General features: G+C 46.6%; 2 long non-coding RNA genes across 2 annotated transcripts; one reads left to right on the forward strand and one right to left on the reverse strand.

Annotated features, from left to right (window-relative positions):
• Positions 1-33,599: 33,599 nt before the first annotated feature.
• Positions 33,600-80,959, reverse strand: LOC134957873 (uncharacterized). Its single transcript, XR_010186774.1, has 4 exons — positions 79,539-80,959; positions 76,367-76,497; positions 58,000-58,168; positions 33,600-34,635 (listed from the first exon to the last, which is right to left on the reverse strand). It is a non-coding gene; the product is annotated as an uncharacterized LOC134957873 (long non-coding RNA).
• Positions 80,960-81,505: 546 nt separating this feature from the next.
• On the forward strand, positions 81,506-101,989 carry LOC134957874 (uncharacterized). The gene is made up of 4 exons (XR_010186775.1): positions 81,506-81,653; positions 98,539-98,913; positions 101,379-101,487; positions 101,576-101,989. It is a non-coding gene; the product is annotated as an uncharacterized LOC134957874 (long non-coding RNA).
• Positions 101,990-144,179: the final 42,190 nt, after the last annotated feature.

Below are 144,179 nucleotides of genomic sequence, written 5' to 3' on the forward strand. Positions count from 1 at the left end.
TACAATCAATATATATATATATATATATATATATATATATATATATATATTAGAGATGAGCGGGTTCGGATGTAACGCCAGAATTAACGCCAGTTCGGTTTTATCCGGATGTTTCTTGTTGACTATCTAAAACACGTGACGTCTGTGAGCCAATAAGATGCCGTTTTGAGAACCGAGTAAATCCAAGTAAAACCGAACCCGCTCATCTCTAATATATATATATATATATATATTAGAGCTCAACGTGCTTTGCTGTGCTATCTAAGAAACTGTTAATAAATAAATATATATTGATTTATTTATACATTTATACACTTATAGAAATATGTATATCTCTCCTTCCTCCCACATACACACACCACAGTCTGTCTCTCCCCTATGACTCCATGCTGCATTCCCAGCTCTCCCTCCCCATCCCATAGCCCTGTATCCCCTCACCAATCCACTATTACCCCGAGTAGAGAGAGACTTCCTGCACTGCACTTCCCAGTATCCAGACCTAAGTATTGCACAGCAGGTGCCATTCGGCCCTCACACCCCAACCCTGCAGGGACGTGTGGTGAGGTAAATTTCTCAGTAGGCACTGGTTAGTATTAGAGCCAGATTTATACACAATATATGAGCTAAAGTGTACATCTGGACATTATACACAGGTGCAGCAGTATAAACTCCTGGAAATTTGGTGAGTTTTGATCAGAGATGGGCGGAAAAGACACACAGGTGAGGCACTGCCTCACCTGCCATAGACATTTTGCTCCAGATATTTGACTATAAAAATGATTAGAATAATACATATTTTTTGTATTTTTCATATACTTTATACAGTCAAAACTCTGGCACAAACGTTAGTATGATAGGAAAGGCTCTGCCTCACCCCACCGCACGTCATTGCACCCCTGCCATGTCCCTTAACTGCCTGCAACAGAGATGGGCCCGTAAGAGCGGGCGCACACTCACTCTGCACAGTCACTGTGTGTGAGAGGCTCCTGTTACTCTGAGGCTGCGCCCACATCGCCTACAGCTCGCTGCCCTATTTGGACAAGACAGCTCACATCCCTGCCAGGCATTAAGTAGTGCATCCTTGGTGCCCCCCTGATCCTTGGGGCCCGGCACAGGTGTCCCCATTGACCCCCCTGTCGCCGGCCCTGCCTGCACTTGAATGTCACAACCACCCTTTGGAGCTCTTTTCCCTGCGGGTGCTCAGTAATACATTTACCCCGTAAAATCGCATACTGCATAGTATGTGATTTATGATTAATACATACCCTCCAACTGTACCTTTTTAATAGGTACAGAACCTTTTTTTATGGTCTGTACCGATTTTTGGCTCTCCAAGCTTCCATTGAAAGCATAGGAAAAGGCCCTTTACCCGTGGCCACACCCCTTTTCTAATTTGTACCGATTTTTATGTGTAAAATGTTTGAGGGTATGTAAATAGTCCCCATAATCTGTATTAGTAATGAGTACTAATGTGACTTCTTGCCCAGGCAGTTCTTCTGAACTGAGGGTACAGTATACTGGTATTTTAATACTTTATTACTGTATATGCGAAAATGTATGTAAATTTATATTATTTATAAATGAAAACAGCAAATATATGACAAGCCTTTGGGCACCTATCAGATTTTAAATACTCCAGGCAGCTGCAAGAGGAGTCAGCATGAGTCACTAACTGTAAAAAGGGGAGGAGAGACCCATTACATTGCATTTACCAGTCAGTACGTGTGGAGGGAGAAATCAATGTCCGGAGCGCTGCTCATACTCGGTCGAGGAGAAACTGGTAATTTTGACAGAGGGACTGACACAGCTTCCCTAACTGAGTAGGAAATGTGTTACAGTGCCACTTCTGGAAACAGCACAGGCAGGACTAGCGGTTGTGTAAAGGCTGTGGGATTGACAGATATGAAACTGAGGCATACATTATCCAGAGAGGCTGCTTGAAAGTGTGACAGCACTGTGTAGCATACAGCTTGTTTGATGTTTGGTGAAACAATAATATTTTATATATTTCTTATTGTATGAACAAAAATTGTACAAACATATGGTTTTCCAGTGATCTATATATTTTTTCTTATAAAACAATGATTACAGAAACATATATTTGAATATGTAAATTACATTTTAATAAAAAGATGTGTTTTTAATATTTGGGTGTATGTGTATTAAGGTACTATTAAAGTCAGCCTTTGTTCATAACCAAAAACAGATTGGATTATCCATCAAATAAGAGCTCTCCGCAGAGATCCCTTATTGTGTGTGTGTGTGTGTGTGTGTGTGTGTGTGTGTGTGTGTGTGTATGTGTGTATATATATATATATATATATATATATAAAAGCATTCGACAAATCAATCAGCAGCACTCAGAGACTGGAAACAGCGGTAAGTAAAGTGCTAGTGCTTTTAATCCATGTAGGCAAAAATAAATGGTCCAAGGTTTCGGGGCGCGGACGCCCCTTTGTCAAGGTGAACAAATACAGAGTGAAAAGAAAGCCAAAATGTGTTACCTTTATGGTGCAAAAAGACCCAGGAGGCGGGAGAAACAGCAGTGTCCGGGGGAGCGTGGCGCTTCCGTCCCGGTGAGTGTGACGTGTGGGCGCCTCAGTCACATGGTTCCAGCGCGTCATTGGATTCCGATGGTACCAAGGCAACCAGGCACGCCGCTGCCATGGTTACCAGGCGCTCCGTGGCTTCCTGCTCGCGGGGGTCGTGTGACTGGGCTGTGAATGAAAACAAATGTATAAGATAAGTGAAGCATAGTATGCACATAGACAAACATATATGGAAACTGCCTCTATGTCGTGTAACATATGTTGTTAGTTCTGTAGAGACAAAAATATAGGTAGAATGAACGGTGCCTAATATTAAATATATGACCACCTGTCAGTGCTGATAAATGCAAGAAAATACTGGTTAACTAGCAATCAACATAATGTTATGTCTAGGTAATTAAATGAACAGGCGGACAAGAAGTTACTTCTGAATAAGCGACAGAAAAAAGAGGGTATAGTGTCCAGGTTTGACTCTGCCGCGTAACTGGATGATTCGATTTAAAAGATACTCCATTGGATTCTGTCATTAAGTCCATTGGGTCTCACGGTGTTCAGTTTAAACATCCAGCTGGCTTCTCTTTTGAGCAGGGTACCTGCCCTGTCACCTCCTCGCAGGCTGCTAGGAATGTGGTAGATGATCTGAAATCGAAGATCATTAAGGGAGTGATGTTTCTCAACGTAATGTCTCGCCACAGGTTGTTCAGATTTCTTATGTACCAACGCAGCTTTCAGGGCAGATCTATGCAGTGCAAAACGTTCCCTCGCGTTTCGTATAGTTTTGCCTACATATTGGTATTTACAGGGACAAGTGATCAGGTAGATAATGAAGGTGGTTGTGCAAGTCAGCACGTGCCGTGTCTTGTATGTCCTGCCGGTGGGCTGGAGGTGAAGGTGGAACCCGGGTTCATGTATTTGCATGTTTCGCACCCTAAGCATTTGTAACATCCCGCTGGTTTGGTCAGGAAGTTAATAGATGGTTTCTGGTCAAGGCCTGTGATGTCAGTACACGAAGCGCCTGGTAACCATGGCAGCGGCGTGCCTGGTTGCCTTGGTACCGTCGGAATCCAATGACGCGCTGGAACCATGTGACTGAGGCGCCCACACGTCACACTCACCGGGTCGGAAGCGCCACGCTCCCCCGGACACTGCTGTTTCTACCACCTCCTGGGTCTTTTTGCACCATAAAGGTAACACATTTTGGCTTTCTTTTCACTCTGTATTTGTTCACCTTGACAAAGGGGCGCCCGCGCCCCGAAACGTTGGACCACTTATTTTTGCCTACATGGATTAAAAGCACTAGCACTTTACTTACCGCTGTTTCCAGTCTCTGAGTGCCGCTGATTGATTTGTCGAATGCTTTTGGATGCTTGTTTCCAGAAGGCACCTGATAAAGCTGAATATTTATCGTGTATATAACCCTTTATGAGGTCTAAGAACACTGTACGCTATCTACGTAAGAAGTACCGTAAGGGTACGCAAGTTGCGTATCGATCGCTTAGCCGTGATCGAGACGCTCAGGCGTCACGTTCACTCACGGCCAAGTGATCGCAGGCAGGCAGACTATTGGCTGTTGACTTTCGTAATGATTCGCTATAGCGTAGCGGCGCTCGGGACCACGAGGAGATCACCAGCGATGCAGACGCTCACAACGTTAAACCTTTATATCTATACCTTTAGTAATGAAATACACAGCAAACCTTAATGTAGAGACAAAGTGTAAGTGCAACCTTGTGTAACCTGATTAACTACAAAGCTGCTTGAGCGTCACCGATGCTCAGGGAATACTTAACACTATAAAGAATACACAGATACCTGGGCTTAGGGTCCGAAACCTATTATATGTATTATGACTATTATACTTGCAAAAAGAATCACAGTACAAAGCATACACTACAATATAACATAAACCAACTAACCAGATAACTACACAGGGAAATACAATACAATACAATTAAGTCTAATCAAGGAAAAATACGAGAGAAAGAGGAGAGAGGGAGAGAGAGAAATGGCTCACAGTAAGACAATATGATTACGGAGAGAACTTACGCACAAGGGGAACGATCGCATGCGCCTCGATATCCAGCTCCCGATTATCAGCAATGAGAACCGTTGAAGAGAGTGAAGTTGGATATGGTCGGCCTGCTATTTATGCCCCACACACAATACAATTCAATGGTCCCTTCAATCTCATTGTTCATTGGACACAGGAATTCGGCTTCGCATTATAACAAAAGGTCATAGGTTGATTCATACAGGTGGGCTGTGACTATTTCCAACTGCTCAGGTGGGAGGGAAACTGGGTTTCCCGCCGCATGGGTAATAAAGTGCAAATAAAGTAAATGTTCATAAACTACTTATGTCCATAACTATTCGCACGAGCGATTGATCTGCTTCAAACCAACACCGGAATATTTCTAATTAAATATTCTTCCGATGGATACTAAACACCACTGTATTACTCCTATCTGACCCTTCGTATCAAACAAAGAGGGATTCCTCTGTTCATAAACATTCTATATTAACCAAACTTTCAGAATCTATCAAAGGGACCATGATCTACAAAATACATTATTACTGAAAATATGTTACGATTGAGTCGCATGCTACAACCACATAAACTCTACCGTAAATACGCATACCATGCGCCTGCGGGTGCCCGCGACTGTGAGTATGCGCACGTACGGGAGAGCGTACGCATGCGCAGCACGGACCTGTGTGAGGTGCAAAAAATATGGTAGTGTGCATAGAGATATTTTTCTGACTTTGACAGTCCACCCTTTGGCAGTCAATAATAACTGCCACCTTCTAAAACATTTCAAAAAGGAGAAAAATATATGTCAGGGGTTAATTCATTTCCATGGTTGGGTGAGGGAGGAGAGAGGAGTAGGTGTGAAGAAGGTATGACCTAGTGTGATAGCAGAAGCATGTGTGTATGAGTCCATGTTTGGGGGGTCATGTATCATCGTGCCGTACGTGTTGTAAATCAAGCTTCGAGGTATTGCGAAGTATACATTTGAATTCCTTCTTATCCCGTGGTACGGGTCTGTGGATGGGCTGTCAAACTTTACCGAGCTATTTTCGGATTTTGAACAAAATGGGGAGCACATTTTAGTTGATGATACATGAATGGGGGAATATGTGATTGCTGATATCTGTGCCTGTATTCCCTATACTATGTGTGTCATTACCTGAGGGTTGTAGAAATGAAGAAAAGACATAATTACGGTAAATGCGGTGGTATTCTATGTCAGGTTAATGTACATCTGTCGGTTGAAGTTTTGTTCGGTATCAGTTGAAAGTCGTCTTCTTTGCGCTGTTTTGCTCATTAGGCGTGAGCAATAAGCTTTGTCAATGCCATTAGATTTACAAAAAATGTTGGGCTAGCGTAATTTTAAGAATTCTAGGGAAACTGGGGATCCATGGCAAAGTTCATCAAATGTCCATATCTCAAGTGGTCAAAACTCCTTCTTTGGTCCATCCGTTGTCTGTATAGCGTCTCATCAACTTCCTCGTCCAAGGGGGTCTTGTTATCTTGGAGAAAAACCAGAAAAACAGGTGAAAGAAACGGACCGTAGAAATCGCATTTTCATCACATCATTGTTTCTATCGTTGGGTCGTAAATCAAATCCAGGTTAATTACAGTTTCCTCACTCCTCAAACTCATCACTCTGGTACTTTGTTTGCACCTCATTAAAGCCTGCCCGCATCTAAATATCAATCCAATCGATATAACGACACCTAAGATACATAGTAGAAACTTCCCAACATCCATTATGACTCCTTGAGCCCAGTCTCCCAAACCGGAGAACCAATTTCGCGGGTTCAACCATGACACCCAACCAGTCAGCTCATTACCTACAGCAGCAAGAGTGAGATTGTGTTTTCGACGAAATTCCCACTTTAATTGGAGAATATCGTCCATCTTTTGGTCTATGACCTCTACCGGATCCTCGGTGCTATTTGTGATATACGTGCAACACTTCACGCCGTACTGTGTTGCCAATGTAACACAATATCCGCCTGTCACTGCTGTGAGGTAATTAAGAACCATTCTATGCTGTACCAGTTCTGTTTTATAAGCTTGAAGTTCTCTTCCAGTGTATCTAAACGTGTCATCATACATTTCAGTGATATTATCTAACAAATTGGCGAGTGCGGAAATGTATCTATAATTCATCACTCCTCGAGCGGTGCGAGTGAAATCTAACGCCACCAGAACCTGAATCCCGGTGGATTCATGGATCAGATCAGAGGCCGGATGCTCTAACCTTTCTGACAGTTGTCTTTTAACGAGGTGCTCGTAATGAGTGTGAGTATAAGGAGCTTGGGCACCACGGTGTATGTCTTTCATTTTATCATGAGTTACAGTCATTACTTCAGGCAATACTCTTCCAATATAACACAATCCTTCAGAGTTTGGGGCAAGCCACTTGTACGCCTTTCTCCCGCATATGAAATATGCATCATCGGGGAGAACATATGGGACGGAGAAAGACATTACCATATTACACACCTTCCAGGTGAAATCTCCTAGCCCTAATTCTTCCATCTGCTTAATGCACGTATCAGGTTGTACGATATGTGCACAGTATCCTGGTGATACTTCTCCAACTCTAGTAATCCTATTTCCTAAGGTGTATCTATACCGGAAAGATTTTCCTCTACTGGCTATGTGGCGTACAAGCTCTGTATCTGTAGGCATTCTATCTGCTCTATGTGAAAAGGTCATGGTGTGGTTACTCCATGATACTTCCCAATTTCCCGGCTTTCTGGGATTGGAGATGTTAAAACATAATAGGGACCTATCCACGTGGTATTGGTGGAGCTTCAAACTAGGAGGGCTGGAGATATTAAACCTCCGGTCCACCGGTCTCCCACCATTTAACTCAAGTACCTCCCCTATCGTTAAAGGAAATGGTACTAGCCCTGATTTGCTATGACCCTGAGGTACTTGAGAGCATACCCAACAATCTGTTTTGTTTAATACATTACCCACTAAGGAGTGATAATCACTCAATGGATGCCGGTCCATATGGATATTAAAACTGGATTGGCATTTCTTAATGCACCCATCTTCAATGACATTGTTACAGAGCCTACAGATACAGTTTTCTTCAGCTAACAATCCGTCACAATTTCTTCTATGATCAATGCTATCGGATCGTTTTCTGATACTCGCCTTTGCTTGTTGGTTAGGTTGATCTTGGAAAACTACGCCTCCATCTTTATCATCAGAACCCATTCCAGAACCCCTATCGACCTCCATGGTACTCTCGCCGGAACAGACTGCTCTGGTCAACATCATGGTCAACAGGAAAATCCGGATCACAGTCTCTTGGGGCAAGTCCATCTTATAGGAGGAAACGGAGAAAAATGAGAAAGGGGAAAAAGAATTTTCAAGGGAGAGGGGATGGGAAGTGGAGAAAAACAATAAAAGGGAGTGGGGAGTCGACAACTGCTTTCGGTCTTCAAGGCTCAGGTGCCGCCTCAGTCCTCCTGGAACAGACACTCCAGTGATACAACCTCTACCGTCTGTTCCTTATCACGGGACTTCTCTGGATCAGCAACCTTCTTGCAGTGGGATGAATGGACCCAAGTCTCTCTCTCAGCAACCTTCAATGCTGTAGTGCTAGTCAATAAGACCTGGTATGGTCCTTCCCATCTGTCAATAAGGCAACCTGAGCGTAGAAAATTTCGTATCATTACATAATCCCCAGGTTCAATGTCATGACAATTACTATCAGGTAGATCAGGAATCACCAACTTTAGATTATCATTTTGATTCCTTAACTGTTTACTCATGTTAATCAAGTACTTTACAGTTACTTCATTGTTACATTTCAAATCATCCTGAGGGTTAATCATGACATGCGGTTGTCGACCAAATAAGATTTCAAAGGGGGACAGATTAAGAGGGGACCTGGGAGTGGTTCTGATACTGTACAATACAATGGGTAAAGCTTCTGGCCATGTCAATCCTGTCTCTGCCATCACTTTACTCAATTTATTTTTAATAGTGCTGTTCACTCTTTCGACCTTCGCACTCGCCTGTGGACGGTACGGAGTGTGCAGCTTGCTATCAATTCCCATCAACTTACACATTCCTTGAAAGACATCACCTGTAAAATGGGTACCCCTATCACTTTCGATTATTCTAGGGATACCATATCTACATACAAATTCCTGCACAATTTTCTTAGCTGTAAACATAGCGGTATTTGTAGCTGCAGGAAATGCTTCGACCCAATTCGAGAAAACATCTATACAGACAAGTACATATTTCAAATTCCGACAAGGGGGTAATTGAATGAAGTCAATTTGTATTACCTGGAAAGGGCCGCCGGCAGGTGGGATATGGGATGGTTCTGTAGGTATTGCCTTTCCAATATTATTTCTCAGACAGGTAAGGCATGACATTGCTCTTTTACTCGCATGAGAGGAGAATCCTGGGGCGCACCAATATGCTCTTACCAATTTACACATTCCCTCCTTGCCTAGATGAGTCAGCCCGTGAGCTGCTTCAGCCAGACATGGAAGATATGCTCTGGGGGCCACTGGTTTACCATGTCCATCCGTCCAGAGTCCTGAGGACTCTTGGCCACATCCCTTTGCCTTCCAGACTGCCTTTTCCTGTGTGGAACACAAATTTTGCATTTTACACAACTTCTGTGTGTTGATGGTATTGAATACCATCAGTTGTGTGGTGTCTGTCTGTATGGGGGTAGCAGCTGCTAACTTAGCAGCTTCGTCTGCTCGGCTGTTACCAAGTGATACCGGGTCTTGGCTATATGTGTGTGCTTTACATTTGATAACAGCCACTCTGTCGGGTTCCTGTATCGCTGTTAGAAGCCTTTTTATGTGAGCTGCATGCGCTACCGGTGTACCAGCTGCCGTCATGAAATTTCTGAGGCGCCATAGGGCTCCGAAATCATGGACTACCCCGAATGCGTATCTAGAATCGGTGTAGATATTGGCTGACTTACCCTTAGCCAATTCACATGCTCTGGTTAGGGCGACCAGTTCAGCAACCTGGGCTGAGTGAGGTGGGCCTAGCGGTTCCGCTTCTATGGTGTCTTGGTCATCTACGACTGCGTATCCAGTACACAAGTCTCCCGAGTCTGACTGTCTGTGACAACTACCGTCCGTGTAGAACGTGAGTTCTGCATCTTCCAGTGGGTTGTCACTGATGTCAGGCCTTGCGGTAAAATTTTGGGTCAAATATTCCATACAATCATGTGTATCTTCCTTTGTATTAAATCCTCCTTCCCCAGCACTCTCACCTTCCACCCTTTGTGCCTGACCAGGCACACCTGGGAGATATGTTGCAGGATTTAATGCACTGCATCTCCTTATGGTGATGTTTACGGGGGCCATTAGTGCTAATTCCCATCTTGTAAACCTCGCTGATGAGACGTGTCTGGTTTGGGCAGAATTCAATAAGGCTGATACCGCATGTGGCGTATGGATTGTGAGGTTGTGGCCTAGCACGACATCTTCGCTTTTTGTCACTAGCAATGCTATCGCAGCAACGCTTCGCAAGCATGTGGGGAGGGATCGCGCTACCGTATCTAGCTGAGCGCTGTAGTATGCAACTGGCCTGCTGGCATCACCGTGTTTTTGGGTTAGTACGCCTGCCGCGCAACCAGCACTTTCTGTTCCGTATAGTTCAAAGGGTTTCCCATAGTCTGGCATACCTAGTGCTGGTGCCTGCGTTAGGCACTGTTTGAGTCTCTCAAATGCTGTTTCGGACTCGTCTGTATGCGAAATCCTATCAGGTTTGTTTGAGGAGACCATTTCCTGCAAAGGTAACGCTAAAATAGAAAACCCTGGGATCCAATTACGGCAATACCCACACATTCCTAAAAACGTTCTGATCTGTTGCTGGGTTTGTGGCAGGGTCATGTCTCTAATTGCTTGGATTCTATCAGCAGTCAGGTGTCTCAGTCCTTGTGTTAGACAGTGTCCCAAATATTTTACCTTAGTTTGGCATAATTGCAACTTGTCTTTGGACACCTTGTGTCCGGTGTCTGAAAGATGAAACAGGAGCTGTTTCGTATCCTTCAGAGATGCTTCCAGTGAATCTGAACACAGTAATAAATCGTCCACATACTGTATCAATACTGATCCACTGTCTGGTTGGAAAGACTGTAAACAATCATGCAAAGCCTGAGAAAATATACTTGGACTATCTATGAAACCTTGGGGCAATCGAGTCCACGTGTATTGGACTCCTCTGTATGTGAATGCAAACAAATATTGGCTGTCAGGGTGCAGAGGTACCGAAAAGAAAGCGGAGCAGAGGTCAATAACAGTGAAAAATTTGGCAGTGGGAGGGATTTGCATTAGGATGACAGCTGGATTTGGCACTACGGGGAACTGACTCTCAACTATTTTGTTAATCCCCCTTAGATCCTGCACTAGCCTGTAACCCCTCCCCCCACTCTTTTTAACAGGGAAGATGGGACTATTGGCAGTGCTGGACGTTCTTACCAGAATGCCCTGTTGTAGCAAGCGCTCTATTACTGGGTAAACTCCTAACTCCACCTCTGGCTTCAGAGGATACTGTGGGATTTTTGGAGCTATCCTACCATCTTTTACTTGTACAACTACTGGAGCTACGTTTGCCATTAATCCAGTGTCCTGTCCGTCTTTTGTCCAAAGTGACTCTGGTATCTGAGATGTCATCTCTTCTACTTGGGATGGATTCCTATTTGTCATAATGGTATGTGACATTAATTTTGATGGGGAGTCTAACATGTCTCGCACTTCCTGAGCGTGATTCTCAGGTATGTCCAAGAATACACCTTCAGGAGTACAATAAATGACGCACCCCATTTTACACAGTAAGTCTCTTCCCAGGAGATTGGTTGGTGCCGATGCAGCCAGCAAAAAGGAATGCTTGGTATGCAAAGGCCCTATTGTAATCTCGGCTGGTTTGCTAACAGGGTAGTGCTGGACTACTCCTGTTACTCCCATGGCTGGAATTGTCCTACCAGTGGTTCTCATGCCCACTGTCGAATTTATCACTGACTTGGCCGCCCCTGTGTCTACAAGAAAGTTCAAAGTTTTACCAGCTACATTAATTGCGACCTCGGGTTCACTTTCAAGGTTGGCAATCAATTTCACTGGCTGCAGATTACAGGTATGGCCACACCCCTATTGGGTATGGTGACCTCCCTGAATCCCGCTGGCAGCAACTATTTGTGAGGGAGATAGTTGGGAACTACCAGAGGCATGCCAGTCTCTGTTTGGGGGATATCTTTTTGTTTCCCCTGTATGTGGCTCGTAACTCCGTTTCTGCGGACCTTGCTCCCAATGTCGTGTGTCGTGTCGTTGTCTAGGGGGTTGGTATGATCTTTGCGAATTTTTCGCTCTACAGTCTCGTGCATAGTGCCCCTGTCTTTGACAAGAATAACATGTTATCATAGTTGACTTACCCACAGGGTTGGATGGTACATACGCAGGCTGCTTTGTGGTCAGAGCCTGTATACTTACTGACATTAGCTTATCACTCTGCGACTCCCTGTGTCTGGTGATGTTTCGGTCGTGATCAATAGCAGCCTCTCTCAAAGTGGACACTGACAGACCTCGCCAACATGGTTGCGTGGTCTGTACCCTTGCCTTTAATGTTTCCTTCAAACCATCCATTAGTACAGATACTGCTACTTCTCGATGGTTTGGATTTGTCCTAATGTCCTCTATACCAGTGTACTTTGCCATTTCTAATAGTGCCCGGTGAAAATATTCTGCAGCTGTTTCTGACTCTTTTTGTTTAATGGAAAATATTTTGTTCCATTTAACAACTGCTGGGAAATGCTCCTTTAACTGTAAGTTTATCCTTCTTACGTTATCTTTGTTGTACACATCTGTAAGAGGTACATCCAGATCTAGTCCACAATCAGCTAAAAATTGAGCTGAGTCGACATTGGAGGGTAAACAAGCTTTTAGCAATATCTGCCAATCTTTATTATTGGGCTCTAAAGTGTTTCCTAAGTCTGTGATGTATTTTTGGCTGGCAACTAAATCTTTTCTAGGGTCAGGGAATTCCGACACTATGGTCCTTAATTCCATTCGGGAAAATGGGCTGTACATGGCAATGTTCCTTATGGGAGTGGCTCCTGATACATCTGTTTTCCCATTGGGAACTGCTATTACCCTAACAGGAGTAATTCTAACAACCTCATTCTGTGTAGATTCTACAGCTTGTGGTGAAATAGTCTCAGCATAATGCATGGTGCCGTACTTACCAGTTGATACGACCTCACCTATCCCTCCGCTAGGGGCCTTTACTAATCTCGTGGGTGTTGCTGTGCCTACTGTGGTCTCTGCTATGGTGGCTGCTAGAGAGAGCGCTGAAATCGTTGTCGCTTCGTCCTCTTGATCACACTCCTGAGGAAAGTTCAAAACAGGGTACAACTTGCACGGGTTAATACTTGCATGGGTTAATGGGTTAACATTATCATTAACATTTACACAGTTACTAAGTGATTTTGTGTTACACCTTAGTGCGTCTTTCTCCGTAATCAACTTCTCTCCTGATATATATGGTGGCGGCGGGGCCGTGGCAATCAGTTTTCTGTTAGAGCCAGATCCCGCCGCCTGAGCCAAACCTCTCTGTATCTCACCTTCCTGTTGCCACAACTGTAAATAATCATAATGCTGAACTCGTCTCTTTGTTGATTTTATGAGACATATCCTCCTCCTTAAATTTTGTAACACCTCTGGGCTGAAGCTACCTATTCTTGGGAATTTCTCCCGGTCTTGTACCGTCATTCTCTCCCATTCATCACATAAAACCTCTGTGTGACTTCCATATTTCTCACACATGATATACCTGGCCGACCCAATTGGTCGGACCACTGAATCAACCCGAACCGAGGTTGATCGCCCCCTACCTGAACAACTGGCCCCCATAACTCTGCAGGCGTTGCTTGCTCTACCTCTGATCTCTATATCAAGGTCTTCAGCGAACCCTTACAGAAAACCAGATTGTTCACAATAGGCTGACGGTGGCGGTTTACCGAGTACCCCACTCACTCGCCCACGCCGACCAATGCGACCTGATCACACCGATATGGTGCTGGCGCACTCGACCCAGGGCACCTATAAAAACCGTTGTTTACTGGAACATGCGAGGGTTATCCGCAGAACACTTACTCTTTCCAGTAAAGGTGAGGTTTGTCAGATAGTTCCTGAGTGACCAGCGAACTTCCCTTCTTGAAAAATAAAAAATTACACAAATCACGTCAGAATGTACAAATAGCGTTTGTGACCCCTTTACTCTAATGGTACTAGGTCAGATTACTAACTACTGTACACAATTACGTGCGGTCCAGTCGTTCAGTACACAAACAGCTAAGCTTGTGTACGGAAAGACCAATGGAATCGAAACTTACGACTGCGAATTCCTTCAGCCAGAGCTTGTATGGCCTATATGGGTCTTGCACCAACCCTTCTTTTGGTGTTGTGCCTCTGAACTGTATAGCGGACTTCCCTGTTTACTGTACCTGGACCTGCTGGTCTACTATGACCTCCTGGTCTTGTCCTGGTCTGACCTCCTGGTCTTGTTCTATACTGGTCCGCTATACTCTAATGCTCAAATATTATGTTTAACCAAGGATGCCTCCCTAGCCACCGTGCACGTCACTTACACGCGTGTACCTCACGAGTACTCGACTTTTCTTGTGGTTCAACCTTTAAGTTATATAAACTTATGTAATACAAAAACACTCACTCATCACATGTACACTTTTGCTTCTATTTCTATTTCTGCGCAGAAATTTTTCTTTAGCCCAGCTGTGTTACCAATTAGGAGCAGGATCTGTTAATTTAAATTTTGGATTTCCAAAAATAGACTTGCGTTATTTATCGCCTGTGGCGCTATTTACCGCTTTGCGTTACTTATCGCGTTGCGTTAAAAATCAACTTATCGTGACTTGAGCTACGTGGGCGTAACCGGACGCTCCGTTGCGTAATGTACGCTGCGTGCGTCTGCCTTTGGATTGCGTACACAAGTCTTTTGTTAGGGACACGTGTACGCAAAGCAAAGATCCACCGTAACACAATTTATATTTTTATCAATGTAGATGATCCCTGGTCATCTACCACACAACACACTGACTTCGCCTTATCTCCCAGGCAAAACTGTGTGTTTGTCTATCTTTTAACTATATTACCTTTACTCTTAAACTATGAAATAACGGCAAATCTTTTTTTAGCACTTCTATCGACTATAAAACTGGCAGACAGGAGAGTGATATACGAAAATGAAAAAGAAAAAGAAATGCAGATATATATGTGTGCGTGCGTGTGTACGCAAGACAGAAAAATACAGTTTTAAAAGACACTAGCGTTTTGTTCTTACCTCCGGTTCCCGGATTCCTTCAGCACTCTTTTATCTAAGCGAAGCAGACGCTTATCCCGTCAGCACTACGAGACAACCTCCCGCCCTTTGCTGAGGGATAATGTCTGCTGATCTACCTAGTGCAGATATGTGAAGGACAGGACGAGCCGCCAATTGATAAAGCTGAATATTTATCGTGTATATAACCCTTTATGAGGTCTAAGAACACTGTACGCTATCTACGTAAGAAGTACCGTAAGGGTACGCAAGTTGCGTATCGATCGCTTAGCCGTGATCGAGACGCTCAGGCGTCACGTTCACTCACGGCCAAGTGATCGCAGGCAGGCAGACTATTGGCTGTTGACTTTCGTAATGATTCGCTATAGCGTAGCGGCGCTCGGGACCACGAGGAGATCACCAGCGATGCAGACGCTCACAACGTTAAACCTTTATATCTATACCTTTAGTAATGAAATACACAGCAAACCTTAATGTAGAGACAAAGTGTAAGTGCAACCTTGTGTAACCTGATTAACTACAAAGCTGCTTGAGCGTCACCGATGCTCAGGGAATACTTAACACTATAAAGAATACACAGATACCTGGGCTTAGGGTCCGAAACCTATTATATGTATTATGACTATTATACTTGCAAAAAGAATCACAGTACAAAGCATACACGACAATATAACATAAACCAACTAACCAGATAACTACACAGGGAAATACAATACAATACAATTAAGTCTAATCAAGGAAAAATACGAGAGAAAGAGGAGAGAGGGAGAGAGAGAAATGGCTCACAGTAAGACAATATGATTACGGAGAGAACTTACGCACAAGGGGAACGATCGCATGCGCCTCGATATCCAGCTCCCGATTATCAGCAATGAGAACCGTTGAAGAGAGTGAAGTTGGATATGGTCGGCCTGCTATTTATGCCCCACACACAATACAATTCAATGGTCCCTACAATCTCATTGTTCATTGGACACAGGAATTCGGCTTCGCATTATAACAAAAGGTCATAGGTTGATTCATACAGGTGGGCTGTGACTATTTCCAACTGCTCAGGTGGGAGGGAAACTGGGTTTCCCGCCGCATGGGTAATAAAGTGCAAATAAAGTAAATGTTCATAAACTACTTATGTCCATAACTATTCGCACGAGCGATTGATCTGCTTCAAACCAACACCGGAATATTTCTAATTAAATATTCTTCCGATGGATACTAAACACCACTGTATTACTCCTATCTGACCCTTCGTATCAAACAAAGAGGGATTCCTCTGTTCATAAACATTCTATATTAACCAAACTTTCAGAATCTATCAAAGGGACCATGATCTACAAAATACATTATTACTGAAAATATGTTACGATTGAGTCGCATGCTACAACCACATAAACTCTACCGTAAATACGCATACCATGCGCCTGCGGGTGCCCGCGACTGTGAGTATGCGCACGTACGGGAGAGCGTACGCATGCGCAGCACGGACCTGTGTGAGGTGCAAATATGGTAGTGTGCATAGAGATATTTTTCTGACTTTGACACACCGGAGCAACATTGAAGTTCCTGTGGAGAGTGCCGATCCGAGCTACACATACATTTTATATATATATATATATATATATATATATATCTGGAAACTCCTCCCTAAAAATCCTGCGTTTGCCACTGCTATGGATATGTGCTGGCTGGGATGGGGACTACTTCTATGTGATGGGAGGCCCGGAGGGGGATGGGGACTATGGCTATGTGCTGGGATGGGGGCTATGGATATGTGCTGGGGGGAGACTACAGCTATGTGCTGGGAGCGGGATGGAGACTATGTTTGTGTGCTGGGAGGGGGATGGAGACTATGGCTATGTGCTGAAAGGGGGATGGGGACTACTTCTATGGGAGGGGGGTGGGGACTACTTCTATGTGATGGGAGGCCGATGGGGACTATGGCTATGTCCTGGGAGGGAGATGGAGACTACGGCTATGTGCTGGCAGGGGGTGGGGACTACTGTAATGTACTGGGAGGGGGATGGGGACTACTTCTATGTGATGGGAGGGGGATAGGGTCTATGGATATGTGCTGGGATGGGAGCTATGGCTATGTGCTGGGGGAGACTATGGTTGTGTCCCAGGAGGGGGATGGAGACTATGGCTATGTGCTGGGGGGGGAGGGGGAGACTATGGCTATGTCCTGGGAGGTGGATGGAGACTATGGCTATGTGCTGGGAGGAGGTGGGGACTATGGCTATGTGCTGAGGATGGGAGGTTATCTACCCATTGGACAGGATGGCACTCACCAAGTGCACTGGCCGAAGAGGGGGCGCTGCCTGGTGGTGCCACCCTTGGTCAGGGGGTGGAATCACTTGGTAGTGGCAGTGCATGGGCTGGTGGTTCGCACAGCAGCCAAGAGTTGGCACCGGTGTTTGGCACCGCAATGCACCACAGTGAAGAAACTCAAAATAAACTACTAGAATGCTTTTCTTAATATATCACTACATCACCACTTCTAGGTAGTGCGCATAGATACCTTTTCACTGCCATTAATATTTGATTATACTCCCTGGCCGCGGGTGGCATCGCCGGGTAGTGCCCCTCCTTGGCTGTGCCAGGCACTGATGATTTCTCCACAGTGTGACAAGGATTACTATGTGGGCATGATGTGTAAGGGGCACTAGTGTGTGACATAATGTGTATAAATGGTTACTACTGTGCAATTTGAATTGGGAGTAATATTGTGCGGAAATGTCCCTTTCCCACAACATCATGCCCCTTTTTTGCCCATACACCTTCCCTATTTGGAGTATGGGGGGGCGCCAGTCCCTTACTTTGCCAGGGGCGCCAGGACCCCTAGATACACCTCTGCCAGTCACTACCCTCAGTCTCCAAGCGCTACTTTGTGACACCAGTGTGTTGTCTTATCCTAACCTGCTTTACTTGCGTGTTCTGCCTGTTACAATCTGCTATCTGCATTATCATCCTGTAAGTCATAACTGTATATAAAATAATATCCTTTTCTTCTACCACGTTCCAGTGAACCTAACTTGTGTGTATCCTCAATACCTTTAAGAGATAGTTTAGAAGTTTGACACACCAATAATGGAAATAAGAGCTGTTTACAGGTAAAACATGCAAAGAGTATAAGGTAAGAGTATTAAGTACTGTAGATCCGCAGTCATGAATAATCATCCTCCTATGACAACCTTATAACACTGGAGGAAAGTAAATATTCACATTGCAGTACAGTTGTCTCATTGTGCTCATCCTCAAACTGCTGACATTTAATTGTAATTTCAAATATACTTTGTTTTCACCTCCGCTAGGACCTGCCATAATGTCCTCAAATTCTGCAGAGGTGTGACTAAATAACTAAAGCTCTGTGTCATGATTTGATGAATGGTATGATAGAGATTCAAATGTTTCATTATTCTTATCCGTGTTGCCGGCTTACGTTACGCAGTCCAACAATTCATGTGTTTAATTTATATCTACAATACTACCATTTGGCTTAAAGGAAATATGGTACATTTACAGTATTGTACATCTCTATAAAGTAAAAGACAGCCGATACAATAAACTTTGTACTGGGCCTGAATTAGCCCCGTCACTATTCTGTTAAGGGCGCTATGTACCAATGTTCATTACATTGCACATGCGCAGGATGGGTCCTGCATCATCGCTAGCAAAGTGGCTGAAGACGTCAGCTGCTTGGGGACAGGGAGGGGGCAGCGTTGGTCTCAGTTTCACAAAACAGAGGTGTGTCACCTCCATTTTCTGGGAGTGCAGAGGGTCTCCGTCCTCCGATGGAGATTTCTTGGCCTCGGTGATAGAGCTGCAGCAGCCGATCAGCGTAACTAACCTCAGAGTTACTCAGTTGGCTGATGGTGATGCAGAGTGATCCAATGCTGCGTCCTCAGATGCTGCAGTGGATCACACATTAATGCAGGAGATGTCTACTGATATCCAGGGCCGTAACTTGGTGTGTGCCAGTGGTGTCTTGCCCACAGTGCAAATGTACTGAGCACACAATCTGGCAGCACACCTGCTATCTCTTGTACACTCACCCCCACTGCCGCCTCCCGCTCCAAGGGAGTGCTGCTGCTGCCAGCTTCTAGGACTGCCAGTGCCAGGATTAGGTAATCCGCCCCCCGCAGTGTCTCCGGACATGTGATGGTGTCATGACGTCTCTCCCAACTGACTCCCACAATACCCTGCGCCACGAGGAGCCGATTTAGTTGGGGGAAGAGGAGGAGGCATTCCATGTCGTCCAGCTCAGCCTCACAGTCTCACACTGCAGCAGCAGCCCAGCATAGCACAGGGTGTGGTACAAAACTACAAAAAGGTGCTCAGGTGACCTTTCCCTCACCTATCCTCACTTGAGGGTGGTGAGTGGTATGTAAAATAAGATTTTTTTATTGTATATAAATATAATTTAGTAAGTCCAGTGATTGGTAGGGCAGTCTCTTTCTCTCTCTTTCGGACTCTGCCTGCCTAATGTGTAAAAAGAGGAACTCTACCTGCCATAATGTGTAATAAGGGGGACTCTACCTGTCAAAATGTGTAAAAAGAGGGACTCTGCTGCCATAATGTGTAAAAAGGGGGACTACCTGTCTAATGTGTAAAAGGGGACTCTACCTGCCATACTGTGTAAGACTGAACTCTACCTGCTGTAATATGTAAAAGTGAGCTCTACCTGCTGTATTGTGTAAAAGGGGACACTACCTGGCGTAATGTGTTATAGGGGCTCTATATGGAGTAATGTGTAAAATGGGGCACTGCCTGGCGTTATGTGTGACAGGGGCTCTAACTGGCGTAATGTGTGACAGGGTATCTACCTGGCGTAACATGTAAAAGGGGCTCTACCTGGTGTAATGTGTGCAAGTGGCGATACTGTGTGGGGTAATTTGAATAATGGAGACTTCTGTGCAGCATAACATGAATTGGAATATTTTGTGGCTATGACCCTTCCCCATGAAGCCACACCCCTATATTTTTGGGGAGCACCTATGGCGTGCACTGGCCCTTTTTTGTACATGGGGGAGTGATCATGCTGTTTCTTGCACAGAACACTGTAATGTCTAGTTACAGCACTGCTTATACCAGACTCCTGCTGCTGCATTACCATATATACTTACTACAACCACACCAGAATCGGGGCCATTGTGCCTTACTGACACAATAAGGGCTTTATTTTGATTAGGATGTACAGAATTGAGATAGCAATAGGTACACATCAATTCTTTGTAATACTGTAAATACAGTGACAGTGTATTGCACGTGTTTGTGTATTTGTAGGTAACTATGCTGACACATGGTGAAAACATTTTAAAAATTATTTTGCACCAATAAGTCATACTTGCCTACCTGACCCTCTCCATGATGTAGAAAATGCTCTGTACCTGGACTTTCCTGGTAATGTATGATTGCCATCACCTGTGGTGAGCTAGTTAATTGATAAGAAAGGTGTTTCACCGCAGGTGATGGCAATTATACATTACCAGGAAAGTCCAGGAACAGAGCATTTTCTCCCTCATGGAGAGGGTCAGGTAGGCAAGTATGTGATAAGTACATAAAAAAAAAAATTCCAATAAAATATATTACCTGGGTATTTGAGCACCCACCTATATAGGTAATAACAGCTACGGAAGCAATGGGTTTTTGGTTTATTGCAGCACTGAATAACATGCAAAAGTCTTCAATAATGAACATAAACATAATGTAAATAGTAGCACAGATTCTATTTTTCTATTTTATATATAGATACAGTATATATATATATATATATATATATATGTTGCTTAGTGAGTGTAGAGCTCTCTGTTTTGTGTGTGTGTATATATATATATATATATATATATATTTTGTATATATACAGTATATATACAAAATGTCCCGCACTCTCACCCAACCTGAGCAGCAGCTGGGTTGCCAGATCAGATCTCAACCCACCTAACCACGGGATTCATAGTACATTGTAGTGTTTTCCACAAAAGTGGATATGATAATACTCTCAAGACTTAAACTAAAAATTAAAAAATATATTTATTAGAAAAAAATGGAAAAAGTCAATATATACAGTATCAGTTCCAAAAGATGAAATGCTCACCGACGTTTCGGTCCCAGTCCAGGACCTTTTTCAAGGTAAGACAGCAAATCAGCACAGTCAGCGTAGTAACAGTGGACAGAAACCTATTAAGGTGCTCAGAGGGGAACTGGATCCAGTTTCCAGTTCCCCGCTGATATATGGATATAGGGGGTCATTCCGAGTTGATCGCTCGCTAGCTAGTTTTAGCAGCCAAGCAAGCGCTATGCCGCCGCCCACTGGGAGTGTATTTTAGCGCTTAGCAGAAGTGCGAACAGTTGTATTGCAGAGCGCCTGCTAAAAAAAATTGTGTAGTTTCAGAATAGGTCAAAACCTACTCAGCGCTTGCGATCACTTCAGACTATTCAGTTCTGGTTTTGACGTTCGCCCAGCCACGCCTGCATTTTTCCTGGCACGCCTGCGTTTTTATGCACACTCCCTGAAAATGGTCAGTTGCCACCCAGAAACGCCCACTTCATGTCAATCACTCTGCGGCAAGCAGTGCGACTGAAATGCATCGCTAGACCCTGTGCAAGACTACATTGTTCGTTGTGCCCGTACGTCACAGTTCACATTGCGCCACATACGCATGCGCAGAACTGCCATTTTTTAGCCTGATCGCTGTGCTGCAAACAAATTCAGCTAGCGATCAACTCGGAATGACCCCCATAATGCGCTGATATATGGATGTTAATGAAATGAGTGGAATATGCCCAATTCTGAGCTTTTGTTCAGAGGTCTTCTTTATATTTCCGACCCTTTCAGATCACCCAATTAGGGGCCTGTAAACACACCCTCTCACCAAAGAAAGTCACCCAAAAGTATGTGAGAATTAATTAGTAAGATACCAGACAACTTATGTAATAATTACAAAGGTAGTTGACAATACAAGATTCCTATGGATCAATTGTAGAATAGACAGTATAATTAACAAGCATACAATCCAATGTGTGAGAATAGTGGACAATTTTTTGCCACCCTCACCTTAAAAAGGTGTGAGCTCTAAGGTGGATACTCATAATTGCATGGTGAACACAAATTTGATTAACCCCTACGCGTTTCATCCGGAAAGACTTCTTCAGGGGTAGATATCACCTGGGTGAGAAGAAAATGCCGGAAATAATGAAAATCAGGAAAACTGGTAGTGGATAAAATGGATAAAAAATTTTGTAAGGAACAGTGGGGCAGATGTATTAACCTGGAGAAGGCATAAGGAAGTGATAAACCAGTGATATGTGCAAGGTGATAAATGAACCAGCCAATGAGCTCCTAACTGTTAATTTACATATTAGAGCTGATTGATTGGTTGGTTCGTTCATCACCTTGCACATATCACTGCTTTATCACTTCCTTATGCCTTCTCCAGGTTAATACATCTGCAGTGTTCTCTGGTATAGTACATACCTAGAAAATTAGCTTTGATGGACTTCACATATCGAGTGAGACCATGGAACCAATATAAAAAATTTAAACTGGATTTATAAGCCTAAAAAGTTAATTACATCTCCAATTAGGAAAGTGGGATAATACATTGAGACAGACACTTCTAGCTCCTTCTTGGTACTGACAGTAGGATGTTTACCTTAAATGAGTCAAAGATAAAACTGTGTAGACCTATAAAGTGATCTAAATATAGTGGAAGTGGCAAGAAAATAATAAAATGGGCACATTTTGTGTTTTGGTTTTGGATCTGGATCCCCGCTCGTGTTTTGGATCTGGATTGGTTTTGCAAAAACCACCCTTTAGGGTTTTGGTTTTGGATCTGGATGATTCTGGGAAAAAACATAAAAACAGCTAAAATCACAGAATTTGGGGGTAATTTTGATCCTACGGTATTATTAACCTCAATAACATTAATTTCCACTAATTTCCAGTCTATTTTGAAAACCTCACACCACACAACATTGTTTTTAGGCCAAAAGGTTGCACCTAGGTCGCTGGATAACTAAGCAAAGTGATCCAAGTGGGCGTCACAAACACCTGGCCCATCACCTGGCACTGCAGTATCAGACAGGATGACACTTTTAAAAACTAGGCCCCAAACAGCACATCATGCAAAGAAGAAAAAGAAGTGCAATGAGATAGCTGGATGACTAAGCTAAGCAACACAAGTGTGCGGCACAAACGCCTGGCCCATCTAAGAGTGGCACTGCAGTGTCAGACAGTATGGCACTTTTAAAAACTAGGCTCCAAACAGCACATCATGCAGAGAAGAAAAAGAGGTGCAATGAGGTAGCTGGATGACTAAGATAAGCGACACAAGTGTGCGGCACAAACTCCTGGCCCATCTAGGAGTGGCACGCAGTGGCTAAATGTCAAAAGTGGCCCGCAATTTTATGAGGACACCAACAGCATTTCCTGATTCAGACCTGATCGGTGCTGTGCGTTTTCGCACAGCAGCCGATTAGGTCTGAACTGTCTCAGCCCTGCAATCGCCTCTGCCTGATTGACAGGCCGAGACAGTCGCTTGGTGGGAGGGGGCGTGCCGGCGGTGTCTGGCCGCAATTTAAGGGACGTGGTCCAGGCAACGCAGGTGTGCCTGTACCATTGGGGGGAGGGGCAGGCCGCAGTGGCTGCATAATGTCACACGCAGCCGCTGTGACCCTCAAAGCAACAAGTAGCTCCTGCCAGCGCGCAGCAGCTGCACTGGCAGGGAGCTACTCTTCCAGTACATAAGCAAGCGGGGGGTCGGACCTGACGTGCGGGGCGGACTAGCCCTGTGCTGGGCATCACCCCGCATATCTGTGTGACTGATCGTAGATGTGTTGTGTTTAGGTATGAATTAGTCCCATTATTGGTGGCGTTGTAAATATAAACATATAAAAATATTGGCAATGCACTGTAGAGAATACACCATATTCCTGTGCAGTATAAGGTAACATATGTATAATATATAATTCAAGAACACAGTCTGGATCCTGATCAGCAGGAGGAGGGCCCCCAGGCAGTGGGGCCCACCGGTGGTTTCCTCTGTACCCCTGTGGGCCAGTTCGACCCTGCAACCGGTGATACACAGCGTAGCCTGCCTAGGAACGAGTTGGCGTTTGCGAGATGCTGCTACTGGTGCTGCTGCTCTTGTTGCTGCTGGAGGCCATACATTTACCCAGTGGGCTGTCACAGTCATGTAGTCCTTAGTTTTCCCTGCTCCACTTGTCCACATGTCCGTGGTTAAGTGAACACTGGGTACAACCGCATTTTTTAGGACACTGAGAACACTTTTCTTAATGTCCCAGTACAGTCTGGGAATCGCTCTCCTAGTGAAGGGGAATCTAGATGGGATTTGGTACCGGATACACACTACCTCCATCAATTGTTGAAATCCCACTGCAATAATGGCGGATACCGGCTGCACATGTAACACCAACATAGCTGTCAAGACCTCATTTATCCGCTTTGCAACAGGATGACTGCTGTCATATTTCATCTTCCTTGCAAAGTACTGTTGGACAGTCAGTTGCTTAGTTGAAGTAGTATAAGTGGTCTTCCGACTTCCCCTCTGGGATGACGATCTACTCCTAGCAGCAACAACAGCAGCAGCAGTAGTAGGAGGAAGTGGTTCTTGATCTTTCCCTATTTTATCCTCCAAATTTTTGTTCTCCAATATTTTTCTGGAGTTATATAACAATGGGGGTAATTCTGAGTTGATCGCAGCAGCAAGTTTGTTAGCAATTGGGCAAAACCATGTGCAGTGCAGGGGGGGGGGGGCAGATATAACATGTGCAGAGAGAGTTAGATTTGGGTGGGTTATTTTGTTTCTGTGCAGGGTAAATACTGGCTGCTTTATTTTTACACTGCAATTTAGATTGCAGATTGAACTCACCACACCCAAATCTATCTCTCTCTGCACATGTTATATCTGCCTCCCCTGCAGTGGGGATCCGGTCTGAAGATCGACAGTGTCTAGGTCGACAATGTTTAGGTCGACCACGATAGGTCGACATGGATGGAAGGTCGACAGGGTTTCTAGGTCGACATGTGCTAGGTCGACAGGTCTAAAGGTCGACATGAGTTTTTCAAATTTTTTTTCTTTTTTTGAATTTTTTCATACTTAACGATCCACGTGGACTACGATTGGAACGGTAAAGTGTGCCGAGCGAAGCGAAGGCACCATGCCCGAAGCATGGCGAGCGAAGCGAGCCATGCGAGGGGACGCGGTGCACTAATTTGGGTTCCCGGTCACTCTACGAAGAAAACGACACAAAACAAAACATCATGTCGACCTTTAGACCTGTCGACCTAACACATGTCGACCTAGAAACCCTGTCGACCTTCCATCCATGTTGACCTAGTGACTGTCGACCTATAGTGGTCGACCTAAACATTGTCGACCTAGACACTGTCGATTTGATGAACCACACCCCTGCAGTGCACATGGTTTTGCCCAACTGCTAACAAAGTTCCTGCTGCGATCAACTCAGAATTACCCCCCTAATGCAGTCCTCATGGGTAAGAAGAGTGGGAAGTGTGATAGAAAAATCACTAACTCCATTTAATATAGACAGCCTATTTAAATAGCATGGTATACCACATTAATGTAGTCAACCCCTGGGGACAGTAATGATTGTAGAAGGAGTAGGATAATTGGGAAGTGGGAGAGGATACATGCGCTGCTTCTGCAGTCTGGTTGGAGAGAGAAGAGAGTACAGTCCTTGGGCACTAGTAGGAGTACAGTCCTGGGGTACTATTGTGTGGTTTGTCAAAGATATCAATCATCAGCAGCTGTGAAAATATAGTTTTAAAACAACACTAGAAATAAATGCTAAACCAGGTTTGTTTAGCATTTATTTATCTTGCTGTTTTAAAACTTTTGGTCAAAGCAGATGATTTGTGGCTTTTATAAACCAATCTTTAGTTAATTTACCAGGATGTGCGTAATGGGGATGCAGTGAGGATACCGACATACGGGATCTCGGCGCTCGAAATACTGATGCCGGCATCCTGTCCTCAGCTGGAACATCCAGACAGGACTCGGGATCCCGGCATCTAAATACCGACGCACGGAATCCTGATCCTTCTTTTAGATCACGTCTCGCCGTTAGCTGTCAGAAGGGGGTTAGGGTTAGAGTACAGTACAGGGATGGGATGGTTAGGGTTAGGTACCGGGCAGGGAGGGTTAGGGTTAGGCACTTAGCAGGGGAGGTTAGTGTTAGGCACCACTAGGGTCAGGAACCCACAAGGGAGGGTTAGGGTTAAGGTAGGGAAAAGATGAGGGTTAGGGGGCTTACTGGGAGCCTGTTGGTATTCTGATGGATGGGATACCACTGTCGGTATACTGACAGCCGGCATCCCGTCCATTGGAAAATCAAACTGATCCCGTGTAATGAGGTAATTACTTACTTGGACGCAGTGTGTGATTTTGTGATAATATCATCACACTTAGCCATTGTGCATCTGAATTACTGTACATGTGCTCTGCAGCTGCTTCAGAAAGGAGTCCCGGAAGACTGTCTTGTAGCAACAGGATTACTCCTTAACAGTGTGAAAGGGTTAATCAGTGCAAAACCACCTGGGCTGTCTAAAAAGGACTCCTAAAGTCCCCTAAAATTACATCACACTCACTATTAAACACCTAGTTAATTATGCCATCATGTAGATTTATTTGTACAGCTAACACTGTTTGGAAGTCTTTAGTTATTCTATGACACATCTCAATTACATAATTGCCTACTCTCTCTCATGATTTTTCAGGCAGTTCCATACACCCACGGAAGAGCGGGCAGATCTCGCACATGCCGCCCTGCTTTCTAGTGAAGTGGGTAGGATGAGGAGATTTCACAGAGAATTGCAGTGCGGGCATAAGGGGGTAAGGCTTAATGATGAGAATTTGCGTATTACGTCATTTTGGGTGTGGGGATTAGTGACTGCCAGTTTAGCCCCGCCCCCAGAAGGAATAAGTAGTGTCTCCGCTCTGGGCTTCTCCTGGACATTTTAAAAGTCGGCACGTATGCTCAAATGGCAATAACAATCTAGTAATATACAGCAAGCTTTTATAATGAGTGCATTAGTTAAAAACACAAATATAGAATGTTGTTAAATTCAGTTTTATATCAGAAAAATTACAAAACTTATTTTATAAAAATACTGATAAAAATAACATACCGAAATATAAATGCTAAATTTTAGTAAAAATAATATTCTTCAAAATTCAACACTCTTTTTTAAGTGAATAGCGTTGACCACTAGGGGGTTAAAATAGATGAAAAGGTCAATGCCCCCCCCCCCCCCCCTTCCTACCCGAAGGAAAAAAAATGGGATATGAAAGGATGCAAGGATTAGAACAGAAGTTCTGGAATTCTAATGAAAGAAGAGTTTTGGGAGGGGGTCATAAAAGTTATATAAGGAAACACTCAAATACCACTTGGTGCATTTTTAGATGTAACCATTGTTTGCATCATCAAAACTTCCACCAGCCCAGTGCTAGGTTCAGACTCTCTGTCACAGTATAGCCTCCAGTGTAAATGATAGAGATGTGCACCGGAAATGTTTTGGGTTTTGTGTTTTGGTTTTAGATTCGGTTCCGCGGCCATGTTTTGGATTCAGACGCTTTTTGGCAAAACCTCCCTTAACATTTTTTGTCGGATTCGGGTGTGTTTTGGATTCGGGTGTTTTTTTTCAAAAACAGCTTAAATCATAGAATTTGGGCGTAATTTTGATCCTATAGTATTATTAACCTCAATAACCATAATATCCATTCATTTCCAGTCTATTCTGAACACCTCAAATTATTATTTTTAGTCCTAAAATTTGCACCGAGGTCGCTGGATGACTAAGCTAAGCGACCCAAGAGGCAGGCACAAACACCTGGCCATCTAGGAGTGGCACTGCAGTGTCAGACAGGATGGCACTTATAAAATTGGCCCCAAACATCACATGATGCAAAGATAAATAAATAAAAAAAGAGGTGCAAGATGGAATTATCCTTGGGCCCTCCCACCCACCCTTATGTTGTATAAACAGGACATGCACACTTTAACAAACCCATCATTTCTGCCACAGGGTCTGCCACACGACTGTGGCTGAAATGACTGGTTGGTTTGGGCCCCACCAAAAAAAGAAGCAATCAATCTCTCCTTGCTCAAACTGGCTCTACAGAGGCAAGATGTCGACCTCATCATCATCCTCCGATTCCTCACCCCTTTCACTGTGTACAGCCCCTCCTCACAGAGTATTAATTCATCCCCACTGGAATCCACCATCACAGGTCCGGTGTACTTTCTGTAGGCAATTGCTGGTGAATGTCTCCACAGAGGAATTGATTATAATTCATTTTGATGAACATCATCTTCTCCACATTTTGTGGAAGTAATCTCGTACGCCGATCGCTGACAAGGTGACCGGCTGCACTAAACACTCTTTCAGAGTACAACTGGAGGGGGGGTGGGGGGGGGGGGCAGCTTAGGTAAAATAAAGCCAGTTTGTGCAAGGGCCTCCAAATTGCCTCTTTTTCCTGCCAGTATACGTACAGACTGTCTGACGTGCCTACTTGGATGCAGTCACTCATATAATCCTCCACCATTCTTTCAATGGTGACAGAATCATATGCAGTGACAGTAGATAACATGTCAGTAATCATTGGCAGGTCTTTCAGGCCGGACCAGATGTCAGCACTCGCTCCAGACTGCCCTGCATCACTCCCAGCGGGTGGGCTCAGAATTCTTATCCTTTTCCTCGCAGCCCCAGTTGCGGGAGAATGTGAAGGAGGAGCTGTTGACGGGTCACGTTCCGCTTGACTTGACAATTTTCTCACCAGCAGGTCTTTGAACCTCTGCAGACTTGTGTCTGCCAGAAAGAGAGATACAACGTAGGCTTTAAACCTAGGATCGAGCACGGTGGCCAAAATGTAGTGCTCTGATTTCAACAGATTAACCACCCGTGAATCTTGGTTTAGCGAATGAAGGGCTCCATCCACAAGTCCCACATGCCTAGTGGAATCGCTCCATTTTAGCTCCTACTTCAATCTCTCCAGCTGCTTCTGCAAAAGCCTGATGAGGGGAATGACCTGACTCAGGCTGGCAGTGTCTGAACTGACTTCACGTGTGGCAAGTTCAAAGGGTTGCAGAACCTTGCACAACGTTGAAATCATTCTCCACTGCGCTTGAGTCAGGTGCATTCCCCCTCCTTTGCCTATATCGTAGGCAGATGTATAGGTTTGAATGGCCTTTTGCTGCTCCTCCATCCTATGAAGCATATAGAGGGTTGAATTCCACCTCATTACTACCCCTTGCTTCAGCTGATGGATGGACAGGTTCAGGACTGTTTGCTGGGGCTCCAGTCTTCGGCACGCGGTGGCTGAATGCCGAAAGTGGCCCGCAATTCTTCGGGTCACCGACAGCATCTCTTGCACGCCCCTGTCATTTTTTAAAAAAAATTCTACACCACCAAATTAATTGTATGTGCAAAACATGGGACGTGCTGGAATTTGCCCACATGTAATGCACGCACAATATTGGTGGCGTTGTCCGATGTCACAAATCCCCAGGAGAGTCCAATTGGGGTAAGCCAATCTGCGATGATGTTCCTCAGTTTCCGTAAGATGTTGTCAGCTGTGTGCCTCTTATGGAAAGCGGTGATACAAAGCATAGCCTGCCTAGGAACGAGTTGGCGTTTGCGAGATGCTGCTACTGGTGCCACAGCTGCTGTTCTTGCTGCGGGAGGCAATACATCTACCCAGTCGGCTGTCACAGTCACATAGTCCTGGGTCTGCCCTGCTCCACTTGTCCACATGTCCGTGGTTAAGTGGACATTGGGTACAACTGCATTTTTTAGGACACTGGTGACTTTTTCTGACGTCTGTGTACATTCTCGGTATCACCTGCCTAGAGAAATGGAACTTAGATGGTATTTGGTACTGGGGACACAGTACCTCAAGCAATTCTCTATTTCCCTGTGAATTAATGGTGGATACCGGACACGTTTAACACCAACGCAGCTGCCAAGACCTGAGTTATCCGCTTTGCAGCAGGATGACTGCTGTGATATTTCATCTTTCTTGCAAATGACTGTTGGACAGTCAATTGCTTACTGGAAGTAGTACAAATGGTCTTCCGACTTCCCCTCTGGGATGACGATCGACTCCCAGCAGCAACAACAGCAGCGCCAGCAGCAGTAGGCGTTACACTCAAGGATGCATCGGAGGAATCCCAGCAGGAGAGGACTCGTCAGACTTGCCAGTGACATGGCCTACAGGACTATTGGTTTTCCTGTCTAATGAGGAAATTGACACTGAGGGAGTTGGTGGTGTGGTTTGCAGGAGCTTGGTTACAAGAGGAAGGGATTTAGTTTTCAGTGGACTGCTTCCGCTGTCACCCAAAAATTTTGAACTTGTCAATGACTTCTGATGAATGCGCTCCAGGTGACTTATAAGGGATGATGTTCCTAGGTGGTTAACGTCCTTACCCAGACTTATTACAGCTTGGCAAAGGCAACACATGTCTTGACACCTGTTGTCCGCATTTCTGTTAAAATAATTCCACACCGAAGAGGTGATTTTTTTTGTAATTTGACCAGGCATGTCAATGGCCATATTCGTCCCACGGACAACAGTTGTCTCCCCGGGTGCCTGACTTAAACAAACCACCTCACCATCAGAATCCTCCTTGTCAATTTCCTCCTCAGCGCCAGCAACACCCATATCCTCATCCTGGTGTACTTCAACAGTGACATCTTCAATTTGACTATCAGGAACTGGACTGTGGGTGCTCATTCCAGAACTTGCAGGGGGCGTGCAAATGGTGGAAGGCGCCACCTCTTCCCGTCGAGTGTTGGGAAGGTCAGGCATCGCAACCGACACAATTGGACTCTCCTTGGGGATTTGTGATTTAGAAGAACGCACAGTTCTTTGCTGTGCTTTTGCCACCTTAAGTCTTTTCATTTTTCTAGCGGGAGGATGAGTGCTTCCATCCTCATGTGAAGCTGAACCACTAGCAATGAACATAGGCCAGGGCCCCAGCCTTTCCTTGCCACTCCGTGTCGTAAATGGCATATTGGCAAGTTTATGCTTCTCCTCAGACGCTTTTAATTTAGATGTTTGGGTCATTTTACTGAACTTTTGCTTTTTGGATTTTACATGCTCTCTACTATGACATTGGGCATCGGCCTTGGCAGACGACGTTGATGGCATTTCATCATCTCGGCAATGACTAGTGGCAGCAGCTTCAGCACATGGTGGAAGTGGATCTTGATCTTTCCCTATTTTACCCTCCACATTTTTGTTCTCCATCTTTTAATGTGTGGAATTATATGCCAGTAATATATCAATAGCAATGGCCTACTGTACTGTACTATAAATGTATACTGTTGGTCACCAAAATGCTGCACTGTAATACTATATATACTGCTCACAAAAATGCCGCACAGATATGTAATGGATACGTGCAGTGACACAGAGCAGCAAGATACAGCAATGGCCTACTGTACACAACTATATAGTGTTGGGTCACCAAAATGCTGCACTGTAATACTATATATACTGCTCACAAAAATGCCGCACAGATATGGAATGGATACGTGCAGTGACACAGAGCTACAAGATACAGCAATGGCCTACTGTACACAACTATATACTGTTGGGTCACCAAAATGCTGCACTGTAATACTATATAATACTGCTCACAAAAATGCCGCACAGATATGGAATGGATACTTGCAGTGACACAGAGCTGCAAGATACAGCAATGGCCTACTGTACTCTGCTACTATAATTATTATATACCGGTGGTCCCCAGTCCCCACAATGCAGCATACTGATCAGATATTTGAATCACACTAAGCACAGATATGGAGCGTTTTCAGGCAGAGAACGTAGATATTTTCAGCACACTGAGCACAGATTATTTGCAGCACACTGAGCACAGATATTTGCAGCACACTGAGCACAGATTACGGAGCTTTTCAGGTAGAGAACGCAGCCATATCCTCTCCGTTCAATCTCCAAAGCACGAGTGAAAATGGCGGCGATGCACGGCTCCTTATATAGAATACGAATCTCGCGAGAATCTGACAGCGGGATGATGACGTTCGGGCGCGTTCTGGTTAACCGAGCAAGCCGGGAGGATCCGAGGCTGCCTCTGACCCGTGTAAAATAGGTGAAGTTCGGGAGGGGGGGTTCGGATCCCGAGGAACCGAACCCGCTCATTTCTGATCACAATACTGATAAAATCCACAATTTCCATCCCAAAATACTTTAATCTTGGCTGCAGGAGCGCCAAAAATATTGAGGAGGTAAACCAGTTTCCCACAACCTCTCCAGCAATGTGGAGAGGCAGAGGCAAAAATTTTATGCAGCTTCGTATGCAGCCAGATGGGGACTATGGGCCTGAACCAGAGGTGGATGCTAGTGCTACTTCCATCGAGCAGCAGCAATGCAATAATATGCCAATGCCACAGAAGGTATCTGCAGAAAAATTGCGCTTCTGATGGCATCATAGATCTGAGTGCTGCATCCAAAGACATAGCATTGGCTCCCGATCATGAGAATCACAGTCATTGTCTGAGTAAGTCTAAGCTTACTCAGAATGGGCAATGGAACTCCTCTGCCAAGGCCAGGAAATCTGCATTTGATGACGCAGACTCTGACCTCGTAATGCACACAAAATAGGTAAATAGGTACAATATGCTTCCTTTTGTAAAACAATCCTCGTCCCATCACCAAATGGCTACATCTTGCCAATCAGGTGTTGGATTGGGGGCACTATGTTCGATGATGCAGACCCATTCTGCACATTACAGAACCGGTCCAGCACATGCGCAGTCCACCTGTCAGTGGGGGTAATTCAGACTGGATCACTGCAGCGGCAGCAATCGCAGTCTGAATTTCTTTGTGGAGTGCGCTCGTGCAGTGGGCGCACTGCGCGTGCACACCCTGAGAACCGAGTGAGATGCTAAAAGCATTTCAGGGCTGTGATCGCCTCTGCCTTATTGATAGGTAGAGGCGGTTGCAGGGCGGAAGGGAGCGTGCCAACGGCATTAGAATGCCGTTGGAGGGGCACAGCCCGGACAACGCAAGCACATCGGGACCATTGCGGGGGTGGTCCGCGGTGGGTGCGTGATGTCACACACAGCCGCTGTGACCCAGAACACGGCAGGTAGCTCCCTGCCAGTGCGCAGGAGTTGCACAGGCAGGGAGCTACTCGCAGGGTGCAAATGCATCGCCGACGTGCGATGCTTTTGCACCCGTGTGGGGGATTGCAGAGCCAGACATGTGGGGTGGACTAGCTCTGTGCTGGGCGTCCCCCTGCATGTCTGAGAAACTGATCATAGATGTGCTAAACTTAGCACATATACGATCAGATGTGAATTAGGCCCATTGTACAGTAGTTGTACACAAACTACCAGGTTTGCATACAACTATGAATCAGGCCCTAAGTACAGTACCATCTATAGTACCCATTTGTATGCCCATGCTCTGATTGTGGATTGTGAGTCTTCCCCTTAAAGTGGACTAGATTTCCCTCACACTGGAGTTAAAAATTAGGTAGGAGGTACAGGATAGTAACAGATTATAAAGAGATTACTCCTTTCATTAGGGGCCTACTATAATAAAGGAAGGTAAGTTAGTGTAAGATGGGTTACTGAGCACACTAGGGTGGTAACAAATTGTCTTAACTGGAGGTACAGTATGTAAAAGAATTCACCTTCTGGAACTCATTTTTGGATTGATTGTCTGGCAGGGGCATGCACAAAACTGTTACCCTGTAGATAACACCGACCAAACTCTCCTGGGATCCAAGTAAAGAGTACATTGAGGATTGAGTAGAAGAAGGGGTAGAGGGTAGAGAATCATGAGTAGTCTAAATCGTTGAGTTAAAAAATCACAAATATGTCTCCAGGTCTAGCCATGTAATAGTAGAAGGAGGAGCAAACTAAACAACCAACTAGCTTAGGTGCTTTTGTAATTTGTAAAAGTCAGGATCCAATCCAATTCATTGAATCTCTGGACAATGGGACAGAGTATAAAGCTTGTAAAAATTCACCACAAACCTAAAATGATGGCGGATCTAAGGCATGAATGGCCCGCTAAATCCTGTTAAATGCCTTCTCTGCATCCAGAAGAAAGCAAGTGGGCAGGAGTCTTAGATGAATTAATGGAGTGAATAAGATTGACAGTGTGTCTTATAATATCTTTGACTGCCTATCTGAATTGAAGCCTACCTGATCACTGTGGATAAGCATGGGCAGTAAGTACCTCGTTTGAATACATTACAAAAATGTTGGCATCAGTTTTAATATCCATATTTCATAGAATACAGTATCTTCAGCCTGCTATTAGCACAGTTGCTCATGTTTTTCCCTTCTTTTGAGCCCAATATGATCCTTGCTTTGTGGGCCTGTTATGAGAAGAGGGTTCCTTTCAGGCTGCCATTAAACAAAGTAAAGAGACTATTTAAAGTCTTGCAATAGCTAGTGGTGAAGCTTCCTGAGCCTGGCGTCTTGTTAGCTTTCAAGTGTTTAATGTAATTATCCATACTGGGTGCCTTTGCTATTTCAGGGATTTATTTTGGCAGATAGAAATGAGAAATAAATCGCAGGAGCACTTTCTTAGAAGAGAAAGATGTGTTTAACTAAAGGTGGCTCTTGATTTGCTGTGACGGCTGCCAATCACAAAATATTTCCTGTCTAGGTTGGTCCTGTGAGTCCATGCAGCAGAACCTTTACCATCCCTATGGGTGATAGAAAATAAAATGAATGATTTATTGGGAAAAAAAGGGTGTACAGTATATACACTTTCAGTACTATGCAAAAAGCTATACAAATAGTTTGAGTACTACATAGTTAATAGATGAGCAGCACACGGTTCACTTAAATTAAAGCAAAAATGTCTTACGCGCATTTCAATGCAGCTGACCTTGTACAGTAATGTAATGAGTGCTTTTGCAAGTACTATTGAATGTAGAGGGGAAATATGGATTTTTTTTAAAGCTTTTTATCGGACGACCTGGAGATTATATAAATAGCATAGAAGCCAATAATTTAACGTTCAATTTGTATTAGATAGATGCATGGTAAAAGATTTTAGGATATAAATGTCTGCAGTTATTGTAAATTACCATTACTCCATACAGGCCCGTTTATGAATCATAGTTTTTGTGAGGCAGGTTTACCTTACAGCAGTCTTTATACTGTATCTAATCATCTATGTCTAACAATATTTCATGCATATCTGTGGGTACCCTAATTTATTAAATACTAGTTTAACTGTTATCAACTCTACTGTATTCCTCTGCACAGGTCATCTTGGCGAGATGTCCTATATTATTTTAGTGATGAGCGGATCCGGTTTTACTCGGTTTTACTCGGTTCTCAAAACCGAATCTTATTGGCTCGCTGATGTCACGTGTTTTGGATAGCCAATAAGATTCGGTTTTGAGAACCGAGTAAAACCGAGTAAAACCGAATCCGCTCATCACTAGTTAACATTAATCTACTCTTGTAAATATGTCACACTATGTTGTGGCAGTTTGTCTATTGGGATACAGTTCTTGGATAAGAGCTTGATTCTAAGCTGTACAGTACACTAATGCACTTGCAGCTGCAATCATGTACACAGTGGATGTGCCAAAATATGCTACTGCTGTACCTGCTTACAAATGGATTGAGACTGGCGCCTTGCAAATATCAGCTTTGGATGCAGCTACTGAGCAAAAATATGCTAATGCCACAGGAGGTGTGTTGTGTAAATAGATGCCTCCTGGAGACGTCTGTGATCTGATGCTGCATCTGTACACCTATCTCTGTATACTTACACCACACTTTACTACATCACTACATTACATCACTACTGCATCTCCTCCTACACAGAAGGGGGAAGTTGCTTAGGTGCTATTATAAGTTGCTCAGGGGTCACTATTAGATTGGAAGTCAGTCTTTTAAAATGTTTGAGCATACAATATATTAAATCCCCTTAATAGGTATAGGATAATAATTAAGATGCAAAATATCTAAATATGTATGTGTGTAAAATCAAATTTTAAAGATAACATTAATTAGTAAAAAAAAGGATAAAAGATTTGCACTGTATAAATATATACATGAATACTGTATATAGTCGCTGTGCAAAATTAATATTTGCCCTATACACTGTGCTACATGACTATGGGGGTAATTCAGACCTGATCGCTGGGCAGAGATTTTTGCTGCCCTGCGATCAGATAGTCGCCGCCTACAGGGGGAGTGTATTTTAGATGTGCTTATGTGCGAACGCATGTGTAGCAGAGCTGCACAAACTAATTTTCTGCAGTCTCTGCACTAGAGATGTGCACCGGAAATGTTTTGGGTTTTGTGTTTTGGTTTTGGGTTCGGTTCCGCGGCCGTGTTTTGGGTTCGAACGCGTTTTGGCAAAACCTCACCGAATTTTTTTTGTCGGATTCGGGTGTGTTTTGGATTCGGTGTTTTTTTCAAAAAACCCTAAAAAACAGCTTAAATCATAGAATTTGGGGGTCATTTTGATCCCAAAGTATTATTAACCTCAATAACCATAATTTCCACTCATTTTCAGTCTATTCTGAACACCTCACACCTCACAATATTATTTTTAGTCCTAAAATTTGCACCGAGGTCGCTGGATGACTAAGCTCAGCGACCCAAGTGGCCGACACAAACACCTGGCCCATCGAGGAGTGGCACTGCAGTGTCACGCAGGATGGCCCTTCCAAAAAACACTCCCCAAACAGCACATGACGCAAAGAAAAAAAGAGGCGCAATGAGGTAGCTGTGTGACTAAGCTCAGCGACCCAAGTGGCCGACACAAACACCTGGCCCATCTAGGAGTGGCACTGCAGTGTCAGGCAGGATGGCCCTTCCAAAAAATACTCCCCAAACAGCACATGACGCAAAGAAGAAAAAAAAGAGGCGCAATGAGGTAGCTGTGTGACTAAGCTCAGCGACCCTAGTGGCCGACACAAACACCTGGCCCATCTAGGAGTGGCACTGCAGTGTCAGGCAGGATGGCCCTTCCAAAAAACACTCCCCAAACAGCACATGACGCAAAGAAAAAAAGAGGCGCAATGAGGTAGCTGTGTGAGTAAGCTCAGCGACCCTAGTGGCCGACACAAACACCTGGCCCATCTAGGAGTGGCACTGCAGTGTCAGGCAGGATGGCCCTTCAAAAAAACACTCCCCAAACAGCACATGACGCAAAGAAAAAAAGAGGCGCAATGAGGTAGCTGTGTGAGTAAGCTAAGCGACCCTAGTGGCCGACACAAACACCTGGCCCATCTAGGAGTGGCACTGCAGTGTCACGCAGGCTGACCCTTCTAAAAAACACTCCCCAAACAGCACATGACGCAAAGAAAAAAAGAGGCGCAATGAGGTAGCTGTGTGAGTAAGCTAAGCGACCCTAGTGGCCGACACAAACACCTGGCCCATCTAGGAGTGGCACTGCAGTGTCACGCAGGCTGGCCCTTCCAAAAAACACTCCCCAAACAGCACATGACGCAAAGAAAAATGAAAGAAAAAAGAGGTGCAAGATGGAATTGTCCTTGGGCCCTCCCACCCACCCTTATGTTGTATAAACAGGACATGCACACTTTAACCAACCCATCATTTCAGTGACAGGGTCTGCCACACGACTGTGACTGAAATGACGGGTTGGTTTGGACCCCCACCAAAAAAGAAGCAATTAATCTCTCCTTTCACAAACTGGCTCTACAGAGGCAAGATGTCCACCTCATCATCATCCTCCGATTCATCACCGTGTACATCCCCCTCCTCACAGATTATCAATTCGTCCCCACTGGAATCCACCATCACAGCTCCCTGTGTACTTTGTGGAGGCAATTGCTGCTGGTGAATGCCTCCATGGAGGAATTGATTATAATTCATTTTAATGAACATCATCTTCTCCACATTTTCTGGAAGTAACCTCGTACGCCGATTGCTGACAAGGTGAGCGGCGGCACTAAACACTCTTTCGGAGTACACACTTGTGGGAGGGCAACTTAGGTAGAATAAAGCCAGTTTATGCAAGGGCCTCCAAATTGCCTCTTTTTCCTGCCAGTATACATACGGACTGTCTGACGTGCCTACTTGGATGCGGTCACTCATATAATCCTCCACCATTCTTTCAATGGGGAGAGAATCATATGCAGTGACAGTAGACGACATGTCCGTAATCGTTGGCAGGTCCTTCAGTCCGGACCAGATGTCAGCATCAGCAGTCGCTCCAGACTGCCCTGCATCACCGCCAGCGGGTGGGCTCGGAATTCTGAGCCTTTTCCTCGCACCCCCAGTTGCGGGAGAATGTGAAGGAGGAGATGTTGACAGGTCGCGTTCCGCTTGACTTGACAATTTTCTCACCAGCAGTTCTTTGAACCCCTGCAGACTTGTGTCTGCCGGAAAGAGAGATCCAAGGTAGGTTTTAAATCTAGGATCGAGCACGGTGGCCAAAATGTAGTGCTCTGATTTCAACAGATTGACCACCCGTGAATCCTTGTTAAGCGAATTAAGGGCTCCATCCACAAGTCCCACATGCCTAGCGGAATCGCTCTGTGTTAGCTCCTCCTTCAATGTCTCCAGCTTCTTCTGCAAAAGCCTGATGAGGGGAATGACCTGACTCAGGCTGGCAGTGTCTGAACTGACTTCACGTGTGGCAAGTTCAAAAGGTTGCAGAACCTTGCACAATGTTGAAATCATTCTCCACTGCGCTTGAGACAGGTGCATTCCACCTCCTATATCGTGCTCAGTTGTATAGGCTTGAATGGCCTTTTGCTGCTCCTCCAACCTCTGAAGCATATAGAGGGTTGAATTCCACCTCGTTACCACTTCTTGCTTCAGATGATGGCAGGGCAGGTTCAGGCGTTTTTGGTGTTGCTCCAGTCTTCTGTACGTGGTGCCTGTACGCCGAAAGTGTCCCGCAATTCTTCTGGCCACCGACAGCATCTCTTGCACGCCCCTCTCGTTTTTTAAATAATTCTGCACCACCAAATTCAAGGTATGTGCAAAACATGGGACGTGCTGGAATTTGCCCATATTTAATGCACACACAATATTGCTGGCGTTGTCCGATGCCACAAATCCACAGGAGAGTCCAATTTGGGTAAGCCATTCTGCTATGATCTTCCTCAGTTGCCGTAAGAGGTTTTTAGCTGTGTGCGTATTCTGGAAAGCGGTGAACAGCAGCGGCGGCACCAGTAGCAGCATCTCGCAAACGCCAACTCTTTCCTAGGCAGGCTACGCTTTGTAGCCTGCCTAGGAAAGAGTTGGTATTTGCGAGATGCTGCTACTGGTGCCGCCGCTGCTGTTCTTGCGGCGGGAGTCCATACATCTACCCAGTGGGCTGTCACAGTCATATAGTCCTGAGTCTGCCCTGCTCCACTTGTCCACATGTCCGTGGTTAAGTGGACATTGGGTACAACTGCATTTTTTAGGACACTGGTAAATCTTTTTCTGAGGTCTGTGTACATTTTCGGTATCGCCTGCCTAGAGAAATGGAACCTAGATGGTATTTGGTACCGGGGACACAGTACCTCAAACAAGTCTATAGTTGGCTCTGCAGTAATGATGGATACCGGAACCACGTTTCTCACCGCCCAGGATGCCAAGGCCTCAGTTATCCGCTTTGCAGCAGGATGACTGCTGTGATATTTCATCTTCCTCGCAAAGGACTTGTTAGGTTCCTGGTACTCAGAACAAGGGAGTTATTCATGAAGTGAGTCCAGAGCACCAGGACGTAACGCTGGGAAAGGGGAATGGAAAGGGAACAGCCCCTGGCGCCCTAACTCTGTTGTCTCACCCGTGCTATCGGAAATCCCTTGCGAGACTATGGTTTCTTGAGCCCTTGGCAGCCACGTTTGAAGGGCGGATTATGTCTGCCCAACTCCGGTGCCCCCCCGGTCTTAATGAGAGACAAAGGGAAATCCGAGGCAGAATGATAACAAGAGGACCTCTAACTAAGCAAACAGGCCAGGGGCTACAAGCTAACTAAAAACCTAAAGTATGTGCGGAGAAACCGCCAAAGGAAAAGAACAACAAAGGAAATGCTGATCACACGCCGACACAATACCTTTGTGTACCGGCGGTGACAGCATAAGCAGAACCCTCTGCAAAACACCAGGGACAGAAACAATAATGGAATACAGCGGCCTAGGCCAATGGACGCGGGAGAGCCGCTACTCACGGAACCGGTACGAATACTGGCAACGGACAGGAACTTCTAATGCTGCCGACACCGACTCTCAGAACTGGAGGACAGGCAGAATCCCAAACGACAGACCGGTGGACACCAGGAAGCCAGAAGACTTGACCAGGGACAGGCAAAGCCACTGGAACTCAGGGCAGGAACGCCTCACAGCAGGACACGGGATCAGACACAGGAATCGACACAGGGACTGACACAGGAATCAACACAGGGACTGACAGGAACCTGCTCAAACTTCAAGCAGACTGCAAACCAAGGAATATCACCAGCATCTGTGAATTGCAGTCAGCCAGCATATAACAGAGAGGCCTAATTAATAATCCCATGCAGCTGCCCTGTTGCATGATTCCAAACTGACAAAATGCAATTAGCAGCCAGGTGAGGCTGAACACATGGGAACAAGCTGCAATTACACAGACTCACCAGCGGCAGCAGACAAGAGTATTCTAAAACAGAGCAATAGGAAATCCTGGCATGCAAGACAACTTTATAAACATGAAATAGGAATGAACCACTACCTGTGGTTCATAACAGTATCCCCTCCTTAAGGGTGAGCTCCGAGCACCCCATGACACCCACGGGGAACATAAACAGAAGTATAACATGAAATACAGAACAAAACTGCAAAACAGGAATGAGCCACAGCCGTGGCTCATAACATTACCCCCCCCCCCTTGAGGAGGGGTCAAAAGACCCCAAAATTCAGACTATCCAGAACAAGGGATACAAAAAAAAAAACCTGACACACTGGTCTAACAGACAAGAAAACAAAAAACAAGCTGTAGCAACAACTTGTAACAGTGCCCTCCCCTTGATGGTGGCCACTGGGCACAAGACGAGGAGAAAAAAAAAATCTTTCTTTTTTTTTTTTATCAAGGCAAGAATCAAAAATTATTTCTTTTTCTTCTTCTTCTTTTTACAAAGCTCTTTAGGTCTGACCAAGGTAATTCCCCAAACATTGTCTGAACTGATGGTACCACCCAGCAAGGCTGCGTTCAAATCAGAGACAGGTCTCTTACCCTTGGGAGCTGAACTTTCTGGTAAAGTACTATTATTAGAAGAAGAAGTCAAAAAAGCACATCCTGCAGTCAAAACAACGGCCTGGGACTCTTGTGCCGAGTTTACAGTATTTGGTGGACTCTCAGCAGACAAGACGGGTGACTTAGAGGAACCTGAACCAATTTCTTTGGAACCGTATCTTTTAACAATTGCATCACAGAATGCTAGGGGATCCTGAAGAATGGGATCTTCAGCTTTCATTAGGCTGGTCGCCCACTCAGAAGGCTCTCCTCTAAAAGAATAAATCAGATAGAGCCCAAGGTTTTCTGAAGTGATGCCCAGAAATGGTCTAGACAACATAATAGTGTAATAGTGTTTGAAAAGCGACAGAAATTGGGCGAAGTCCCCATCAAAGGTTATGGATGTTGAGATATCAGTGTCAGGATCTGTTTCCTTCTCATCTGACTGACTGGAGTGCTTTGCTAGGACCTGGTCACTATTGACCTTACTCGAGGCTGAGACTCTCTGAACCCCACCCGGGGCTGAGACTTTCTGAACCCCACCCGGGGCAGTGACTTTCTGAACCCCACCCGGGGCAGTGACTTTCTGAACCCCACCCGGGGCAGTGACTTTCTGAACCCCACCCGGGGCAGTGACTTTCTGAACCCCACCTGGGGCAGTGACTTTCTGAACCCCACCCATGGCAGTGGCCTCCGGGAACCCCGCTGGGGCAGTGGCCTCCGGGAACCCCGCTGGGGCAGTGGCCTCCGAGAACCCCGCTGGGGCAGTGGCCTCCGAGAACCCCGCTGGGGCAGTGGCCTCCGAGAACCCCGCTGGGGCCAGCACCTCGGATTCTTTTACTGGGACCGGGCCGTTGGCCTCCCTGACTGGGATCGGGCCATCGGCCTCCCTCTCTGAGTCGATAATTATCGAAAGTTCTCCCGGGACTATGACTTCCGGGACTTTTGCTGAAGCAATAACGTTCAGATCCTCCACTAATGCTATGCTTCTTAAGTTCTTTCCTGGGGAAGCGACTTCTAGACCCTTTTTTGGGGCTGCGTCTCTCGAGACCTCACTTGGGGATTTTACTTCAAAGATCCCTTCTGGGGTTTTGCTTCTCGAGTTCCCTTCAAGAACTATGGTTTTAGAGACCTTTTCTAGGGTTGCGCTTTTCAAGTCCCTACCTGGTGTGACAGCTTCTGAGACCCCTTCCGGTATGGACACCTGAACTAAAATATTTGATGTCCCTCTATAAGCTAGGGCATCGGGTACCGCTCTAGCACTCTGGGCATCGGGTACCGCTCCAGCACTCTGGGCATCGGGTACCGCTCCAGCACTCTGGGCATCGGGTACCGCTCCAGCACTCTGGGCATCGGGTACCGCTCCAGCACTCTGGGCATCGGGTACCGCTCCAGCACTCTGGGCATCGGGTACCGCTCCAGCACTCTGGGCATCGGGTACCGCTCCAGCACTCTGGGCATCGGGTACCGCTCCAGCACTCTGGGCATCGGGTACCGCACCAAGAACCTGAGCATCGGGCACCACTCCAGGACCCTGGGCATCGGGCACCACTCCAGGAACCTGGGCATCGGGCACCACTCCAGGAACCTGGGCATCGGGCACCACTCCAGGAACCTGGGCATCGGGCACCACTCCAGGGACTTGCAACTCCGCTTCCACAGGAACCTCAAGAGAGGAGAGAAACATTCTCTTTTGATTCCTGAATCTATAATCGGGCTCCCTTGCCCAAGGACCCCAATTATAGGACAGAGAGCTTTTTTGTGTGGGTTGTGTGACAAGTACCTCTGCCACAGTAGAGACAGGAGTAGGTCTTGTATCATGACTCAACTTGGCCAGAGGGCAAGACTCGTCACCACACTTTGGCTTGCGCAACTCACAGGTCTGCAGATAATGGCCTAAACCCACACAATATAGGCATAAGTTTAAGTTTCTGCGACGCAGACGCTCCTCTTCTGAGAGCCTGGGCCGCAGAAAACTTTTAAACCTTTTCTCTTCAATTAAACCAGAGGATTCTCTTGTCACCATACTGTGAACAAGAGTCTCTTTAGAGATAGATGTACTCTCAACGACTTCTGGCAAAATGAGCAATATTTTAGTCAGAAGGTTTTGCAGTTGCTTTAGGGATTGCTGCAAAACTTCTAGTCGCTCTGGTCTCAAAGCACTGAATACAGAGTTCAGGGCACAAGACAAGACAAGGCAAGGCAAGACAAGGCAAGACTAAATTTTGCTAAACAAAACAAGACTTTTTTTTTTTTTTAAACCGGACTGGATTCTAAACACCGGACTGGATTCTAAACACTGGACTGGATTCTAAACACTGGACTGGATTCTAAACACTGGACTGGATTCTAAACACCGGACTGGATTCTAAACACCGGATTCTAGACAGGACTGGATTCTAGACTAGACACTGGACTGGGCCAAAAAAGAAAAAAAAAAGTTTTATTTCTTTTTTGTGGTATGGCTGGTGATAATGTTAGGTTCCTGGTGCTCAGAACAAGGGAGATGTTCATGAAGTGAGTCCAGAGCACCAGGACGTAACGCTGGGAAAGGGGAATGGAAAGGGAACAGCCCCTGGTGCCCTAACTCTGTTGTCTCACCCGTGCTATCGGAAATCCCTTGCGAGACTATGGTTTCTTGAGCCCTTGGCAGCCACGTTTGAAGGGCGGATTATGTCTGCCCAACTCCGGTGCCCCCCGGTCTTAATGAGAGACAAAGGGAAATCCGAGGCAGAATGATAACAAGAGGACCTCTAACTAAGCAAACAGGCCAGGGGCTACAAGCTAACTAAAAACCTAAAGTATGTGCGGAGAAACCGCCAAAGGAAAAGAACAACAAAGGAAATGCTGATCACACGCCGACACAATACCTTTGTGTACCGGCGGTGACAGCATAAGCAGAACCCTCTGCAAAACACCAGGGACAGAAACAATAAGGGAATACAGCGGCCTAGGCCAACGGACGCGGGAGAGCCGCTACTCACGGAACCGGTACGAATACTGGCAACGGACAGGAACTTCTAATGCTGCCGACACCGACTCTCAGAACTGGAGGACAGGCAGAATCCCAAACGACAGACCGGTGGACACCAGGAAGCCAGAAGACTTGACCAGGGACAGGCAAAGCCACTGGAACTCAGGGCAGGAACGCCTCACAGCAGGACACGGGATCAGACACAGGAATCGACACAGGGACTGACACAGGAATCAACACAGGGACTGACAGGAACCAGCTCAAACTTCAAGCAGACTGCAAACCAAGGAATATCACCAGCATCTGTGAATTGCAGTCAGCCAGCATATAACAGAGAGGCCTAATTAATAATCCCATGCAGCTGCCCTGTTGCATGATTCCAAACTGACAAAATGCAATTAGCAGCCAGGTGAGGCTGAACACATGGGAACAAGCTGCAATTACACAGACTCACCAGCGGCAGCAGACAAGAGTATTCTAAAACAGAGCAACAGGAAATCCTGGCATGCAAGACAACTTTATAAACATGAAATAGGAATGAACCACTACCTGTGGTTCATAACAGTATCCCCTCCTTAAGGGTGAGCTCCGAGCACCCCATGACACCCACGGGGAACATAAACAGAAGTATAACATGAAATACAGAACAAAACTGCAAAACAGGAATGAGCCACAGCCGTGGCTCATAACATTACCCCCCCCTTGAGGAGGGGTCAAAAGACCCCAAAATTCAGACTATCCAGAACAAGGGATACAAAAAAAAAAACCTGACACACTGGTCTAACAGACAAGAAAACAAAAAACAAGCTGTAGCAACAACTTGTAACAGTGCCCTCCCCTTGATGGTGGCCACTGGGCACAAGACGAGGAGAAAAAAAAAATCTTTCTTTTTTTTTTTTATCAAGGCAAGAATCAAAAATTATTTCTTTTTCTTCTTCTTCTTTTTACAAAGCTCTTTAGGTCTGACCAAGGTAATTCCCCAAACATTGTCTGAACTGATGGTACCACCCAGCAAGGCTGCGTTCAAATCAGAGACAGGTCTCTTACCCTTGGGAGCTGAACTTTCTGGTAAAGTACTATTATTAGAAGAAGAAGTCAAAAAAGCACATCCTGCAGTCAAAACAACGGCCTGGGACTCTTGTGCCGAGTTTACAGTATTTGGTGGACTCTCAGCAGACAAGACGGGTGACTTAGAGGAACCTGAACCAATTTCTTTGGAACCGTATCTTTTAACAATTGCATCACAGAATGCTAGGGGATCCTGAAGAATGGGATCTTCAGCTTTCATTAGGCTGGTCGCCCACTCAGAAGGCTCTCCTCTAAAAGAATAAATCAGATAGAGCCCAAGGTTTTCTGAAGTGATGCCCAGAAATGGTCTAGACAACATAATAGTGTAATAGTGTTTGAAAAGCGACAGAAATTGGGCGAAGTCCCCATCAAAGGTTATGGATGTTGAGATATCAGTGTCAGGATCTGTTTCCTTCTCATCTGACTGACTGGAGTGCTTTGCTAGGACCTGGTCACTATTGACCTTACTCGAGGCTGAGACTCTCTGAACCCCACCCGGGGCTGAGACTTTCTGAACCCCACCCGGGGCAGTGACTTTCTGAACCCCACCCGGGGCAGTGACTTTCTGAACCCCACCCGGGGCAGTGACTTTCTGAACCCCACCCGGGGCAGTGACTTTCTGAACCCCACCTGGGGCAGTGACTTTCTGAACCCCACCCATGGCAGTGGCCTCCGGGAACCCCGCTGGGGCAGTGGCCTCCGGGAACCCCGCTGGGGCAGTGGCCTCCGAGAACCCCGCTGGGGCAGTGGCCTCCGAGAACCCCGCTGGGGCAGTGGCCTCCGAGAACCCCGCTGGGGCCAGCACCTCGGATTCTTTTACTGGGACCGGGCCGTTGGCCTCCCTGACTGGGATCGGGCCATCGGCCTCCCTCTCTGAGTCGATAATTATCGAAAGTTCTCCCGGGACTATGACTTCCGGGACTTTTGCTGAAGCAATAACGTTCAGATCCTCCACTAATGCTATGCTTCTTAAGTTCTTTCCTGGGGAAGCGACTTCTAGACCCTTTTTTGGGGCTGCGTCTCTCGAGACCTCACTTGGGGATTTTACTTCAAAGATCCCTTCTGGGGTTTTGCTTCTCGAGTTCCCTTCAAGAACTATGGTTTTAGAGACCTTTTCTAGGGTTGCGCTTTTCAAGTCCCTACCTGGTGTGACAGCTTCTGAGACCCCTTCCGGTATGGACACCTGAACTAAAATATTTGATGTCCCTCTATAAGCTAGGGCATCGGGTACCGCTCTAGCACTCTGGGCATCGGGTACCGCTCCAGCACTCTGGGCATCGGGTACCGCTCCAGCACTCTGGGCATCGGGTACCGCTCCAGCACTCTGGGCATCGGGTACCGCTCCAGCACTCTGGGCATCGGGTACCGCTCCAGCACTCTGGGCATCGGGTACCGCTCCAGCACTCTGGGCATCGGGTACCGCTCCAGCACTCTGGGCATCGGGTACCGCACCAAGAACCTGAGCATCGGGCACCACTCCAGGACCCTGGGCATCGGGCACCACTCCAGGAACCTGGGCATCGGGCACCACTCCAGGAACCTGGGCATCGGGCACCACTCCAGGAACCTGGGCATCGGGCACCACTCCAGGGACTTGCAACTCCGCTTCCACAGGAACCTCAAGAGAGGAGAGAAACATTCTCTTTTGATTCCTGAATCTATAATCGGGCTCCCTTGCCCAAGGACCCCAATTATAGGACAGAGAGCTTTTTTGTGTGGGTTGTGTGACAAGTACCTCTGCCACAGTAGAGACAGGAGTAGGTCTTGTATCATGACTCAACTTGGCCAGAGGGCAAGACTCGTCACCACACTTTGGCTTGCGCAACTCACAGGTCTGCAGATAATGGCCTAAACCCACACAATATAGGCATAAGTTTAAGTTTCTGCGACGCAGACGCTCCTCTTCTGAGAGCCTGGGCCGCAGAAAACTTTTAAACCTTTTCTCTTCAATTAAACCAGAGGATTCTCTTGTCACCATACTGTGAACAAGAGTCTCTTTAGAGATAGATGTACTCTCAACGACTTCTGGCAAAATGAGCAATATTTTAGTCAGAAGGTTTTGCAGTTGCTTTAGGGATTGCTGCAAAACTTCTAGTCGCTCTGGTCTCAAAGCACTGAATACAGAGTTCAGGGCACAAGACAAGACAAGGCAAGGCAAGACAAGGCAAGACTAAATTTTGCTAAACAAAACAAGACTTTTTTTTTTTTTTAAACCGGACTGGATTCTAAACACCGGACTGGATTCTAAACACTGGACTGGATTCTAAACACTGGACTGGATTCTAAACACTGGACTGGATTCTAAACACCGGACTGGATTCTAAACACCGGATTCTAGACAGGACTGGATTCTAGACTAGACACTGGACTGGGCCAAAAAAGAAAAAAAAAAGTTTTATTTCTTTTTTGTGGTATGGCTGGTGATAATGTTAGGTTCCTGGTGCTCAGAACAAGGGAGATGTTCATGAAGTGAGTCCAGAGCACCAGGACGTAACGCTGGGAAAGGGGAATGGAAAGGGAACAGCCCCTGGTGCCCTAACTCTGTTGTCTCACCCGTGCTATCGGAAATCCCTTGCGAGACTATGGTTTCTTGAGCCCTTGGCAGCCACGTTTGAAGGGCGGATTATGTCTGCCCAACTCCGGTGCCCCCCGGTCTTAATGAGAGACAAAGGGAAATCCGAGGCAGAATGATAACAAGAGGACCTCTAACTAAGCAAACAGGCCAGGGGCTACAAGCTAACTAAAAACCTAAAGTATGTGCGGAGAAACCGCCAAAGGAAAAGAACAACAAAGGAAATGCTGATCACACGCCGACACAATACCTTTGTGTACCGGCGGTGACAGCATAAGCAGAACCCTCTGCAAAACACCAGGGACAGAAACAATAAGGGAATACAGCGGCCTAGGCCAACGGACGCGGGAGAGCCGCTACTCACGGAACCGGTACGAATACTGGCAACGGACAGGAACTTCTAATGCTGCCGACACCGACTCTCAGAACTGGAGGACAGGCAGAATCCCAAACGACAGACCGGTGGACACCAGGAAGCCAGAAGACTTGACCAGGGACAGGCAAAGCCACTGGAACTCAGGGCAGGAACGCCTCACAGCAGGACACGGGATCAGACACAGGAATCGACACAGGGACTGACACAGGAATCAACACAGGGACTGACAGGAACCAGCTCAAACTTCAAGCAGACTGCAAACCAAGGAATATCACCAGCATCTGTGAATTGCAGTCAGCCAGCATATAACAGAGAGGCCTAATTAATAATCCCATGCAGCTGCCCTGTTGCATGATTCCAAACTGACAAAATGCAATTAGCAGCCAGGTGAGGCTGAACACATGGGAACAAGCTGCAATTACACAGACTCACCAGCGGCAGCAGACAAGAGTATTCTAAAACAGAGCAACAGGAAATCCTGGCATGCAAGACAACTTTATAAACATGAAATAGGAATGAACCACTACCTGTGGTTCATAACAGTATCCCCTCCTTAAGGGTGAGCTCCGAGCACCCCATGACACCCACGGGGAACATAAACAGAAGTATAACATGAAATACAGAACAAAACTGCAAAACAGGAATGAGCCACAGCCGTGGCTCATAACATTACCCCCCCCTTGAGGAGGGGTCAAAAGACCCCAAAATTCAGACTATCCAGAACAAGGGATACAAAAAAAAAAACCTGACACACTGGTCTAACAGACAAGAAAACAAAAAACAAGCTGTAGCAACAACTTGTAACAGTGCCCTCCCCTTGATGGTGGCCACTGGGCACAAGACGAGGAGAAAAAAAAAATCTTTCTTTTTTTTTTTTATCAAGGCAAGAATCAAAAATTATTTCTTTTTCTTCTTCTTCTTTTTACAAAGCTCTTTAGGTCTGACCAAGGTAATTCCCCAAACATTGTCTGAACTGATGGTACCACCCAGCAAGGCTGCGTTCAAATCAGAGACAGGTCTCTTACCCTTGGGAGCTGAACTTTCTGGTAAAGTACTATTATTAGAAGAAGAAGTCAAAAAAGCACATCCTGCAGTCAAAACAACGGCCTGGGACTCTTGTGCCGAGTTTACAGTATTTGGTGGACTCTCAGCAGACAAGACGGGTGACTTAGAGGAACCTGAACCAATTTCTTTGGAACCGTATCTTTTAACAATTGCATCACAGAATGCTAGGGGATCCTGAAGAATGGGATCTTCAGCTTTCATTAGGCTGGTCGCCCACTCAGAAGGCTCTCCTCTAAAAGAATAAATCAGATAGAGCCCAAGGTTGGACAGTCAATTGCTTGGTGGAAGTAGTAAAAGTGGTCTTACGACTTCCCCTCTGGGATGACCATCGACTCCCAGCAGCAACAACAGCAGCGCCAGCAGCAGTAGGCGTTACACGCAAGAATGCATCGGAGGAATCCCAGGCAGGAGAGGACTCGTCAGAATTGCCAGTGACATGGCCTGCAGGACTATTGGCATTCCTGGGGAAGGAGGAAATTGACACTGAGGGAGTTGGTGGGGTGGTTTGCGTGAGCTTGGTTACAAGAGGAAGGGATTTACTGGTCAGTGGACTGCTTCCGCTGTCGCCCAAAGTTTTTGAACTTGTCACTGACTTATGATGAATGCGCTGCAGGTGACGTATAAGGGAGGATGTTCCGAGGTGGTTAACGTCCTTACCCCTACTTATTACAGCTTGACAAAGGCAACACACGGCTTGACAAATGTTGTCCGCATTTCTTCCACACCGAAGAGCTGATTTTTTTGGTATTTTCACCAGGCATGTCAATGGCCATATTCCTCCCACGGACAACAGGTGTCTCCCCGGGTGCCTGACTTAAACAAACCACCTCACCATCAGAATCCTCCTGGTCAATTTCCTCCCCAGCGCCAGCAACACCCATATCCTCCTCATCCTGGTGTACTTCAACACTGACATCTTCAATCTGACTATCAGGAACTGGACTGCGGGTGCTCCTTCCAGCACTTGCAGGGGGCGTGCAAATGGTGGAAGGCGCATGCTCTTCACGTCCAGTGTTGGGAAGGTCAGGCATCACAACCGACACAATTGGACTCTCCTTGTGGATTTGGGATTTCGAAGAACGCACAGTTCTTTGCTGTGCTTTTGCCAGCTTAAGTCTTTTCATTTTTCTAGCGAGAGGCTGAGTGCTTCCATCCTCATGTGAAGCTGAACCACTAGCCATAAACATAGGCCAGGGCCTCAGCCGTTCCTTGCCACTCCGTGTGGTAAATGGCATATTGGCAAGTTTACGCTTCTCCTCCGACGATTTTATTTTAGATTTTTGAGTCCTTTTTTTACTGATATTTGGTGTTTTGGATTTTACATGCTCTGTACTATGACATTGGGCATCGGCCTTGGCAGACGACATTGATGGCATTTCATCGTCTCGGCCATGACTAGTGGCAGCAGCTTCAGCACGAGGTGGAAGTCGATCTTGATCTTTCCCTATTTTTGGAACCTCAACATTTTTGTTCTCCATATTTTAATAGGCACAACTAAAAGGCACCTCAGGTAAACAATGGAGATGGATGGATACTAGTATACTTATGGATGACGAGTGACTGCCGACACAGAGGTAGCTACAGCCGTGGACTACCGTACTGCGTCTGCTAGTATAGACTGGATGATAATGATATAAAATATATATATATATATATCACTACTGCAGGACAGGTATATATTATATAATGACGGACCTGCTGGACACTGTCAGCAGCAGACTCCTAAACTACTAGTATGAAGAAGATAGAAAAAAAAAAACCACCACAGGTAGGTATACAATTATGGACGAGCACTGCCGACACAGAGGTAGCTACAGCCGTGGACTACCGTACTGCGTCTGCTAGTATAGACTGGATGATAATGATGTAAAAAATATATATATATCACTACTGCAGGACAGGTATATATTATATAATGACGGACCTGCTGGACACTGTCAGCAGCAGACTCCTAAACTACTAGTATGAAGAAGATAGAAAAAAAAAACCCACCACAGGTAGGTATACAATTATGGACGAGCACTGTCGACACAAAGGTAGCTACAGCCGTGGACTACCGTACTGCGTCTGCTAGTATAGACTGGATGATAATGATATAAAAAATATATATATATATCACTACTGCAGGACAGGTATATATTATATAATGACGGACCTGCTGGACACTGTCAGCAGCAGACTCCTAAACTACTAGTATGAAGAAGATAGAAAAAAAAAAACCACCACAGGTAGGTATACAATTATGGACGAGCACTGTCGACACAGAGGTAGCTACAGCCGTGGACTACCGTACTGCGTCTGCTAGTATAGACTGGATGATAATGATATAAAAAATATATATATATATCACTACTGCAGGACAGGTATATATTATGTAATGACGGACCTGGTGGACACTGTCAGCAGCAGAATCCTAAACTACTAGTATGAAGAAGATAGAAAAAAAAAAACCACCACAGGTAGGTATACAATTATGGATGAGCACTGCCGACACAGAGGTAGCTACAGCCGTGGACTACCGTACTGCGTCTGCTAGTATAGACTGGATGATAATGATATAAAAAATATATATATATCACTACTGCAGGACAGGTATATATTATATAATGACGGACCTGCTGGACACTGTCAGCAGCAGACTCCTAAACTACTAGTATGAAGAAGATAGAAAAAAAAAACCCCACCACAGGTAGGTATACAATTATGGACGAGCACTGCCGACACAGAGGTAGCTACAGCCGTGGACTACCGTACTGCGTCTGCTAGTATAGACTGGATGATAATGATATAAAAAATATATATATATCACTACTGCAGGACAGGTATATATTATATAATGACGGACCTGCTGGACACTGTCAGCAGCAGACTCCTAAACTACTAGTATGAAGAAGATAGAAAAAAAAAACCCCACCACAGGTAGGTATACAATTATGGACAAGCACTGCCGACACAGAGGTAGCTACAGCCGTGGACTACCGTACTGCGTCTGCTAGTATAGACTGGATGATAATGATATAAAAAATATATATATATATCACTACTGCAGGACAGGTATATATTATATAATGACGGACCTGGTGGACACTGTCAGCAGCAGAATCCTAAACTACTAGTATGAAGAAGATAGAAAATAAAAAAACCACCACAGGTAGGTATACAATTATGGACGAGCACTGCCGACACAGAGGTAGCTACAGCCGTGGACTACCGTACTGCGTCTGCTAGTATAGACTGGATGATAATGATATAAAAAATATATATATATCACTACTGCAGGACTGGTATATATTATATAATGACGGACCTGCTGGACACTGTCAGCAGCAGACTCCTAAACTACTAGTATGAAGAAGATAGAAAAAAAAAACCCACCACAGGTAGGTATACAATTATGGACGAGCACTGCCGACACAGAGGTAGCTACAGCCGTGGACTACCATACTGCGTCTGCTAGTATAGACTGGATGATAATGATATAAAAAATATATATATATCACTACTGCAGGACAGGTTTATATTATATAATGATGGACCTGCTGGACACTGTCAGCAGCAGACTCCTAAACTACTAGTATGAAGAAGATAGAAAAAAAAAACCCACCACAGGTAGGTATACAATTATGGACGAGCACTGCCGACACAGAGGTAGCTACAGCCGTGGACTACCGTACTGCGTCTGCTAGTATAGACTGGATGATAATGATATAAAAATATATATATATCACTACTGCAGGACAGGTATATATTATATAATGACGGACCTGCTGGACACTGTCAGCAGCAGACTCCTAAACTACTAGTATGAAGAAGATAGAAAAAAAAAAAAACCACCACAGGTAGGTATACAATAATGGACGAGCACTGCCGACACAGAGGTAGCTACAGCCGTGGACTACCGTACTGCGTCTGCTAGTATAGACTGGATGATAATGATATAAAAAATATATATATATCACTACTGCAGGTATATATTATAATATAATGAATGACGGACCTGCTGGACACTGTCTGTCAGCAGAATGCATTTATAGAATAAAAAAAAAAACACCACACGAGTGTTTAACTTTTTCAGGCAGACAATATACTGGTGGTCACTGGTCAGTCACACTGGCAGCAAAAGTGTGCACTGTTATTTACTCCTGCTATAACTGCTCCCCAGTCTCCCCCACAATTAAGCTGTGTGAGCAGTGAGCACTCAGCACAGTCAGATATACATAGATGATATTATCATGCAGCACACTGTGGCTGAGCACAGATATGGTATGTGACTGTGTATCGTTTTTTTTCAGGCAGAGAACGGATTTTAAATAATAAATAAAACTGGTGGTCACTAGTATAACTATCATCAAAACTCTGCATTCTCTGAGTACTCCTAATGCTCCCCAAAATTACTAAAATTAAATTACTAGTAAATCAAGTGTCTCACTCTCTATCTAAACGGAGAGGACGCCAGCCACGTCCTCTCCCTATCAATCTCAATGCACGTGTGAAAATGGCGGCGACGCGCGGCTCCTTATATAGAATCCGAGTCTCGCGATAGAATACGAGCCTCGCGAGAATCCGACAGCGGGATGATGACGTTCGGGCGCGCTCGGGTTAGCCGAGCAAGGCGGGAAGATCCGAGTCTGCCTCGGACCCGTGTAAAAAGGCTGAAGTTCGGGGGGGTTCGGATTCCGAGGAACCGAACCCGCTCATCTCTACTCTGCACAGCCCAGGACTTAGCCAACCTCTGCGATCACTTCAGGCTGATCGGGGCCGGATTTGATGTCAGACACCCTCCCTTCAAACACGTGGTCCTGTCTGCATTTTTCCAGACACTCCGTGAAAACGCTCAGTTGCCACCCACAAACGCCCTCTTCCTGTCAATCTCCTTGCGAATGCCTGTGCGAATGGATCCTTCGCACAAACACGTCGCTGACCAGCTAACCAATTTACAGCCATTCGTCGTACCTGCGCATTGCGGTGTATTTGCATGTGCAGTTCAGATCTGATCGCCCGCTGTGTGAAAACGCACAGCAGCGATCAGGTCTGACTTACCCCCTATACTACAGTATATCTTCTATATGCTGGACTTTATTACAGAGTTAATTATATTTCCACCGGCCAATAGTACTGTAGGTACCAACCTGATATCTCTATCACTAATGAAAACTCAACAATCAACCCTACCCCACAAGCTCGCTGCCTAGGTGTCATCCTTGACTATGATCTGTCCTTTGTTCCCTATATACAATCTGTCTCAAAATCATGTTACATGCATCTAAAAAGCATATCCAAAATAAGACCATACCTTACACAAGACACTGCTAAAACTCTAATCCATGCTCTCATTATTTCCCGCATTGATTATTGCAATAGTCTCCTAACTGGTCTTCCCAAAATGAGACTCTCACCACCATACCTCCGAACTTCTGTTCTGTGAAAATGTGGTGTGGCCTATGGTAAAGAGGGCATTGCTTTGCGGAGGGCCCGCGATCGCGAGCCATGCCCCCGTTTTCATCACTGATGGGGCACTCCCAGCGCTCTGTGAGCTGCTGGCATGCCCCCTCCCCTCCTGTCTCCACTGAATAGATGCTGTGCACATGCGCACAGCGTTTATTCACCGCTGCACCCAACTGCCTTCCCCCCCACTGCGGCCTGCGGGTGGGACAGTCCCCAAAAAAGGGACTGTCCCGCGGTAATCGGTACAGTTGGGAGGTATGCACCACTATAATCCATTCTGAATGCATCTGCGAGGCTAATGTTCCGCTCTAGACATTCATCATCTGCAGATCCACTCTGTCAGTCCCTCCCTTGGTTACCTATATTCTACTGTATTCAATATAAAATACTTTTACTCACACACAAGGCCATTAACCAAACTACACTAACGTACATCACTTTATCTCAAAATATCTCCCTACCCGACCTCTTCGCTCTTCTCAAGATTTGTGTCTCTCATCCACACCAGGGACGTGCAGTCAGGGGAGGCAGAGCCTCACCTTTCATTCTCCAATGAAAATAGCTGTTTTTCCACTGATCTGTGGTATAACACAGATCAGTGGAAATATCTGCTATTTTCATTGGGGTATGCATTAGCAGCGCTCCCCCGCACGTAGAGAGAGAGACTGAGTTGAGGTAGTGAAATCTCTGCCTCCCTCCGGCAACCAGAATCTGCTTGGAGCTGGGGGTGGAACTGGGGACGGGGCCATACCCCATACAGTTTCACTGCATTGAATAAAGGGCCAGTGGAGGCAGCTCTGACATGCGTTCCTTGACATAGGCTCAAAGCACGCCCCCTCAATGATGTAGAAGATGTATGGCTACCCAGGGCCGGTTCTCGCCCTTGTGGCGCCCCGGGCAAAAGATAGGGGCGTGGCTTAATATGGGGCATGGTCAGTCACGCCCCCATTTGTAGCGCCGCTGAAAGGAAATTAAAAACAAACAATGTATACTTACTATCCCCGCTACTGATTCCAGACCTGCAGACCCCTGCCGGCGCCGCTCTTCTCCTCGGATCTATGGGAGAGACGTCAGTCATGACGTCTCTCCCATAGCACAGCACAGGCACTAGAGGTCAATTATGACCCCTAGCGTCTGTGCCACAATGCTGTGCGGTGCGCTATGACGTCATTGCGCACCGCACAGCAAAGGTCCTCTCCATGAAGGGAAACTAGACGCTTAGCGTCTGATTCCCTTCACAGCGGGGGGGACCAGCGCCACGAAGGGAAACTAGACGCGTAGCGTCTGGTTCCCTTCTCACAGCGGGGGGTGGGGGGGCACTGCTGGGGGGCACACTGCACAGTGGCAGATCTTGCCATGGTGCGGCGCCCTCCGGATGGCGCCGTCGCCCTCTGGAAGGCGGCGCCCCGGGCAAAAGTCCTGCTTGCCCATGGCAAGATCCGCTACTGTGGCTACCTCCCCCTGGTACTACTACTAACCATTCCCACTGGCTCGGGCTGGAGTGGAGCCATGTCAGAGTGAATGTGGCTAAGGTATGATCATTATCTCCACTGCCTGATCACCATAGTCCCACTGATCGAGTGTACTGGTCGGGGAGGGGGGTGGGAAGAGAGGGCGACCAGCTCGGGCTCTCACTATACAGTAGCTCTCCCTTCACACCCACCGGCTAAGAAAGTGGAGACTGTTAGGGGTCTTGCATTCATCAAACTGGTTCCCTTTCCCCTGGGATCCCCCTGACCGTGCAGTCAGTAGTGTGTGGACCATGGCACCTTGGGCTCTGGACATGGTCTCCAGGTCCTTCATGCTCAAAGGATGCAGCAGCTGACATGTGGGTGCTGGGGAGAAGCAGGAGCCGAGGAGCGAGCAACAGCAGGCATGTAGATGCTGGGGAGACAGTAGCGCATGAAGTGGGGGGGTTATGAGTACCCAGAACCCCCCCTTCATCAGTGCTGACCGGCAGACACTATCCCCAGCTCCGACCAGAAGATAACATTCTCATACCCTCCAACATTTTACACATAAAAATCGGTACAAATTAGTAAAGGGGGCATGGCCATGGGTAAAGGGGACGCGGTCACGCCCCTTTTCCTATACTTTCAATGGAAGTTTGGAGAGCAAAAAATCGGTACAGACCATAAAAAAAGGTCCTGTACTGCTAAAAAGGTATAGTTGGAGGGTATGCATTCTTAATGAGCCGGCTGGGAGCAGACAACAGAGCTGCCGTCAGTGTCACTGCTGAGTGCAGTATATCTGGGTGCTACTAGATGCCCCCATCTCCATTTGTGCTGTCCCATCTGCCTTAGTCAACCCTGGGCCTGCTGATTACAATCGCTGAGCAGAGGGATGGCATGCAACTCACAGGCAGGAGCAGGCAGTGAGGGGGAGAGACCTGACTCAGGGAAATTCCAGAGATCCCACTAAGAAGGGTCAGTATCTATCTTTGTCTCTCTCTCTCTCTCTCTCTCTCTCTCTAGGGAGTCTATCTATCTATCTATCTATCTATCTATCTTGTATTTGGTAATACAAACTAATAACTGCTATGGGCTGTAGTATCAGAAAGCAGAAATTGTGTAGCAGTTAGTGGTGTGGTCATAGTGTTATCAGTCACACATATATATGCAATAGATCTGGAACTGGCACTTAAAAAACATTGCTTAGCTGTGTGCCCTCACATAATACAGGTACGTAATACAGGTCACTGAAATGGTTATTTATATATATATATATATATATATATATATATACACACACACACACACACACACACACACAGACACACACACACACACACACACACACACACACACAGAAAGTTCAGCACTCACCATAGCAAGCTCACTTATCCTCACAACATCAATAAATAAATGATGGGGGTTTAGTTAGTGAATTGGCCAATGCATGGAAGCCTGCAAACCGCTCGCCAAGGTACCCCACCTTCTTGCAGGTCCTACACTATCACAAAGTCTCAAAAATTAAAACCTGGCAACTGTGTCACACATAATATAACTGCAAACATGCCCACTAGGTTTAATGTGTATCAGCCATGCATCTTATGGCTTTTATAGGTACACTAGGTGGCCATGGGCTGCATGCACCCCACCCTATGAGTGGTGAGTGCAGACATTGCACCCCGCTTCTGGGGTGGCGAGTGCTGTGGTTTTCTAGATTTGTGTGTGTATATATATATATATATATATATATATATATATATATGTGTGTACAAATGGGTGGCACTCCTGGGGACCTTCTACAACTGAAATAATGACAGAGACTGCGCCCTGAAATGCCGGTGACGTTTCAACTGTATTGCAGCTTTCGTCAGACCAAATGAACAATGAACAAAATACAAACATTTATACCACATCCCTCACCTCGTGCAGCGTTCTCCTCGATCAGGTGCACCGGCGCGGATGGATGACGTCATCGCCTTACAGCTGTACGCTGAACTCCTAACCCCTGTCATGCGCCGGTCACTTGACAACTTGCCCATTGTCCTTCCTCCCGGAGCATAGGCGGGGGTGACTGCCGTGCCCTGGTCGCCTGGGGAACCAAAATAACAAAACAATGTAATACTGTGACATCTTATACATAGTGGATCAAGACAGGATCTATGCATCTCACTGACAATACCTTAAACGTCCACCATAGATATGGCATTATTATACCAAATATACTGTTGATCAATACTTAATATTAATGAAATAAAGTAATGCATATATATAAATACATTCGTCTGGTCAGTACAACCCATAAGAAGTACATAGTCAACCTGAATGCCACGCTAATATTTAAACCAGTATACGAATAGTTTAAAAAGAGTGTACAGATGCTACCCATTCTATAGCTCAAAACCAAAGACCTACAATAAAGTAGCCCCCTGGCGCTAGTAATTAATTTAAAATAAACGTATATGTCCCAAGAAAAATCTGCATGCAGCTCACTGTAAGACAGGGGGACCTCTCCACCCCCTGACCACAATAGTTACAGCAAGAAAAAAGAAAATATACAGACAGCGCTAGCAGATTTCTTATTAAATAATGATTTATGAATTATAATTTCCTCTATTAATATCTCTGATAAAAAATCCCTTTCTTACCTCTAAAACTTAATTGCATACAATTATACAAAACTTTTATCTAAAATCATGGCACTCATAGATATACAATTACAACACATTTATTAATAATACTCTGCTCTCTTAGACCACTTAATTTCTCCTTGATACAAGCAGCATACAACTCTAACCAATTACCTCACACTGTTTCACTTCAGTGTTACAAATTTTACCAGCTCTAGTTAGATATTAAATGTCTCTATTCCACTCAAAATGAGGGTGTGCAGTTCATTGACACATATGTAACAAAGAAATCACTTGTTCCGGACCAAGTTAAATATTATTACTTGCTTCCAGGTGTTCGTTTTAACCTGGGAATATTAAATAGCTTTTTCTCCTCTCTTTTGGGATCCACGCTGATTTCGTGCACAACCGCAGTTGGTTAATTAATAATTAGTTGGTTAGACATGCATGTATAAAATAACTTAGCTCAAGATAACAGAGTTAGTATAGTGTCACAGCGGACATTTAAACATGGCCATGTTAAAATCCAGTTTTTACCGCAATCTCTCCTGGGTTCCGTTATATTGTGCTCCCGGCTTCTGGTGCCCAAAACCTTTGTAAAAAGCCTTATCCGGAGATTATCAAATTGTTCCCAGTCTGGAGACAGAAGTGCGGTATGGTAATCAAAGGTAGAGCGGGTGAATAAAGACGCATTTCTCCGCCCGTCGGCATTGGCGGCTTCCTCAGTCAGATGTACTGTTTACAAATGGGTGGCACTCCTGTGGACCTTCTACAACTGAAATAATGACAGAGACTGCACCCTGAAATGCAGGTAACGTTTCAGCTGTATTGCAGCTTTCGTCAGACCAAATGAATAATGAACAAAATACAAACATTTATACCACATCCCTCACCTCGTGCAACGTTCTCCTCGATCAGGTGCACTGGCGCAGATGGATGATGTCATCGCCTTACCGCTGTACGCTCAACTCCTAACCCCTGTCATGCGCCGGTCACTTGACAACTCGCCCAGTGTCCTTCCTGGCCCGGAGCATAGGCGGGGGTGGATGTCGTCATCACGCTTCAGACGTGCGATGCGCTCCCCGTCACTGCCGTGCCCTGGTCGCCTGGGGAACCAAAATAACAAAACAATGTAATACTGTGACATCTTATACATAGTGGATCAAGACAGGATCTATGCATCTCACTGACATTACCTTAAACCTCCACCACAGATATGGCATTATTATACCAAATATACTGTTGATCAATACTTAATATTAATGAAATAAAGTAATGCATATATATAAATACATTCGTCTGGTCAGTACAACCCATAAGAAGTACATAGTCAACCTGAATGCCACACTAGTATTTAAACCAGTATACGAATAGTTTAAAAAGAGTGTACAGATGCTACCCATTCTATAGCTGCATAACTACCCTTGTTCACCTAGATGCCTATCCCATATTTAAAAAAAACAATTTAAGGGCAACTGTTCGTTTAAACCCCCTGGTGCCTGGGTGTTCAAAAAATGATTCCACCTCGCCTCGCGCTGTAACAATAGTTTATCCCTATTGCCGCCTCTGATAGATTCCGGCTGTTGGTCTATGATTTTATATTTCAAACTTGCTAAATTGTGCTTATATTTAGCAAAGGCCCTCATTCCGAGTTGTTCGCTCGCTAGCTGCTTTTCGCAGCAGTGCACACGCTAAGCCGCCGCCCTCTGGGAGTGAATCTTAGCTTAGCAGAATTGCGAACGAAGTATTCGCAATATTGCGAAAAGATTTTTCTTTGCAGTTTCTGAGTAGCTCGAGACTTACTCATCCAGTGCGATCAGTTGAGTGCTTGTCGTTCCTGGTTTGACGTCACAAACACACCCAGCGTTCGCCTAGACACTCCCCCGTTTCTCCAGCCACTCCCGCGTTTTTCCCAGAAACGGCAGCGTTTTTTCACACACACCCATAAAACGGCCAGTTTCCGCCCAGAAACACCCACTTCCTGTCAATCACACTCCGATCACCAGAACGAAGAAAAAACCTTGTAATGCCGTGAGTAAAATACCAAACTTCTTAGCAAATTTACTTGACGCAGCCGTAGTGCGAACATTGCGAATGCACAGTTACCGGAAAATTGCACCGATGCGAAGAAAAATAACGAGCGAACAACTCGGAATGAGGGCCAAAGTGTCTTGCTACAGGCTGTGATTGACTTTCTCCTCCTAGAGCTGCTCTAATGGCCGACCTGTGCATAGCCATTCTTTCTCGGAATTGCCTCACCGTCTTCCCTATGTAAAATAAACCGCAGGGACAGTGAATAAAATATATCAGATGGGTGTTCGTACAGGTCAGAATTTTATTTATTTTAATGAACTTCCCTGTATGAGGGTGTGAGAAGCCTGGTACCACCTCCATGTAGCTGCATGTTGTGCAGCCCAGCAGCCGGAATCTATCAGAGGCGGCAATAGGGATAAACTATTGTAACAGCGCGAGGCGAGGTGGATTCATTTTTTGAACACCAAGGCACCAGGGGGTTTAAACGAACAGTTGCCCTTAAATTGTTTTCTTTAAATATGGGATAGACGTCTAGGTGAACAAGGGTAGTTATGCAGCTATAGAATGGGTAGCATCTGTACACTCTTTTTAAACTATTGGTATACTGGTTTAAATACTAGCGTGGCATTCAGGTTGACTATGTACTTCTTATGGGTTGTATTGACCAGACGAATGTATTTATATATATATATGCATTACTTTATTTCATTAATATTAAGTATTGATCAACAGTATATTTGGTATAATAATGCCATATCTGTGGTGGACGTTTAAGGTATTGTCAGTGAGATGCATAGATCCTGTCTTGATCCACTATGTATAAGATGTCACAGTATTACATTGTTTTGTTATTTTGGTTCCCCAGGCGACCTGGGCACGTCAGTGACGGGGAGCGCATCGCACGTCTGAAGCGTGATGACGACATCCACCCCCGCCTATGCTCCGGGCCAGGAAGGACACTGGGCGAGTTGTCAAGTGACCGGCGCATGACAGGGGTTAGGAGTTCAGCGTACAGCGGTAAGGCGATGATGTCATCCATCCGCACCGGTGCACCTGATCGAGGAGAACGCTGCACGAGGTGAGGGATGTGGTATAAATTTTTGTATTTTGTTCATTGTTCATTTGGTCTGACGAAAGCTGCAATACAGCTTAAACGTTACCTGCATTTCAGGGCGCAGTCTCTGTCATTATTTCAGTTGTAGAAGGTCCCCAGGAGTGCCACCCATTTGTACACATATTTCGGCATGCAGCCAGTGAAGGCATCGGGGCAGTTGGATATTTAAGCTGAGTGCCGGTCGTGTGGAGGATTATATATATATATATATATATATATATTTAATTTATTTTTTAATGGGAACCCCCCCTTATAATTCCTGCTTTTGCCCCTGGGAGAAGCGGGGAGCGGGCAGCAGCCATTATGTAGATGCTGGGGAGAAGTGCTGTGCATAGAGCGGGCAACAGCAGGCATGTAGATGCTGGGGAGAAGCGGAGAGCTGGCAGCAGCCGGCATGTAGATGCTGGGGAGAAGCGGAGAGCTGGCAGTAGCCGGCATGTAGATGCTGGGGAGAAGCGGAGAGCGGGCAGCAGCCGGCATGTAGATACTGGGGAGAAGTACTGTGCGGGGAGCGGGCAGCGGCTGGCATGTAGATGCTGGGGGAGAAGTGCCGAGTGCGGAGCCGGGGTGGTCAGCAGCCCGCTGTTCAGAGAGACTCGCTGAGGGCACTTGGCCAGGGGTTCATTGCTCTCCAGCCTCTTGAAGTGAGATCCAGCATGAAAGCAGCCAGGCAGTACAAGTGCAGAGGGTCAGGGATGCAGCTGCAGGGAAAATAGTGATTTTTAAATTTGTCACTGATGCAAGCAGTGCCTCCCCAGCCACTGACCTCACTACACGTCACTGATCCACACTCATTACTTGCTTCCACTCACGATTGCAGGACTTTCTTCGGGCTGCACCCACTCTGTGGAATGCCCTACCATGCACAGAAAGACTCTCCTCTAGGGGGTCATTCCGACCTGATCGCACGCTGCCGTTTTTCGCAGCGGTACGATCAGGACTGAATTGCGCCTGCGAATGGATCGCAATGCGCAGGCGCGTCGTTGCCCGGCGCCAGGCAGCGATGAGAATAATGAAGAAAGCGCTCGCAGTGGTGGATGCAAGAAGATTGACAGGAAGAGGCCTGCCGGGGGTGTCAACTCACCGTTTTCTGGGAGTGTCGTGGAAAACACAGGCGTGTCTGGCCGTTTGCAGGGAGGGATCCTGACATCAGCTCCAGGAAGGATCACCGCAGTGGGTGAGTAAGTTTTGAGCTGTGCAGAGACTGCACAAACTTTTTGCTTGTGCAGCTCTCTGCATAGCCAATCGCAGCCCTGCACAGCTCAAACCCCCTCCCCTGTAGGCGGCGATTACCTGGTCGCAGCAGTGCTAAAAATAGTAGAGATGAGCGGGTTCGGTTCCTCGGAATCCGAACCCGCCCGAACTTCAGCTTTTTTTTACACGGGTCCGAGCGACTCGGATCTTCCCGCCTTGCTCGGTTAACCCGAGCGCGCCCGAACGTCATCATGAAGCTGTCGGATTCTCGCGAGGCTCGGATTCTATCGCGAGACTCGGATTCTATATAAGGAGCCGCGCGTCGCCGCCATTTTCACACGTGCATTGAGATTGATAGGGAGAGGACGTGGCTGGCGTCCTCTCCATTTAGATTAGAAGAGAGAGAGTGAGATTGAGACAGAGACACTTGATTTACTGGAGCTTAGGAGTACTAGAGAGTGCAGAGTTTACTAGTGACTGACCACTGACCAGTGACCACCAGTGCAGTTTTATTTAATATAATCCGTTCTCTGCCTGAAAAAAACGATACACAGTGACTCAGTCACATACCATATCTGTGCTCAGCCCAGTGTGCTGCATCATCTATGTATAATATCTGACTGTGCTCACACAGCTTAATTGTGGGGGAGACTGGGGAGCAGTTATAGGTTATAGCAGGAGCCAGGAGTACATACATATTATTAAAATTAAACAGTGCACACTTTTGCTGCAGGCAGGAGTGCCACTGCCAGTGTGACTGACCAGTGACCTGACCACACTGACCACCAGTATAGTATACTATATTGTGATTGCCTGAAAAAGTTAAACACTCGTCGTGTGACTTGTGTGGTGTTTTTTTATTCTATAAAAAACTCATTCTGCTGACAGACAGTGTCCAGCAGGTCCGTCATTATATAATATATACCTGTCCGGCTGCAGTAGTGATATATATATATTTTTTATATCATTATTTATCATCCAGTCGCAGCAGACACAGTACGGTAGTTCACGGCTGTAGCTACCTCTGTGTCAGCACTCGGCAGTCCATCCATAATTGTATACCACCTACCCGTGGTTTTTTTTTTCTTTCTTCTTTATACATACTACATCTCATTATCATCCAGTCTATATTAGCAGCAGACACAGTACAGTACGGTAGTCCACGGCTGTAGCTACCTCTGTGTCGGCACTCGGCAGTCCATCCATAATTGTATACCACCTACCCGTGGTTTTTTTTCTTTCTTCTTTATACATACTACATCTCATTATCATCCAGTCTATATTAGCAGCAGACACAGTACAGTACGGTAGTCCACGGCTGTAGCTACCTCTGTGTCGGCACTCGGCAGTCCATCCATAATTGTATACCACCTACCCGTGTTTTTTTTTCTTTCTTCTTTATACATACTACATCTCATTATCAACCAGTCTATATTAGCAGCAGACACAGTACAGTACGGTAGTCCACGGCTGTAGCTACCTCTGTGTCGGCACTCGACAGTCCGTCCATAATTGTATACCACCTACCCGTGTTTTTTTTTTCTTTCTTCTTTATACATACTACATCTCATTATCATCCAGTCTATATTAGCAGCAGACACAGTACAGTACGGTAGTCCACGGCTGTAGCTACCTCTGTGTCGGCACTCGGCAGTCCATCCATAATTGTATACCACCTACCCGTGGTTTTTTTTTCTTTCTTCTTTATACATACTACATCTCATTATCATCCAGTCTATATTAGCAGCAGACACAGTACAGTACGGTAGTCCACGGCTGTAGCTACCTCTGTGTCGGCACTCGGCAGTCCATCCATAATTGTATACCACCTACCCGTGGTTTTTTTTTCTTTCTTCTTTATACATACTACATCTCATTATCAACCAGTCTATATTAGCAGCAGACACAGTACAGTACGGTAGTCCACGGCTGTAGCTACCTCTGTGTCGGCACTCGGCAGTCCGTCCATAATTGTATACCACCTACCCGTGGTTTTTTTTTTCTTTCTTCTTTATACATACTACATCTCATTATCATCCAGTCTATATTAGCAGCAGACACAGTACAGTACGGTAGTCCACGGCTGTAGCTACCTCTGTGTCGGCACTCGGCAGTCCATCCATAATTGTATACCACCTACCCGTGTTTTTTTTCTTCTTCTTTATACATACTACATCTCATTATCATCCAGTCTATATTAGCAGCAGACACAGTACAGTACGGTAGTCCACGGCTGTAGCTACCTCTGTGTCGGCACTCGGCAGTCCATCCATAATTGTATACCACCTACCCGTGGTTTTTTTTCTTTCTTCTTTATACATACTACATCTCATTATCAACCAGTCTATATTAGCAGCAGACACAGTACAGTACGGTAGTCCACGGCTGTAGCTACCTCTGTGTCGGCACTCGGCAGTCCGTCCATAATTGTATACCACCTACCCGTGGGTTTTTTTTTCTTTCTTCTTTATACATACTACATCTCATTATCATCCAGTCTATATTAGCAGCAGACACAGTACAGTACGGTAGTCCACGGCTGTAGCTACCTCTGTGTCGGCACTCGGCAGTCCATCCATAATTGTATACCACCTACCCGTGGTTTTTTTTTCTTTCTTCTTTATACATACTACATCTCATTATCAACCAGTCTATATTAGCAGCAGACACAGTACAGTACGGTAGTCCACGGCTGTAGCTACCTCTGTGTCGGCACTCGGCAGTCCATCCATAATTGTATACTAGTATCCATCCATCTCCATTGTTTACCTGAGGTGCCTTTTAGTTGTGCCTATTAAAATATGGAGAACAAAAATGTTGAGGTTCCAAAATTAGGGAAAGATCAAGATCCACTTCCACCTCGTGCTGAAGCTGCTGCCACTAGTCATGGCCGAGACGATGAAATGCCAGCAACGTCGTCTGCCAAGGCCGATGCCCAATGTCATAGTACAGAGCATGTCAAATCCAAAACACCAAATATCAGTAAAAAAAGGACTCCAAAACCTAAAATAAAATTGTCGGAGGAGAAGCGTAAACTTGCCAATATGCCATTTACCACACGGAGTGGCAAGGAACGGCTGAGGCCCTGGCCTATGTTCATGGCTAGTGGTTCAGCTTCACATGAGGATGGAAGCACTCAGCCTCTCGCTAGAAAACTGAAAAGACTCAAGCTGGCAAAAGCACCGCAAAGAACTGTGCGTTCTTCGAAATCCCAAATCCACAAGGAGAGTCCAATTGTGTCGGTTGCGATGCCTGACCTTCCCAACACTGGACGTGAAGAGCATGCGCCTTCCACCATTTGCACGCCCCCTGCAAGTGCTGGAAGGAGCACCCGCAGTCCAGTTCCTGATAGTCAGATTGAAGATGTCAGTGTTGAAGTACACCAGGATGAGGAGGATATGGGTGTTGCTGGCGCTGGGGAGGAAATTGACAAGGAGGATTCTGATGGTGAGGTGGTTTGTTTAAGTCAGGCACCCGGGGAGACACCTGTTGTCCGTGGGAGGAATATGGCCGTTGACATGCCTGGTGAAAATACCAAAAAAATCAGCTCTTCGGTGTGGAAGTATTTCACCAGAAATGCGGACAACATTTGTCAAGCCGTGTGTTCCCTTTGTCAAGCTGTAATAAGTAGGGGTAAGGACGTTAACCACCTCGGAACATCCTCCCTTATACGTCACCTGCAGCGCATTCATAATAAGTCAGTGACAAGTTCAAAAACTTTGGCCGACAGCGGAAGCAGTCCACTGACCAGTAAATCCCTTCCTCTTGTAACCAAGCTCACGCAAACCACCCCACCAACTCCCTCAGTGTCAATTTCCTCCTTCCCCAGGAATGCCAATAGTCCTGCAGGCCATGTCACTGGCAATTCTGACGAGTCCTCTCCTGCCTGGGATTCCTCCGATGCATCCTTGCGTGTAACGCCTACTGCTGCTGGCGCTGCTGTTGTTGCTGCTGGGAGTCGATGGTCATCCCAGAGGGGAAGTCGTAAGCCCACTTGTACTACTTCCAGTAAGCAATTGACTGTCCAACAGTCCTTTGCGAGGAAGATGAAATATCACAGCAGTCATCCTGCTGCAAAGCGGATAACTGAGGCCTTGACAACTATGTTGGTGTTAGACGTGCGTCCGGTATCCGCCGTTAGTTCACAGGGAACTAGACAATTTATTGAGGCAGTGTGCCCCCGTTACCAAATACCATCTAGGTTCCACTTCTCTAGGCAGGCGATACCGAGAATGTACACGGACGTCAGAAAAAGACTCACCAGTGTCCTAAAAAATGCAGTTGTACCCAATGTCCACTTAACCACGGACATGTGGACAAGTGGAGCAGGGCAGGGTCAGGACTATATGACTGTGACAGCCCACTGGGTAGATGTATGGACTCCCGCCGCAAGAACAGCAGCGGCGGCACCAGTAGCAGCATCTCGCAAACGCCAACTCTTTCCTAGGCAGGCTACGCTTTGTATCACCGCTTTCCAGAATACGCACACAGCTGAAAACCTCTTACGGCAACTGAGGAAGATCATCGCGGAATGGCTTACCCCAATTGGACTCTCCTGTGGATTTGTGGCATCGGACAACGCCAGCAATATTGTGTGTGCATTAAATATGGGCAAATTCCAGCACGTCCCATGTTTTGCACATACCTTGAATTTGGTGGTGCAGAATTTTTTAAAAAACGACAGGGGCGTGCAAGAGATGCTGTCGGTGGCCAGAAGAATTGCGGGACACTTTCGGCGTACAGGCACCACGTACAGAAGACTGGAGCACCACCAAAAACTACTGAACCTGCCCTGCCATCATCTGAAGCAAGAAGTGGTAACGAGGTGGAATTCAACCCTCTATATGCTTCAGAGGTTGGAGGAGCAGCTAAAGGCCATTCAAGCCTATACAATTGAGCACGATATAGGAGGTGGAATGCACCTGTCTCAAGTGCAGTGGAGAATGATTTCAACGTTGTGCAAGGTTCTGATGCCCTTTGAACTTGCCACACGTGAAGTCAGTTCAGACACTGCCAGCCTGAGTCAGGTCATTCCCCTCATCAGGCTTTTGCAGAAGAAGCTGGAGACATTGAAGGAGGAGCTAACACGGAGCGATTCCGCTAGGCATGTGGGACTTGTGGATGGAGCCCTTAATTCGCTTAACAAGGATTCACGGGTGGTCAATCTGTTGAAATCAGAGCACTACATTTTGGCCACCGTGCTCGATCCTAGATTTAAAACCTACCTTGGATCTCTCTTTCCGGCAGACACAAGTCTGCTGGGGTTGAAAGACCTGCTGGTGAGAAAATTGTCAAGTCAAGCGGAACGCGACCTGTCAACATCTCCTCCTTCACATTCTCCCGCAACTGGGGGTGCGAGGAAAAGGCTCAGAATTCCGAGCCCACCCGCTGGCGGTGATGCAGGGCAGTCTGGAGCGACTGCTGATGCTGACATCTGGTCCGGACTGAAGGACCTGACAACGATTACGGACATGTCGTCTACTGTCACTGCATATGATTCTCTCAACATTGAAAGAATGGTGGAGGATTATATGAGTGACCGCATCCAAGTAGGCACGTCACACAGTCCGTACTTATACTGGCAGGAAAAAGAGGCAATTTGGAGGCCCTTGCACAAACTGGCTTTATTCTACCTAAGTTGCCCTCCCACAAGTGTGTACTCCGAAAGAGTGTTTAGTGCCGCCGCTCACCTTGTCAGCAATCGGCGTACGAGGTTACATCCAGAAAATGTGGAGAAGATGATGTTCATTAAAATGAATTATAATCAATTCCTCCGCGGAGACATTGACCAGCAGCAATTGCCTCCACAAAGTACACAGGGAGCTGAGATGGTGGATTCCAGTGGGGACGAATTGATAATCTGTGAGGAGGGGGATGTACACGGTGATATATCGGAGGATGATGATGAGGTGGACATCTTGCCTCTGTAGAGCCAGTTTGTGCAAGGAGAGATTAATTGCTTCTTTTTTGGGGGGGGTCCAAACCAACCCGTCATATCAGTCACAGTCGTGTGGCAGACCCTGTCACTGAAATGATGGGTTGGTTAAAGTGTGCATGTCCTGTTTTGTTTATACAACATAAGGGTGGGTGGGAGGGCCCAAGGACAATTCCATCTTGCACCTCTTTTTTCTTTTATTTTTCTTTGCGTCATGTGCTGTTTGGGGAGGGTTTTTTGGAAGGGACATCCTGCGTGACACTGCAGTGCCACTCCTAGATGGGCCCGGTGTTTGTGTCGGCCACTAGGGTCGCTTATCTTACTCACACAGTCAGCTACCTCATTGCGCCTCTTTTTTTCTTTGCGTCATGTGCTGTTTGGGGAGGGTTTTTTGGAAGGGACATCCTGCGTGACACTGCAGTGCCACTCCTAGATGGGCCCGGTGTTTGTGTCGGCCACTAGGGTCGCTTATCTTACTCACACAGTCAGCTACCTCATTGCGCCTCTTTTTTTCTTTGCGTCATGTGCTGTTCGGGGAGGGTTTTTTGGAAGGGACATCCTGCGTGACACTGCAGTGCCACTCCTAGATGGGCCCGGTGTTTGTGTCGGCCACTAGGGTCGCTTATCTTACTCACACAGCGACCTCGGTGCAAATTTTAGGACTAAAAATAATATTGTGAGGTGTGAGGTATTCAGAATAGACTGAAAATGAGTGGAAATTATGGTTTTTGAGGTTAATAATACTTTGGGATCAAAATGACCCCCAAATTCTATGATTTAAGCTGTTTTTTAGGGTTTTTTGAAAAAAACACCCGAATCCAAAACACACCCGAATCCGACAAAAAAAATTCGGTGAGGTTTTGCCAAAACGCGGTCGAACCCAAAACACGGCCGCGGAACCGAACCCAAAACCAAAACACAAAACCCGAAAAATTTCCGGCGCTCATCTCTAAAAAAATAGCCTGCGTTTGACCAGGTCGGAATGACCCCCCTAGTCTCCAAACCTTCAAGAGTTCCCTGAAAACTCACCTCTTCAGGCAAGCGTATCAAATTCCAGAACTGCCCACATAACTTTCATAAACTTTCCTATCAAATTTATCCACTCTGCACAGTCCACACATATCCTCACATGTCTTCTCATTCTTCACTTTGCCTTCCTCTCTACCCCGGTTCATCATTGCTGTATGACCATATCATACAGCCCACCAAGAACCTTTGCAATCCAGTGGACAACTATGCAATAGATAGCACCTTTCCTTGTGTATCCATGCCTATTTCCCTATAGATTGTAAGCTTGCGAGCAGGGCCTTTCAACCTCTATGACTGTTTGTTATTACCCAGTTTTGTTATAACATTGTTATTTCCAATTGTAAAGTGCAACGGAATTTGCTGCGCTATATAAGAAACTGTTACTAAATAAAAAAATGAATTACTACACTAATTCACTGCATCCCCCTCCATGCTCTGCACTAATCACACCTCTAAATGACATAACCCCCCCAATAATGTTTGAACATCCTCATTCCTCTATATGCACTTATCATGCAGAAGAATCGCTCTTAGGGTGGAATGTATTAACCATTAAAATTTGGAGTATTTCAGCAACCCCCATATGCAATAAATTGGAGCTCAGTGAATATCCGAAGCGGACTGCTGGCACCGCATCCCCCTTAGAATTCTATTGGGCTGCGATGTACTGGTATGCATCAAGCTCCAGAAAGCTAAACTTTCTGGAGCTTATTCACAATAGGTAAAGCCATCTTTACTTATGGAAGCCTATGGGCTTATTATCACAGAATTCCCAAAATTGAGAACTTTCAGATCCCTCTCCATAGCCCCATGGCTTGCAAATGCACAGATCAACAGCCGCACATGTGCAATTGGACTCCTGGGTCATAAACCTGGAAGTTCTTTCTTTACCAGGTACAGCTCTTATCAGAAAACTGTCCCTTGCATAATTGTTCATGCATACTTTGTTAATAAAGACCAGTATGCATGCAATCAGGGGTGGGCCGCAGGGCCGCCATCAGGGGGGGGGGGGGGGGGGAGGTGCTGGGGGCACAGCTGTCCCGGGCCCAGCCTCTCTGACAGAGAGAGGGGGGCCCGGGGTGCTCATGCAGCCACCTGCCCGCCGCCGTCCCTGCTCTTCTGCCGCTTTCCTCCGACCCCCTAGCAGCTCTGTATTGAAAACTTCCCTCCCAAAATGGCCACCGCCACAGAGGAGACAGTTATTCAAGATACTAGAGGAGCCCCCTAGTATCTTGAATAACTGTCTCCGCTGAGGCGGCGGCCATTTTGGGAGGGACGTTTTCAATACAGCACAGCTGCAGGAGGACGGAGGAGAGCAGCAAAACAGCGGGGATGGAGGCAGGCAGGCAGCAGCATCAGCATCCCGGGCCACATGTATGTACGTACGCAAGCATGTATGTGTGTGTATATGATACACACACACACACACACACACACACACACACACACACACACACACACACACACGTTAACTGGTGCAATTCTAAAGCTGACTCCTCCACAGTGGGGCCCTGCCTATTTTGTCAGTCCCGGGCCCCGCAAATTCTGATGGCAGCCCTGGTGGGACGTATTGCATAGCATAAGTAATGCATGATATATCCCTCGCTTAGCTTCTCTGGTCTCTGCAGAGGTGTGGAGTAGTAGAGAATGGCAGAGAAGAGGGAAAGGAAGAGGAGGAGTCTGGGATTAACAGCCCTCCGGATATACAGTATACAAATTATCTGGATACCTGAATTGATGACAATCTTAGGTAATGGACCTTTGGCCTACAGTATGGGTTAGAAAAGAATAGATAACATTTAGAATTGTAAGTGTGATAACTGCATAATGGGGCTGATTCAGATTTGTAAGTAAAGCAAAAAAAAAAAACAAGTAACTTTGTGTCTGGAACAAACCATGTTGTCATAAAAGGGGAGCAAATGCATATATATTTTTCTGTGTAGGGTAAATACTGGTTGCTTTTGCATGTAGCCTACAAATGTTAGACAACTTAATTTTTACACAGCAATTTAGATTTCAGTTTGAACGCACCCCACCCAAATCTAAATCTGTTTGCACATGTTACATCGGCCCTGCCACATTGTTTTGCCCAGTTGCTTGCTTTTTGCTTTTCTTGCTAACCGATATCCAAACTAAGGGCCTGATTCACGCCCATCGCAGGGCAAGGTCACCCAGCATGCTGACTGCCGCACCCCCCCCACCAGATCAAGTAGAAGTTGCGATCGCACTGCAATTTCTACTTGATAGCAGAAGTTGGGGTTGTCTCCTGCTGGTGCAGCTTTGCTTCGCTCGCAGGAGGCCCACCGATATCTTTCTGTTCATGGTGGCTGCGCCGCGGCAATCACTTCCACGCCACAACCCCCCTTTTGTATGATAACACTCTTGTTTCCTGGACTCCGCCCCGCAACACTCTGTTTCCACCTAGGAAACAGTGTTGCTGCCCCCCCCCCCGCCCCTCGAACACGCCTGATTGATAAGCGATCCAACCTGAATTAGGCCCTAAATCCTTTGCCTCTAAACTCCTTAAGTTTACATCATCACATATAGGGGGTCATTCTGACCCGTTCGCTCGCTGTGTTTTAACGCAGCAGAGCAAACTGGTCCCTGCTGCGCATGCGCCGGCGCCGTAGTGCGCTGGCACATGCCAGACGGCCTTCGGCCGTAGCAGGGATGTGATCGCCTCTGCCTGATTGACAGGCAGAGGCGATCGCTGGGCACGAGGGGGCGGAACGACAGCGTTTGGCCGCCGTTCTGAGGGTTTGGTCCGTCCAACGCAGGCGTGGCTGGACCGAATGGGGGACGGGCCGCTGCGACTGTGTTACGTCACATGCAGCCGCTGCCGGCTTTGTGACATCACGCAGCCGCTGCGGGCCGGGGAGCGACGAGTAGCTCCCAGCCAGCACGCTAAAGCTGCACTGGTCGGGAGCTATTCTTGAAGTGCAAAGGCATCGCTGCTGTGCGATGCCTTTGCACTACTGCGAGGGGGGGCCGGACTGACATGCGGGGCGGGCTAGCCCTGTGCTGGGCGTCCCCCCGCATGTCAAGGAAGAAGAACGTAGCTGTGCTAAATTTAGCACAGCTACAATCAACTCGGAATGACCCCCATAGTCTCTCTCAGTGTACTTCCTCACCCTCCCATGTGAATGGGAGCTCACTTGATATGGTCTCCGTTGTGATATTTTTGATTATTACAACTCCCCATTACCCCTCTTTGACCATAATCTGCTCTCTTTTAACGTATCCATCTCTACCTCCTAAGGCTACTATCACTAAGCATTCATTGAAGCTATCAACATCATTTCCTTTTCCTTTCCAGATTACTGCAAAAATATTCATGTACTGTTGAGCGACAGTGGAGGAAATCAAGCTTTAAGGTGGACATATTTATTTCAAATGTATGCTCTCATCCTACAGTGCTGCTGTCTCCCTCTCTAAACAGTCATATTTCAAGAACCTCATATTTTCCCAGTCTTCAAACCCCCAGTGCTCCTTTGCCACTGTCAACTCCCTCATCTGCCCACCTCACTTCAACTCCCCTCCTCGCTGTCCTTGACTTTGCAACCACTTCACATCCAAAATCCATACATCAGGACATCACATCGCTCAGCACCTCGCACCCCCTCTCCCTGACCACCCCTTCCCATCCTTCTTAACAATTCTGACTTATTTTTCCCCTGTATCTGGTGATAATGTTGTGGCCCTCATCTGATCTGCTTCCCTACTTAACCCTATCCCCTTTCACCTCCTTTGCTAACTTTATCCTTCTACCTGTTCCCATCTTGCCCATTTCCTCAATCTCTTCCTCTCATCAGGAACTGTTTCCATAAACATGCCCTTGTCTACCCTATTCTTAAAAAAACTATCCTTAATCCTAACACTCTCTCTAACTACTGATCCATCTCTCTCCTCCCTTTTGCCTTCAAACTCCTTGAGCGTATTGTCTAAATCTGCCTTTCTTTCCTCCAACTCCCTGCCTAACCCATTTCAGTCTGGCATCCGTCCTCACCACTCCACTGAAACTGCCCTCATGATAGGTCTGTAATGACCTCCTTGCTGCCAATTCCAAGGGCTACTACTCTCTGCTTATTCTACTTAACCTCTCAGCTGCTTTTGACACTGTGGACCACCCTTTCCTCCTGCAATTCCCTCACATCCTTGGTCTGCATGATTCTGTCCTCTTCTGGCTTTCCTCCTACCTCCCTGATGGTTCCTCCTCTGTCTCCTCTCATGACTCCACCCCCGCCCTCTTCCACTAACAGTAGGTGTCTCCCAAAAAGTATTTGAACAACAGGCTCACGAAATGAAGAACAAATTCCTCCAAAAAGGATACAAAGACAATCATTTGACACAACAACTAGAAAAAGTCAAAAAACTGGAAAGAAAAGAACTACTCACTTTCAAACAAAAAGACAAAAAAGAATTACCTGTAACATTCATAACACAGTTTAATAGTAACCATAAAGACATTGAAAAAATTCTAGAAAAACACTGGCATATCCTTTCTCTTGATGAAGATCTGAAGTAATCTATCCCCAACAAACCAAAGGTAATCTACAAAAAAAGCCAACAATTTAAAACAACAGCTGACCCACAGTTTTCTACCGATTTTCACAAGAACCAAAATATCATAACAAAAAAAGTAAAGGATTCCACCACTGCACGACTTGTGCTGGCTGTAGGAATCAGAAAACTTCAACAAAACCAACAATCATCTTAAACTCCAACACAACAAAAGAAGAATTTGAAATTAGAGATCAAGTAACCTGCCATACAGAAGGGGTCATCTATATCTTGGAATGCACATGCGGAAAGCAGTACGTGGGGCAAACCAAATGCAAACTGAGAACAAGGATAGCAGAACATGTTTACAATATAAAAAGAGGTTTGAAAACACACAGCGTGTCAGCTCACTTCCTCGAACAACACAATCAAGACCCTATTGGGTTAAGATTCATTGGGATCCAAAATGTCGAACTACCGGAAGTGAAGATCTGAACTTCCGGTTACGGCGGAGCGGCCGCAGCACGGCAAGTGGGAAAGGGACTCGGGTAGCAGCCACAGCCTCAACACAGGAGAGGCCAGCTTACCCAGCACAAGCAACACCACCACCATTAACATCGGAAGTTACTCCCGATCACGGCCACATTAAAGAAGAAATAGGGTAAGTCAGGGACAGTTCATTTGAAAGACTTTCCTACCTGCTGATAAAAGCGTCTCAAAGCTCCAACAAAATATCAACAGAGGAGCTGTAAACATTGCACTTTCCCCTTCCCTCCCCTCCTTTTTTATTAATTTATTTTCACTTATTATTTGATTTTTATTGTTATTTTTATTGTTATTTTTATTACCTTATTTTATATTTCTTTTTTCACACAATTACACAGAACACCACGCATTATCATACATAGCGCTCGGCTCAAATCTCCAAAATTGCACTCCAAAAATAACCTGAGCAGCTTTTTTCACAGCGCAGCAAACTATATAAATTTTCTAGGTGTCTCCCAAGGTTCTGTTCTTGTACCTTTCCTTTTCCCTCTCTATACAGTACATCCTCTTTAGGTAAGCTCATTAGCTATTTTGACTTCCAATATCATTTGCTAATGATACTGAAATCTACTTTTCCTCCCCTGACCTCTCCCCCTCTCTCCTCACTTGTGCTATCTCTTCTTGGATGTCCCAGCACTTTCTTTAATATAACATGTCTAAGACTGAGCTGATCATCTTACCACATAACGTCTCCTCCCACAATCTCACTATCTATTGATGGCACAACTATCTCCTCTAGCCCCCAATTGAAACCACACATTTTGTACCTCTCGCAGTCTTGCCGGTTCCATCTCAAAAATATTTCCAGCATCACACACTTTCTCACCTTGGATACTATTAAGACCCTCATCCAGTCACTGGTCATATCAAAACTGTCTACCCCATCTGTGTCACGCCTGTCTGTCTGCCCATACCCTTTAGAATGTAAGCTCTAATGAGCAGGGCCCTCTCCCATCATGTGCTTTTCCGTCTCTTACTTAGACCATCTTCTAATCCATACTCCTTACAGCTGCACCTAACCATTGGTTTCTGCCACCCTGATGCCTTTTTCATTGTCATGTTGGCTGATGCAGCAATGTTCATATGGCTTGTGGTTGAAATGCCAGCAGTCAGAATACTGACCGCAGCATCCCGCTGTGTAGAATCCCGATTCTAACCCTCTCCCTAACCCTAACTCTCCCTAACCGCAGCCTAAACCTATCCCCCACCCCTTCCCCCCAACTTAACCCTAAACCCTCCCTGGTGGCTCCTAAACCTAACCTCCCCTTTCCCGCAGCCCAAACCTAACCAAACCCCAACGTGGCTTACCTCTTCGGCTGGCTGGTGCCGGGATTGTGATCCCATTCGGGAGGCCATCGTCAGTAGTTTGCTGTTTTCTTGCTTTGCTCATTTATGTATGCACTTTGATAGGCGCTGCAGAACCCGTGTGGCACCATATACTGTAAACAAAGGTTAATAATAATAGTAAATAAAATATTTAATGTGGTTAATTTCCATTTATTCATGATATTTGGTTGTGAATTTTATACAATATATAGTAGCTTTGCTTGTATATACAGTAATATGTGAAATTATGTCTTCCAGAGTGGTGCCTGAGGCAAAATCTTCTCTCTTCGCTATCTTCCCCATATTTCTTGCTTAATCAAATCACATCTTCTAAATAACACATACCCAAGTAATAAAATACATAAACATCTATTTTATAACAAACTGTTGTGTACATTTTTAATATTGGTGCATGTTACTAAGACTGATTAGCATGTTAACGAGAAATATAAGATATCCGACTAAATATAATAGCATCCGAATTTTGGAGGTGCAGGAATTTTGTGTGAGTCTGGATATTTTTTTAAAGCAGCAATCATTTACAAGGCAAAGCCAACCTGATTTTGCCTTGTAAATGATTACTGCTTTAAAAAAATTCGCACAAAATTACCACACCTCCGGAACTCGGAGGCTATTACATTTAGCTGATCATCTATTGTGTGATCCTTATTTACAAATAATTTTAAGAATATCGATTTAGGAAGGAAATCAATTATTTTTATGACTTTGCCAGTGGTACAGTATGTACTTAGTTATTAATTATAAATACTGTTGTGTCCTCATACACCTAGCCTCAATATGACATGCAGTACAAGACGCCTGGCGCAACTGAGGCACTCCAAGAGGCAGGGCCAGTGCTAGGGTGTTTGGCGCCCCCCTGCAAACTATAAATTTGCACCCTCCCATACTTTACAAAGGGACAGCGCACATAGGTCCTCATTCCGAGTTGTTCGCTCGCTAGCTGCTTTTAGCAGCATTGCACACGCTAAGTCGCCGCCCTCTGGGAGTGTATCTTAGCTTAGCAGAATTGCGAACAAAAGATTAGCAGAACTGCTACTAAATAATTCCTTGCAGTTTCTGAGTAGCTCCAGACCTACTCACAGATTGCGATCAGCTCAGTCCATTTAGTTCCTGGTTTGACGTCACAAAACGCCCTGCGTTCGGCCAGCTACTCCCCCGTTTCTCCAGACACTCCCGCATTTTTCCCTGAAATGCCTGCGTTTTTTAGCACACTCCCGGAAAACGCTCAGTTACCACCCAGAAACGCCCCTTTCCTGTCAATCATTTACCGATCAGCAGTGCGACTGAAAATCGTCGCTCGAACACCAGCAAATCTACTAAGTTTTGTGTTAAATAACTTAGCGCATGCGCTCTGCGTACCATGCGCATGCGCAGTTAGCAACAAATCGCAGCATAGCGAAAATCGGCAACGAGCGAACAACTCGGAATGACCACCATATTGCTTGTACACATAATGCTCCCTGCAGTAGTGATGCTTACACACGTAAGGCCCCCTGTACCAGTGATGCTTATACAAGACGCAATGATGCTTACACACGTAACGCCCCCTGCAGTAGTGATGCTTACACACGTAACGCCCCCTGTACCAGTGATGCTATACAAGACGCAGTGATGCTTACACACATAACGCCCCCTGTACCAGTGACGCTTACACACATAACGCCCCCTGTACCAGTGACGCTTACACACGTAACGCCCTTTGTACCAGGGCCGCTTACACACATAACACCCCCTGTACCAGTGATGCTATACAAGACGCAATGATGCTTACACACATAACGCCCCCTGTACCAGTGATGCTTACACACGTAACGCCCCCTGTACCAGTGATGCTATACAAGACGCAGTGATGCTTACACACATAACGCCCCTTGTATCAGTGCCGCTTACACACGTAACACCCCCTGTACCAGTGATGCTATACAAGACGCAATGATGCTTACACACATAACGCCCCCTGTACCAGTGATGCTTACACACGTAACGCCCCCTGTACCAGTGATGCTATACAAGACGCAGTGATGCTTACACACATAACGCCCCTTGTATCAGTGCCGCTTACACACGTAACACCCCCTGTACCAGTGACACTTACACACATAACGCCCCCTGTACCAGTGACACTTACACACATAACGCCCCCTGTACCAGTGACACTTACACACATAACACCCCCTGTACCAGTGACGCTTACACACGCAACGCCCCCTGTACCAGTGCCGCTTACACACGTAACGCCCCTGTACCAGTGATGCTTACACACGTAACACCCCCTGTACCAGTGATGCTTACACACATAACGCCCCCTGTACCAGTGACGCTTACACATGCAGCACCCCCTGTACCAGTGACGCTTACACACGTAACACCCCCTGTACCAGTGACGCTTGCACACGTAACGCCCCCTGTACCAGTGCTGCTTACACACGAAACGCCCCCGTACCAGTGACACTTGCACACGTAACACCCCCTGTACCAGTGATGCTATACAAGACACAGTGATGCTTACACACATAACGCCCCCTGTACCAGTGACGCTTACACACGTAACGCCCCTTGTACCAGTGCCGCTTACACACGTAACGCCCCTGTACCAGTGATGCTTACACACGTAACGCCCCTGTACCAGTGATGCTTACACACGTAACACCCCCTGTACCAGTGACGCTTACACACATAACGCCCCCTGTACCAGTGACGCTTACACATGCAGCACCCCCTGTACCAGTGACGCTTACACACGTAACACCCCCTGTACCAGTGACGCTTGCACACGTAACGCCCCCCTGTACCAGTGACGCTTACACACGCAACTCCCCCTGTACCAGTGACGCTTACACACGCAACGTCCCCGTACCAGTGACACTTGCACACGTAACGCCCCCCTGTACCAGTGACGCTTATACAAGACGCGACGCCCCCTGAAGCGGTGATGCTTACACACATTATGCTGCACACATATACCACACATACACATACAACACGTACATACTGTACATACATTACACACAGTCACACATACATACACAGATACTGTAGACACACACACACACACACACACACACACACACACACACACACACACACACACACTGCATACATATACACTCACACACACTTTCCAGCCACTTACATAAAGAAGCCTGGTAACTCGTCCTCTTGTGTTGCAACTGCAGCCTGGTCCCGTGTAGCTCTGCCCCTTTATCCCCGTGTAGCTCTGCCCCTTATCCCTGTGTAGCTCCGCCCCCTTTAGACCTGGCCAGCACACTGCGGTGAGTCTGTAACAGGGGAGGGGGAGAAGATGCTTCATGATGCCGGGCCGCTGCCTGTCAGAGTGTGACAGGCGCAGCAGCCAGCAGCAGCAGGGGAACTCAGCACTGGAATGCAGAGCAGGGAGAGCGCCTCTCCCCCCTGGCGCCTACCTGCACTGCATCCCTTTGCTGAGCGGTAAGCGCCGGGCCTGCCAAGAGGAGTAGCGTTCTGTTCTTTTCTTCAAATTTGCATCACATATGCAGCAAAACACAACTCAGAGTGTAGTGTACTAGATACGCTGAGATGCGACTATATCTGCACAGGACTTTGTTTTACACATGTAGAAAGTCGCAGATGAAGCACAATGGAAATTAAGAAAGAGCTGCATCAACTCTATCATAAAGTAGCACTTTGTATAGAGCAGGGTTGCCTACCCTCCCGCATTCCGCGGGAGGCTCCCGTTTTTTACCTGACCCTCCCGCTGCCCCGCTAAACCTCCGGTTCCTCCCGGTTTTTCAATGCTTTCCGCCGAAAATGCGGTCTGCGCATGCGCGATCCGGAATGACAGGGGGTGGGGCCTCAACCGCGACGTCATGAAGTGGATCCTCTCATATTCCCACCCGCAGTAGTAGCTCATTTCAATAACAACATGCAGCCAATATAATGACGCCGTCCGTGCAGGCCACGCCCCCAGCAGATTGCAGTTTTGTGAGTGGTTGAATGCTGGGGGGGTGAGGCCTGCACGGACGACGTAACGATAAGGGCGGCACCCATTTAAATGAGCCACAGACGAGGACGGGACGGGTATGTGCTGTGGGGAGCAGAGGCCGGCTTTTAAATCAAAAACATCCCCTCATGAGGTTGCGCTGCGGATCCCGTGAAAGCGGGCGAAAATGACAGTCAATTAGGGTCCGGGAGCAGAAGCCTGTATTTAAATAAACGACACCCACTCATGACGTCATTGTGCTGGCCCCGCCCCTTGCCATTCAGGACTCGCACATGCGCAGAGTGCATTTTTGTGAGTCCTGAATGCTGGGGGGGTGAGGCCTGCATGGCGATGTCACGATAAGGGCGGCACCCATTTAAATGAGCCACAGAGGAGGACGGGACGGGTATGTGCTGTGGGGAGCAGAGGCCGGCTTTTAAATCAAAAACATCCCCTCATGAGGTCGCGCTGCGGATCCCGTGAAAGCGGGCGAAAATGACAGTCAATTAGGGCTCGGGAGCAGAAGCCTGTATTTAAATAAACGACACCCACTCATGATGTCATGGTGCTGGCCCCGCCCCTTGTCATTCAGGACTCGCACATGCGCAGATTGCAATTATGCGAGTTCTGAATGCTGAATGAGTCACTTATACCGGCCACTGCAGGTTTCTGGGTGGAATGGATGTTGCTGGTGACCGCATAAGGTAAAAAATCGACGGTCACTAGCATCAGAGCCTGAGGCAGGAGCAGAGTGGTGGTCTCTCGCTCACCCCTCTAGTAGTATATACTATTGCAATTAAAAGTTTATTAATTAATTTAAACTGCAACTGCCACTGCAGGACACACCCCTGATTTGAAATAGATACGCCCATAGGTGGAGCTAGACACGCCCCTTGGGTGGACATGGCACGCCCACTCAGTGGCGTGCCACACATTTGCTAACATCTACAATCTCCCTGAAACTACTTTTCAAAAGTAGGCAAGTATGGTATAGAGTAGAGATGAGTGCAGAGGCGGAACTCCGGGAGACAACGGAGTCTTTTGCCGCCGGGCTCCAGGAGTGTAGGGGCACTTCCTCCATTGTCCCCCAGCGCTGCGCACACATCAACATGCAGCCCGAATCCCAACACTCACTATCTCACTCAGCACGGCTGTCAGAAACTATCCCCGTGGTCCCTCGCTGTGCGTGCAGTGAGAGCAGAAAGTGAAAGTAAACTCTCTCTCAGTCTCTGCACTTCTGTTTCTCTTATCTCCACAGTGTTGTCTGCAGCCCAGCACTCTCACACAGTGGTGAGTTAACCCTTCAAAACATTTGACATTGTCAAAAGTAATTGCTTATATATAATTCTGCTGCAAGGGTGTCCCTCCAATGTATATTTACAGTGTTTTTTTTTATTTTTATTTGCCAGGGTTATGTGTGTGCATATAATATATACATGTGTGTGTGTAGAGGGGTGTCGGGTGTGTGTGTGTGTGTGTGTGTGTGTGCGTGTGTATTTATGTATGTATTGTATTGGGGTGGAGGGGGCACCAACACTTATCTTGCCTCCGGGGGCGACTGGGACAAATTTACGCCACTGGATGAGTGGGTTCAGTTCTCGGAGAGCCATACTCACCCGAACATTGGGATCCGAGCAGAGTCTGGCTCAGGACTTCCCACCTTACTCGGATCCCAAAGCATACTTGCCTACTTTTGAAAAGTAGTTTCAGGGAGATTGTAGATGTTAGCAAATGTGTGGCACGCCACTGAGTGGGCGTGCCATGTCCACCCAAGGGGCGTGTCTAGCTCCACCTATGGGCGTATCTATTTCAAATCAGGGGTGTGTCCTGCAGTGGCAGTTGCAGTTTAAATTAATTAATAAACTTTTAATTGCAATAGTATATACTACTAGAGGGGTGAGCGAGAGACCACCACTCTGCTCCTGCCTCAGGCTCTGATGCTAGTGACCGTCGATTTTTTACCTTATGCGGTCACCAGCAACATCCATTCCACCCAGAAACCTGCAGTGGCCGGTATAAGTGACTCATTCAGCATTCAGAACTCGCATAATTGCAATCTGCGCATGTGCGAGTCCTGAATGACAAGGGGCGGGGCCAGCACCATGACATCATGAGTGGGTGTCGTTTATTTAAATACAGGCTTCTGCTCCCGAGCCCTAATTGACTGTCATTTTCGCCCGCTTTCACGGGATCCGCAGCGCGACCTCATGAGGGGATGTTTTTGATTTAAAAGCCGGCCTCTGCTCCCCACAGCACATACCCGTCCCGTCCTCCTCTGTGGCTCATTTAAATGGGTGCCGCCCTTATCGTGACATCGCCGTGCAGGCCTCACCCCCCCAGCATTCAGGACTCACAAAAATGCACTCTGCGCATGTGCGAGTCCTGAATGGCAAGGGGCGGGGCCAGCACAATGACGTCATGAGTGGGTGTCGTTTATTTAAATACAGGCTTCTGCTCCCGGACCCTAATTGACTGTCATTTTCGCCCGCTTTCACGGGATCCGCAGCGCAACCTCATGAGGGGATGTTTTTGATTTAAAAGCCGGCCTCTGCTCCCCACAGCACATACCCGTCCCGTCCTCGTCTGTGGCTCATTTAAATGGGTGCCGCCCTTATCGTTACGTCGTCCGTGCAGGCCTCACCCCCCCAGCATTCAACCACTCACAAAACTGCAATCTGCTGGGGGCGTGGCCTGCACGGACGGCGTCATTATATTGGCTGCATGTTGTTATTGAAATGAGCTACTACTGCGGGTGGGAATATGAGAGGATCCACTTCATGACGTCGCGGTTGAGGCCCCACCCCCTGTCATTCCGGATCGCGCATGCGCAGACCGCATTTTCGGCGGAAAGCATTGAAAAACCGGGAGGAACCGGAGGTTTAGCGGGGCAGCGGGAGGGTCAGGTAAAAAACGGGAGCCTCCCGCGGAATGCGGGAGGGTAGGCAACCCTGTCCCAAAGCGATGCCAAACGTCATCTTCCCGCTGTCGGATTCTCGCGGGTTTTAGATTCTATATAAATCCCCGGTGATCAGCGCCATCTTCAGCTGTGGAGAGTGTACTGGACGGACGTGTCCGGCTCAGTACTGTGTTGTCTAGCATGGGGCGGGTGCTCTCTCTCTTTGCTGTATCTGAAAGGGGTGCTCTCTCTCTCTGCTGCATCTGAAAGGGGTGCTCTCTCTGCTGTATCTGAAAAAGGGGTGCTCCCTCTGTCTACTGTATCTGAAAGGGGTGCTCTCTCTGCTGTATCTGAAAAGTAGTGATCTCTCTGCGGTATCTGAAAGGGGTGCTCTCTCTGCTGTATCTGAAAGAGAGTGCTCTCTCTGTCTGCTGTATCTGAAAGAGGTGCTCTTTCTGTCTGCAGTATCTGAAAGGGGTGCTCTTTCTGTCTGCAGTATCTGAAAGGGGTGCTCTCTCTGTCTGCTGTATCTGCAAAAAAGGGGTGCTCTCCCTGTCTGCTGTATCTGAAAGGGGTGCTATCCATGTCTGCTGTATCTGAAAGGGATGCTCTTTCTGATGTATCTGAAAGGGGTGCTCTGTCTGAAAGGGGTGCTCTGTCTGTCTGCTGTATCTGAAAGGGGGGCTCTCTCTGTCTGTTGTATCTGAAAAAAGGGGTGCTGTCCTTGCCTGCTGTATCTGAAAGGGATGCTCTCCATGTCTACTCTATCTGAAAGGGGTGCTCTCTCTCTCTCTGCTGTATCTGAAAGTGGTGCTCTCTCTATCTGCTATATCTGAAAAAGGGGTACCCTCTCTCTGTCTGCTGTATCTGACAGGGGTGTTCTCTCTGTCTTCTGTATCTGAAAACGGGGTGCTCCCTCTGTCTGCTGTATCTGAAAGGGGTGTTCTCTCTGTCTGCTGTATTTGAAAAAGGGGTGCTCTCTCTGTCTGCTGTATCTGAAAGGGGTGCTCTCTCTGTTGTATCTGAAAAAGGGGTCCTCTCTCTGCTGTATCTGAAAAAAGGGTGCTCTCTCTGCCTGCTGTATCTGAAAAAGGGGTGCTCTCTCTGCTGTATCTGAAAAAGGGGTGCTCTCTCCAGCTGCTGTATAAAAAAAAGGGGTGCTCTGTTTGCTGTACCTGAAATGGGTGATCTGTCCATCCATCCAGGGGCTCCACCCAAGTGTAAAATTAAAATAATAAAAGTTAAAAAACAAAAAGCCTAAAATTATAATTATAAAAAAAAATATTTTTTTTGTTTGTGCTGTACTCCAGTATACTATACAATTTTTATTTTATCTTCATAAGTACTGTGATAATACTATTTCTGACTCATTTGTGTAACACTGTAACCGCCGGTATGTGATATAAAAAAATAATACATATTTTTTACTCATTTGTGCGACACTGTAACTGAAGTGTGATATAAAAAATAATAATACATATTGACTCATTTGTGCAACACTGTAACCACAGTGGGTGAAAATTAATATATATATTTTGATTTAAATTAATATTTGATGCTGTGTCATCCCAGTGTACATCCATGGACTGCATCCAGGGCAGTGGCGGAACTAGCGAGCGGTGGGCCCAGGTGTGACAAAATGCTTTGGGCCCCCCATCCCATCCAAGTCCACCCCCTCACCCCTGGAGAGGATCTGGTGAGGGGGACCTGCTCAGGGCCAGAGAAATGGATACCTAGCAACAGTGCCGTAACTAGACATTTTAGCACTGTGTGCAAGAAACGGCATCGGAGCCCCACCCCAGCATGTAAAACAGGGGCAGTGCACGCCGTAGGCGCGCGCAAAAATTCATAGTGGCGTGGCTTCGTGGGGAAGGGGTGTGGCCGCAAAATAATACCAATTCATAAAACGGTGCACAGTAGTCTCCATTATTCAAATTACGCCGCACAGTAGCACCACTACACCAGGTAGAGACCCTTTTACACCTTACGGTGGACGAATTCCTCTTTTTACACATTACGGCAGACAGCGTCCCCCTTTTTACACATTACGGCAGACAGCGTCCCCCTTTTTACACATAACGGCAGACAGCGTGCCCTTTTTACACATAGCGGCAGACAGCGTGCACTTTTTACACATAACGGCAGACAGCGTGCCCTTTTTACACATAACGCCAGACAGCGTGCCCTTGTTACACATTACGGAAGACAGCATCCCCCTTTTTACACATTACGTCAGGCAGATTCCCCCTTTTTACACATTGCGGCAAGCAGATTCCCCCTTTTTACACATTGCGGCAAGCAGATTCCCCATTTTTACACATTGCGGCAGGCAGATTCCCCCTTTTTACACATTGCGGCAGGCAGATTCCCCCTTTTTACACATTGCGGCAGACAATCCCCCTTTTTGTAGATAGAAAGAAAGAAAGAAAGAAAGAAAGAAAGAAAGAAAGAAAGAAAGAAAGAAAGAAAGAAAATTATACTTACCCTTTCCGCTGGCTCAGGCTCCTCGGTGCAGCTTCTGGTCACGATTCCCAGGCAGGAGAGGAGGAGGAGGGAGCCGCAGCAGCGCTGTGTTATTGGTGGAGGCGCTGCTGCTGCCGCCCCTCTGCTTTACTATAGGCTGTTCTCGGAAGACAGCCTACAGTGAAGCAGAGGGACAGCAGCAGCAGCGCCTCAACCAGTAACACAGCGCTGCTGTGGCTCCCTCCTCCACCTCCCTCCTCCTCCTTCTCCCCCGTACCGCTTCTCCTCTCCTCTCCTGTCCGGGCGGCTGTGTGCTGTGGGCAGCGGTTGCCCGCAGCACACAGCGGTATGTAATGAGTCAGTTTGACTCATTACATGCTTTGGGCCCCTGGACAGTGGCGAGCCCCAGTGCAACACACCGGTTGCACTGGCGGTAGTTCCGCCTCTGCACAGCACACAGCGGCATGTAATGAGTCAGTTTGACTCATTACATGCTTTGGGCCCCTGGACAGTGGCGGGCCCCAGTGCAACGCACTGGTTGCACTGGCGGTAGTTCCGCCTCTGATTCAGGGACTGCAGCTGCTTTGTCCATCTAGGGGTGTTCTGTCAGTCCACCCAAAATAAAATATATCTTTCTTTATATATATTTTGTGCTGTATCCTTCCAGTATACATCCAGACGTGCTTGTCCATTTCAGGATGCTGTGTCCATAGCTCAAATTTATATGTTATAACTTATTGTCCTATTTTCATAATACTTCTTATCACAACATTGTGAATAATTCAAATTAATATTATTACAGGTTGAGTATCCCTTATCCAAAATGCTTGGGACCAGAGGTATTTTGGATATCGGATTTTTCCGTATTTTGGAATAATTGCATACCATAATGAGATATCATGGTGATGGGACCTAAATCTAAGCACAGAATGCATTTATGTTTCATATACACCTTATACACACAGCCTGAAGGTCATTTAATACAATATTTTTTAATAACTTTGTGTAGTAAACAAAGTCTGTGTACAGTGAGCCACCAGAAAACAAATGTTTCACTATCTCACTCTCACTCAAAAAAGTCCGTATTTCGGAATATTCCGTATTTTGGAATATTTGGATATGGGATACTCAACTTGTAATAAGAAATATAAATGAATTCAATTTAAATTAAATTAATATAACTAACCTTCTGCATGTGAAAGATATCTTTGTGGAACAGAAAAATTGAATCCTAATTTTAAAATTATTTTTTATCGGGTGATTAGTGAACCTTCTCCATGTCAAAGATATCTTTGAGGCACAGTAGAACTTGATCCTAATTTTAAAATAATTTTAATATGATTACAGCATTTAAAAATATATTGTTAACAGCCACGTGTTTGCTGCCCACTGCTGTCGCTTAGCTTAGTCATCCAGCTACCGTATATACTCGAGTATAAATCGACTTTTTCAGCACTTTTTTTTGTGCTGAAAAATCCACTTCGGCTTATACTCGAGTTAGTATTTAGGAGGGACACGGAGGGCACAGCGCGTGGCTCTCCTGTGTCCCTCCTGCATCTCCGGCGGCAGTGGCGTGTGTGTGTTAAAGGAAGTGCACGAACCGGCACTTCCTTTAACACACAAATGCCGCTGATGCAGGAGGGACACAGGAGAGCCGCGCTCTGTGCCCTCCGTGTTCCTCCTTCAGAAGACAGTGCGGGAGCGACGGAGGGTAAGTAACTGGCCATAGGCGTGTGCAAAAACTGACAGGCGGGTGCCGCTCCGGACTCCCCCCCCCCCCCCCCTCCACGACATTATAGTGTTCTCTCACCTCCCCTGTCCTGGAAATAGACTGCTTACCTGGGCGGCCCAAAGTCTGCTCACCTGGGCGGCCCAGCTAAGCAGTCTATATCCAGGACAGGGGAGGTGACAGAACACTATTATGCCATGGAGGGGGGGGGGAGTCCGGAGCGGCACCCGCCTGTCAGTGTCTGCGCACGCCTATGTAACTGGCACTGTGGGGCATATCTGGCACATCTGGCACTGTGGGGCATATCTGGCAGCATGAGGGCATATCTGGCACATCTGGCACTGTGGGGCATATCTGGCAGCATGAGGGCATATCTGGCACATCTGGCACTGTGGGGCTTAGCTGGCACATCTGCCATTGTGGGGCATATCTGGCAGCATGAGGGCATATCTGGCACTGTGGGGCATATCTGGCACATCTGGCACTGTGGGGCATCTCTGGAAGCATGAGGGCATATCTGGCACTCTGGGGCATATCTGGCACATCTGCCATTGTGGGGCATATCTGGCAGCATGAGGGCATATCTGGCGCTGTGGGGCATATCTGGCACATCTGGCACTGTGGGGCATATCTGGCAGCATGAGGGCATATCTGGCACATCTGGCATTGTGGGGCATATCTGGCAGCATGAGGGCACATCTGGCAGCATAAGGGCATATCTGGCACTGTGGGGGCATATCTGGCAGTATGAGGGCATATCTTGCACTATGAGGGCTGTGTACGGCTAGAGCTGCATTTCCCACCCTAGGCTTATACTCGAGTCAATAAGTTTTCCCAGGTTTTTGTGGTAAAATTAGGTGCCTCGGCTTATATTCGGGTCGACTTATACTCGAGTATATATGGTACTTTGGTGCAACCTTTTGGCCTAAACTGGATAAACACAATATTGTGAACTGTGAGGTGTTCAGAATAGACTGGAAATGTTATTGAGATTAATAATACTGTAGTAACAAAAGCAACCCCAAATTCTGTTATTTTAGCTGTTTGTATGATTATTAAAAAACAAAATTTCAGAACCAAAACCAAAACCGAAACCCACAAAGGTGGTTTTGGCAAAACCAATACGGAGCCAAAACACGAAGGAGATCCAGATCCAAAACACAAAACCCGAAAAACAGCCTGGCGCACACCCCTAGTATACAGATTCAGACTCATTCACACACAGAAGTGCTGCATATCAGATGTACAAGTGTTGCATATCAAATGTACGACTGTTGCATATCAAATTGATCAATGCAATTTAGCAAAGCAGTTTTGTCACATCCAGTTGTTTTAGACATATGTATAAGATGCACATTTCAAGAAGAAAAGACGCTTGGTACAGCCAAGACGCCCAGGAGCTAGAGCGCTAACAGAGGTGACTAAAGTCACAGTGTATGAGGACACATCAGCAGTTATTAAATGGTCAAATAGTACTGTATATCTGTTTCAGTGTTCTATAATAAGGACTCACAGCACTATGTTACTGTATACACAGAGAGATAGCACGGCTTCTTTATAGTAGTAATGATTACAAATCTATGTAAGAATATAGAGTTATTTTCTATTCTCCCATGCTAACATACATGTGTGTCGTCGATTATTTTAAGCATCAAATAATCCTGATTTTGCCAAATCTCTTTACTGCACGAGGTTCGAGAGATTACAGTTTAGGAGTCTGTAAGTATTCTTTGCAGAGAAACAGAAATCTATACTTTATTGGTTCACACTTGATTGCTGCTGTAATTGCGAGAACACATACATCAGTAGGTGATATTTATGAGTTGTGTTTAATTTCAGGATGCAACATCTCGTTCAGAATGATTTAGTAGAGAGGATTTTAAATAGCAAGTGTGGAGCACTTAATTTTAAGCTAAAAGGCAATTCGTAGAAAACTTTTTTTTTAATTAAAATGCTACGTGAATCAATTTACTTGGGCAACAGGTGTTATGGTGAAATACATGGAAATGCTAATTATTTATTAGATTGTTTTTTTCCCCTCTAAATTTATGGTGCTCGAAAGGCATTTTATTCACATTAATAATATGTAACATGCAGTCCATGAAAAGAAATAAAGGACTGCGTGATGCATTATTCAATATATATTACGCCAAAATATGTCTTCCCCTCTTCTTGGCTGCTGTCACTTTATAGACACCTATCTGCATAAGTTGTCACCTGTAATGGTGATATTCAGTGGTGTAAGTTTGTCCCAGTTGCCCGGAGGCAAGGAAAATATTGGTGCACCCCTTTATATATATATATATATATATATATATATGTATACACACACATTTGCTCCTGCATAGCAAGTCTGCAGATTCTAACTATATGAAGCTACTACAAAACCATTGCAACTAGGCGGAACTATGTAGGGGTCCAGCCACACACTACATAGATCTGCTCAATCACTCACAATGCTGATTATTTCTCTGACAATTCATTTGCAAGTGTCATACCCAGGATTAGCACCCACAACCTATTACACTGGAAGCATGCACCTTACTGATGGAGTTATCTGCTCTTGCATAGGAAGTATGAGAATTCTAACTATATGAAGTTACTTGTAATTGTCAGAGAAATCTTCATATAGTTAGTATTCTCATGTTCCTTTATAGGAGCAAATAGCTTCATCAGTAAGGTATCTGCTTCCAGTGTATCTATAATAAAGAGGGTGTGTTTTGTAAGGTGCAGTGACTAATGGGGAAGTCGGCTGTGGAAGGGATACCGGCTGCTGTCAATTAACTTAATTGATTAATGTCGCTGAACACATGGAGGTGCCCCCCTTCAAAGCAGGAGCCCGGCGGCAGCTGACTCCGTTGCCTCCCAGAGTTCTGCCTCTGGTGATATTGATGTACACAATTCATGTAGCAGTTGATATGTTATATGTGATGAATGGTACACTTAAAGGTTAAAATTCCATTGCTGACTACTTTTTTATGTATTGTGATTGCATAATGGATGTTGTCAAAGTCAAAAATATTACATACACACAACATACAAACTCCAAACAGAGTGGCCTCTGTTTGTGCACGTTACTGCCGTGCGCATACACGCACGGCAGTAACACGGGAATTCACTAAGCACCAATCTCGGCAGTGTTTGGACTATTCGTAATGGTTTTATTTTCAAAGTTCAGAAATACGAATGAATAGACCATCGGTCAAACGCAGCTATTATTTCATACAACACAGGTATTCACTATTCATTCGTATTTGGGTGTTAGTCTCCGAGTGCTCAATTGCGGTCGTATTTTTTTGCGATTCGCTAAAAAAAGCGGCAAAAAAATAGACCTGCTTTTTTCAGCCGTGTTTACATGTGTTGCAACTCAAGAATCAATCACACCTGAATACGGATGCCTATAAAAGGATGATAGGCCCAATTCAATCCACCTCCACTCAGAAATGGCATCAGGACTGTGGACCAGTGATATTTTGTGTGCTGTGGGATTCCTCAGACTCAGACATCAGCCTGTAAGTAACCAGGGCCAACAAACTGAACATGGTCAGCAGGTTGTACAGGTTCCGCGGAGGCTGCGCAGGCCTCGTTTTTTTAGGGGGTGTTTAAACTTGAACGCATTGTCCGGTGATACGTAGAGATGAGCGGGTTCGGTTCCTCGGAATCCGAACCCGCCCGAACTTCAGTTTTTTTTACACGGGTCCGAGCGACTCGGATCTTCCCGCCTTGCTCGGTTAACCCGAGCGCGCCCGAACGTCATCATCACGCTGTTGGATTCTCGCGAGGCTCGGATTCTATCGCGAGACTCGGATTCTATATAAGGAGCCGCGCGTCGCCGCCATTTTCACACGTGCATTGAGATTCATAGGGAGAGGACGTGGCTGGCGTCCTCTCCGTTTATAGAGATTCGAGAAGAGAGTGAGACAGAGAGAGACACAGTAGTAATTTTGGGGAGCATTAGGAGGAGTACTACTACTACTAGTACTTGCTGAAGTGATAGAGATAGTGTGACTGTATTATCTGACTTGTGGGGGAGACACTGACAGTGGGGAGCAGTTAGAGTCTGAGAGCAGGACTCAGGACTCAAGAGTACATATAACGTACAGTGCACACTTTTGCTGCCAGAGTGCCACACTGCCATTGTTTGTGACCACACTGACCACCAGTATAATATATATTGTGATTGTCTGCTTAGGACTCAGGAGTACTACTTGCAAGTTGCTGATAGTGTGACCAGTGACCTGACCACCAGTTTAATAATCACCACCAGTTTATGAGTTTAATATATATATATATATATATATATATATATAATTGTATATAATATATATATAATATTGTATACCACCTAGCACCTACCCGTGTTTTTTTTTTTTTTTCTTTCTTCTTTATACATACTACTATAGTAGCTTACTGTAGCAGTCTGCGGTGCTGCTGAGCTGACAGTGTCCAGCAGGTCCGTCATCAGTCATTACATAATAAATATATATACCTGTCCGGCTGCAGTACTAGTGATATTATATATATATATATATATATATATATTGATTTCATCTCATTATCATCCAGTCTATATTATCAGCAGACACAGTACGTTAGTCCACGGCTGTAGCTACCTCTGTGTCGGCAGTCCATCCATAATTGTATACCACCTACCCGTGGTTTTTTTTTTCTTTCTTCTTTATACATACTACTATAGTAGCTTACTGTAGCAGTCTGCGGTGCTGCTGTGCTGACAGTGTCCAGCAGGTCCGTCATCAGTCATTACATAATAAATATATATACCTGTCCGGCTGCAGTACTAGTGATATTATATATACATATATATTGATTTCATCTCATTATCATCCAGTCTATATTATCAGCAGACACAGTACGTTAGTCCACGGCTGTAGCTACCTCTGTGTCGGCACTCGGCAGTCCATCCATAATTGTATACCACCTACCCGTGGTTTTTTTCTTTTCTTTCTTCTTTATACATACTACTATAGTAGCTTACTGTAGCAGTCTGCGGTGCTGCTGAGCTGACAGTGTCCAGCAGGTCCGTCATCAGTCATTACATAATAAATATATATACCTGTCCGGCTGCAGTACTAGTGATATTATATATACATATATATTGATTTCATCTCATTATCATCCAGTCTATATTATCAGCAGACACAGTACGTTAGTCCACGGCTGTAGCTACCTCTGTGTCGGCACTCGGCAGTCCATCCATAATTGTATACCACCTACCCGTGGTTTTTTTTTCTTCTTTCTTCTTTATACATACTACTATAGTAGCTTACTGTAGCAGTCTGCGGTGCTGCTGAGCTGACAGTGTCCAGCAGGTCCGTCATCAGTCATTACATAATAAATATATATACCTGTCCGGCTGCAGTACTAGTGATATTATATATACATATATATTGATTTCATCTCATTATCATCCAGTCTATATTATCAGCAGACACAGTACGTTAGTCCACGGCTGTAGCTACCTCTGTGTCGGCACTCGGCAGTCCATCCATAATTGTATACCACCTACCCGTGGTTTTTTTTTCTTTCTTCTTTATACATACTACTATAGTAGCTTACTGTAGCAGTCTGCGGTGCTGCTGAGCTGACAGTGTCCAGCAGGTCCGTCATCAGTCATTACATAATAAATATATATACCTGTCCGGCTGCAGTACTAGTGATATTATATATACATATATATTGATTTCATCTCATTATCATCCAGTCTATATTAGCAGCAGACACAGTACGGTAGTCCACGGCTGTAGCTACCTCTGTGTCGGCACTCGGCAGTCCATCCATAAGTATACTAGTATCCATCCATCTCCATTGTTTACCTGAGGTGCCTTTTAGTTGTGCCTATTAAAATATGGAGAACAAAAATGTTGAGGTTCCAAAATTAGGGAAAGATCAAGATCCACTTCCACCTCGTGCTGAAGCTGCTGCCACTAGTCATGGCCGAGACGATGAAATGCCAGCAACGTCGTCTGCCAAGGCCGATGCCCAATGTCATAGTACGGAGCATGTAAAATCCAAAACACCAAATATCGGTAAAAAAAGGACTCCAAAACCTAAAATAAAATTGTCGGAGGAGAAGCGTAAACTTGCCAATATGCCATTTACCACACGGAGTGGCAAGGAACGGCTGAGGCCCTGGCCTATGTTCATGGCTAGTGGTTCAGCTTCACATGAGGATGGAAGCACTCAGCCTCTCGCTAGAAAAATTAAAAGACTCAAGATGGCAAAAGCAGTAGCACCGCAAAGAACTGTGCGTTCTTCGAAATCCCAAATCCACAAGGAGAGTCCGACTCCAATTGTGTCGGTTGCGATGCCTGACCTTCCCAACACTGGACGTGAAGAGCATGCGCCTTCCACCATTTGCACGCCCCCTGCAAGTGCTGGAAGGAGCACCCGCAGTCCAGTTCCTGATAGTCAGATTGAAGATGTCAGTGTTGAAGTACACCAGGATGAGGAGGATATGGGTGTTGCTGGCGCTGGGGAGGAAATTGACCAGGAGGATTCTGATGGTGAGGTGGTTTGTTTAAGTCAGGCACCCGGGGAGACACCTGTTGTCCGTGGGAGGAATATGGCCATTGACATGCCTGGTGAAAATACCAAAAAAATCAGCTCTTCGGTGTGGAAGTATTTCAACAGAAATGCGGACAACAGGTGTCAAGCCGTGTGTTGCCTTTGTCAAGCTGTAATAAGTAGGGGTAAGGACGTTAACCACCTCGGAACATCCTCCCTTATACGTCACCTGCAGCGCATTCATAATAAGTCAGTGACAAGTTCAAAAACTTTGGGTGACAGCGGAAGCAGTCCACTGACCAGTAAATCCCTTCCTCTTGTAACCAAGCTCACGCAAACCACCCCACCAACTCCCTCAGTGTCAATTTCCTCCTTCCCCAGGAATGCCAATAGTCCTGCATGCCATGTCACTGGCAATTCTGACGAGTCCTCTCCTGCCTGGGACTCCTCCGATGCATCCTTGAGTGTAATGCCTACTGCTGCTGGCGCTGCTGTTGTTGCTGCTGGTAGTCGATCGTCATCCCAGAGGGGAAGTCGTAAGCCCACTTGTACTACTTCCAGTAAGCAATTGACTGTCCAACAGTCCTTTGCGAGGAAGATGAAATATCACAGCAGTCATCCTGCTGCAAAGCGGATAACTGAGGCCTTGACAACTATGTTGGTGTTAGACGTGCGTCCGGTATCCGCCGTTAGTTCACAGGGAACTAGACAATTTCTTGAGGTAGTGTGCCCCCGTTACCAAATACCATCTAGGTTCCACTTCTCTAGGCAGGCGATACCGAGAATGTACACGGACATCAGAAAAAGACTCACCAGTGTCCTAAAAAATGCAGTTGTACCCAATGTCCACTTAACCACGGACATGTGGACAAGTGGAGCATGGCAGGGTCAGGACTATATGACTGTGACAGCCCACTGGGTAGATGTATGGACTCCCGCCGCAAAAACAGCAGCGGCGGCACCAGTAGCAGCATCTCGCAAACGCCAACTCTTTCCTAGGCAGGCTACGCTTTGTATCACCGCTTTCCAGAATACGCACACAGCTGAAAACCTCTTACGGCAACTGAGGAAGATCATCGCGGAATGGCTTACCCCAATTGGACTCTCCTGTGGATTTGTGGCATCGGACAACGCCAGCAATATTGTGTGTGCATTAAATCTGGGCAAATTCCAGCACGTCCCATGTTTTGCACATACCTTGAATTTGGTGGTGCAGAATTTTTTAAAAAACGACAGGGGTGTGCAAGAGATGCTGTCGGTGCCAGAAGAATTGCGGGACACTTTCGGCGTACAGGCACCACGTATAGAAGACTGGAGCACCACCAAAAACAACTGAACCTGCCCTGCCATCATCTGAAGCAAGAAGTGGTAACGAGGTGGAATTCAACCCTCTATATGCTTCAGAGGTTGGAGGAGCAGCAAAAGGCCATTCAAGCCTATACAATTCAGCACGATATAGGAGGTGGAATGCACCTGTCTCAAGCGCAGTGGAGAATGATTTCAACATTGTGCAAGGTTCTGATGCCCTTTGAACTTGCCACACGTGAAGTCAGTTCAGACACTGCCAGCCTGAGTCAGGTCATTCCCCTCATCAGGCTTTTGCAGAAGAAGCTGGAGACATTGAAGGAGGAGCTAACACGGAGCGATTCCGCTAGGCATGTGGGACTTGTGGATGGAGCCCTTAATTCGCTTAACAAGGATTCACGGGTGGTCAATCTGTTGAAATCAGAGCACTACATTTTGGCCACCATGCTCGATCCTAGATTTAAAGCCTACCTTGGATCTCTCTTTCCGGCAGACACAAGTCTGCTGGGGTTCAAAGACCTGCTGGTGAGAAAATTGTCAAGTCAAGCGGAACGCGACCTGTCAACATCTCCTCCTTCACATTCTCCCGCAACTGGGGGTGCGAGGAAAAGGCTCAGAATTCCGAGCCCACCCGCTGGCGGTGATGCAGGGCAGTCTGGAGCGACTGCTGATGCTGACATCTGGTCCGGACTGAAGGACCTGACAACGATTACGGACATGTCGTCTACTGTCACTGCATATGATTCTCTCACCATTGAAAGAATGGTGGAGGATTATATGAGTGACCGCATCCAAGTAGGCACGTCACACAGTCCGTACTTATACTGGCAGGAAAAAGAGGCAATTTGGAGGCCCTTGCACAAACTGGCTTTACTCTACCTAAGTTGCCCTCCCACAAGTGTGTACTCCGAAAGAGTGTTTAGTGCCGCCGCTCACCTTGTCAGCAATCGGCGTACGAGGTTACATCCAGAAAATGTGGAGAAGATGATGTTCATTAAAATGAATTATAATCAATTCCTCCGTGGAGACATTGACCAGCAGCAATTGCCTCCACAAAGTACACAGGGAGCTGAGATGGTGGATTCCAGTGGGGACGAATTGATAATCTGTGAGGAGGGGGATGTACACGGTGATATATCGGAGGATGATGATGAGGTGGACATCTTGCCTCTGTAGAGCCAGTTTGTGCAAGGAGAGATTAATTGCTTCTTTTTTGGTGGGGGTCCAAACCAACCAGTCATTTCAGTCACAGTCGTGTGGCAGACCCTGTCACTGAAATGATGGGTTGGTTAAAGTGTGCATGTCCTGTTTATACAACATAAGGGTGGGTGGGAGGGCCCAAGGACAATTCCATCTTGCACCTCTTTTTTCTTTAATTTTTCTTTGCGTCATGTGCTGTTTGGGGAGTATTTTTTGAAAGGGCCATCCTGCGTGACACTGCAGTGCCACTCCTAGATGGGCCCGGTGTTTGTGTCGGCCACTTGGGTCGCTTATCTTACTCACACAGCTACCTCATTGCGCCTCTTTTTTTCTTTGCGTCATGTGCTGTTTGGGGAGGGTTTTTTGGAAGGGCCATCCTGCGTGACACTGCAGTGCCACTCCTAGATGGGCCCGGTGTTTGTGTCGGCCACTAGGGTCGCTTATCTTACTCACACAGCTACCTCATTGCGCCTCTTTTTTTCTTTGCGTCATGTGCTGTTTGGGGAGGGTTTTTTGGAAGGGCCATCCTGCGTGACACTGCAGTGCCACTCCTAGATGGGCCAGGTGTTTGTGTCGGCCACTAGGGTCGCTTATCTTACTCACACAGCTACCTCATTGCGCCTCTTTTTTTCTTTGCGTCATGTGCTGTTTGGGGAGGGTTTTTTGGAAGGGCCATCCTGCGTGACACTGCAGTGCCACTCCTAGATGGGCCAGGTGTTTGTGTCGGCCACTAGGGTCACTTAGCTTAGTCATCCAGCGACCTCGGTGCAAATTTTAGGACTAAAAATAATATTGTGAGGTGTGAGGTATTCAGAATAGACTGAAAATGAGTGGAAATTATGGTTTTTGAGGTTAATAATACTTTGGGATCAAAATGACCCCCAAATTCTATGATTTAAGCTGTTTTTTAGTGTTTTTTGAAAAAAACACCCGAATCCAAAACACACCCGAATCCGACAAAAAAAATTCGGTGAGGTTTTGCCAAAAAGCGGTCGAACCCAAAACACGGCCGCAGAACCAAACCCAAAACCAAAACACAAAACCCGAAAAATTTCAAGTGCACATCTCTAGTGATACGGTCATACAGATGTTCCGTCTAAATCGTAATAACATTTTCCGTCTGTATGACCTTGTCAAACTGGGCCTAGACCCTGAGACAGCACGCTCTCGCTCTGTCTTAGGCCTGCACAAACTCCTGGCTGTGTTGCACTTTGTGGCTACTGGCAGCTTTCAGGCTGTGTCTGGGGATGTCATAGGAATCTCACAGCCCTCATTTTCGAGAATATTAACACAGGTGATGTATACCTAACTACCTCTTTTTTTTATTTTTTATTTCTCGGTGGCCAGTTCGGTCCTAAAATCTCATGTTTATTGTTCTTTCAAATATACACACAGGTGTTAGCTGTTTTGCAGCCCCACATCGATGCCTCAATCTGCTTCCCTACCCAGGAGTCTCAGTGGCATGTCGTCGGGGTAGATTTCTATGAGCTGGCTGGCATGCCCAATGTGCTTGGAGCCATAGATTGCACACACATTCAGCTGAGACCACCTAGGGGCAGGCAGCACATCTATACTAATCGACATCTAGAGCACTCCACAAATGTGCAGGTGGTTTGTGATGCAAATCTCAAAATAATGAGTGTTGTTGCTGGTTACCCTGGGGGCTGCCATGACTCCTTCATCCTCAATCAGTCATCCCTCTTTGATAAGTTTGAGGATGGACAAATGCCAGATGGATGGCTGCTGGGTATGTAATTTGATATGTGTAGGGCTGCGTATACTTTGTCCAAATACAGGGGCATATGTATTAACCTGTAGAAGGCATAAGGAAGTGTGAAACCAGTGATATGTGCAAGGTGATAAAGGCACCAGCCAATCAGCTCCTATATGTAAATGAACATTTAGGATCAGATTGTCCGCTGCCTTTATTACCTTGCACATATCACTGGTTTAACACTTCCTTATGCCTTCTACAGGTTAATACATCTGCCCCACAATGTGTTACTTATGTGTTGCTGTATCTTAACATGAATCACGTTACTATATCTGTCTTTTAGGTGATGGAGGATATGGCTGTTTCTCTTGGCTTCTAACTCCATTGTCCCGACCTGATACCCCTGCTGAACACAATTACAATCATGCACATAAGTCTACGCGGAATGTGATAGAAAGATGTTTTGGTGTGCTGAAATCTAGGTTTCGGTGTCTGGATAAGTCTGGTGGCCTTTTGTTGTATAGTCCCTCGAAGGTGACTCAAATTGTGTTCTGCTTTCTTCATAACATGTGTTTGCAACATCTGCCACATGTTGAGAAGGAGGAGGAGGATGAAGAAAGCAGCCAGCAAGCAGAAGAATTAGAAACATCTGGTGATACTTGGAGTACAGATGTAGGGAGGCAGGTTAGGCAAGAGCTCATCACTCGCTATTTCTAAGGTACGTTTGGTTTGCTTATTTCATTTGTTGTGTAATCATAAATAGATGTTGGCCAATTTTTAATTTAAACACCATTACTCAGAATGTGTCTGTCTCCTTGAGACATGCAAACATACCCTCGCTTTATACAAAACAAATGTCGCATGTGTATTGTGTTTATTTTAAAACTCAAAACAACAGATTATGAGTGGCATGCATTAAGTCTGGATAAGTGTTCGTAAACTTGCACTGCTAATTTATTACAAGCACACATAATCCATTTAGTCTTTTACTTTATGATTGTGTGTTACGTCCTAATGCACAGGTTTTCTAACTCGGCCCTCAGGACCCCACACAGTGCATGTTTTCCACGTAACCCAGTAAAAGCACAGGTGTATAAATTACTCACAGACACTTTTTAAAAGGTTCACAGGTGGAGCTAATTATGTCACTTGTGAATCTGTGATTAGACCTGCAAAACATGCACTGTGTGGGTTACTGAGGGCCGAGTTTGAGAACCTGTCTTCTAAATAAACACTCCTCAACATATAATATGTTAGCCTTGAGGAATACATGTGTCCCTATGTGTGATGCTCCATCGTATTTAAGGGCAACAAACTTACTATCTTAAAAAATTATTTATTTCGTAATGTTTGCTGCAGTAAACTTGCTGATTTGTCAGTAAATACACAGTTTGCCACATATATACATTATTATACGCATTATTAGTTTTTTGGTTAAAAATTACATATTTTTTTGGTTTTTGCATCATGTGTAACAACATTATTACTCATTTTTAACACACACAAACATGGCCCAACAATAATGACATTCAATTTGGCACTGAAATATCTGAATTCATTGACAACATATTAAAAGCTTTTTAGGCAACTAAATTGTATTAATCTTGTAATGTTGTACAGAGAAGAAATGTAAAAGAGTTAACAATCACATTGTAATTTGTATTGGCTGCAGGATAGGAGAATGATTGGAATCTAGAAAGAGTAATGATTAGAAAAAAATCAAGTGGGCTGGTTACTTCATGCTAAACATATGGTGGCTGCCTGTCAATGATTGTGTGTGCAGGATAGGAGAATGATTGGAATCTAGAAAGAGTAATGATTAGAAAAAAATCAAGTGGTCTGGTTACTTCCTGCTAACATGTATGTGCAGCTCTAACAACATTACCCTCTACAAAAAAAATCAAAGATGTTAAACAATAAATGTGCGTACACATTTCATGTTGTTGTTTGTATCACTTATAATTAATGATGTTGTATAAATTGTCAAGGAGCTAAGTGTTATATATATTTTGGCAAACATACAATTACTAACTATTTTGATTAACTTATCTGAAATGTATAAATTAATTTGTTGTTGTTATTTTTTTTTGGGTGCCTGCTTGTCCTGCCCTTTGCCTTTAGCAATGTCATATTGTCGTGCTCTGGTGGAGCGTCTTGTTGGTGATGAGACTGGCGTGATATTTGGAGTAGTCGTACCAGAACTGCTGCTTATTTGCTGTTGGTGCATGGATCTGAGTGTTTCATTCAGGTTAGTGAGGGTGGCATTGAGTTCACGTGTAGCAGCATTTTGATTGTCTACAATTCAGAATAAACTTTCATTTATCTTTTGATTGTTTTGAAAAATGTTCATATAACTTTGCTGTTGTCTTCCATTAATCTGTGCTGTTCTTCCATTATGCGCCGTAAGTTGGCGATGACCTGTGTAATGTCTGTACGCATGAGTTTCATGCTATTGCCAATTCTCGAGGTTTGTTAATTTTGTCTACTCATATTTCTGGTTATTCTTCTGAGGTGACATGGTAGGCTTGCAAACATTTGTGTCTGCCTACGCATGCAATCTTCATTAGTGGCCTGCTGTCTAGCCCAAATGGTCCAAAATACCTGATCAGGGCCTTGTGTTACTGGTGTTGTTGGGCTGTGTTGTGGTGGTGGTGTGCTTTGCTGTGGTGGTGTACTCACAGGTGCTGGGGGGCTGATTCCTTGGATTAATGGCTGCATTTCTAAGATTATTGTCTCATCCATGTCACTGTGTTGCTGTTGTTGCGGAGGGATGCTGTTTCCAGGACTAGAAGCTGAAATGTTGTAAAAATATCCGTTAGCTATCCATATGTTTGATAAATGAAAACAAATCACTACACATGGAACACATGTCATTCACTGTTGCTTTCAGATATTCTGCCTAGCAACATCATCACTGTGAACTGAAATACATACATATGCCTGTTTGTGGCAAATGTGTCTGGTTACTTCATTGTGAAAGCAAACACTTTAGTTTTATTGTAGATCAGACATACTCCACCATAAAAACACATTGTAATCCATAATGTGTTACCTTATAGCTTTTCTAAAACAAACATAGTAATGTTTTTATATGTATTTGGCAATGTGAGATCAAACACACATGCGCAAATTTGTTAAACCACCAAACTATTCTCAAAAAATAAACATGAGTTTCTGTTGCAGCTTCTTACACACAATGTGCTATTGTATGGCTCAAGTGGACATACATATCTTTACTGGATGTGGACAAGGCCATTTTGCTTGGATTCCATTTCATGTTTTACTTACTTTGGTAAGTATATAAGATTTTGATGTGCTTTGAGTTAATGCGGTTAAGAAAAAGTTTGATTATGGTCTGAAATTGTTTACATTTATTTCAGTTTGATACTCACAATCAAGATGAGGGGAGTGTGGTTGACGTCTTGGAGGTGTGTCCAAAATTTGGAGTGTGGGGACCGAACATACTGTGGATATTCTTCGTGGCGGTGTAGCCTGCTGTGGTTGGCCCTGGACATCAGACCTTGCTTTCTTTGCTGCCACAGGTTTTTTTGTGGTGGTGTCTTACAGAAGTCCCACTTATGCTGCTCCAGACTTCTTTTGATGGACCTATTATTGAAAGTGAAATTTTGTTATGGCCATTCCTTTACAAACATACCCTATACTACAATGGACACTTTACCTGCTTCCGCAGCATCATCATCATCATCAGATGTGATGGGAGTTACTGTAGGATGAGTAGTACAGCTTTTTTCTAACACTGTAAAAATATAATAAAAAAACATGGATTCATGCTACTGTTGATACATCCACCCATTATGTTTATAAACATTTATTCTTAAATAAATGCTTGCTTTATTTTTAACAAAAACATAAGGACCGGAAACCAAAAAACAACTACATAAAACAAGAAACATTGTCCAATAGCCATATGCACTATGGAAAGTGCAACACAGGAAAACATGTACAGGACACTGACATAGGACACAAGTAAAAATACATACACTAACAACCAAAAACACACACATCTTCATTTTGTAATGAAAGAAAAAATATTCCAGATGCAATATATAAATTGCTCTGTGATGTGGCACTCCAAACACACATAACCACTATATGAGCCAAACAAAAACAAAACACAAATTTAAAAATTACACTGCAGTGTTGTGTCAGGGTACAAATACAAACTCAAAATGAACAAACAAATAGTGAATTTATCAAACAATATTTTAGATTCAGTAATAATGACATTACACATGTAAGTGGTTCCCAAACCACTTTCCACTACTCCAGCCTCTAACATGACAACCACTGTTTTGGAAACATTGCACATGGAAAAACTAAATATAAAACATAGTCCAAATTCAATAATGAAAAATGTCCAAAAGGAAAACATTATTGCTGGACATTCCGCCCAGTCTTAGTAGTGGTGCGTGGCTGCGGAGCACTCTGACTGTCACTATCACTGTCAGTTGAGGCTGCTGCAGCAACCTCACCCACCTCCTCCACCTCACTAACCTCACTCACACTCACCTCCTCCACCTGACCGACCTCCTCCCCCTCACTCACACCCTCCACCTCACCCACCTGTGAGTCACACATAATTGTGTGTCTAAACACTTAACACTGAAAAATCAAAAGACAAAAAAACACTCCTCCACTACCACTGCACAAATCACACACACACACACACACACACACACACACACACACACACACACACACAGTGACAAGGGACTATAAATAAATAAAACTTGGACCAAAAATGAGACAAAACCACAAAAAACAAGACTACAAGATTGACAAGACTACTTTCAAACACAATACTACACTCAGAAATCGCCCACAAAACTCCTCACCAAACCAACTACTCACCAACCTCCACAGCACAACCTCCCTCCTCACCACTAACTAAACCCACTAGGTGCGGACGGTTTGGGGCGTATTTATATGGTTGCGCACAGACACTCCTACCATCTGAAACACAACCAATCACGAACGTGGATGAAAAACAAAACTAAAAGTGAAAATGCGGCCGCGGGGAAAAAAAACCCTGCCGCGTTTAACTTAGAAAAAAAAATAGCAAAAAAAAAACAAAAATATGTACGCAAACGACAATGACGGCCGTAAATGTGCCAAAAAAACCCGACTGGCATCGACATCGGAAAATACGAAAACCATAAAGTCGACTGTTTCGTAACTTGACGTATATAGGGGGTAATTCCAAGTTGATCGCAGCAGGAATTCTGTTAGCAACTGGGCAAAACCATGTGCACTGCAGGGGAGGCAGATATAACATGTGCAGAGAGAGTTAGATTTGGGTGTGGTGTGTTCAATCTGCAATCTAATTTGCAGTGTAAAAATAAAGCAGCCAGTATTACCCTGCACAGAAATAAAATAACCCACCCAAATCTAATCTCTCTGCACATGTTATATCTGCCCCCCCTGCAGTGCACATGGGCCCTCATTCCGAGTTGTTCGCTCGTTCTTTTTCATCGCATCGCAGTGAAAATCCGCTTAGTACGCATGCGCAAAGTTCGCACTGCGACTGCGCCAAGTAACTTTACTATGAAGAAAGTATTTTTACTCACGGCTTTTTCTTCGCTCCGGCGAACGTAATGTGATTGACAGGAAATGGGTGTTACTGGGCGGAAACACGGCGTTTTAGGGGCGTGTGGCTGAAAACGCTACCGTTTCCGGAAAAAACGCAGGAGTGGCTGGAGAAACGGTGGGAGTGCCTGGGCGAACGCTGGGTGTGTTTGTGACGTCAACCAGGAACGACAAGCACTGAACTGATCGCACAGGCAGAGTAAGTCTGGAGCTACTCTGAAACTGCGAAGTAGTTTGTAATAGCAATATTGCGAATACATCGGTCGCAATTTTAAGAAGCTAAGATTCACTCCCAGTAGGCGGCGGCTTAGCGTGAGCAACTCTGCTAAATTCGCCTTGCGACCGACCAACTCGGAATGAGGGCCATGGTTTTGCCCAACTGCTAAAAAATTTCCTGCTGCGCTCAACTTGGAATTACCCCCCTAGTTTCAAAAAGTTGCATGAAAATGCACCCGATGCAAGACGAGCTTAAACACTACACAAACCGACACAAACACGAATATTAGTAAATATTGCCCATAGTCTCCATACACATTGTCAGCAACTTGCATACATATTAAAGGTAAACAATGGAGCTATTCATCTTTACATGGTGTGAGGGGATGGAGCAGTGTTAGGACTTAGTGTTTGGTATCCAGATGTACAGTATTTTATGATCTACATTCCGGTGGCTATTTACAGTTTATCGCATGATTCTGCGTATAGATATGCACAGTAGAGATGAGCGCCTGAAATTTTTCGGGTTTTGTGTTTTGGTTTTGGGTTCGGTTCCGCGGCCGTGTTTTGGGTTCGAACGCGTTTTGGCAAAACCTCACCGAATTATTTTTGTCGGATTCGGGTGTGTTTTGGATTCGGGTGTTTTTTTCCAAAAACACTAAAAAACAGCTTAAATCATAGAATTTGGGGGTCATTTTGATCCCAAAGTGTTATTAACCTCAAAAACCATAATTTACACTCATTTTCAGTCTATTCTGAATACCTTACACCTCACAATATTATTTTTAGTCCTAAAATTTGCACCGAGGTCGCTGTGTGAGTAAGATAAGCGACCCTAGTGGCCGACACAAACACCGGGCCCATCTAGGAGTGGCACTGCAGTGTCACGCAGGATGTCCCTTCCAAAAAACCCTCCCCAAACAGCACATGACGCAAAGAAAAAAAGAGGCGCAATGAGGTAGCTGTGTGAGTAAGATTAGCGACCCTAGTGGCCGACACAAACACCGGGCCCATCTAGGAGTGGCACTGCAGTGTCACGCAGGATGGCCCTTCCAAAAAACCCTCCCCAAACAGCACATGACGCAAAGAAAAAAAGAGGCGCAATGAGGTTGCTGACTGTGTGAGTAAGATTAGCGACCCTAGTGGCCGACACAAACACCGGGCACATCTAGGAGTGGCACTGCAGTGTCACGCAGGATGTCCCTTCCAAAAAACCCTCCCCAAACAGCACATGACGCAAAGAAAAAAAGAGGCGCAATGAGGTAGCTGTGTGAGTAAGATTAGCGACCCTAGTGGCCGACACAAACACCGGGCACATCTAGGAGTGGCACTGCAGTGTCACGCAGGATGTCCCTTCCAAAAAACCCTCCCCAAACAGCACATGACGCAAAGAAAAAAAGAGGCGCAATGAGGTAGCTGTGTGAGTAAGATTAGCGACCCTAGTGGCCGACACAAACACCGGGCCCATCTAGGAGTGGCACTGCAGTGTCACGCAGGATGTCCCTTCCAAAAAACCCTCCCCAATCAGCACATGATGCAAAGAAAAAGAAAAGAAAAAAGAGGTGCAAGATGGAATTATCCTTGGGCCCTCCCACCCACCCTTATGTTGTATAAACAAAACAGGACATGCACACTTTAACCAACCCATCATTTCAGTGACAGGGTCTGCCACACGACTGTGACTGATATGACGGGTTGGTTTGGACCCCCCCCAAAAAAGAAGCAATTAATCTCTCCTTGCACAAACTGGCTCTACAGAGGCAAGATGTCCACCTCATCTTCACCCTCCGATATATCACCGTGTACATCCCCCTCCTCACAGATTATCAATTCGTCCCCACTGGAATCCACCATCTCAGCTCCCTGTGTACTTTGTGGAGGCAATTGCTGCTGGTCAATGTCTCCGCGGAGGAATTGATTATAATTCATTTTAATGAACATCATCTTCTCCACATTTTCTGGATGTAACCTCGTACGCCGATTGCTGACAAGGTGAGCGGCGGCACTAAACACTCTTTCGGAGTACACACTTGTGGGAGGGCAACTTAGGTAGAATAAAGCCAGTTTGTGCAAGGGCCTCCAAATTGCCTCTTTTTCCTGCCAGTATAAGTACGGACTGTGTGACGTGCCTACTTGGATGCGGTCACTCATATAATCCTCCACCATTCTATCAATGTTGAGAGAATCATATGCAGTGACAGTAGACGACATGTCCGTAATCGTTGTCAGGTCCTTCAGTCCGGACCAGATGTCAGCATCAGCAGTCGCTCCAGACTGCCCTGCATCACCGCCAGCGGGTGGGCTCGGAATTCTGAGCCTTTTCCTCGCACCCCCAGTTGCGGGAGAATGTGAAGGAGGAGATGTTGACAGGTCGCGTTCCGCTTGACTTGACAATTTTGTCACCAGCAGGTCTTTCAACCCCAGCAGACCTGTGTCTGCCGGAAAGAGAGATCCAAGGTAGGCTTTAAATCTAGGATCGAGCACGGTGGCCAAAATGTAGTGCTCTGATTTCAACAGATTGACCACCCGTGAATCCTTGTTAAGCGAATTAAGGGCTGCATCCACAAGTCCCACATGCCTAGCGGAATCGCTCCGTGTTAGCTCCTCCTTCAATGCCTCCAGCTTCTTCTGCAAAAGCCTGATGAGGGGAATGACCTGACTCAGGCTGGCAGTGTCTGAACTGACTTCACGTGTGGCAAGTTCAAAGGGCATCAGAACCTTGCACAACGTTGAAATCATTCTCCACTGCACTTGAGACAGGTGCATTCCACCTACTATATCGTGCTCAATTGTATAGGCTTGAATGGCCTTTTGCTGCTCCTCCAACCTCTGAAGCATATAGAGGGTTGAATTCCACCTCGTTACCACTTCTTGCTTCAGATGATGGCAGGGCAGGTTCAGTAGTTTTTGGTGGTGCTCCAGTTTTCTGTACGTGGTGCCTGTACGCCGAAAGTGTCCCGCAATTCTTCTGGCCACCGACAGCATCTCTTGCACGCCCCTGTCGTTTTTTAAAAAATTCTGCACCACCAAATTCAAGGTATGTGCAAAACATGGGACGTGCTGGAATTGGCCCAGATTTAATGCACACACAATATTGCTGGCGTTGTCCGATGCCACAAATCCACAGGAGAGTCCAATTGGGGTAAGCCATTCCGCGATGATCTTCCTCAGTTGCCGTAAGAGGTTTTCAGCTGTGTGCGTATTCTGGAAAGCGGTGATACAAAGCGTAGCCTGCCTAGGAAAGAGTTGGCGTTTGCGAGATGCTGCTACTGGTGCCGCCGCTGCTGTTCTTGCGGCGGGAGTCCATACATCTACCCAGTGGGCTGTCACAGTCATATAGTCCTGACCCTGCCCTGCTCCACTTGTCCACATGTCCGTGGTTAAGTGGACATTGGGTACAGCTGCATTTTTTAGGACACTGGTGACTCTTTTTCTGAGGTCTGTGTACATTTTCGGTATCGCCTGCCTAGAGAAATGGAACCTAGATGGTATTTGGTACCGGGGACACAGTACCTCCAACAAGTCTCTAGTTGGCTCTGCAGTAATGATGGATACCGGAACCACGTTTCTCACCACCCAGGATGCCAAGGCCTCAGTTATCCGCTTTGCAGTAGGATGACTGCTGTGATATTTCATCTTCCTCGCAAAGGACTGTTGAACAGTCAATTGCTTACTGGAAGTAGTACAAGTGGGCTTACGACTTCCCCTCTGGGATGACCATCGACTCCCAGCGGCAACAACAGCAGCGCCAGCAGCAGTAGGCGTTACACGCAAGGATGCATCGGAGGAATCCCAGGCAGGAGAGGACTCGTCAGAATTGCCAGTGACATGGCCTGCAGGACTATTGGCATTCCTGGGGAAGGAGGAAATTGACACTGAGGGAGTTGGTGGGGTGGTTTGCGTGAGCTTGGTTACAAGAGGAAGGGATTTACTGGTCAGTGGGCTGCTTCCGCTGTCACCCAAAGTTTTTGAACTTGTCACTGACTTATTATGAATGCGCTGCAGGTGACGTATAAGGGAGGATGTTCCGAGGTGGTTAACGTCCTTACCCCTACTTATTACAGCTTGACAAAGGGAACACACGGCTTGACACCTGTTGTCTGCATTTCTGGTGAAATACCTCCACACCGAACTGACCGAAGAGCTGATTTTTTTGGTATTTTCACCTGGCATGTCAATGGCCATATTCCTCCCACGGACAACAGGTGTCTCCCCGGGTGCCTGACTTAAACAAACCACCTCACCATCAGAATCCTCCTGGTCAATTTCCTCCCCAGCGCCAGCAACACCCATATCCTCCTCATCCTGGTGTACTTCAACACTGACATCTTCAATCTGACTATCAGGAACTGGACTGCGGGTGCTCCTTCCAGCACTTGCAGGGGGCGTGCAAATGGTGGAAGGCGCATGCTCTTCACGTCCAGTGTTGGGAAGGTCAGGCATCGCAACCGACACAATTGGACTCTCCTTGTGGATTTGGGATTTCGAAGAATGCACAGTTCTTTGCTGTGCTGCTTTTGCCAGCTTGAGTCTTTTCATTTTTCTAGCGAGAGGCTGAGTGCTTCCATCCTCATGTGAAGCTGAACCACTAGCCATGAACATAGGCCAGGGCCTCAGCCGTTCCTTGCCACTCCGTGTGGTAAATGGCATATTGGCAAGTTTACGCTTCTCCTCCGACAATTTTATTTTAGGTTTTGGAGTCCTTTTTTTACTGATATTTGGTGTTTTGGATTTGACATGCTCTGTACTATGACATTGGGCATCGGCCTTGGCAGACGACGTTGCTGGCATTTCATCGTCTCGGCCATGACTAGTGGCAGCAGCTTCAGCACGAGGTGGAAGTGGATCTTGATCTTTCCCTAATTTTGGAACCTCAACATTTTTGTTCTCCATATTTTAATAGGCACAACTAAAAGGCACCTCAGGTAAACAATGGAAATGGATGGATTGGATACTAGTATACAATTATGGACGGGCTGCCGAGTGCCGACACAGAGGTAGCCACAGCCGTGAACTACCGCACTGTACTGTGTCTGCTGCTAATATATAGACTGGTTGATAAAGAGATAGTATACTCGTAACTAGTATGTATGTATAAAGAAAGAAAAAAAAACCACGGTTAGGTGGTATATACAATTATGGACGGGCTGCCGAGTGCCGACACAGAGGTAGCCACAGCCGTGAACTACCGCACTGTACTGTGTCTGCTGCTAATATAGACTGGTTGATAAAGAGATAGTATACTCGTAACTAGTATGTATGTATAAAGAAAGAAAAAAAAACCACGGTTAGGTGGTATATACAATTATGGACGGGCTGCCGAGTGCCGACACAGAGGTAGCCACAGCCGTGAACTACCGCACTGTACTGTGTCTGCTGCTAATATATAGACTGGTTGATAAAGAGATAGTATACTCGTAACTAGTATGTATGTATAAAGAAAGAAAAAAAAACCACGGTTAGGTGGTATATACAATTATGGACGGGCTGCCGAGTGCCGACACAGAGGTAGCCACAGCCGTGAACTACCGCACTGTACTGTGTCTGCTGCTAATATATAGACTGGTTGATAAAGAGATAGTATACTCGTAACTAGTATGTATGTATAAAGAAAGAAAAAAAAACCACGGTTAGGTCACTGGTATATACAATTATGGACGGGCTGCGGAGTGCCGACACAGAGGTAGCCACAGCCGTGAACTACCGCACTGTACTGTGTCTGCTGCTAATATATAGACTGGTTGATAAAGAGATAGTATACTCGTAACTAGTATGTATGTATAAAGAAAGAAAAAAAAACCACGGTTAGGTCACTGGTATATACAATTATGGACGGGCTGCCGAGTGCCGACACAGAGGTAGCCACAGCCGTGAACTACCGCACTGTACTGTGTCTGCTGCTAATATATAGACTGGTTGATAAAGAGATAGTATACTCGTAACTAGTATGTATGTATAAAGAAAGAAAAAAAAACCACGGTTAGGTCACTGGTATATACAATTATGGACGGGCTGCCGAGTGCCGACACAGAGGTAGCCACAGCCGTGAACTACCGCACTGTACTGTGTCTGCTGCTAATATATAGACTGGTTGATAAAGAGATAGTATACTCGTAACTAGTATGTATGTATAAAGAAAGAAAAAAAAACCACGGTTAGGTGGTATATACAATTATGGACGGGCTGCCGAGTGCCGACACAGAGGTAGCCACAGCCGTGAACTACCGCACTGTACTGTGTCTGCTGCTAATATAGACTGGTTGATAAAGAGATAGTATACTCGTAACTAGTATGTATGTATAAAGAAAGAAAAAAAAACCACGGTTAGGTGGTATATACAATTATGGACGGGCTGCCGAGCGCCGACACAGAGGTAGCCACAGCCGTGAACTACCGCACTGTACTGTGTCTGCTGCTAATATATAGACTGGTTGATAAAGAGATAGTATACTCGTAACTAGTATGTATGTATAAAGAAAGAAAAAAAAACCACGGTTAGGTGGTATATACAATTATGGACGGGCTGCCGAGTGCCGACACAGAGGTAGCCACAGCCATGAACTACCGCACTGTACTGTGTCTGCTGCTAATATATAGACTGGTTGATAAAGAGATAGTATACTCGTAACTAGTATGTATGTATAAAGAAAGAAAAAAAAACCACGGTTAGGTCACTGGTATATACAATTATGGACGGGCTGCGGAGTGCCGACACAGAGGTAGCCACAGCCGTGAACTACCGCACTGTACTGTGTCTGCTGCTAATATATAGACTGGTTGATAAAGAGATAGTATACTCGTAACTAGTATGTATGTATAAAGAAAGAAAAAAAAACCACGGTTAGGTCACTGGTATATACAATTATGGACGGGCTGCCGAGTGCCGACACAGAGGTAGCCACAGCCGTGAACTACCGCACTGTACTGTGTCTGCTGCTAATATATAGACTGGTTGATAAAGAGATAGTATACTCGTAACTAGTATGTATGTATAAAGAAAGAAAAAAAAACCACGGTTAGGTCACTGGTATATACAATTATGGACGGGCTGCCGAGTGCCGACACAGAGGTAGCCACAGCCGTGAACTACCGCACTGTACTGTGTCTGCTGCTAATATATAGACTGGTTGATAAAGAGATAGTATACTCGTAACTAGTATGTATGTATAAAGAAAGAAAAAAAAACCACGGTTAGGTCACTGGTATATACAATTATGGACGGGCTGCCGAGTGCCGACACAGAGGTAGCCACAGCCGTGAACTACCGCACTGTACTGTGTCTGCTGCTAATATAGACTGGTTGATAAAGAGATAGTATACTACTAATATTATATACTGGTGGTCAGGTCACTGGTCACTAGTCACACTGGCAGTGGCACTCCTGCAGCAAAAGTGTGCACTGTTTAATTTTAATATAATATTATGTACTCCTGGCTCCTGCTATAACCTATAACTGGCACTGCAGTAGTGCTCCCCAGTCTCCCCCACAATTATAAGCTGTGTGAGCTGAGCAGTCAGACAGATATATAATATATATAGATGATGCAGCACACTGGCCTGAGCCTGAGCAGTGCACACAGATATGGTATGTATGTGACTGAGTCACTGTGTGCTGTGTATCGCTTTTTTCAGGCAGAGAACGGATTATAAATAAAAGTGGTGGTCACTGGTCACTATCAGCAAAACTCTGCACTGTACACTACTGAGTACTCCTAATGCTCCCCAAAATTAGTAAATCAAGTGTCTAAACGGAGAGGACGCCAGCCACGTCCTCTCCCTATCAATCTCAATGCACGTGTGAAAATGGCGGCGACGCGCGGCTCCTTATATAGAATCCGAGCCTCGCGAGAATCCGACAGCGTCATGATGACGTTCGGGCGCGCTCGGGTTAACCGAGCAAGGCGGGAAGATCCGAGTCGCTCGGACTCGTGAAAAAAAACATGAAGTTCTGGCGGGTTCGGATTCAGAGAAACCGAACCCGCTCATCTCTAATGCACAGAAATGTAATATTCGCAAACTGCTATTGTACTGTACTTATTATATTCGGCGGGAAACTAAAGGCTAACATCTGCAAGTGCACCCCGGACCAAGCATCTCCCATCTATTCAAACCAACCTATGACCCCTCATGTACTGTAAATGACTTTCCCCCTGACCTATGAAAGAAGAGCTTGCATTCCCCTTTGTACTGTATTTGGACAAACTGTATAAAAGAGAAGCCTCCTGACCAGGCTCAGCCCCTATTCTCTGAAGTCATCTTGCCAAGACTGACTGAGGCCTGGATCCAGGAGTGCTCGCGTTTAAACATTTGTGTTATTGGTTGTAGCTCTACTCTGTATATTGTTTTACCTTTTATCTGTATATGCTAAAGTAAATACTGTTGATGCGTTGGATCACAACATTACATTCAACTACTGGTGTTACATTCCATTCTTGTTTGGGGTAAAGTGTATTCAGCCACACGTGTCGCTATACCATGCGCATAACGTGTCGGCGTGTATACGCAACGTATATGCACAATTTTCCTGATATATGTATATGATTAGCGGCCGCAGCGGCTCAAACCACAGTGTGCCAGAGGCGGAACTACCGGCAGTACAGGCAGTGCACTGCACTGGGGCCCGCCTCTGTCCAGGGGCCCAAGCATGTAATGAGTCAAACTGACTCATTACATGCCGCTGTGCGCTGCGGGCAACCGCTGCCCGCAGCGCACAGCCGCCCGGCGAAGAGAGGAGAGGAGAGGAGCAGCGGTACTACAGACGGGGGAAGGAGGAGGAGGGAGGCTGAGAAGGGAGCCGCAGCAGCGCTTTGTTACTGGTGGAGGCGCTGCTGCTGTTGCCCCTCTGCTTCCCTATAGGCTGTCTTCCGAGAACAGCCTATAGGGAAGCAGAGGGGCAGCAGCAGCAGCGCCTCCACCAGTAACACAGCGCTGCTGCGGCTCCCTTCTCAGCCTCCCTCCTCCTCCTTCTCTCCAGCCCGGGAATCGTCTCTGACGCTGCACCGAGGAGCCTGAGCCAGCGGAGAGGGTAAGTATAATTTTTCTTTCTTTCTTTCTTTCTTTCTTTCTTTCTTTCTTTCTTTCTTTCCTTCTTTCCTTCTTTCCTTCTTTCTTTCCTTCTTTCTTGTGCCTGCCTGCCGCAATGTGTAAAAATGGGGGACTACCTGCCGCACTGTGTAAAAATGGGGGACTACCTGCTGCACTGTGTAAAAAGGGGGGACTACATGCCGCAATGTGTAAAAAGGGGGGCATACCTGCCGCAATGTGTAAAAAGGGGGGACTGCCTGCAGCAATGTGTAAAAAGGGGGGACTGCCTGCAGCAATGTGTAAAACAGGGGGATTGCCTGCCGCAATGTGTAAAAAGGGGGGACTGCCTGCCGCAATGTGTAAAAAGGGGGAATCAGCCTGACGCTATGTGTAAAACAGGGGGATTGCCTGCCGCAATGTGTAAAAAGGGGGGACTGCCTGCCGCAATGTGTAAAAAGGGGGGACTGCCTGCCGCAATGTGTAAAAAGGGGGAATCAGCCTGACGCTATGTGTAAAACAGGGGGACTGCCTGACGCTATGTGTAAAAATGGGGAATCTGCCTGCTGCTATGTGTAAAAATGGGGAATCTGCCTGCCGTAATGTGTAAAAATGGGGACGCTGTCTGCCGTAATGTGTAACAAGGGCACGCTGTCTGCCGTAATGTGTAACAAGGGCACGCTGTCTGCCGCTATGTGTAACAAGGGCACGCTGTCTGCTGTAATGTGTAAAAAGGGCACGCTGTCTGCCGTAATGTGTAACAAGGGCACGCGGTCTGCCGTTATGTGTAAAAAGGGCACGCTGTCTGCTGTAATGTGTAAAAAGAGGAATCTGTTCGCTGTAAGGTGTAAAAGGGTCTCTACCTGGTGTAGTGGTGCTACTGTGCGGTGTAATTTGAATAATGGAGACTACTGTGTTGGTATTATTTTGTGGCCACACCCCTTCCCCACGAAGCCACGCCACTAGGTATTTTTGCGCGCGCCTAAGGCGCGCACTGCCCCTGGGGTGGACTTGGATAGGGGGGGGGGGGGGGGGGGCCCAAAGCATTTTGTCGCACCTGGGCCCACCGCTTGCTTGTTCCGCCACTGCAGTGTGCGTATGTATTGCTTTTCTTTGTAAGTTAATAGACCTTAAAAATGTCAATTACAGGTTGAGTATCCCATATCCAAATATTCCGAAATACGGAATATTCCGAAATACGGAATTTTTTGAGTAAGACTGAGATGGTGAAACCTTTATTTTTTGATGGCTCAATGTACACAAACTTTTTTTAATACACAACATTATTAAACATATTGTATTAAATGACCTTCAGGCTGTGTGTATAAGGTATATATGAAACATAAATGAATTCTGTATATGTACACACACTTTGTTTAATGCAAAAAGTTATTAAAAATATTAACTAAAATCACCTTCAGGCTGTGTGTACAAGGTGTATATGAAACATAAATGCATTATGTGCTTAGACTTGGGTCCCATCACCATGATATCTCATTATGGTATGCAATTATTCCAAAATACGGAAAATCCGATATCCAAAATACTTCTGGTCCCAAGCATTTTACTCAACCTGTATTACCATAAGCTCAAGAGCTAATATATTTCAAATGAGTATTATAGTTATAGTTGTTTGCCTGAATTGCCTTGTCTGTACCCATATAGTACTGTATGTTAAGATTCCTAAATAGCTTGTTCTGCTCTGTACACAAAGTGGCTGATGCAGTCAGTGGACAGACCTTGCGTGTTTTCATACTGCGCATGCTCCGGAGTTGTGTGAATGCAATTATAGGTACTGTGAGTTGTATTGCAACTGTGTAGCTGTGGGCTGCTCCTGGGTTTCACCAGCTGAGTGGTGACACCAAAATGCTGTCTTCTCAGTGACAGAAGCAGGGGCATAGAGAGCCAAGCCGGACCACTGTAATGAACGGGGGGCATGGCCTAATAATTGCGGTGCCTAAAGCAGCCCGCATGCGCCTAAGGGGGCAACATTCTAATATGGGGGTGCAGGGGGGGCACCCACTTCCTACCTTTCTTGTGGAAAGTGGGTCTCTGCTTCTTAGCTGGTGTCATCTTCCCAGTGAAGATGGCGCATGTACACTAGAAAGCATACACTCTGGCACAGTGACAGAGTCTATGATTTCAATATACGGGCTCCATCTACCTAAAGATAAGACTAAGAAGATGGTGCCGGCCTCAAGTTTAGGTATACTCCAGAGGGAGGGATCCAGCCCCTCCAGAAGCTCGGGCCCGGACAATTAATACTCGCACCCCCCTCTCAGCTCCACTTGGCAGAAGTCAGGTGCTGCACTGCAACATTATGTGCAGCACTCGGCTCCTGTCACAGTGTATTAGCCGACACTGTAGACAAGAAAGTCTCCGGGAGCAGCCCAGCATATCTGGGACCCCCAGAGTGACGAATATGGGGGTCGGGGCTTGGCTTCTTTATAAGCGGATCCAGCAGCTCACCAGTGCCATTTTCCCTCTGCAGGTGACACAGACGCTGACTGACAGTGGCGTGCAGCTCCTCCGGAGAGACTCCAGATTATCTTAGTGGTACCAGGGGGTCATAGCAGGGGGAGTGATTGTTAGTGTACTAAGTCCCTAATCTAGGTATTTAGGGGTATATGCAATTCACGGCGAATCGCGGCAAATTATCGCCGTTTTTTAATTCGACACAATTCACCATATTCAATGAAAAACGGATTCAACATTCCCGCGGGCGAAAAACGGCCGATTTGCCGGATTTTGCCGCGAATTAAAAAAAACGGGTAAAAACGGGAAAAACCCGGAAAAAAATGGCGTGGGGTCCCCCCTCCAAAGCATAACCAGCCTCGGGCTCTTCGAGCTGGTCCTGGTTCTAAAAATGCGGGGACAAAATTGACATGGGATCCCCCGTATTTTTAAAACCAGCACCGGGCTCTGCGCCTGATGCTGGTGCAAAAAATACGGGGGACAAAAAGAGTAGGGGTCCCCCCGTATTTTATACACCAGCATCGGGCTCCACTAGCTGGACAGATAATGCCACAGCCGGGGGTCACTTTTATACAGCGCCCTGCGGCCGTGGCATTAAATATCCAACTAGTCACCCCTGGCCGGGGTACCCTGGGGGAGTGGGGACCCCTTCAATCAAGGGGTCCCCCCCCCAGCCACCCAAGGGCCAGGGGTGAAGCCTGAGGTTGTCCCCCCCATCCAAAGGCTGCGGATGGGAGGCTAATAGCCTTGAGTAAAATGACAGAATATTGTTTTTTCCAGTAGTACTACAAGTCCCAGCAAGCCTCCCCCGCAAGCTGGTACTTGGAGAACCACAAGTACCAGCATGCGGGAGAAAAACGGGCCCGCTGGTACCTGTAGTACTACTGGAAAAAAAATACCCAAATAAAAACAGGAGACACACCGTGACAAGTACAACTTTATTACATACTGCCGACACACACATACTTACCTATGTTGACACGCCGACTGGCACAGTCTCCGACGATCTGAGGGTACCTGTGAAAAAAATTATACTCACCTGCCAGTGTCCAGAGATAAATCCACGTCCAGAGATCAAATCCTCGTACTTGGCAAAATAAAAACACGCACACCCGTACCAACGGACTGAAAGGGGTCCCATGTTGACACATGAGACCCCTTTCCACGAATGCCGGGACACCACGTGACTCCTGTCACTGAGGTCCCTTCAGCCAATCAGGAAGCGCTACTACGTGGCGCTCACCTGATTGGCTGTGCGCTGTCTGTGCTGTGACAGCGCATCGCACAGCTCTCTCCATTATTTCAATGGTGGGAACTTTGCAGTCAGCGGGGGGGTTACCCGCGGTCAGCCGCTGACCGGCGGGTGACCCCACCGCTAACCGCAAGGTTCCCACCATTGAATATAATGGAGAGGCTTTGCGATGCGCTGTCTGAGCTCAGACGCGCAGAGCCAATCAGCAGAGTGCAAGGACGTTGCACTTGCTGATTGGCTGAAGAGACCTTTCAGTGACAGCTGTCACGTAGAGGTCTCTGCATTCGGGGAAAGGGGTCTCATGTGTCAACATGGGACCCCTTTCAGTCCGCTGGCACGGGTTTTTGCGTTTTGTTATTTTGCCAAGTACCTGGATTACACTCTGGACGTGGATTTATCTCTGGACGCTGGAAGGTGAGTATAATTTTTTAACAGGTACCCTCGGATCGTCGGAGACTGTGGCAGTCGGCGTGTCAACATAGGTAAGTATGTGTGTGTCGGCAGTATGTAATAAAGTTGTACTTGTCACGGTGTGTGTGTCCTGTTTTTATTTGGGTATTTTTTTTCCAGTAGTACTACAGGTACCAGCGGGCCCGTTTTTCTCCCGCATGCTGGTACTTGTGGTTCTCCAAGTACCAGCTTGCGGGGGAGGCTTGCTGGGACTTGTAGTACTACTGGAAAAACAATATTCTGACATTTTTCTCAAGGCTATCAGCCTCCCATCCGCAGCCCTTGGATGGGAGGGACAGCCTCGGGCTTCACCCCTGGCCCTTGGGTGGCTGGGGGGGGACCCCTTGATTGAAGGGGTCCCCACTCCCCCAGGGTACCCCGGCCAGGGGTGACTAGTTGGATATTTAATGCCACGGCCGCAGGGCGCTGTATAAAAGTGACCCCCGGCTGTGGCATTATCTGTCCAGCTAGTGGAGCCCGATGCTGGTGTAAAAAATACGGGGGACCCCTACTCTTTTTGTCCCCCGTATTTTTTGCGCCAGCACCAGGCGCAGAGCCCGGTGCTGGTTTTAAAAATACGGGGGATCCCCTGTCAATTTTTCCCCCGCATTTTTAGAACCAGGACCAGCTTGAAGAGCCCGAGACTGGTTATGCTTTGGAGGGGGGACCCCACGCCATTTTTTTCCTTGATTTTACCGTTCCAGCTATAAAAAAAAAATATATATATATTTTTAAAAATATATAAATAATACTTGTGCCTCCAAAAAAGACAAACCAAGTACCTAATCCCTTCTAATATAAATAGATATGCTATTACCAAAAAAAAACCACCAAAAAAAACATGTTTTAAATTTTTTTTATTGCTTTCACCCTCCAAAGTGTGGCGGATTGAAAATGACGAATTTACTGTCTAAAAGCACTCTTGTCGAATTTCCAAACTTGAATTGAATACACTTTGGTCGAATTGCAGCACTTGTATCATTGCAGAAAAGTCGAATTTGACAAAAGTCGAATTTCAAAAAGTCGAATTTTGAAAGTCCGTTTTTTTGACGGAAAGCACTGAATTGCATTGGCGATTTTTTTTTTTTGGTTGAAAAAGTCCAGAAATTCGACAATTTCGGGAATTCGACCGCAATTGCATATACCCCTTAGTCTGCGACCGGGCTAAGATTGGCATTAGCGTTAAGGGTGCCGTGTGCTGGTACCATACTCCCTCTGTGTCTCCCTGGAAGAGCTCTTAGTAGGTTAATTGTGCATTTAACCTTTTTCTGTGTGTGTGTGTGTGTGTGTGTTGTCACTAAACAGTATGTCAGGCAAAGAGTGTGTTTCATGTAAAGCACAGTGTTCCTCATTCCCAGGGGGTTCACTAGTGTGTACAATATAGTGTCCCTACCCAGGCTAGCGGGTCAGAATCAACATGGCTGGACTCCATTAGGGAATGATTTCCATAAACTCTACTAAATTATCTCGGAATGAGAAAGAGACACAATACATAAGACAATCTATGACTGAGTTTATGAAAAGAGCCTCAGTACCCAAACCAGCGTCTCAGTCCCTTGCCATTTGTCCGCAAAAACGCACTTTGGCCCATATTCTGCAGTCTGACTCGGATGATGAAGGGTCAGACATGGAGGAGGATGAGGTGGACTCAGAGGTGGGGGAAGGTACTCTGTCACAGGGAATAGAGGTTCTTATAGAAGCTATCAGAGAAGTTCTGAATATCCCTGATAAGGTAACAGAGGATAGTGAGGAATCTTATTTTAATATAAAAAAGAAATCCTCGGCCACTTTTCCTGTGTCAAAGGAATTTATTTGAAGAACCATGGGTTAATCCTGATAGGAAATTTTAAATCCCTAAACGGTAATTATCATCCTTTCTCATAGAGAGGATGCTGGGGTCTACTTCATGACCATGGGGTATAGACGGTTCCATGGGCAATGGGTGTGAACTGGCTCCTCCCCCTATGCCCCTCCTCCAGACCTCAGTTTTAGAAATGTGCCCAGGCAGACTGGATGCATTCTGAGGAGCTTTACTGAGTTTCTCTGAAAAGACTTATGTTAGGTTTGTTATTTTCATGGAGAACTGCTGGCAACAGACTCCCTGCTTCATGGGACTGAGGGGGCAGAAGTAGGAACCAACTTCCTGAAGAGTTTCATGGCTCTGCTTCTGGCTGACAGGACACCATTAGCTCCTGAAGGGAACTGAACGCTAGCCATGCCTAGATGCTCACTCCCACAGCACGCCGTCACCCCCCTCACAGAGCCAGAAGTCAGAAGACAGGTGAGTAGAAGAAGACAGATCTTTTATCAAGAAAAGTGACGGCTGAGGTACAGCGTGACTGGCGGGAGCGCAGCGCGCCATTTTTGCCCATACACACTGGCACTGCAGGGTGCAGAGCGCGGGGGGGGGCACCCTGGGCAGCAAAAACACCTCTATAAACTGGCAAAAAGGGGGCATAAGATGCCCAGGCACAGCACTACCCTGCCCGTATAAATATTATGAAAAGTCTCTGAGGTAAAAAGGATGGAGCTTCTTCCTCAGGCAGCCAGCACACTGCTCAGTGCCATGTTCTCTCTCCTCAGGCTGCAGAGACATCGCTGGTCCTCCTTCACTTCTGACTACAAGTATCAGGGTGCAAAACAGGGGGGGGCACAAGCGAATTTGGTGCTTCACAAGTGTGTTTTACTGTGTAAAAAGTTCTGCATGTCATTGGGCATTCTGTGTTCACAGGCATTAGATACTGGCGCTGGGGTTGTGAACTGGCTACTCCTAAACTGTGTCCTTCTGACAGATTTTACTGTGGGTCTGTCCCCTTATAAGTCCCAGTGTGTCTGTGTGTGTGTTGTACATGAATGTAAGACATGTCAGAGGCAGGGAGTTCCTCCCCGGAGGAAACTATTTTAGGGACACAGAAGTGTAATGTGGTGATGCTGCCGGCGCACCAAGAGCCTGCATGGGTGAAAGAAATACGTGATAGTATGCATCATATCAATAGGAGATTAGATAAGTCTGAATCTCATGCTGAGTGCTGGAGAAAATCTGTGGAGGATGTGATTTTTCAGGGCTCTGTTATTCGATCCGCAGGCGACCCCTCTGGGTCACATAAGAGACCATTTGCAAATATTGGCCCTCATTCCGAGTTGATCGGTCGCAAGGCGATTTTAGCAGAGTTACACACGCTAAGCCGCCGCCTACTGGGAGTGAATCTTAGCTTCTTAAAATTGCGACCGATGTATTCGCAATATTGCGATTACTAACTACTTAGCAGTTTCAGAGTAGCTCCAGACTTACTCTGCCTGTGCGATCATTTCAGTGCTTGTCGTTCCTGGTTGACGTCACAAACACACCCAGCGTTCGCCCAGGCACTCCCACCGTTTCCCCGGCCACTCCTGCGTTTTTTCCGGAAACGGTAGCGTTTTCAGCCACACGCCCCTGAAACGCCGTGTTTCCGCCCAGTAACACCCATTTCCTGTCAATCACATTACGATCGCCGGAGCGAAGAAAAAGCCGTGAGTAAAAATACTTTCATCATAGTAAAGTTACTTGGTGCAGTCGCAGTGCGAACATTGCGCATGCGTACTAAGCGGATTTTCACTGCGATGCGATGAAAAATACCGAGCGAACAACTCGGAATGAGGGCCATTGTGAATACTGATACCGACACGGACACTGATTCTTGTGTCGACGATAGCGACTCCAGGGAAATAGATCATAAATTGGCAAAAAATATACAATATATGATTGTGGCTATAAGGGAAGTTCTAGAAGTCAAGGAAGCCACTCCTGTTCCTCAGGAGAAGGCTTATTTTTATAAAGAAAATAAATCTAAGGTCACTTTCCCTCCTTCTCACGAGCTTAATACACTCTTTGAAGGGATGTTGGTGAATCCCGAAGAGAAATTTCGTATTCCCGAGAGAATTCAGATAGCTTATGCTTTCCCGGTGGAGGACAGGAAAAAATGGGAGTCACCCCCTGTGTTAGACAGGCACTGTCCAGGTTGACAAAGAAGGTAATTCTCCCTGCACCTGGCACGGCTTCACTTAAAGAGCCGGCAGACCGAAAGATGGAAACTACATTGAAATCCATTTATGTTGCCAATGGTACGCTGCTCAGGCCCACAATTGCTTGCGCGTGGGTGAGTCGCGCTATTGAAAAATGGTCAGAAACCGTGTCATCAGAAATTGACACGATTGATAAAGATGAGATACTCCTTAAGTTAGGGAATATCAAAGACGCTGCCGCATACAAGCTAGAAGCGATGAAAGATAGCGATGAAAGATATTGGACTCTTGAGTTCACAAGCCGCTGCCATGGCAGTATCGTCTCGTCGGGCGTTGTGGATTCGCCAGTGGAACGCGGATGCAGATTCCAAAATAAATATGGAGGCTCTCCCATATAAAGGTGAGGCCTTATTTGGCGATGGACTGGATGCGTTAGTCCCCTCGGCTACCGCAGGTAAGTCAACATTTTTGCCCTCTGCACCTGCACCGGCAAAAAAGACATATCACCCGCACATGCAGTCCTTTCGGCCCAATAAATACAAAAAAGCGAGAGGTTCCCCCTTCTTTTTGCAGGTAGGGGAAAGGGAAAGAAGTCCACAGCAGCTTCAGGTTCCCAGGAGCAGAAGTCTACCCCTACTTCTGCCAAATCTTCAGCATGACGCTGGGGCTCCTTTGCGGGAGGCCGCTCGGGTGGGGGCATGTCTCAAACTATTCAGCCAAGATTGGATTCTGTCTGACCTGGATCCCTGGGTGTTGCAAATAGTGTCCCAGGGATACAACCTGGAGTTTCAAGACGTTCCCCCATGCCGATTTTTCAAATCGACCTTGCCAGCTTCTCTTCCAGAAAGTGAAGCAGTAACAGCGGCAATCCAAAAATTATGTCAGGATCAGGTCATAATCCTGGTACCTTTGTCACAACAAGGGAAGGGGTTTTATTCAAGCCTTTTTTATAGTTCCGAAGCCAGACGGCTCGGTCAGACCGATCCTAAACCTGAAAAATCTGAATCTCTACTTGAAACGATTCAAGTTCAAAATGGAATCACTGAGGGCAGTGATTTCCAGTCTGGAGGAAGGGGACTACATGGTGTCGGTAGACATAAAAGATGCTTACCTGCATGTTCCAATTTATCCTTCTCACCAGGCTTATCTGAGATTCGCGGTTCAGGATTGCCATTACCAATTTCAGACGTTACCTTTCGGTCTCTCCACGGCACCGAGGGTATTCACCAAGGTGATGGCAGAGATGATGGTTCTCCTGCGTCAAAAAGGAGTCAATATAATTCCTTATCTAGACTGTTCTCAGGCAACTAAGGACGTTCAACATCTCACAGAAGCTTCTGCTACTCTTCTACTCCGCAATTGTGGAGTCGGTACTGTGCTCCTCGATGGTACAGCTCCGCCAGCGCGAGGGACAGATGCAGGCTCCAAAAGGTGGTCAGAACCGCAGAGAAGATCATCGGGGCCGACCTTCCCTCAGTCCAGGACCTGTACTTGTCCAGAGCTAAAAAGCAGGCAATGAAGATAGTAAAATACCAGCTATACCCCGGCCACAGCATGTTTAACTTGCTTCCTTCAGGCAGGCGTTACAGGGCCGTCCCCGCCAGGTCCGCCAGAAGCCTCAAAAGTTTCTTTCCCCAAGCGGTCCGCCTGCTGAACTCCTGAACATTGACTGACTAGACGTACATGTAACTCACTTGTGTTCCTACCATATACCCTATCTGTGTGACTTTGCTTACCCCCCCACCTGCTTATCTGTTACCTACTTGGTTGTTGTAAAGCAAACCGAAGACAAATTCCTAGTATACGCAAGTATACCTGGCCAATAAACCTGATTCTGATTCTGATTCTGATAAATAAATAACTGGTAATATTAATATTATTAATAATTCTGATCTCCTGATAAAGGCAAAATCAAGGGAGCAGTTGTTACAAAACATCACACTCTACCCATCAATACTCCAACAACACGGTTGGATCATAAATTATCCAAAGTCACAGTTGGAACTGACAACAAGATTGTCTTTTCTCGGATGATTCTGCACACAGAAGTTCAGAGAGTATTTCTTCCGGTGGAAAAGGCTCTGGAAATCCAGAAAATGGTAAAACAGATATTGAAACCATCGAGTGTGTCGATCCATCAGTGCATTCGGTTGTTCGGGAAGATGATGGCGGCCTACAGTTTAGCAGGTTCCATGCCAGGGTATTCCAGTGGGACCTGTTGGACAAGTGGTCAGGATTTTGATACCTACTGGTAAATCCTTTTCTCCTAGTCCGTCCAAGTGTGTACTTTACCTGCAGTTTTGTTATTAGAGTTACACAAGTTGTGTTATATTAGTTTCAGCATGTTGCTGTAATTGGTTCATGCCTGTTGGCGTGTGTTCTGTTGAATGCCATGTTGTGCGGCATGGTTGAGGTGTGAGCTGGTATGTATCTCACCACTAGTTTAAAGTAAATCCTTTCCTCAATGTCCGTCTCCCTGGGCACAGTTCCTATAACTGAGGCCTGAAGGAGGGGCATAGGGGAGGAGCCAGTTCACACCCATTGAAAAGTCTTAGAGTGCCCATGGCTCCTGCTGAACCGTCTATACTCCATGGTCATGAAGTGGACCCCAGCATCCTCTACGGACTAGGAGAAAAGGATTTACCGGTAGGTATCAAAATCCTGTTTTCCTTTTCCTCCTGAGGATTGGGAAAAAAATGGGAAAATCCACCAATAGTTGATGCATCAGTATCCAGGCTGTCACGGTCAATTTTATTGCCTGTCCCGGGTGCAACCTCCCTGAAAGACACGGCTGACCGCAAGATTGAGACTATGCTCAAATCTTTATATACAGCTGCGGGGGTGGCCCAGAGACCCACTAGAGCATGTGGGCGGATTACTTGAGCCATTGCTAAATGGTTGGGTAACCTGATTGAGGGGTTAGATACCTTACCTCAAGGGGAGATTGTTTTGCTCCTACAACATATACAGGACTCTGCAAACTTTATGGTGGAAGCCATAAAAGAAATAGGCTTGCTTAATGCTGCGTGCATTAAGCAAGCCTATTTCTTTTATGGCTTCCACCATAAAGTTTGCAGAGTCCAGCTATGGCAGTGTCTGCACGCAGGGGTCTATGGCTACGCCAGTGGACTGTGAATGTTGACTCCAGGAAAGACGTGGAAGGCCTACCTTTCACAGACGAGGCCTTATTTGGAGATGAACTAGACAAATGGATCTCCAAAGCTACTGCAGGTAAGTTCACATACCTTCCTTCTGCAGCTCCCGCAGCTAGAAAGGCCTACTCAGGACTCAATTTACAGTCCTTTTGGACTGCCAAGTTTAGGGTCAAGCCTCCACTAGAGGCGCTAGAGGTAAACCACGCAAACCAGCAACTGCCAGTTCAGAGGAACAGGGCTTAAGCTCTGCTTCCTAAAAACCTTCAGCATGATGGTGGACTGAGATGCATGGAAGACTGGCAGATGGGAGCCTGGCTAAAATTCTTCAGTCCCATCTGGATCATAGATCTTATTTCCCAGGGCTACAAATTGGAGTTCCAAGAGCTCTTACCTCACAGATTCTTCAAATCAGGCAAACCAGTTTTACAAGAGCCAAGTATAACTTTACAGGACGCCAGTCAAAAACTGGTACAGACCCAGGTCATTGTTCCAGTTCCACCTCATCTGCAAAACAAGGGGTAGTAGTCCAACTTGTTTGTAGTACCGAAACAGGACGGTTCGTTGAGGCCGATTCTGAACCTCAAGTCATTGAACCCGTACTTACGAGTGTTTATAATTCAAGATGGAGTCTCTGAGAGTGGTGATCTCAGGTCTGGGGGAGGGGGAATTCCTAGTGTCTCTGGATATCAAGGATGCATACCTTCACATTCCGATCTGGCCGCCTCATCAGGCTTATCTACGATTTGCAGTGCAGGACTGTCACTACCAGTTCCAGGCCCTGCAATCTGGTTTCCCCACGGCACCGAGAGTGTTCACCAAAGTGATGGAAGAGATGATGTTTCTACTCCGCAAATAGGGAGTGAACATAATTCCGTACCTGGACAATATTCTGATAAAGGCACCATCCAGTGAGCAGTTGTTGGACAGCAATGGCCTCTCAACCAGACTACTCCTGGATCACGGGTGGATTCTGAACCTACAAAAATCTCACCTGGAACCAACACAGAGGCTTCCTTTCCTGGTTATGATACTGGACACAGAGCCTCAGAGAGTGTTCCTTCCCTTGGAAAAGGCTATGGTAATCCAGTCAATGATTCAGGCAGTCCTGAAGCCAACCCGGATCTCGGTGCATCTGTGCATTCGCCTTCTGTGGAAGATGGTGGCCTCTTACGAGGTGCTTCAGTATGGCAGGTTTAATGCAAGGCCCTTCCAACTAGATCTATTGGACAAATGGTGTGGATTGCATCTTCACATGCACCAGTGGAACCGTCTGTCGCCAAGAGCCAGGATCTTTCTTCTGTGGTGGCAACAGACTTCTCACCTCGTCGAGGGTCGGAGGTTCGGGATTCAGAATTGGATTCTGCTATCCACAGACGCAAGCCTCAGAGGTTGGGGAGCAGTCACCCAGGGTGTGCAGTTTCAGAGAAGATGGTCAAGTCAGGAAGTCGTCCTTCCAATAAACATCCTGGAATTAAGGGCTATCTACAACACCCTTCTGCAGGCCTCATCTCTACTTCGGAATCAGTCCATTCAAGTCCAGTCGGACAATGTGACGGCGGTAACGTACATAAACCGACAGGGCAGAACAAACAGCAGAACAGCAATGTCAGAGTTGTCAAGAATTCTCCTCCAGATGGAAAAACATGCCATGGCATTGTCGGCAGTCCTCATTCCCGGGAGTAGACAACTGAGAAGCAGACTACCTCACAACCTGCACCTGGGGGAGTGGGGCCTTCACCCGGAGGTGTTCTGGTGGTTGACACATCAGTGGGGATATCCACAAATCAACATGATGGCCTCTTGACTCAACAAGAAGCTCGAGTGGTATTGTTCCAGGTTGAGAGACCCACAAGCATGGCGGTAGATGCTCTGACAACTCCATGGGTCTACCAGCTGGTGTACATGTTTACTCCACTTCCTTTGATCCCAAGTATTTTAAAAAGAATAAAAAGGGAAAAGGTTCAAGAAATCCTCATTGCACCGGACTGGCCATGAAGGGCCTGGTATGCGGATCTTCTCGAGATGCTGCTCGAAGATCCGTGGCCTCTGCCTCTTCACGAGGATTGTCTGCAGTAGTGCCCGTTCGTCTTTCAAGACTTAACGTGGCTACGTTTAACGGCATGGAAGTTGAACGGCTGATTCTAGCCAGGAGAGGAATTCCTGACAAGGTCATCCTGACTATGATCCAAGCCAGGAAGAGGGTAATGTCTAAACATTACCACCGTATCTGGAAGAAATATGTCTCTTGGTGTGAGAGCAGACAATATTCTGTGGTGGAATTTCATCTGGTACATTTCCTGCCTTTTCTGCAGTCTGGAGTGGATGTGGGTATATATCTAGGCTCCAAAAAAGTCCAGATTTTGGCCTTGTCTTTTCCTTCAGAAACAATTGGCTTCTCTCCCTGAGGTCCAGACATTCTTGAAAGGTGTTCTGCACATCCAACCACAATTTGTGCCTCCCACAGCACCTTGGGATCTCAATTTGGTGCTGCAGTTCCTCCAATCAGACTGGTTTGAACCGTTACAGGAGGTTGACGTAAAGTACCTTAAGTGGAAAACCATCACACTGTTGGCTTTGGCTTCAGCAAGACGTGTGTTGGAGCTAGGGGCGTTGTCTCACAAGAGCCCCTACTTAATTTTCCATGAGGACAGAGCTGAACTCAGAACTCATCAGCAATTTCTTTCTAAGGTGGTGTCTGCATTTTACATCAACCAACCTATTGTGGTTTCGGTTGTTACGGACACCTCTGCCAAATCAAAGTCTTTAGATGTTGTGAGGGCTTTGAAGGTGTATGTAAAGAGAACAGCTCGTCACAGGAAATCGGACTCGCTGTTCGTTCTCTATGATCCCAATAAAATTGGGTGTCCTGCTTCAAAGCAGTCAATTGCATGCTGGATCAGGCTCACTACCCAGCATGCTTATTCCACCGCAGGCTTTCTGGTTCCAAAATCTGTACAGGCCCACTCTACTAGGTCTGTGGGTTCCTCTTGGGCGGCTGCCCGGGGTGTCTCGGCTTTACAGCTCTGCCGAGCAGCTACTTGGTCAGGTTTGAACATGTTTGCTTAGTTTTACAAGTTCGATTCTTTGGCCTCTTAGGACCTTAAGTTTGGTCAATAAGTGCTGCAGGAACCTCTGCACTCTCCCACCCGGTTTGGAAGCTTTGGTACTTCCCCATGGTACTAAATGAATTCCTAGTATCCCCTAAGATGTAAGAGAAAATAGGATTTTAATTACCTACTGGTAAATCCTTTTCTCGTAGTCCATAGGGGATACTGGGCGCCCGCCTGGTGCTTCATTCTTCCTGCAATGTTACTTTAAGTATTCTAGTTTGTTCAGCTGTTGCTGTTCCTGTTTCAAGTTTGGTTAGCATGGCTTTCCTCTTGTTCTGCGTGTGCTGGTTCATAAACTCACCACTTTCCTTATCTATCCTTCTCTCAAAGTATGTCCGTCTTCTCGGGCACAGTTTCCTAGACTGAGTCTGGTAGGAGGGGCATAGAGGGAGGAGCCAGCGCACACTATACATTTCTTAAAGTTCCCAGGGCTCCTAGTGGACCCATCTATACCCCATGGTACTATTTGGATTCCCAGTATCCCCTACGGACTACGAGAAAAGGATTTACCAGTAGGTAATTAAAATCCTATTTTATAACACTTACTGTATATCACTGAGGGGGGAATGTAATACCCCTTTTCCATCTGTAGCACTCGTACAACAGCCCCCTTTCCCACAGCGCTCACCAACCCGACATATTGCAGGGTTGGTGACACTGCTAGTGACGCGTCAGGGGCGGCGCTGGGAGATCACATGATCTCCCAGCGCCGCCCTCCCATACACTGTGAACGGGAGCCGTGTTGCCTCGACACGGCTCCTGTTCACACTACACAGCTTGCCGGGTTGAACACGTGTTCAACCCGGCAAGATACCCGGGTAGGATTCCCTGATCACTTGATCCGGGTTGACCCTTTTCCACTAGCAAAAAACACGGGTAAATGCGCGCCCCCGCGCATTTACCCGTGTTTTAAAAGCTAGTGGAAAAGGGGTAATAATTGGGTGTGAGAATCAGAAAATGAGAGATTTTGGGAGATTTCTACTGTTTTTTAAAGTGGCAATCATTTAAATGGCAAAATCAACCTGATTTTGCATTGTAAATGATTACCCCTTTAAAAACAAACAGGATAAATTTCCCAAAATCTTCTTACTTTCTGATTCTCGCACCCTATTACATTTCCCCCTCTGTGTTTGTTTTTATTTATGTAACATTTTCACACATTTATTTTTCACTTTTTGAACACTTTTAACATGGAGCAGCTACTCTCACTTACCTAACCTCTGATACTTCACTGCTACAGTATCTTTTATTTGTGTGGTGCCCTGGGGTGGTTTGGCTGGGGTGACTTGCGGATGCCCTATCCAATAAGATTACCTTGATGATTGATGGGTAGGCTCATAACATTGGCCAACTTTATGCCCAAAACCTCATATATGATGCATAATTATTACATTTATTATAATTCTAAGGAGAGAGAATTGACAGCATTGGAAAGGAATGAGTTAAACATCTTGTGAGGGGTGGACCTAACTGGAAGGAAAGTACAGCCCTTGGAAAAATGGGAGGGTTAGTATATATAGGGAAGGATAGGCCATTTTGTTTCTCTCTGGTTGGTGAATTTGCCTTGTGCTGGGTGAGTGCTGCAGTGCAGAGCTCCCCATATTTGATTTTAACTGCTCTCTGGCGGTGGAGCTGGGCCGGGGGAAGGGATGGCAGGCCTGGGGGACGGGGCTCCGTCCCCTGCGGCCTCCACGGGCGCGGGCAGGAGCGCTGCTCGGCGGGTCAGGTCGGCCTCGCCGCTGGGGGCCAGGCCGGCTTTGCCGGGCGGGCACGGGCGGCGGGGTAGGCCAGAGATTCAGTCAGGCTCGGAGGTAGGCGGGCATCAGCCCTCGCCTCCTTGAGCGCCTGACGAAGCGGCGGTGTCCGGCGCCCGCGGGGCGCGCGGTGGCTGCTGCACAGGCGGGCCCTGTCTCTCCCCCCTTGCCGCGGCCGGAGCTGAGTGCCGGGCGGGGGGTAGAAGCCAGACGGGGGTCGGTGGCTCGCCGCGCGGGGCTTGCTTCGGGGCCTCGCGCGGCGGGTATGAACAGTGCGGCGGGCGGGGGAGCTGAGACGGAGACCAGTGGGACGCGCGCACGAGGTGCGCGCGCGCCCACGCCTGCCGCGCACGTGTGCGCGCAGCGGCGCCACCAGCCCTGTTGTCCCCCTGCTCTTTGCAATTAACTCCCCGGCAGCCGGAGTCCGGCGGGGGCCGGGGAGACAGGAGAAGTAGGGCATCTTTAGGGGGCAGGCAGGAGGCACAAGTGGTGGGGCAATATGAGCACCGGAGTGCAGCTGCACAAGGTGAGCGGGCGCGTGCGCGGGAGGCGCACGAGCCCGTGCCCAATGTCAGCGGCACAGTGTGCGCGCGGGCGCGCGCAGCTGCGCCGCGTGTTTCTCGGTCTCCCCTAATTACTCCCCTGGGGCCGGAAGATCGCGGCCCGCGGGGGAGGAGGGGTGACAGGGAATGGGTCAGCGGCCGCAGGGCGGCGGCGCGTGCGGATTATGCTCGGGGCGTCTCCCCCCTAGCGGCGGGAGATAGTTCCGGCTCGCAGGGGGAGGTGGCGTTCTCGGAGGCGGAGAGCGAGGGCAGTGCGGGCGCCGACAGGGGCGCTGCTGTCTTCCCGCCGGGGCAGCGGGCATTGGGTGCCTGGTTGCCGCCGGTCGGGCGGCAGGCACGTGGTCGCGCGCGGGCCCCGGCGGGAGGTTCCTCGGGGCCAGAGGGCTCGTTTTGGGGGGGTCGCGACCCCTCCGGAGCACTGGCGTCGGCCCTGGCCACTGTGGTGGAGGCTTTAGGGCCGTTAGCAGTGGCGGGCTCCCCGAGGACTACTGCTAGTTCCGGCGATCCTGTGGCGGCAGGCGGGGCCGGTGGTCGGAGGGCTGCTGCTGCGCAGCGAGTGGCACGCGCCTGCCGGGAGCTCGGGGCGGCCGCCGCAGAATTGGAGCGGGGTCCGGGGCAGGACGCGCAGGGGTTCTCGGCGGCAACTCCCCCCTCACGGAGGGCGCGGCATGCGCCGCAAGTGCTGGCTGGGTACCCCGTTTCTTTCTCCGTTACAGGGGACCTCGGGGAAGTGGAGATGGCCGAGTACGAAGAGGAAGACGGAGATTTGGCCACGCCGGAGGATTCCATGTCGGGGTCGGCGGCATCAGGTGAGGTGGTGCAGTCGGTATCAGGTACCTCCACGAGCTCTAGTTCTCGCGGCTCTTCCTCTTCCTCCTCTTCGTCTTCTCTATCGTCGCAAGTGTCCGCAGTCAGTAGAATGACTAGGGCAAGGAAGCGGGCGACGAAATTCGCCAAGAGGGCAGCGGGCCAGCAGAAGAGGCGGAGGAGGCGCAAGCGGCTTAGCGAGGAAGCTCGTAGGGCCAAGAAGCGCCGCGATTTGCCCGGGGTCGTGCGCTGCGAATATACTGCCGTTATGCGGGGGCTTCGAGATAGCTGCCGCAAGAAGATTTGCAGAGGGGACTTCGTCGATGTGTTCGTCCTAACGAAGGACGCGAAGAGGGAGTATAAGGCGGCGGCCGCGAAGAAGGGTATCGGGACGGAGGCATTCCGTACCTTCGATAATTGGCTGGCTGGGTTTTGGGTCTTCGCGGCGTGTTACCTGGAGGACAGGCCAAGCGAGCACATGAACATAATCCGGTACCTGCATCTCGTGCACGACATGCAGCGCACGTCTGCGGGATCAGAGTGGCGTAGATACGACCAGGAATTCAGGGAAAAGCAGGACGGATTGCAGGTCATGGACTTTGGGTTCAAGGACGTTGAGGTCTGGCTCAAGGTCACTCGGGCTTCGCAACAGGCTGAGGAGCCCCGGAAGCCGGGGGCGGACGGGCACCGCGCAGGGTCGTCCGCCCAAGGGTCCAGCGCGGAAGGCGGATTGGCCAAGCCAGGTAGGTCGGCCGTCCGCGCAGGGGGGCGTGCCGCCACAAAAGGAAAATGTTTCGCGTTTAACAACGCGCCGTGTTCCTTCGGCAAGCAGTGTCGTTTTCGACACTCGTGCCTGCAATGCGGCGGGTCCCACCCAGCTTCCTCCTGCTTCAAAGGCAGTCGGCAGGGTGCCCGGGGTAAACAACCTTACCCCAGACAAGCCGCGGGTGGGAGCGCTTCGCAGAGCGCCAACACCAATTAAATTGGAGACGATGGGCTGGTGGTTGGACTTGTATCCAAATAGGGAGGATGCACAATTTTTGTTTTCCGGTTTTCAGTTTGGGTTTCGCTTGCCTGTTGCGAGCGAGGTGTCCGTGCGTGCCCAGCGGAACCTCCAATCTGCCCGAGCCTTGCCGCTAGTACTGAAGGAGAAAGTGGATAAAGAGGTCAGGTTGGGCAGGATGGAGGGGCCGTTTCCATCGCCCCCGGTGGATGACTTGGTCATCTCTCCAGTCGGGGTGGTCCCCAAGAAGACTCCAGGTGCCTTCCGGCTCATTCAGCATCTTTCTTACCCGTCGGGGGCGTCGGTCAACGACGCAATACCGCCGGCTCATTGCTCGGTGGTGTATCAGTCGTTTGACGAAGCGTTGGATATGGTCCGCGGTTACGGGACCGGGGCCCTCATGGCTAAGATTGATGTTGAGTCCGCTTTTTGGTTGCTGCCATTACATCCGGACTCATTCCGTTTTATGGGTTTCCGGATTGGAGCGGAGTATTTCATCGACATATGTTTGCCGATGGGATGTTCCGTTTAATGCTCATTTTTCGAGCGTTTCAGCACTTTTTTACATTGGTGCGTGGAGTCTTCATCAGGGGGTCACGGGGTCACCCATTACCTCGATGACTTCCTGTGCGCGGGCCCGGCAAATTCACCACGGTGCGGCGACTTGCTTTTCAGCATCCGAGCGCTGTTTTTCCACTTCGGCGTTCCTGTGGCCGAGGATAAAACAGAGGGCCCGTCCTCCTGCTTGTCCTTTTTGGGGATTGAGATTGACACGGTAGCAGGAGCGTGTCGGCTGCCTCGGGACAAGGTGGTGAAGCTCCGCGACGCCATTTGCCGGTTTATAGGGTCGCGTAAGGTCACACTACGGCAGGCGCAGTCCTTGCTGGGCATGTTGAACTTTGCTTGTCGGGTAATCCCGATGGGCAGGGTTTTCTGCCGGAAGCTGGAAAGGGCGACTGCGGGGTGTGCCAGACCACACCATTTCGTGCGTTTGTCCTCGGAGATTAAGAGGGATTTGGCAATATGGGCCTCGTTCCTGGAGGACTTCAACGGGGTGTGTATATGGTAGGCCCCAATGGTGGACAGCGCTGGGTTGCAGCTGTTCACCGACGCAGCGGGTGCCTCTGGATTCGGTTGCTATCTGGAGGGATCTTGGTGCGCGACCTCGTGGCCGGCGGAATGGCATCGCGAAGGTTTAACTAAGGACCTTTTGCTGCTGGAGCTTTTCCCCATTATGGTGGCGCTGGAGGTATGGGGCGATCGGCTGGCTCATCGCAGCATCTTGTTTAGATATGATAATCTAGGTGTGGTGCATGCGATTAACAACCAGAGGGCGAAGTCGCTGGTCGTTCTGCGGGTGCTGGGGCAGTTGCTGTTGATGTGCCTACGTCGGAACGTTTGGTTCTGCGCGCAGCACGTGCCGAGGCTAGAGAACGGAATTGCTGACGCGTTATCGCGAGGGCAGTGGGAAAGATTTTGTTTGTTGGCACCCGAGGCCGACGAGCATGGTTTTCATTGTCCCGGTTATGTTTGGCAGGTGATCGGGCCGGACTGGAGGGTCTAGCGTTGCGGTCAGTCGCGCCAACTATGCTTACGGCTTACAGGCAAGCCTGGAGCGAGTGGGAGGAGTTTGTTCAAGGACGGAATTCACAAGGTAAGAGCGGGCATCGGATGATGCTTTCTTTTATTTACCTCCGGGTAGGTCCAGAGCGGTGGTTGCCCGGTACTTGGCTGGGATTTCGTTTTTCAGCAAAATAAAGGGCGTCCCCGACGTGACGAAAAGTGGGATTCTGCTAAAGGCGATGAAAGGATGGGCGCGAGTCGCGCCGCCACCGCCTGACAGGAGGCGGCCCATTGATGCGGCCTTGTTGCCGGCTGTCATCAGGGCGGTGGGAGGTGTCGCATCGTCCATGTTTGAGTCGCTGTTGTTCAGTTTGCCATTCTCAATGGCTTACCACGGGGCCTTTAGGGTTTCGGAATTGGTAGCGCCTTCTAAGCGAGCAGATTCGCGCATGCTCGTCGGGGACGTGGTGATGGGTTAGAGGTCCTTGCTTTGCAGATTGGGTCGCTCTAAGACGGACCAAGTGGGGAGAGGTCGATGGGTCACCTTGGTTCCGGCACTTGATGAGAGCATTTGCCCAGTAAGTTTGGCAGTGCAGTATGAGGCAGTACGGCCCGACGGTCAGGGGTCATGGCTGCTGCATTATGATGGGCTGCCGGTGACGAAATATCAATTTCGTTGGATGCTGGGTCGCTGTCTGGCGAGCTTGGGCCTTCCACCCGCTGCGTTCGGGACGCATTCCTTCCGCATAGGGGCGGCGACGTCGGCTGCGGCGGCGGGATTCTCCATGGCTGAGATCCAGGCGGTGGGGCGATGGAAGTCGTCAAGTTACAGACGGTATATTCGCCCCGTTGCGTGAGATGTTGGCGCGCGTAGTTTGTTGTTTTAATTACAGTTGTTCAGTCATGTTGTACAGTTCAGTACGTTATGGTGTTGTGCGTTTGTTTGTCTTCCCCCTTTTTATCCTACTCAGGGATTAGCTACTCGCCGTTGCTGGCATGAGTCGGCAGCGGGGGTCTGGAGTTATTTTGCGATTTTTTGCCTGACTTGACGGACTGAATTCTAATCCACAATTCGGCTGATCTGTTCTAATCAGAGACCCTCAGCAGGTCTTTACGCTTTCACCTCCAGCTGAGTTCTTACATGTGTTACCCCTTTTTTAACCCCCCCCCCCCACACTTTTTATTTTCTTAAATTTTGTTTCAATTTCCCATTTGTGTGTTCATGTGCAGCTTCAAATTGGCTGGAAGCACGTGCAGATCGGCTAGGCCGAGATTTCTGCAATATTCGGAAACAAAATTTTTCTTTTTGGCAGATCCTTCAGGTTAACGCACTTACTGAATTATGGTATAGATATTTAGTAACCAATTTTACCCCCTTTCCTCCTCTTCAGGTTGGTTTGCTGATGACTTGACCGTTTGAATGGTGGGCCACTCGTATGTGTTTTGGGCCGCAAAGTTTTTAGCCTCGGCGGGGGCTCAGCGGTTTCCTAGGGCTCAGGGAGTTAGATGGCTTGGTTGGCGAGGAATGATGTGGAAAGATCTGAGGAGTAGGCTAGTTAGTCAGGCTAGCAAGCATGGAGTTTCTAGAGTATTGGTTGTTCATCTAGGTGGCAACGACCTGGGGAAGAGGACATCTTTGGAGTTGCGGTGGGCCATGATACAGGATCTGGCAAGTGTGGCCGCAGCATGGACCAATTGCATATTGGTGTTCTCCTTGATGGTGCCAAGATTGAGTTGGCGAGGTGTGGCGGACGGACGCGTAATTGATGAGGCCAGGAAGAAGGTGAATGGGGCGGTGATGAAGTGGGTGCTGTCCCACGGAGGCAAGGTAGTTCGCCACCCTAGGATTCGGTTCCGAGACAGTCACCTTTTTTGGCCTGATGGTGTGCATCTATCCAATGAGGGGATGATGCTTTTCCTGGAGGATCTGTTCCTAGTGTTGCAGAAGTTAGGGTGAGGTTATGGTGGCGGTGCGAAGACTCTGGGGAGGAGTCTTTCGCTGTTGGCGGAAAAGAACGGCAGTTTGTAGTTGTATGGTAAGCTGTAGTGATTTACAGTTTGATTTGGTTTAGGTGCACTCACCTCCATCGACTTATTTGCCGCTCGACAACCCGACCGGGAGGCAGCGGAATGGGCACCCCTCCGGGTGGGAAGTCATTGTGGGGGTTGAGCTAGCACCTATTACCGTTTTTGATAGTTTGTAGTTAAATTAAGATAGTTTGGATTTTAGCAGTTTTTAAGGTTAGCGTCAGTTTAATAGAGCCGTTCTTTTTTCTGCCATCATATGCCGGCTGTTTCGGCATCTTAACCAAAGTTTTCATTTACAGGTTTGCTATGGTTAGGGTCAAATAAATAGCTAGCAATTTTCTGCCAAATTCAAGTCTCCGTGTCTTTATTTCTGGGTATGAGAGGTAACGAATGCTTACTTAGAACAAAGGGGTCCACCAAATGTCACTAGGTTGTTTAGGAGAGAGAATTGACAGCATTGGAAAGGAATGAGTTAAACATCTTGTGAGGGGTGGACCTAACTGGAAGGAAAGTACAGCCCTTGGAAAAATGGGAGGGTTAGTATATATAGGGAAGGATAGGCCCTTTTGTTTCTCTCTGGTTGGTGAATTTGCCTTCCCGCCCTCCCTCCCTGTTTGGTAGAGGTTTTGGCACGGAGTGCATTGGCTTTGAATTGTTGGCTGGTTTTATCGTTGGCTATTTATTGGCGGAAAAGAACGGCAGTTTGTAGTTGTATGGTAAGCTGTAGTGATTTACAGTTTGATTTGGTTTAGGTGCACTCACCTCCATCGACTTATTTGCCGCTCGACCACCCGACCGGGAGGCAGCGGAATGGGCACCCCTCCGGGTGGGAAGTCATTGTGGGGGTTGAGCTAGCATCTATTACCGTTTTTGATAGTTTGTAGTTAAATTAAGATAGTTTGGATTTTAGCAGTTTTTAAGGTTAGCGTCAGTTTAATAGAGCCGTTCTTTTTTCTGCCACCATATGCTGGCTGTTTCGGCATCTTAACCAAAGTTTTCATTTACAGGTTTGCTATGGTTAGGGTCAATTAAATACTAGCTAGCAATTTTCTGCCAAATTCAAGTCTCCGTGTCTTTATTTCTGGGTATGAGAGGTAACGAATGCTTACTTAGAACAAAGGGGTCCACCAAATGTCACTAGGATGTTTATGGTTTTATGGTGTACTTGCTCTCTTGTGTCTATTTTAAAGATGCATATAACCCATCTCACAGCTAAATATAAGTGTTTAATAGAGATGAGCGGGTTCGGTTTCTCTGAATCCGAACCCGCCCGAACTTCATGTTTTTTTACACGGGTCCGAGCGACTCGGATCTTCCCGCCTTGCTCGGTTAACCCGAGCGCGCCCGAACGTCATCATCACGCTGTCGGATTCTCGCGAGGCTCGGATTCTATCGCGAGACTCGGATTCTATATAAGGAGCCGCGCGTCGCGGCCATTTTCACACGTGCATTGAGATTGATAGGGAGAGGACGTGGCTGGCGTCCTCTCCGTTTAGAAATTAAAATAGATAGGAGAGTGAGACACTTCATTTACTTACTGGAGCTTAGGAGGAGTTATACTAGTGACTGATGACCAGTGACCTGACCACCAGTGCAGTTTTATAATTTATTATTATTTAATAATCCGTTCTGTTCTTGTTCTCTGCCTGAAAAAAACGATACACAGTGACTCAGTCACACTCACATACCATATCTGTGCTCAGCCCAGTGTGCTGCATCATCTATGTATAATATCTGACTGTGCTCACACAGCTTAATTGTGGGGGAGACTGGGGAGCAGTTATAGGTTATAGCAGGAGCCAGGAGTACATATTAAACAGTGCACACTTTTGCTGCCAGAGTGCCACTGCCAGTGACCTGACCACACTGACCACCAGTATAGTATATTGTGATTGAATGTCTGCCTGAAAAAGTACACTCGTCGTGTGACTTGTGTGGTGTTTTTTTTATTCTATAAAAATTAAAAAACTCATTCTGCTGACAGACAGTGTCCAGCAGGTCCGTCATTATATAATATATACCTGTCCGGCTGCAGTAGTGATATATATATATTTTTTATATCATTATTTATCATCCAGTCTATACTAGCAGCAGACACAGTATGGTAGTTCACGGCTGTAGCTACCTCTGTGTCGGCACTCGGCAGTCCATCCATAATTGTATACCACCTACCCGTGGTTTTTTTTTTTCTTTCTTCTTTATACATACTACATCTCATTATCATCCAGTCTATATTAGCAGCAGACACATTACAGTACGGTAGTCCACGGCTGTAGCTACCTCTGTGTCGGCACTCGGCAGTCCATCCATAATTGTATACCACCTACCCGTGGTTTTTTTTTTCTTTCTTCTTTATACATACTACATCTCATTATCATCCAGTCTATATTAGCAGCAGACACAGTAAAGTACGGTAGTCCACGGCTGTAGCTACCTCTGTGTCGGCACTCGGCAGTCCATCCATAATTGTATACCACCTACCCGTGGTTTTTTTTTTCTTTCTTCTTTATACATACTACATCTCATTATCAACCAGTCTATATTAGCAGCAGACACAGTACGGTAGTTCACGGCTGTAGCTACCTCTGTGTCGGCACTCGGCAGTCCATCCATAATTGTATACCACCTACCCGTGGTTTTTATTTTTCTTTCTTCTTTATACATACTACATCTCATTATCATCCAGTCTATATTAGCAGCAGACACAGTACGGTAGTTCACGGCTGTAGCTACCTCTGTGTCTGCACTCGGCAGTCCATCCATAATTGTATACCACCTACCCGTGGTTTTTTTTTTCTTTCTTCTTTATACATACTACATCTCATTATCATCCAGTCTATATTAGCAGCAGACACAGTACAGTACGGTAGTCCATGGCTGTAGCTACCTCTGTGTCGGCACTCGGCAGTCCATCCATAATTGTATACCACCTACCCGTGGTTTTTTTTTTCTTTCTTCTTTATACATACTACATCTCATTATCAACCAGTCTATATTAGCAGCAGACACAGTACGGTAGTTCACGGCTGTAGCTACCTCTGTGTCGGCACTCGGCAGTCCATCCATAATTGTATACCACCTACCCGTGGTTTTTATTTTTCTTTCTTCTTTATACATACTACATCTCATTATCATCCAGTCTATATTAGCAGCAGACACAGTAAAGTACGGTAGTCCACGGCTGTAGCTACCTCTGTGTCGGCACTCGGCAGTCCATCCATAATTGTATACCACCTACCCGTGGTTTTTTTTTCTTTCTTCTTTATACATACTACATCTCATTATCATCCAGTCTATATTAGCAGCAGACACAGTACAGTACGGTAGTCCACGGCTGTAGCTATCTCTGTGTCGGCACTCGGCAGTCCATCCATAATTGTATACCACCTACCCGTGGTTTTTTTTTTCTTTCTTCTTTATACATACTACATCTCATTATCAACCAGTCTATATTAGCAGCAGACACAGTACGGTAGTTCACGGCTGTAGCTACCTCTGTGTCGGCACTCGGCAGTCCATCCATAATTGTATACCACCTACCCGTGGTTTTTTTTTTCTTTCTTCTTTATACATACTACATCTCATTATCAACCAGTCTATATTAGCAGCAGACACAGTACGGTAGTTCACGGCTGTAGCTACCTCTGTGTCGGCACTTGGCAGTCCATCCATAATTGTATACTAGTATCCATCCATCTCCATTGTTTACCTGAGGTGCCTTTTAGTTGTGCCTATTAAAATATGGAGAACAAAAATGTTGAGGTTCCAAAATTAGGGAAAGATCAAGATCCACTTCCACCTCGTGCTGAAGCTGCTGCCACTAGTCATGGCCGAGACGATGAAATGCCAGCAACGTCGTCTGCCAAGGCCGATGCCCAATGTCATAGTACAGAGCATGTCAAATCCAAAACACCAAATATCAGTAAAAAAAGGACTCCAAAACCTAAAATAAAATTGTCGGAGGAGAAGCGTAAACTTGCCAATATGCCATTTACCACACAGAGTGGCAAGGAACGGCTGAGACCCTGGCCTATGTTCATGGCTAGTGGTTCAGCTTCACATGAGGATGGAAGCACTCAGCCTCTCGCTAGAAAACTGAAAAGACTCAAGCTGGCAAAAGCACCGCAAAGAACTGTGCGTTCTTCGAAATCCCAAATCCACAAGGAGAGTCCAATTGTGTCGGTTGCGATGCCTGACCTTCCCAACACTGGACGTGAAGAGCATGCGCCTTCCACCATTTGCACGCCCCCTGCAAGTGCTGGAAGGAGCACCCGCAGTCCAGTTCCTGATAGTCAGATTGAAGATGTCAGTGTTGAAGTACACCAGGATGAGGAGGATATGGGTGTTGCTGGCGCTGGGGAGGAAATTGACCAGGAGGATTCTGATGGTGAGGTGGTTTGTTTAAGTCAGGCACCCGGGGAGACACCTGTTGTCCGTGGGAGGAATATGGCCACTGACATGCCTGGTGAAAATACCAAAAAAATCAGCTCTTCGGTGTGGAAGTATTTCAACAGAAATGCGGACAACAGGTGTCAAGCCGTGTGTTGCCTTTGTCAAGCTGTAATAAGTAGGGGTAAGGACGTTAACCACCTCGGAACATCCTCCCTTATACGTCACCTGCAGCGCATTCATAATAAGTCAGTGACAAGTTCAAAAACTTGGGCCGACAGCGGAAGCAGTCCACTGACCAGTAAATCCCTTCCTCTTGTAACCAAGTTCACGCAAACCACCCCACCAACTCCCTCAGTGTCAATTTCCTCCTTCCCCAGGAATGCCAATAGTCCTGCAGGCCATGTCACTGGCAATTCTGACGAGTCCTCTCCTGCCTGGGATTCCTCCGATGCATCCTTGCGTGTAACGCCTACTGCTGCTGGCGCTGCTGTTGTTGCTGCTGGGAGTCGATGGTCATCCCAGAGGGGAAGTCGTAAGCCCACTTGTACTACTTCCAGTAAGCAATTGACTGTTCAACAGTCCTTTGCGAGGAAGATGAAATATCACAGCAGTCATCCTGCTGCAAAGCGGATAACTGAGGCCTTGACAACTATGTTGGTGTTAGACGTGCGTCCGGTATCCGCCGTTAGTTCACAGGGAACTAGACAATTTATTGTGGCAGTGTGCCCCCGTTACCAAATACCATCTAGGTTCCACTTCTCTAGGCAGGCGATACCGAGAATGTACACGGACGTCAGAAAAAGACTCACCAGTGTCCTAAAAAATGCAGTTGTACCCAATGTCCACTTAACCACGGACATGTGGACAAGTGGAGCAGGGCAGGGTCAGGAATATATGACTGTGACAGCCCACTGGGTAGATGTATGGACTCCCGCCGCAAGAACAGCAGCGGCGGCACCAGTAGCAGCATCTCGCAAACGCCAACTCTTTCCTAGGCAGGCTACGCTTTGTATCACCGGTTTCCAGAATACGCACACAGCTGAAAACCTCTTACGGCAACTGAGGAAGATCATCGCGGAATGGCTTACCCCAATTGGACTCTCCTGTGGATTTGTGGCATCGGACAACGCCAGCAATATTGTGTGTGCATTAAATATGGGCAAACTCCAGCACGTCCCATGTTTTGCACATACCTTGAATTTGGTGGTGCAGAATTTTTTAAAAAACGACAGGGGCGTGCAAGAGATGCTGTCGGTGGCCAGAAGAATTGCGGGACACTTTCGGCGTACAGGCACCACGTACAGAAGACTGGAGCACCACCAAAAACTACTGAACCTGCCCTGCCATCATCTGAAGCAAGAAGTGGTAACGAGGTGGAATTCAACCCTCTATATGCTTCAGAGGTTGGAGGAGCAGCAAAAGGCCATTCAAGCCTATACAATTGAGCACGATATAGGAGGTGGAATGCACCTGTCTCAAGCGCAGTGGAGAATGATTTCAACGTTGTGCAAGGTTCTGATGCCCTTTGAACTTGCCACACGTGAAGTCAGTTCAGACACTGCCAGCCTGAGTCAGGTCATTCCCCTCATCAGGCTTTTGCAGAAGAAGCTGGAGACATTGAAGGAGGAGCTAACACGGAGCGATTCCGCTAGGCATGTGGGACTTGTGGATGGAGCCCTTAATTCGCTTAACAAGGATTCACGGGTGGTCAATCTGTTGAAATCAGAGCACTACATTTTGGCCACCGTGCTCGATCCTAGATTTAAAGCCTACCTTGGATCTCTCTTTCCGGCAGACACAAGTCTGCTGGGGTTGAAAGACCTGCTGGTGAGAAAATTGTCAAGTCAAGCGGAACGCGACCTGTCAACATCTCCTCCTTCACATTCTCCCGCAACTGGGGGTGCGAGGAAAAGGCTCAGAATTCCGAGCCCACCCGCTGGCGGTGATGCAGGGCAGTCTGGAGCGACTGCTGATGCTGACATCTGGTCCGGACTGAAGGACCTGACAACGATTACGGACATGTCGTCTACTGTCACTGCATATGATTCTCTCAACATTGAAAGAATGGTGGAGGATTATATGAGTGACCGCATCCAAGTAGGCACGTCACACAGTCCGTACTTATACTGGCAGGAAAAAGAGGCAATTTGGAGGCCCTTGCACAAACTGGCTTTATTCTACCTAAGTTGCCCTCCCACAAGTGTGTACTCCGAAAGAGTGTTTAGTGCCGCCGCTCACCTTGTCAGCAATCGGCGTACGAGGTTACATCCAGAAAATGTGGAGAAGATGATGTTCATTAAAATGAATTATAATCAATTCCTCCGTGGAGACATTGACCAGCAGCAATTGCCTCCACAAAGTACACAGGGAGCTGAGATGGTGGATTCCAGTGGGGACGAATTGATAATCTGTGAGGAGGGGGATGTACACGGTGATATATCGGAGGATGATGATGAGGTGGACATCTTGCCTCTGTAGAGCCAGTTTGTGCAAGGAGAGATTAATTGCTTCTTTTTTGGTGGGGGTCCAAACCAACCCGTCATATCAGTCACAGTCGTGTGGCAGACCCTGTCACTGAAATGATGGGTTGGTTAAAGTGTGCATGTCCTGTTTATACAACATAAGGGTGGGTGGGAGGGCCCAAGGACAATTCCATCTTGCACCTCTTTTTTCTTTAATTTTTCTTTGCGTCATGTGCTGTTTGGGGAGGGTTTTTTGGAAGGGCCATCCTGCGTGACACTGCAGTGCCACTCCTAGATGGGCCCGGTGTTTGTGTCGGCCACTAGGGTCGCTTATCTTACTCACACAGCTACCTCATTGCGCCTTTTTTTTTTTTTTTTTGCGTCATGTGCTGTTTGGGGAGGATTTTTTGGAAGGGACATCCTGCGTGACACTGCAGTGACACTCCTAGATGGGCCCGGTGTTTGTGTCGGCCACTAGGGTCGCTTATCTTACTCGCACAGCTACCTCATTGCGCCTCTTTTTTTCTTTGCGTCATGTGCTGTTTGGGGAGGGTTTTTTGGAAGGGACATCCTGCGTGACACTGCAGTGACACTCCTAGATGGGTCCGGTGTTTGTGTCGGCCACTAGGGTCGCTTATCTTACTCACACAGCTACCTCATTGCGCCTCTTTTTTTCTTTGCGTCATGTGCTGTTTGGGGAGGGTTTTTTGGAAGGGACATCCTGCGTGACACTGCAGTGACACTCCTAGATGGGCCCGGTGTTTGTGTCGGCCACTAGGGTCGCTTATCTTACTCACACAGCTACCTCATTGCGCCTTTTTTTTTTTTTTTTTGCGTCATGTGCTGTTTGGGGAGGGTTTTTTGGAAGGGACATCCTGCGTGACACTGCAGTGACACTCCTAGATGGGCCCGGTGTTTGTGTCCGGCCACTAGGGTCGCTTATCTTACTCACACAGCTACCTCATTGCGCCTCTTTTTTTCTTTGCGTCATGTGCTGTTTGGGGAGGGTTTTTTGGAAGGGACATCCTGCGTGACACTGCAGTGACACTCCTAGATGGGTCCCGGTGTTTGTGTCGGCCACTAGGGTCGCTTATCTTACTCACACAGCTACCTCATTGCGCCTCTTTTTTTCTTTGCGTCATGTGCTGTTTGGGGAGGGTTTTTTGGAAGGGACATCCTGCGTGACACTGCAGTGACACTCCTAGATGGGCCCGGTGTTTGTGTCGGCCACTAGGGTCGCTTAGCTTAGTCATCCAGCGACTTGGGTGCAAATTTTAGGACTAAAAATAATATTGTGAGGTGTGAGGTATTCAGAATAGACTGAAAATGAGTGTAAATTATGGTTTTTGAGGTTAATAATACTTTGGGATCAAAATGACCCCCAAATTCTATGATTTAAGCTGTTTTTTAGTGTTTTTTGAAAAAAACACCCGAATCCAAAACACACCCGAATCCGACAAAAAAAATTCGGTGAGGTTTTGCCAAAACGCGGTCGAACCCAAAACACGGCCGCGGAACCGAACCCAAAACCAAAACACAAAACCCGAAAAATTTCCGGCGCTCATCTCTAGTGTTTAATTCAATGCACAAAATGACAGTACAGTGTAATTATAGTCAGCTTGCATTCAACTCTGCACCAGCCCCAGTCTGAATAAGTTATGGTGTGCAAAAATAGCTTTCATTATTAAAAGCTCAAGGGTAAATTCACAAATAGGAAAGTCACAGAAAAAGAAGGAATGTATGGCTGCAATTATATTATTTGGTTAGTAGCCACTCTTACCACAGATGTAGCCATCCTCATCTTTGCTTGATGTGTACGCACGTGCACATGCATCGCGTCAGCATTTACACATGATCAGCACAAATAGCTGCAACTGCGATCGCATAATGCTTTTGCTATGGTTCGCAGCCTGCAACTATTAGCATGTGCTTGTTCGAAGGTATGCTTTTTGTGGCAATCTAGTCACAACTGATTATGGAAGTGGCTCATACATATGGAGCCACACTCTACATCGCAGGCAGGGGCAAATGGCATGCCTAGACGCGCCTGCGCCTCTGCATGCCGCCGAGTGTACACAGACACTCCCATTCACATTTCCCTGTTCGCTCCCGACAGTCCGCCAC

Source organism: Pseudophryne corroboree, chromosome 9 (assembly GCF_028390025.1).
Source record: "Pseudophryne corroboree isolate aPseCor3 chromosome 9, aPseCor3.hap2, whole genome shotgun sequence".
NCBI lineage: Eukaryota > Metazoa > Chordata > Amphibia > Anura > Myobatrachidae > Pseudophryne > Pseudophryne corroboree.